At 47.2% G+C, this 144,179-nt stretch overlaps 3 protein-coding genes and 1 long non-coding RNA gene across 13 annotated transcripts in view; 3 read left to right on the top strand and 1 right to left on the bottom strand.

The window, feature by feature from the left end:
* The window catches only part of MEF2A (myocyte enhancer factor 2A), a 243,760-nt gene extending 237,619 nt beyond the window's left edge, over positions 1 to 6,141 (top strand). For 5 of the 9 annotated variants that reach the window (XM_040342339.1, XM_040342338.1, XM_040342335.1 and 2 more), the window contains one exon: positions 5,664 to 6,069. In XM_040342339.1, the coding sequence (XP_040198273.1) occupies positions 5,664 to 6,069 (406 nt within the window). Of the gene's footprint in view, positions 1 to 5,663 lie in introns of all 9 variants that reach the window. The other 4 variants (XM_040342336.1, XM_040342342.1, XM_040342337.1 and 1 more) reach the window with 1 other exon arrangement.
* A 10,464-nt stretch (positions 6,142 to 16,605) lies between these two features.
* On the top strand, positions 16,606 to 20,841 carry LOC120931154. The gene is made up of 2 exons (XR_005747831.1): positions 16,606 to 16,967; positions 20,317 to 20,841. It is a non-coding gene; the product is annotated as an uncharacterized LOC120931154 (long non-coding RNA).
* A 27,237-nt stretch (positions 20,842 to 48,078) lies between these two features.
* LYSMD4 (LysM domain containing 4) lies at positions 48,079 to 76,761 on the bottom strand. The gene is made up of 3 exons (XM_040342331.1): positions 76,575 to 76,761; positions 56,079 to 56,362; positions 48,079 to 48,807 (listed from the first exon to the last, which is right to left on the bottom strand). The coding sequence occupies exons 2-3, from the start codon at positions 56,346 to 56,348 to the stop codon at positions 48,301 to 48,303; spliced, it is 777 nt and encodes a 258-aa protein (XP_040198265.1). The 5' UTR covers positions 56,349 to 56,362; positions 76,575 to 76,761; the 3' UTR covers positions 48,079 to 48,300.
* Positions 76,762 to 76,855: 94 nt separating this feature from the next.
* Positions 76,856 to 124,094, top strand: RNF212 (ring finger protein 212). 2 transcript variants are annotated; one of them, XM_040342329.1, is made up of 12 exons: positions 76,856 to 77,138; positions 83,186 to 83,319; positions 90,866 to 90,927; positions 93,977 to 94,051; positions 97,509 to 97,565; positions 105,201 to 105,250; positions 105,752 to 105,816; positions 108,283 to 108,346; positions 113,284 to 113,332; positions 115,530 to 115,590; positions 122,527 to 122,568; positions 123,777 to 124,094. In XM_040342329.1, the coding sequence occupies exons 2-12, from the start codon at positions 83,208 to 83,210 to the stop codon at positions 123,968 to 123,970; spliced, it is 831 nt and encodes a 276-aa protein (XP_040198263.1). In that variant the 5' UTR covers positions 76,856 to 77,138; positions 83,186 to 83,207; the 3' UTR covers positions 123,971 to 124,094. The 2 variants fall into 2 exon arrangements, with proteins under 2 accessions (XP_040198263.1, XP_040198264.1); XM_040342330.1 differs by lacking the exon at positions 97,509 to 97,565.
* The last annotated feature ends 20,085 nt before the right edge of the window (positions 124,095 to 144,179 follow it).

Below are 144,179 nucleotides of genomic sequence, written 5' to 3'. Positions count from 1 at the left end.
GCCCTGGTAAGCAAGTATTAGTTGAGGGTGTGGTCTAGTAAAACCCAATTCTTCATTTAGGCCTCTTTCACACTGGGCGGATCAGTAATGATCCCCGCTGAGCCGGCGGATGACAGGGCGGTTGCCGCACACTGTGCAGGGACCGCCCTGTCTTTTCTCCACTCCCCCCTATGGGGGGATCGGATGAACACGGACCGTATGTCCGTGTTCACCCGATCCGATCCGCCAGACGGGAAGGAAAAGTAGGTTTTTCCTCCGTCACACTTTGGCGGATCGGAGCGGGTCGGATGTCAGCAGGCATGTCACCGCTGACATCCGTGGCTCCATAGAGGAGCACGGAGCGCCCGTACAGGTCCGCAATAAAAACTGACAGACGGACCTGTACGGGCGCTCAGTGTGAAAGAGCCCAAAGGCAGAAATTAACAGTAACGCTGCCCTGGGCCCTGCCCTGGGGCTGACACATGCACCTCCCTCTGTCTGCATTGCTCTTCCCGCCGCCTATTTTGGCAAAGTGCTCAAATCTAAATCCTACTTCTTTTATGAAGGTTCTGTTTCAGCTGCTGTTGAGTCGGCTGCAGCTGTAGGGAAGGGGGTGCAGTTTGCTCTTGATATCTAGGGTTAGGAAGCACCTAGCAACATATTACAAAGTATTAGTAGAAGGAGACAGAACAGCAAAACAAAAAAGATAGATTTTATTTAAAGTGAACCTGTGTCCAGACTGCACATTAACGTATTTGCATATTCTGAACAAACACTATAAAACAAGCCCCCATCCACCTATGTAGCTATTTGGCATTGGAGAGAAATTGGAACATTCTCAGCTATTTTTTCTGGAGAGCTGAATCTTGGCAATCTACCAATCCTCTAATGCAGGGGTCTCCAAACTATGGACCTCCTGTTCAGGACCTACATTTCCCATCATGCCTAGTCATGTCTGTGAATGTCAGAGTTTTACAATGCCTCATGGGACTTGTAGTTCCACAACAGCTGGAGGGCCATAGTTTGGAGATCCCTGCTCTAATGTAAACGACCAGCAGATGTTTCAAAGCAAGTAGAAATCCAAATCTTTGTTTGAATCTTTGAGAATAAATTAATTCACAGAACAAGTAGCTAGAGAGGTCAGTGATGATTTATTGTAAAATTATTTTACTTCTTGTTATGAACAGGTTAATAGTTTGCTGCCCATAGTCTAGGCACAGGTGCACTTTAATGGTCCTCCTCCTGATGTCCTCTACATAGTATGAACCATGTGTGAGCACGTACCATTGCACGTAACGTCATGATGTCGTGACTTATGGGGGATGTGGTCTCTGTGTCCAGATGCAGTATCATGGACGGAGCGGTGGTTTTAAAATACTGGGCCACATTTGAACATAGCAATTATAACCTTAAAGTGATTGTAAAAAAAAATTTTCCCCCCTATAAATATAACAAACATAATATACTTGCCTGCTCTTTTGTAGTGGATTTGCACAGAGCAGCCCCGATCCTCTTCTTCTCGGGTCCCTCTTCTGTGATCCTGGCCCCTCCCTCCTGTTGAGTGCCCCCTTAGCAATAAGTTTACTATCGGGGCACCCGAGCCAAGTCACAGCTCCCTGTGTCCATTCAGACATGGAGCCCCGCCCACTCTCTCTCTCTCTCCTGATAGGCTAGCTGACTTTGACAGCAGTGGGAACCAATGGCACCACTGCTGTGTCTCTGCCAATCAGGAAGACGAATCTCAGATGGCTGAGACACTCAAGGACATAGAGGGACCTCAGGTACGTATTAGGGGGGCTGCTGCACACAGAAGGCTTTTTTATCTTAATGCAAAGAATACATTAAAATACAAAACCTTCTGACTTTACAACCACTTTAATGAGGACTCAGTGGGGGACGAGCAGCTTGCTTTTGTTGACACCCAGTTGAGCCATGTTCTATATACAAATTAATGTATTCTAGTTTAGGAAGTAACGCATCCTCTTTTGCAGAGTGAAGTATGGCCATGTTTTCTGGCCCCCTTCACATGATATTGTTTTATAGGGACAGATCAAAGATCTAAAATTCTGATCAAGACCTGACAGCTTCTGACTTTTGTACTATTGCCTTTGAGATGCAGGTATGTAGGATGGTGTCCAGTACAGGATCACCTGTTTATCATTGGAACTTTACTCATACAAGTTTGGGAGGTTAGGTATGGGTTACATACAGCCCTGCCCAAAAGTTTTGAAACTGACTCAAATATTAATTTGCACAAAGTCTGCTGCCTCAGTTTTTATATACTCCAGAATGTTCTGAAGACTAATCGGATAATTTGCACAAAAAAAAAAAAACATTTCCACTACATTTCAGCCCTGCCACAAATGGACCAGCTGACATGTCGGTGATTCTTTCATTAACACAGGTATTGGTATTGACTAGGACAAGACTGGAAATCACTATGATGCTGATTGAGTTTGAATAAAAGATTAAAAGCTTTAAAATGAGGGTGATGCTTGAAATTATTGTTCTTCTTCTGTTAGCCATGATTACCTGCAAGGAAACCTGGGTAGCCATCATTGCTTTGCACAAAATGGGATTCACAGGCAAGGATATTGCTTCTACTAAGTTTGCACCTAAATCAACCATTTATCGGATCATCAGGAGCTTCGGTGAGAGAGGTTCAATTGTTGTGAAGAAGGCTTCAAGGAGCCCAAGAAGGTCCAGCAAGTGTCGATCCATCTCCTACAGTTTATTCAGCTGCGGGATCGGGGCACCACCAGTGCAGAGCTTGCTCAGGAATGGCAGCATGCAGGTGTGAGTACATCGGCACGAACAGTGATGAGAAGACTTTTGGAGGATGGTCTGGTGTCAAAAAGGGCAGCAAAGAACCCACTTCTCTTCTGGAAAAACACTAGAGACAGACTGATATTCTGCAAAACGTACAGGGATTGGACTGCTGAGGAGTCATTTTCTCTGCATACCCTTTCCGATTGTTTGGGGCATCTGGGAAAAAAAACCTTGTCTGGAGAAGAAAAGGTGAACGCTACCATCAGTCCTGTGTCATGCCAAGAGTAAAGCCTCCTGAGACCATTCATGTGTGGGGGGCTTCTCAGCCAAGGGAGTGGGGGGCTCACTCACAATTTTGCCTAAGAACACAGCCATGAATAAAGAATGTTACAAAAACATCCTCCGAGAGCAACTTCTCCCAACCATTCAAAAACAGTTTGGTGATGAACAATGCTTTTCCCAGCATGGAGCACCTTGTCATAAGGCAAAAGTGATAACTACCGTATTTATCGGCGTATACCGCGCACTTTTTTCCCCTTAAAATAAGGGGGAAATCGTGGGTGCGCGATATACGCTGATCCCCGCTTCCCGCGCTGTGTTTGAACGCCGCGGCCGACATATACCCGAGCGCAGTACACTCGGCCAGGCTCGGCTCCCCTCGCGGTCACGCCCTGTGCCGCCTCCTAGCCTTAATGCGAGAGGAGCCGAGCGTGCCCGAGTGTACTGCGCTCGGTATATGTCGGCGGTGGCATTCAAACACAGCGCGGGAAGCGGGGGATCGGCTCAAAAACAGCGCGGGAGAAGCAGGGAGGACACCACCGAGGCCGCAGACGGACAAGGCCGCCAATGGACGCCGGGCAAGACCCATACGAGGGGCATTCAAACTGTGAGTATTTTCTTTTTTTCAGGAAATTTCCCTTCCAGGTTGGGGGTGCGCGCTATACGCCGGGGGGGCGCTCTATACGAAGATAAATACGGTAAGTGGCTTGGGGAACAAAACCTCTAACTTTTAGGTCCATGATCCCCAGACCTTAATCCCATTGAGAACTTGTGGTTAAACCTATTAAGAGGTGGGTGAACAACAAAAAAAACACAAACCCCAAGCATTGATTATGCAAGAAAGGACTGCCATAAGTCAGGATGTGGCTCAGAAGTTGACTGACAGCATGTCAGGGAGAATTGCAGAGGTCTTGAAAAAGGGTTAACACTGCAAATATTGACTCTTTGCAGAAACGTAATGCAATTGCCAATAAAAGCCTTTGACACTTATGAAATGCTCGTAATTCTACTTTAGTATACCATAGTAACATCTGACAAAAAAAAATCTAAAAACACTGAAGCAGCAGACTTTGAAAGTTAATATTTGTGTCTTTCTCAAAACTTTTGGCCAGGGCTGTAGTACTTTTCCATGTTTCTACTATAATTTTGCTCAATTCGTAATCATGGATGACCGTCTACTGCCTTCATAATTAAAAATGACGTGCATCCACAGACATGACGTCATTTAAATATATTACCTGGAGAGCCGATAAATTCAATTACTCAAATCCGGCAACGCTCACCTCCACTTATTCGCAGTATGATCCCAATAGGGGTGAATGGGTGCATTGGTTGGCGTGAGCGGCCTCCTTAAAGTGGATGTAAACCCACTCTCATCCTTTCTAAACTACTGCCATAGTGCTGATCTATAAGGATATACATGTTATAAGAACTGAAAAACTGCAGATTCTGTGGGTGGATCTGTTGTCTGTCTGGAGCTCTGTGGGTGGAGTCGTGATGTCAGTAGACTCCCCGCCCACCTCTACACTCCCCTTGTCAACATGCATTTTTTCCTGTGTACTCCTTACACACTAAATTATGCTATGATCAGTAACATCCAGTCAAAATCCAGAAAAGTAACCACATGACTTTAGAAAAGAAATGGGTGTGGGAATAAAACAAATAATGCCTGTCTCCAAGCTAGTGCATGAGATATGTAAATAACCTGTCACTCACAGCAAGGGGGCGGAACGGACCAAGGTTTTTCTCTGTAAGTTCGTTTGATTTCACTGAACAATAAAGAGCTGGATTATCTCTGTGTGGCAAGACTGGGCACAGATGATAGAAAATCTTTTACTGTACATTGTGACATAAAAAAAAAAAAATCGGGTTTACATCCACTTTAAATACCCGGTCTGGAATTTTCTTTTGGGCCCTATGTCCAACTTCAATATCCTGCAGGCTCGACCCTCCAGATCCAGGAGGACTAGATACATGGCCATACCTAATTTGATACTCAACGCAACTATTGTTTTCTTTACTATGAATGTACTTAAAGCGGAGTTCCACCTAAAAATGGAACTTCCGCTTAACCCACTCCTCGCCCCCTTACATGCCACATTTGGCATGTAATTTTTTTTGGGGGGGAGTGGGGGCTTCAGGAGAAGGGGACTTCCTGTCCCACTTCCTCCTTCCGCCGAGGGGCTGGAAAGGCGATTAGCTTAATCGCCTTTTCACAGCCCCTCCCTGTAGGCGAGCGCCTGTCCAATCAGACGGCGCCGCTCGCACATGCACAGTGGGTGCCCGGCCGTGAAGCCGAAAGCTGTCACTGCCGGGTGCCCACACTAGGAATGAAGACGCCGGCCGGCGAGGGGGGGCGAGGAGCGGAGCCCCGGCCGGCGCGTCGCTGGAGCAGGTAAGTGTCTGTTTATTAAAAGCCAGCAGCTACACTTTTTGTAGCTGCTGACTTTTAATAAACGTAAAAAATGGCTGGAAAACCCCTTTAAGCTTTTATATGATTGTACTTGTGTATCTTGCTTTATGTCGAGTTTCTTGTACAGTGGAATTATTAATAAACATATTGAAACAAAAGAAATAAAAAATTACGTGCATCCACCTTCTTTCATTTATGCAATTTTTGTCTTTGTATTTTACAGGGCTGGCGGGCAGCTATCTCAGGGTTCAAACTTATCCATCAATACCAACCAAAACATCCACATTAAATCAGAGCCGATCTCTCCTCCACGCGACAGAGTGACCTCCACTGGGTTTCAACAACAACAACAACAACAGCAGCAGCAGCAGCAACAGCAGCAGCAGCAACAACAACAGCAACAGCAGCAGCAACAACAGCAACAGCACCATCAACCCCAGGCTCGTCCTGAAATGGGGAGATCTCCTGTGGACAGCCTGAGTAGCTCCAGCAGCTCCTACGACGGGAGCGATCGTGAGGATGTTCGCAACGATTTCCACTCTCCTGTCGGCATGGGAAGAAATCCCAACACTGAAGACAGGGACAGCCCCTCCATGAAACGAATGAGGATGGATGCCTGGGTGACATAAAAGGTTTTTCTGTGCTCTTCTGTGGCTGAGCTCCATGCATAGAAAAAACTGTTTCCTTTTCCCGGAGGATGCAGAACCCTTTATATATATATATATATATATATATATATATATATATATATATATATATATATATATATATATATATATATATATATATAATTAAAAAATATATATATATAAAAAGAGAATTGTCACACACGCACAAGTCTCATCTTTGTGTGTCTGTGTGCTCAGTTGTGTTTAACACAAATTCTATCAGGTACCTGCTGCAAATGACTGTATACAGACCTACAACATTACATGGCAATGTGGCACTTACATGGAGTTTGACCCTTTTTCCTGGAGAGTAAAATCTGAATCTTGTACTGTATCACATTGAGACTGCAATAGTAAAGGGATGTGTTTTTTTTTTTTTAAATAGAGAAAATGCGTATCTCTACGGTTGTAAGGCCCTTTAACCACCGCGACTGACTTGACATCTCCTTCTGCCAAGAGGTTTATACAGTACAAAGCTATCTGTCCTTAGCCCCTTGTGTGTAGGCAGGCCATTTAAAGACGTGGCTTTGTAGCAGGAATAAAAACCCGAAAGCAGGAAACAAAAGAAAGCAATAGTGTATATGTAAATGTTTTATCCTACACAACCATGCCCCCCCCCCCGCTCACAGTAGGAGTATATGAAGGGCTTAAGCCACACAGTCTATTTTTGCACGCTCAACACAAAACGCAATCGTAAAAGGGAGACTGGAGGTTTCTTGTCAAGTGTGTGACTTAAAAAATATATATATATATATATATGTGTGTATATATATAATGGGGTTTCAGGCGGAGCATGAGATTTTTTTTCTTCTTAAAGATCTATACGTCTAGCCGCGTTTTTAAAGAAAAAAAAAAGTAATATATTAAGTTATAATTGGAATATGTTTAAGAACATTTCTTTTTACATTCATACCTTGAAAAACAAATAGAGAACTGATTTTAGCTTGTGTATATTTTATATTATAAAAAAAAAAGACCCTTATGGATTAATGACTATATATATAAAAAGTTCTATACTTTTGAACATGTTCTGCAATGAATTATTTATATAAACCAAAGCTGTATGTTGAGCTTTTTCCTTTTTTTTTTTTTTTTTTTTTGTAGACTCTAGACTGTAATTCCTTGATTTTTATATATTTTTTTTTGCTTTGAAAGTAAAAAGAAAAGTTTAAAAAATATTATCTGCAGAAAGAAAAAAATAAAATAATAATAAGCCATGATATAACTGTATGTATAAATTAAACTTTGAGCCAAACTCTTGTTCTTTTGTATAGAACATCCTAAATATTTCACGACAGGGTGTAAGTACCAATGTATTGTATGTTCACCAAACCGATTTTATATATATATATATATATATATATATATATATATATATATATATATATATATATATATATATATATATATAATATTCTCTCTATAGATATATAGATCTAAATTACGGATTACTGCCAACTTGAAGTGATGACGGCAATATCCAAGTAGAAAAGTATAAGAGTATTTAATGTGTAATGTACAGTTTTGTCAAATATGCTGTATTCCCTCTTGGGTGTTATTTGCTAGTACTGTTACTACACAACTCGCTTTTTTTTTTCTGAGAGTTGTATAAAATTTGTTTTGTGGTATTCAAAGTGGTGTGTTTTTAATCTGACTTTAATACTTAATATTCCATGCGCAGTATTGTGGCAAAATAGGCAAAAATATGGATGCCTGTTAGAAACCAGAGCTCAGGTTGAAGAACTGCCTTTGATTCTTTTATAAGATGGCACATTTGAGCAACTTAGACCAGAACCTTTAGAGAACTGCACCTCTTGTGTAAAACATACAATAGGACTTTGATATAAATTACTACAACCAGTTGAGCGATGTTGAATCTCAAGCCCTTTTTTCCTTTTCCGTCATTTTTGGACAGTGTGGAAAAGGGATAAGAACCTCTTTCAGATCCTTCAAGTTGGGAAGATTTCCCTTCACTTTCTTATTACCGTATATACGCGAGTATTAGCTGAGTTTTTCACCACATTTTTGTGCCTGATCTCCCAGACTTCTGGGACCCGGTACCAATCATGGCACACATATAGCCCCACTCTTACTCTACAAGTTTGCAAAGTTTGTTGTCCGAAGGACCTACGGCTGGGGAGCAATGATTTTTCAAAGCCGGGCATCCCTTCCATAGACTACCATGTTAAACGGTCATTTCTCTGGTAACTTTGGGGACCCGGTGCCGGCCGTAGGTCCCCTGGACCCAAAACGTGGCACACATGTAGCCCCAGTTCTCCTCTACAAGTGTCTGGGAGACCTATGGCCGGGGAGCAACGTTTTTTTCAAAGCTGGGCCCCCCTTCTAGATACCCCCATGTTAAACGAAAGTCTAGGCATGGGCACAATGAGTCATGGACACAGTGAGGAATGCACACGGACACAGTGAAGCAAAGTAAGGGACAGTGAGGCATGCACATGGACACCCTAGGCTTATACTCGAGTCAATACGTTTTCTCATTTTTTTTGTGGTAAAATTAGGTGCCTCGGCTTATATTCGGGTCGGCTTATACTTGAGTATATATGGGTGGTGACAGGAGAACACAATAGCGCTGCGGGAGGGATTACCAAATCAACGCTAACACTGTTGATGTGGGAATCGATCAATTTGCCTTCCACCTGTGGTGGAAGGAAAGAAAACTGCATAATCTGTGGGCTGCTTAAATCTATCCAATGGAGGACACAGACTGCAAAGGAAACGCTTTTTAGAAGAGTGGAAAAGCGTTAGAACCACTATCTGCGTCTTTACTACTGCGTATGCTCCCTTTTGGAGACATTTCTCCCTAGTTTGTCTCAACTGGTAGCACAAGGGCAGGAAATTAGGAAAAAAAGTGCAAAGACGCACTAATAAAAACCCATTTCATCTCCAGTAGAAAAAGACTATAGAGTTCTTTTGTGTAGAGCAGTGGTCTCCAAACTGCAGCCTGAGGGCCAGATTCAACCCTTTGCTTGCTTTTATCTAGCCCTTGAGACACAATTTCATCCACTGATAACAATGGGGCATTGTTCCCCCCCCTCTGACACCAATGATGGGTCATAATTCCTCCTAATGACACAAACTATGAGGCACAGTTCCTCACAATAACACCAATAGTGGGGCAAAATTTCTCCCAGTAACGTTTTTTTTTTCCCCAATAGATTTTTATTCAAAAGTTTAACCAAGTACAGAAATATATATATTTGTTATTGAACAGATATCAAAAAAGGGATGCTTCCTCCAATACAATCAAGGGCCTGAGTATTAGCAAGACCCAAATAAATGAGCCTAACACACTGGGCCTCCCTAATGAGGCGTCTGTTTTCCAAGAGCATAAACTCTGTGAAAGTAGTCACCCTATGACAAATTAAAAATAAAGGCATATCTTTTAAAGAACATCACATTAATAGTTAGTCAAAGGGTAACACGGTTACATTTAAAGGGATAACGATAGGGATTATTTTCATTACCTCAAGGCTCAATGCCTTGCTTCCATAAATAAATTGAAATGGGAAAGGCTCTATGGTCCTTCCATATGCATCCATATTAAGAACAGCAGTTAGAAGAAAGGAAAATGAGGAAGTAGAGAGCAAGAAAGAGGAAAGAAGAACAGAAAACCGTCCCCTCTATCTGGGTTCTCGACTGCAGGGTGCCCCAGGCCCTAGGCAGCCTGGAGGTATTTAATCCAGGGGCTCCATAACATCGGGATCTTTCCCACTGCCAATGGCCGCAGTCCAGCCCCCTAAAGTCTGAATTATACAAAAAAAAACTAGTCCTTTGTTTAGAAAGTTTGAAGACCCTTGATGTACAACATTCCACTTGCTGACCAACGTGTATATAAAAGTCCTGTCAGCAAGTGGTTATTAGAAGACCGTGGCTGACCTTGGTACTGTTTTCTCAGCTGGTGAATGACTGTTTTGTAAAACTGATCTGGGAAGCCGTCAATGGCGCCGTTGTGGTCAACAGTGGTTCCAGGCCCTCCTGTTTCTCTGGGAAGCCCAGAACCACAGTAAGCATCATACAGGGGAGATGGTGGCACATCCATTCCCTGGTCTCCTCTGTGATGAATGAACCTGGAAGCAATGATGATTCCACCACTTCTGGGTTCAGAGTTGTTATTCCCTGGCTGCCAGGGAAGCAACTAATCAACTGCTTTAGAGGGCAGGGAAGACATTGGGTAAAACTTTTGCAAAACGTTACAGGAAAAGCATGTTGGGATTCAGATTTTTTTGTTTTTCCCCTTTTTTTTTTTTCTGTGCCACACTTGTTTATACTTGGTGTGTTTTAATCAAGAGAGATCACCAGCAATCAGTGAAATGATTGCTGTTGTTTTCATTATTTCCACTGGAACTTTATATAATTGTACAATATGTGAACCCGTACAGTGCCTGGGTTCTCCATATGTGTAAAGTCCAGGTTTTTTCTAATATTTTTTTTACTATCAATATTTGCTGGATCTGCATTTTATGTTGAGCAATGACTAAGCACTAGCCTAAACTTGACTAGTGTTCTTTAATGTAAAACGTGTCAGTTTCTGCTGTAATGACATACATATTTTTGTGTACTAGGCTTATATGTAAACCCATATTTAATCAAAATTGATTTACCTTAGCAGACTTGGTTGAGTAAGAGATTGCCATGCACTAAAGTTCCCCCAAAAATCGAATTTTTAGCAATGCAGAGCACCACAACACTAGTAGTAGCAGTAGTGTGTTACTGTGTGCTGCAAGACAGGTTAAAAGTAGAGGTGTGTTGGAGTACCATTCAAAATAAATGGCCTTAACACAGTGGTGTGAATTTAACCTAAAAAATTGTCAAATATATATTTTTTTAATGATGATTATGTTGTTTTTAAATGCGACCTAAAAACAGATTTATAAAATATAGGGAGTGTTGCAAGCACCAATGAACCAACCCACACAGGGGAGGTCACAGATACACAATACAACTGACGATCCACAAACCTAACCTGATAGTTTACGCTCCAGTCTGCAATGCCAGGGGTATGTGGTAAAGCCTCTCCTCTTATCAGCTTTTCTCAAAACTTTCAACACAGGTACTCTTATAACTTTCCGGTCTAGGGGAACCCCTACTAAAAATGAGTCTACATCTCATGTTACATTAGTGTTAGGGTTGTCCCGATACCACTTTTTTGAGACCAAGTACAAGTACCGATACTTTTTTTCAAGTACTCGCCGATACCGAATACCGATACTTTTTTTTGAATGTCATGTGACAGTGGGGTTTTTTTTTTTTTTTTTTTTACACAATTTTTTTTTTACTATTTGTTTTTGGGGGGAGAGCGGCACGGAGGGGGACAAGACGGCACAGGGGAGAGCGGCACGGAGAGGGACAAGATGGCACGGGGGAGAGCGGCACGGAGGGGAACAAGACAGCACAGGGGAAGAGCGGCATGGAGAGGGAGAAGACAGCACGGGGGGAGAGCGGCACGGAGGGGGAGAAGACAGCACGGGGGAGAGCGGCACGGAGAGGGAGAAGACAGCACGGGGGGAGAGCGGCACAGAGGGGGACAAGACTGCAGGGGGGAGAGCGGCACGGAGGGGGGCAAGACAGCACAGGGGGAGAGCGGCACAGAGAAGACTTGTAACTCCCCCCACCACCCAATACCTGACTGCCCAGGTATCGGGTGAAGCATCGGAGCATTTCAGCCGAGTACAAGTACTCTGGAAAATACTCGGTATTGTTACCGATACTAGTATCTGTATCGGGACATCCCTAATTAGTGTGATGGTCAATGGGAAGAAAGCTCCTTACACTTGTGGTCATTGGGAAGAATTGCCCCTTACAGATGGATAAAAAGATCAATGGTGTCAGTGGGAACTTATCTGAGAGGCAGAAATCGCTCAATGCTTGTGGAACCCTGGTTGAGAAACCCTGTATTGGAGACACCTTAGAGCCGTGATGGCGAACCTTGGCACCCCAGATGTTTTGGAACTACATTTCCCATGATGCTCAACTACATTGCAGAGTGCATGAGCATCATGGGAAATGTAGTTCCCAAACATCTGGGGCGCCGAGGTTCACCATCACTGCTTTAGAGGGTGTGGCAGATACAAGAGGATTCAGGAAGCCTCCAGGGAAGAATGATCAATATTTAAGTCCGAATGTTCACTCTTGCCCGGTCACAAATTTGTACTCCTAGCCCAACGTCGCCTTCAAGATAGGATATTGTCTGTCTCCCACAAGTTTAAAAAAAAAGAACGCAATTCCTTTGCAAGACGGCAGTCAGACACGTACAGTTGAAGTTATCTAAAAATGGATTTTGAATTTTATTTTTGCCACAATGCTATGCATGAAATAATTAGAATGTGCAATGGTGAAGAAGAGACATTCAGTTTGTACAGGGGTATTAAGATATGGATGCCTCTCTTATACAATGACCTTCCCCCCCCCCCCTTTTACTGTCTATTATTCTTGTGTGCCTTAAAAATTGGCTGTGCTGACTGTATTGTTGTCCTATGCAGATGATTCCTCTTTAAGTGGAAAATTTCAGATGAAAACTTTAATGAAGCTGCTCAGAGCACTGACCTGCAAAATAATGAGCTGCTTCAACAAAAACCATCCCATTTCATTAATTTTCTCCAAAAAGGTCAAGCATTCTATTCATAACTAAAGTGTTTTTTGATTGGAGCTGCTTTTTGAAAACTCGAGCAAAGAGGAGTCGAGGTCTCACCCGTAATAACCGCAATCCATGTTTTAATTTCCTTTCGAACAGAATGGTTATTATGGGCGTCCGTTCTATCCTCCCTATGTGCTGGTTTTCATAATTCAGTTCCTTCACCATGTTTGTGAATATTGATTTGGAATGGAAGACGGTTGCTTTCTACTTCCAATACAGAATTCTTGTGAAATTTAGTCTTGTATACAAAAAAAAAATACAAGTGGCTTTGTTTATACTATATACATTTCCCTATAGAAGAAGAAACCATTTAGGCTTCAGCGAGTCCATTGTATATGCTTTATTTTATCGTCACTTTTGCACCAAGCGCAAGCCATGGTTTGTGTATTTTTATTCAATGTGACTCCAGAGAAATTTCCTGTGTTTTGGCTGAAATAACTGACAAACATGCATTTCAGCGTGTTGAGTAAAATCTAGATTTAAACACTGCCGTTTTTTTATTTCATTGAAAAAAGTTTGTGTTTGTGGATTCAGCTGTGACTAGAGGCTTTTTTGACTGTGGATCAGCTGTGTTTCTTTGTCTGTTACAGTGAATTTTTAAAATAAAGCCTCTAAAATAAAATACGTAAACACTGTAGTTGGTGGTACCAGCATCCAGAAATTTGAGTATATAGAAATCGGATCTTTGGACCCCAAACCAAAGAGCCAAAGGAAGGGGGGCAATTGGACTATTACGGTACCAGTAAGTAGATGAAATCAATTGTAGAGATACAGGTATAGAACAATTAATTGAAATGTTATTAATACTCACTTGAACGCTCTACCAACCAGAATCCGATTGGAGGTAAACCACCTGGCCTTCAGGAGAAAGATCAAGACCCATCTCTTCTGAGGGCCCAGGGAATGGATACCAAGCGCCCAGAGGCGATTCAGTTCACATGTGTTGCGCTATATAAGTTTCTCACTCACTCAACGTCAATAAAACACATAATAGTGTATAGTTTAAAAACTTGGCGACATGCCATAGTATCACCAGTATAATCCCCAAAGGGGGAAGATCACAGTGGGATTGAGGGTCACGACAATCGTCTCAACTAGTTTCGTGGCCAGTTGCCGCTTCGTCAGGAGAATATCTAAAAGACCCTGCCGGTCGAGGGCAACAAGGGTCACCAAACAGGGTCTCCCACGGTGACCAGGGGGGACGTGCATGTAAATGGACCTACTTCTCTGAGTATAAGGATGTAAAAATAAGGGGTCCCGGGAAGAGAAACCCAGCTAGAGCTGGTGCTGAAACACATGTTTACACAGCAAAAGGTCGGCAATGGTGATGAGTATATGTGGAGAGGGGGAGCATAATAAGTCCCTAGGTAGCAGGGTAATAAGGGTAGCCAATGACGCTGTGTACTTGGTGAAGCCACAGTAATCCCAGGGTCTGGCGTCCATTGTTAACGTATACTTACCGCCACATATACTGGTGCTGAAACAGATGTTTACACAGAAAAAGGTCGGCAATGGTGATGAGTATATGTAGTGATGAGTATACATTGGCAATGGACACCTGACCCTGGGGTTACTGTGGCTTCACCAAATACACAGTGTCATTACCCTTATTACCCTGATGCTACCTTGGGACTTATTATGCTCCCCCTCTCCACATATACTCATCACCATTGCCAACCTTTTGCTGTGTAAACATGTGTTTCAGCACCAGCTCTTGCTGGGTTCCTCTTCCCGGGACCCCTTATTTTTACATCCTTTTACTCAAGGAAGTTGGTCCATTTACAGCCGTGGGAGACCCTGTTTGGTGACCCTTGTTGCCCTCGACCGGCGGGGTCTTTTAGATATCCTCCTGACAAAGTGGCAACTGGCTGCGAAACTAGTTGAGATGATTGTCGTGACCCTCAATCCCACTGTGATCTTCCCGCTTTCGGGATCATTATACTGGTGATGCTATGGTGTGTCACTATGGGGAAGATCCAGAAAGAAATACATTGGTGCAGCGTATCAGAGATACACTACGCCGCCGTACCTTACCTGGCGCATTTTCGAATCCTCAGCGAGTTTGCGCCGTAAGTTACGGCGGCGTAGTGTATTTCTGGCGCCGTATTTCAAATTGGGCGGGTTGGGGGTGGGTTTCATTTAAATGAAGCGTGTCCCCGCGCCGAATAAAATGCAGATGCGTCGTTCCTAAATTTCCTGCCGTGCATTGCGCTAAATGACGTCGCAACGACATGATTTTTTGAACTTAGACGTGACTTGCGTCCATCCCTATTCACGGACGACTTGCGCAAAAAAAAAAATTCAAATTTCGACGCGGGAACGACGGCCATACTTTAACATGGCAAGTCTATCTATACGCCCCAAAATAGCAGCTTTAACTATACGCCGGAAAAAGCTGGATAGAGACGACGTAAGAGAATGCGACGGCCGCGCGTACATTCGTGAATCGTCGGAAAAAGCTCATTTGCATACCCGACGCGGAAAACGACGGAAACTCCACCCAGCGGACGACGAAGTATTGCATCTGCGATCCGAAGGCATACGAAGCCGTACGCCTGTCGGATCGAACCCAGATGCCGTCGTATCTTGGTTTGAGGATTCAAACTAAAGATACGACGCGGGTAATTTGAAAGTACGCCGGCATACTTGCTCTGTGGATCTGCCCCTATGTTTTTAAACTATACACTATTATGTGTTTTATTGATGTTATATTAATAAAATTGCAATTAATTGTTCTATACCTGTATCTCTACAATTGATTTCATCTACTTACTAGTACCGTAATGGTCCAATTGCCCCCCTTCCTTTGGCTCTTTGGTTTGGGGTCCAAAGATTCGATTTCTATATTTGTCTGTTGCAGTACGCCCGTGAGGGTCTTATGGTATGTTCGGAGAATGACACAGGACTGTTGGTAGGTTTTTCTATGATATATGAAGGATGGGGGTTGGCCCTCAGCAGCTAATATGATGTCAATTTCATTTTCCAACATGATCACTTGGGGAAAAAAAAAAGATGCATGCCAACTCATTGTCCATGTACTAAGTCAGCCTTTCTCAATCTTTTTACCATGGAGGAATCCTTGAAATAATTAGGTTTCAGGGAATCCTGGGATACAACAATGCTTTCTTATATCTATAGCTCATGGTACCTTTACATCATGATCAGAAAGTGTGCATATACTGTAAATAAAAGAATATATAATGTGTTTTTTAATTATCATATTTGACATCCAAAGAGGATAAAAAATTTTAACACCATTTTGCCATGAGGCAAAATTATTAGTAGTAATAACCAGAAATGACAGGAATTATCGAAATGTCCAGAAAAGTGAGGATGAGAATGGTAATTTTGTAGTGTTGCTTTAAATTGGGGGTCAGTGAAAGAAGGACCTTCTTACGTTTTGGGTCAGTGGAAGAAGGACCTCCTTAGGACGTTGGAAGAAAGACTGTCTCGCGTTTGAAGTTAGTGAAAGGTAGACCTCCTTATGTTTGGGGTCAGTGGAAGAAGGACATCCTTAGGTTGGGGGTCAGTGGAAGAAGGACCTTCTCAGGTTGGAAGTCAGTGGAAGAAGGGCCGGCTTATGTTTGGGGTCAATGGAAGGACATCCTTAGTTTGGGGGTCAGTGGAATGAAGGACCACCTTACATTAGGGCAGTGTTTCTCAATTCCAGTCCTCAGGCCCCCCCAACAGGTCAGGTTTTCAGGATTTCCCTCAGATGAAAAGGCTGTGGTGATTACTAAGGCAGTGAAACTGATCAAATCACCTGTGCAAAATAATGGAAATCCTGAAAACCTGACCTGTTGGGGGGGCCTGAGGACTGGAATTGAGAAACACTGCATTAGGGTCAGTGGAAGGAGGACCTTCTTACGTTGGAAGTCAGTAAAAGAAGGACCTTCTTATGTTGGGGTCAGTGGAAGAAGGACCTCCTTATGTGGGGGAGTCAGTGGAAGGACATCCTTAGGTTGGGGGTCAGTGGAAGAAGGACCTTCTCAGGTTGGAAGTCAGTGGAAGAAGGCCCTCCTCATTTTGGGGGTCAGTGGAAGGAGGACCTCCTTATTGAGGGTAAGTGGAAGAAGGACCTTCTTACATTGGGGCCAGTGGAAGAATGACCTCCTTACGCTGGAAGTCAGTGAAAGAAGGACCTCCTTACATTGAGGATCAGTGGAGGAAGGAACCTTTTTATGTTGGGGGTCAGTGGAAGAAGGTCCTCCTCATTTTGGGGGTCAGTGGAAGGAGGACCTCCTTATTACATAGTTAGTCAGGTTGAAAAAAGACACAAGTCCATCCAGTTCAACCACAAAAAATAAAAAAACAAAAATTAAAAAACACAGTAAAATCCTATACACCCAACTCCATTCCCACAGTTGATCCAGAGGAAGGCAAAAAACCCCAGCAGAGCATGATCCAATTTGCTACAGCAGGGGAAAAAATTCCTTCCTGATCCCCCGAGAGGCAATCGGATTTACCCTGGATCAACTTTACCTACAAATCTTAGTATTCAGTTATATTCTGTACATTTAGGAAAGAATCCAGGCCTTTCTTAAAGCAATCTACTGAGCTGGCCAGAACCACCTCTGGAGGGAGTCTGTTCCACATTTTCACAGCTCTTACTGTGAAAAAACCTTTCCGTATTTGGAGGTGAAATCTCTTTTCCTCTAGACGTAAAGAGTGCCCCCTTGTCCTCAGTGTTGACCGTAAAGTGAATAACTCAACACCAAGTTCACTGTATGGACCTCTTATATATTTGTACATGTTGATCATATCCCCCCTTATTCTCCTCTTCTCAAGAGTGAATAAATTCAGTTCCTCTAATCTTTCCTCATAGCTGAGCTCCTCCATGCCTCTTATCAGTTTGGTTGCCCTTCTCTGCACTTTCTCCAGTTCTCCGATGTCCTTTTTGAGAACTGGTGCCCAAAACTGAACTGCATATTCCAGATGAGGTCTTACTAATGATTTGTACAGGGGCAAAATGATATCTCTGTCTCTGGAGTCCATACCTCTCTTAATACAAGAAAGGACTTTGCTCGCTTTGGAAACCGCAGCTTGGCATTGCATGCCATTATTGAGCTTATGATCAACTAAAACCCCCAGATCCTTCTCCACTACAGATCCCCCCAGTTGTACTCCCCCTAGTATGTATGATGCATGCATATTCTTAGCCCCCAAGTGCATAACTTTACATTTATCAACATTAAACCTCATCTGCCACTTAGTCGCCCAATTAGACAGAGCATTGAGGTCGGCTTGTAAATTGGAGACATCCTGTAAGGACGTTATTCCACTGCATAGCTTGGTGTCATCTGCAAAGACAGAAATGTTACTTTTGATCTCAGACCCAATATCATTTATAAATATATTGAAAAGTAAGGGTCCCAGCACTGAACCTTGGGGTACACCACTGATAACATTGGACCATTCAGAGTAAGAATCATTAACCACGACTCTCTGAATTCTGTCTTTCAGCCAGTTTTCTATCCATTTACAAACTGATATATCCAATCCTGTAGACCTTACCTTACACATGAGCCGTGTGTGCGGAACTGTATCGAACGCTTTTGCAAAATCCAAATATATCACGTCCACAGCCACGCCTCTGTCCAGGGTTTTACTTACCTCTTCATAAAAGGAAATCAGGTTTGTCTGACAACTTCTGTCTTTCATGAATCCATGTTGTCTGCTGCTTAAATAGTTTTTTTCCAGCAAGAACTCATCTATGTGGTCTTTTATTAATCTCTCCAGTATCTTCCCAACTATAGAAGTTAGACTAACAGGTCTATAGTTACTTGGTAAAGACTTTGTTCCCTTTTTAAATATGGGCACCACATTGGCCCTGCGCCAATCCAGTGGTACTATTCCTGTCTTTAATGAGTCCCTAAATATTAGATACAGTGGCTTTGAAATGACAGAGCTCAACTCACCTAGGATCCGTGGATGGATGCCATCTGGTCCAGGTGCTTTATCCACCTTTATTCTGTCTAAATATTTCTGGACCATATCACTTTTAAGCCATTGTGGATTTGAGGCTGTGTCACTCCCACCCCCATTTTGGACATGAGCTCCCCCATGCTCCATTGTATACACAGAGCTGAAGAAAACATTTAATAAATTTGCCTTCTCTTTGTCCCCAGTCACCCACTCTAGATTATTTTGTAAGGGGCCTACATGCTCAGACTTCGCCTTTTTACTATTAATATATTTAAATAATTTTTTGGGGTTTGTCCTACTATCTTTTGCAATCTGTCGTTCGTTTTGAATTTTTGCATCCTTGATTTCCTTTTTGCATATCCTGTTATATTCTTTGTAACATTTAAACAACACTAGTGTTCCTTCATTTTTATATTTTTTAAAAGCTACTTTCTTTTTGTTTATAGCTTTTTTAACTTTGACCGTGAGCCACATAGGTTTTATTTTTAGCCTTTTAAACTTATTGCCCATGGGAACATACTTTGCAGTGAGGTTCCACACAGTCTTTTTGAAGAATTCCCATTTCTGTTCTGTGTTCAGCTGTGCCAATAGTCCCTCCCAGTCCAAGTCCTGGAGAGCAGCCCTCATCCTTGTAAAATTTGCTCTCTTAAAATTTAGTGTTTTAATATTTCCTGTATGTATTTCTTGCTTATAGTTAATATTAAATGAAATCATGTTATGATCACTGCTACCTAGGTGTTCCTTTATCTGAACATTAGTAATAAGCTCTGCATGGTTTGAGATTATCAGGTCCAACAGGGCATCATTCCTAGTTGGGGCCTCAATAAACTGCACCATAAAATTGTCCTGCAATAGGTTTTTAAATTTTTGTCCTTTAACTGTCCCAGAAGTGCCATTAATCCAGTCAATTTCTGGGTAGTTAAAATCCCCCATTATTATCACCGTCCCAGACCTTGCAGCCCTTTCCATCTGTGCAAGGAGCTGAGTCTCCACCTCCTCATTAACATTGGGTGGTTTATAACAAACTCCAATGATTAATTTTGAGGGTATGTGGAATGAAGGACCACCTTACATTAGGGTCAGTGGAAGGAGGACCTTCTTACGTTGGAAGTCCGTAAAAGACTGACCTTTTTATGTTGGGGTCAGTGGAAGAAGGACCTCCTTATGTGGGGGGGGTCAGTGGAAGGACATCCTTAGGTTGGGGGTTAGTGGAAGAAGGACCTTCTCAGGTTGGAAGTCAGTGGAAGAAGGCCCTCCTCATTTTGGGGGTCAGTGGAAGGAGGACCTCCTTATTTGAGGGTAAGTGGAAGAAGGACCTTTTTACATTGGGGCCAGTGGAAGAATGACCTCCTTACGCTGGAAGTCAGTGAAAGGACCTCCTTACATTGAGGATCAGTGGAGGAAGGAACCTTTTTATGTTGGGGGTCAGTGGAAAAAGGCCCTCCTCATTTTGGGGGTCAGTGGAAGGAGGACCTCCTTATTGAGGGTAAGTGGAAGAAGGACCTTCTTACATCGGGGCCAGTGGAAGAAGGACCTCCTTACGCTGGGAGTCGGTGAAAGAAGGACCTCCTTACATTGAGGGTCAGTGAAGGAAGGAACCTTTTTATGTTGGGGGTCAGTGGAAGAAGGAAATTCTTACGGTGGGGGTTTGTGGAAGAAAGACCTTCTTACATAGAGGGTCAGTGGACTAAAGGCCCTTTTATAATGGTAATCAGTGGAAAAACGCCCTGTTACATTGGCAGTCAGGGTAGTACATACATTATTTGGCTCTGGTCCCACACTGGTAACTAAAGGAAATTCTTAAGGAACCCTTAGTACCTTGGTTGAAAAAGGCTGGACTAAGTACAGGAACTCATAAAAAAAAGAATTCAGCTCTCCAAAGATTGATAAAAGATTTTTTGGTTGCTATAAGTTACCACACTGCACTTTTCTGCTTTTTGGAATACCTTCATTTTTCTTAGTGTTCACATTTGGCAATCTTTTATAATGGAAGAAACTATTATCACAAAATATAATCTTCAGCAAAGTTTATTGAAATATGGTAATATTTTAAAGCGTTACTACAGTGTGCATGCATTTACTTGAAAATATGTTCCACCAGCTCTTCTGTGTTGATATCACAATGTGAGAGCTCACTTAGAATTGGCATATGTTGCTTAAAGCGGGAGTTCACCCATTTATTAAAAAAAAAAATTTCTCCCCTTAGATTCCTGCTCGTTCGGTCTAGGGGAATCGGCTATTTGTATTAAAATATGAGCAGTACTTACCCGTTTTCGAGATGCATCTTCTTCTGTCGCTTCCGGGTATGGGTCTTCGGGAGCGGGCGTTCCTTCTTGATTGACAGTCTTCCGAGAGGCTTCCGACGGTCGCATCCATCGCGTCACTCTTAGCCGAAAGAAGCCAAACGTCGGTGCGGCTCTATACTGCGCCTGCGCACCGACGTTCGGCTTCTTTCGGAAAATCGTGACGCGATGGATGCGACCGTCGGAAGCCTCTCGGAAGACTGTCAATCAAGAAGGAACGCCCAGGAATCTAAGGGGAAAAAGTGCCCTCTAAGGGTGAACCCCCGCTTTAAGGGATCATGTCAAAGAAAGGAGTATGGACGCTGCCACTAATGACTTACCGTATTCGTGAAGTTGTGTGTCCCTGTGGCGATCATCCTCATTCTTGCTTCAGCTATTGGGTTGCTAACACAAAGTATCCACATTGGGAACCCTGCCATGGGTGGCAGCATTGCCCCACTTTCAAAAAAAACAAGTCTACAATAGTGATTCTTATGTTTTAATGGCTTCAATTTAAGCAAATCTGTAAGTTTTTGGTGAAGAGGATAAAGCAGTTGACGGTTCATATTGCAGATACACTTTGGGCCCGGATTCACAAAGCACTTACGCCGACGTATCTCGAGATACGTCGCGTAAGTGTAACTATGCGCCGTCGTATCTATGCGCCGGACTCTGAAACCAAGATACGCCTGAAAATAGGCTTCATCCGACCGACGTAACTTTCCTACGCCGGCGTATCGTGGGCGCAAATTTACGCTGGCCGCAAGTGGCGCTCCCATTGATTTCCTATTCACATATGCTAATGAGGGAGATACGTCGATTCACGAACGTACATGTGCCCGGTGCATAATATACGCGATTTACGTAAGTCGTACGCCCGACGTAAAGTTATTCCCCATATATGAGGCGCAAGTCATGCAAACGTATGGACCAGGAAACACAGCCGTCGTATTTTACGTCGTTTACGTAGTACGTGAATAGGGCTGGGCGTAGGTTACATTCACGTCGCAGGCAGTGATACGTTGTATCTTAGGGAGTAGTTTCAACATAATTCTGAGCATGCGCACTGGGATACGTCCACGGGACGGCACATGCGCCGTTCGTTTAAAGTACTTCTATGACGCTTGGCCCATCATTTGCATGGGGTCACGCCTCATTAGCATGGCTCACGCCCACTACCACCTACGCTGGCTTACGCCGAGGAAACCCAGCGTATCTTTAACAGCGAGTGGGAGCGAGTGCTTTGTGAATCCAGTGCTTGCCTCTGTGCGCTGCGCCGGCGTAGCGTAAAAGAGCTGCGCTACGCTGGCATAAATATGCGCCAATGTATGTGAATCCGGGCCATGATTTCCAAAAGTATTGGGACACCTGCCTTTACGAGGAAATTAACTTGAATGGCATCCCAGTCTTAGCCCGTAGGGTTCAATATTATGTTGACCCACCCTTTGCAGCTATGCCCACTTCAACTCTTCCTGGAAGGCCGTCCACGAGGTCTAGGAGTGTGTCTATGGGAATGTTTGACCATTCTTCCAGAAGAGCATTTGTGAGGTCAGGCACTGTTGTGAACATGAAGGCCTGGCTCACAGTCTCCGTTCTAATTCACCTCAAAGGTGTTCTGTCGGGTTGAGGTCAGGACAGTCAAGTTCCTCCACCCCAAACACGCTCATCCATGTCTTTATGGTCCGTACCGGACCTCACAAATGCGCTTCTGGAAGAATGGTTAAACACTACCATAGACACACTCCTAAACCTTGTGGACGGCCTTCCCAGAAGAGTTGAAGCTGTTATAGCTGCAAAGGGCGGGGCCAACTCAATACTGAACCCTACGGACTAAGACTGGGATGCCATTAAAGTTCATGTGCGTGTAAAGGCAGGCGTCCCAATACTGTTGGAAATCTAGTGCATCTTCTGATAGCAAGTTTTATTTTTAGCGCACCTGTCTACCCCCTACAATTAAGAGACTTCTGTAAGGCAAAAATAAGCAGACTTCTCATGGACCCACTCCTCATATTGGATGGCCACTTTAGAGACAAGCGGTGGGTCATAATACGACCAAAGGATCTAGCCACTTTATGAATTATAAAGTGCTCTGGATGTGAGGGGTACAGAGTAGAAAATAACTTCTAGCGTATATTCTTGCAGAAGAGATAGCAACCTTATCCCTGACACGTATTATGCTCTAATGTAGCCTTTCTCAACCTTTTTAACATGGGGGGACCCCCTGCTAATATGTCTAAAGCTCACAGTATATTAATGCGATGGTCACTGGGAATAATGCTGTGTACATTTGTGGCCTTTGAGAATAATCCCTCCTTTTACGTACATATGGCTACGTACAGATAGTGGTTACTTATCTGGGGGGAAAAAAGAAGTTGCTCATTACTCAAGGACCCCCTATGAACCTCTGGAATAAGCCTAGGGTGCCACGAAATCTTGGTTAAGAAAGGCTGCTCTAATGAGTTAAAAAATTGCTTTGCTTTATAAAAATGTTGACATTTCGGAAACCTAACCTTTAATATTGATCATGTCAATTTTTTTTCTACATAGTGTTAAACAGGCTTTATCCTTGGGCATGACTATGTACTAATGAAAAATTGCATTAAAGTGGAGGTTCACCCTAAAAACTAATTTTTAACATTAGAGGCAGCATAGTAAGGGCATATACTTTCGGCAGGTTTTTTTTCTCCGTACTTACCTTTTATATTTTGATTTGGTCCAGGGCTTCTGCGTTCTGATGACTCCGGGACTGGGCGTTCTTATCCCTGCCTCAGGGTTCCGATGATTGACGGCTTGTGAAACAGGTGACCTGTCGCACATCGTGCGTCACCAGATTTCCGGAAATAGCCGAGCTGCGAGTCGGCACTATGCGCCCGCCGTGTAGAGCTGACTGCGCAGGCGCTGTATAGTGCCGACTCGCAGCTCGGCTATTTCCTGACATCTGGTGACGCGCGTTGTGCGACAGGTCACCTGTTTCACAAGCCGTCAATCATCGAACGGAAGGATAGGAACGCCCAGTCCCCCAGTCATCGGAACCTGGAAGCCCTGGAAAACAGAATATAAAGGTATGTACGGAGGGAAAAAAAAACGCCGGAAGTAAATGCCCTTACTATGCTGGCTCTGCTAGATGTAATATTAAAAAAAAAATTTTTTTGGTTGAACCCCCGCTTTAAGTATCAAGATCAATCTACAGTAATGACTTAAAGCGGGGGTTCCACTGTCTGTCGTTTTTTTTTTTATGTTAATTTAACTGTTTGAATGTAGGCAAGCTTGTACTCGCATGTTTAAGCTTCCTACTCCTCCGCAGTCTGAATCGGCAGCTCTGAATAATTTATAAAAATTCCTGCAGGCATTTTCCATTTTGCTTGTGGGCAGCGTGAAGCCCACAAGCAAATACTTCCTGGAAGCGAGTAAAATCCCTCGATTTCGTCGTTGGGCGGTGTGAATCGTCTCCTGGGAAGCATGACACTGCTCCCAGGAGACATTGCGAACTAGTCCCAGCAAACACTGGGGCGCTGAGAATTGTAAGACACGCCCACTCCCACGGGAGGGATACCCGGAAGTGTCTGCAATCAACTGCAGATGCAAGGTATTTATATGCTAGAAAAAATAATGCATAGCGAAATGTCTATGTACTTAGGCCCGGATTCACGTGGGGCGGCTCTACGTTGTGCGGGCGTATCGTATTTACGCTATGCCGCCGCAAGTTAGAGAGGTAATTGCTGTATTCACAAAGCAATTGCCTCCTAAGTTACGGCGGCGTAGCGTAAATGTGGCGGCGGAAGTGTGCGTAATTCAAATTGTGAAGAGGTGAGCTTGTTTTATGCTAATGAATCGTGACCCGACGGGATTGACGTTTTGAACGAACGGCGCATGCGCCGTCCGTGGACGTATACCAGTGCACATGCGTCGGATAGAATGCCTAAGATACATCGAACACTGCCTATGACGTGAACGTAACTTACGCACAGCCCTATTCGCGTACGACTTACGTAAACAACGTAAAAAGATACGCCTGTTCCGACGTCAATACCTTGCATGGGCTGTGCCACCTAGAGACCGGCTTTATCTTTACGCCAGTGTATGGCTTACGTAAACGGCGTAACTAATTGCGACGGGCGTACGTACGTTCGTGAATCGGCGTATCTTGCTCATTTACATAATTCGATGCGGAAAACAGCGGAAGCGCCACCTAGCGGCCAGCGTAAATATGCACCCAAGATACGACGGCGTAGGAGACTTACGCCGCTCGTATCTTGGCTAAATTTAAGCGTATCTGGTTTCCAGAATACGCTTAAATATACGCCGGCGCAAATTCGGACTTACGACTGCGTATTACTGATAAATCTTTAAGAATCTGGCCCTTAATGAGCTGTTCTGGATAAGCTTGAGTTGAGATTTAGGGTGAACCTCCGCTTTAAGTTCTCTTAAAGCCAAAGTTTAGTCAAATCGTTTTTGAAAAAATCGGCACAAGGGACATTACTTGTAAAGTGTCCCTTGTGCTGGCAACCCAAAACATCCAAGTGTATGAGTCTTTATTTGCTACAAGGTGACCACAGAAAATGCTATGACGAGGCCACTGGCCGAAACGCGTAAGCTGTTTCATCCTGATATCACCTTGTAGCAAATAGAGACTCGTACCTTTTGGAGGTTTCAGGTTGCCTATTTTCATTTACATTTTGTATGGGTGGCTGTAAGACACTTGAAGCCTGAACACCGAATTCTCAACTTCTTGTTAGTACTTTGAGCGTTGCTTTTTTGTCTATTACACGTGTACATCATGCTGCTGGCTGCAGATTTAGTAACTGTTCCAAACTTTGATACCCCCCCCCCCCAAACCTAAGGCCCCATGCACACAAGACGCCGGTAAACTCGAGTTCAGAGTTTTGCGTTTCAAAGCTTTGAGAGGGTCTACAATGTCTTTGTTATGAACGCTGATAGCCGCAAACGCGGTAAAACGCCGTGAAATTTTCGCGGCAAAAATGGGCGTTTTAAATGCCGGTTTTTGCCTTTGAAAACTTGAGTTTACATGTGTTTGCATTTGCTTCTCGTGTGTATGGGGCCTTATGTTCCAGTGCCATGGAGGTCATAAGTGATGAGAAATATGTCATATCTGTCTATCCATAGAAGCTGTACCATAGTTTCTATGCATTTAAAATGATCTATGAATGGAGATGGCAGACATTTTATTTATCCAGACGGCCTCTATTCATAGATGGCTTTTCATTCATAGAAGCTATGCATGGAGAAGGTTGGTGGGCATAGTTGGCACTATTACAGAGTAGTACGTATGACAGGTCCTTCGGGTCTATTAATCCCTATGGGACCAGAAGATTACAGTGGTGGGTGTGCCAGAAGCACAAAGGATACATTAATTTGACTCAAGTAAGGTCCATTGTACTGATTTTTTTTTATGCTTTTTTGACTAAACTTAGGCATTATTATTATTATTGCATTACACAAACTGCAAGTATGCGTCTTATTCTATAAATCGGTCCCTGTAGATCCTAGACCAAGGCTGTACACAGAACCAAGGCTTGTCCCCAAGATGACATGAAGTCCACCCCCTCCAAGCACTAATTATTTTCTCTGTCGTCCTACTGTCAGATGTGTGGCCCCGTACACACGTCAGAGGAACTCGACGGGCAAAACTCATAGTTTTGCTCCTTGAGTTCTGTGTGAAGCCGCCGAGGATCTCGGCAAGCCATTGAACAATGAGGAAATAGAGAACATGCTCTCTATTTGGCTCGACGAGGAACTCGTCGGCTTCCTCGGCCGAAAGTGTACACACGGCCGGGTTTCTCGGCAGAATTCAGCTCCGATCGAGTTTCTTGCTGAATTCTGCCGAGAAACTCGGTCGTGTGTACGGGGCCTAAGAGCCTTCTTGGAACTGGAGGGATGCAAAGTGCGAGGAGGGAATTGGCAAGAGTGAACCCAAGGCCCTACGTTCAGCCTTGGCCTAGAATCCAAAGGTGCTCCGCAGGGATCATTTTCAGACCAACAGATCCTTGCAGGTGTTTTGTCAAGCTAGTTCCCCTATCATAATGGTTCCCTGCTTGACAGACGAAGCTCATGGAAATCTCCGAACCTGATCAGCTGTACACGGCGCATGCGCGGCATCCAGGCTCATTCCTTAACATCCCCGTGGACTTGGACGATGTTAAAAAAACGAGCCAGGAGGACGTGAGGCCGACTGGCCACTTACAGCGCATTCCAAGTCGCCCTGGACCTGTTGCTACAGCTGATCGGGTTCGGTGATTTCCATTGGCTTGGATTGCACCTGCGCAGTCAAGGGGGGAACCATACCGATAGGAGGAACCATTTCGGCAGATCACAGGCACCACAAGGTACCCACACTTCAGCACTTTTGTAGGCCAGGTCCAGTTCACTCCAAGGATCATGTTTGCAGTAGCTAGACAGCCCTTCTTGCATTTCTCAAGGTCAAAAATGATTGCATTAAATTCTGGATAACTGTCTGTTTTGTTGCATTGTATGGGGTGACATTGGATTAGGCCTGTTCATCAGTTCCCCTGTCTTATGAATTATTTTCAACAGATCCCATATCTGCTCACATAAAAATACATTGTAAACATTGAACTTTCAGGATGTTTTAAAAAAAATATATAAAAAAATTAAAACATGGCGAGGATTCGGGTAAATGAAATGCAAGACTCGGAATTATGATCAGAAGACAAATCTTTACACACGGAGACGGAGAACTGTCCGCGTGACATTAAGTGGATGTTGTTGGCAAAATGCTGTTTTGTTCTTTGCAGACATTGAATTCATTGGCGACAGAAGCTGGACTTTGTCGCAGTCACTTTAGTGTAAAAGGGAATTAAATCATTTGAAACTTGTAAGAATTTGCTCCAGGTGTGTTATTTTATCTTTATTATACTTAATGGATATACTTGTGACTTTTTGTTAAATGGTTATATATAACGAATAGAGATTGTAAAATATTTGTATCCTGCATTCACTAAAGTAAAGATAATGGCTTTTACTGTGCACCCTCCTGCATCGTGTCGTCTTTCTCCTGAACCATTCTGTAACATATTCACACGTTTGTGACTTTAGCGCGGTGAAAGCTTTTGCAAGGACGGCACTTCTACTTTTCTGGTGAGCAAGACTATGACTTTTTATTTACTTTATTTTGCTAGACGGTTTCAGTTTAAAGCGGTAGTTCACCCTGACCCACATGATGTTACCATCGAGACAGGCATTGTAGCGCGAGCTACAGTATGCCTGTCCCGATTTTTTTAACCCCGTACTCACCTCGTAGTCGTCCATCGTAGATTTCGGCTCCCGCGGGGAATGGGCGTGCCTATGGAGAGGGAGGATGATTGACGGCCGGCCCTGGCACGTCACTCTCCCCGAAGACAGCCGGAGTAGGTCTCGGCTCTTCACGGCGCGTGCGCACAGGCTATGCGCACGCGTCGTGAAGACCAAGCCTATTTCGGCTATTTCCGGAGAAGCGTGACGCGCCAGAGCCGGCCGTCAATCATCCTCCGTCTCCAGAGGCACGCCCATTCCCCGGTATCTTCGATGGACGACTACAAGGTGAGTATGGGGGGAAAAAATTCGGGACAGGCATACTGTAGCTCGCGCTACAGTGCCTGATTTAAAGGTAAAAGAAAATTTTTTTTTTTTTTTCCTGTCGATAGGGTGAACCCCCGCTTTAATAAATGTAACCCCATGCAGATATAAATGTAAAGAAAGGATCACCACTCAAGGATGTTAATTGAAAATCTCGGCCTGGATTCAGATACAATTGCGTATCTATCGCGGGCGTAACGTATCTTGGATACGTTACGCCGCCATAACTTTGGGCGCAAGTTCCGTATTCAGAAAGAACTTGCGCCCTAAGTTAAGGCAGGGTAACGTATGTGGTCCAGCGTAAGCCCGCGGAATTCAAATTCTCCATGCAGTGGGCGTGTTGTATGGTAATGAAGGCTGACCGCGCATTTTTTTTGGCTAACGGCGCATGTGCCGTCCGTGAACGTATCCCAGTGCGCATGCTCCAAATTAACCCGCAAAAAGCCAATGCTTTCGACGTGAACGTAAATTACGCCCAGCCCTATTCGCGAACGACTTGCGCAAATGACGTAATCGACGAAAAATTTGACTCTGGCCCGACGTCCATACTTAACATAGGATACGCCTCATATAGCAGGGGTAACTTTACGCCGGAAAAAGCCTAACGTAAACAACGTAAAAAAAATGCGCCGGGCGGACGTACGTTTCTGAATCGGCGTATCTACCTAATTTGCATTTTCCCCAAGTAAATCTACGGAAGCGCCACCTAGCGGCCAGCGTAAATATGCAGCCTAAGATACGACGGCGTAAGAGACTTACGCCGGTCGGAATATCTTAGGGAAATCTATGAGCAACTGATTCTACGAATCGGGCGCATGGATACGACCCTGCACACTCAGAGTTACGACGGCGTATCCGGAGATACGCTGTCATAACTCCTATCTGAATCCGGGCCATTCTCACCAAATCCGGAGCCACGGTAGGGGCAATCGGGCACCACACATGATTAGGGTGTGCCCAGACACACACCCTGCGCATGCCTATGGATGGGTGCCAATCACTTTAGATTTTTTTACGTTTTATTGTTCCAGCTCACAGAGAGAGAGGGTTATGGTATCGGATTCTTCCAGCAGATGGGTTCCAGACTTCAAAATGCTTTTCCTCCATCCAAGGGAATTGCCAGGTTCTTCTGAGGGCAGACTCTCTTCCCCCTCTTCTGCAGCATTTCCATCCTTGGTCTCTACCTTGGGTATAATAATACAGGGTCTTTTTTTTCTCAGAAAATAGGTGCAGGAACTCAACCCCGACTCCCCAAAACCTCCGGCCCCCCACACGCACCCACCAAACCACATCAACTGTGGTCAAATTTCACTAACCTATATGCAAAAATTTAAATGAAAAATGTTGTAGCGCTGTGTTCATAAATCATATAAACATATCTAAAACATGTAAATAATATAAACTAAATCACCACGTGAAAAAGTGTCAAATTATTAAACATGAAAATAAAAAGAAAATATATACTACACATAATTTTTTGACACTTTCACGTGGTGATTTAGTTTATATTATTTACATGTTTTTGATATGTTTATATGATTTATGAACACAGCGCTACAAATTTTTCATTTACATTTTTGCATATATATCATACCTTTCAAGTAGCAGCTTTAGGAATATATATATTTTGAGTATATATATATATTTGCATTTATTTTTCCTGTGCGCAGTGGTGGTTTGAAAAGGGGCGTGTATACTATCTTTAACCAGAGTTTTAAAATTTCACTAACAGTTTGATGGCCTTAAAGGGGCATTAACGTAATTGTAAAGTCTTTCTTTTTTTATATATATATATATATATATATATATATAAATAGCAAACGTGTTATTCTTACCTGCTCTGTTGCCGTGGATTTGCAGAGTAGCCCGAATCCTCTTCTTCTCGGGTCCCTCTTCTGTGATCTTGGCCCCTTTCTCCTGACGCGTGCCCCCACAGCAAGCAGCTCGCTATGGGGGGCACCCAAGCCAAATCACAGCTCCCTGTGTCCATTCAGACACGGAGACCCAGTCCCACCCCGCCCCCTCGCTCTCCTTATTTGCGGGCTGACTTTGACAGCAGAGGAAGCCAATGACACTGCTGCTGTGTCTCAGCCAATCTGGAGGGAGAATATTGGATGGCTGAGAGACCCATGGACATTGCTGGACAGAGAGGGAACTCGGGTAAGTATTAGGGGGGCTGCTGCACACAGAAGACTTTTTATCGTAATGCATAGAATGCACCTGCTGCCTTTACAACCACTTTAAATACCAGAAGTGCATTACATACAGAGTGCAGAGTTCGGGGGTGCTCCTATGTACATGGTACGGAGTTCAGGAGTGTGCTGCATACAGAGTTCTGGGGTGATCTATGTACATGGTACGGAGTTCAAGAGTGTGCTGCATACAGAGTTCAGCTTTCTTTCACAGAAAAAACTTTTGTTGATTATGATAGACTCCTTCAAACTGAACACAAACATCATTTTAGAATGACTGGATCATGTGGGAATCTTACGTGTCCAACAATAGTCAGCCAGCATTGATTGATTCCAGTTGCCCGGATACTTTTTTTTTTTTTTCTCATTATGGCAACCTTTCACCGTGTTCAGCACTGATTGCACCTAGATTTGTGGGAAAAAAAGTCAAATCTGTGAATGCAGAAAATACATTTTCAGTGACATGTTGCACTTTATGGTCTTGTATGCTGTAAGAAGTTTGTCAACCAGCTTAACCACTTGCTGACGGCCGTACGACTTTGTACGGCCTCAGCGCGGCTCCCAATCTCTGCCAGTCACATTTATACAGTAATTAGTGCATATTTATATCACTGATTGCAGTATAAATGTGAATGGCGCCAAAAATGTGTCAAAAGTGTCCGATGTGTCCGCCATAACGTTGCAGTCCCAATAAAAATCGCAGATCGCCGCCATTACGAGTAAAAAAAAAAAAAAAAGAATAATTCTGTCCCTTATTTTGTAGGCGCTATAACTTTTGCGCAAACCAGTCGCTTATTGCGATTTTTTTTTTTTTTTTTTACCAAAAATATGTAGAATACATATCGGCCTAGACTGAGGATAAAAAAAACGTAAAAAAAATTGAGCTATTTATTATAGCAACAAGTAAAAAAATGTTTTTTTTTCAAAATTGTCGCTCTATTTTTGTTTATAGCGCAAAAAATAAAAACCGCAGAGGTGATCAAATACCACCAAAAGAAAGCTCTATTTGTGGGGAAAAAAGGACGTTAATTTTGTTTGGGAGCCACGTCGCACGACCGCGCAATTGTCAGTTAAAGCGACGCAGTGCCGAATCGCAAAAAGTCCTCTGGTCAGGAAGGGGTTTAAGTGCCCAGTAAGGAAGTGGTTAAGGAAGATTGGTGCTCTGTAGTTACCAAGAAAATTCTCAACAATATCCTTGATTGCTTCCCAGGCAATTTTTCTGTTGCACCAGTGAAGGAACTACCAGGGTCACAAAGGTCGTAATTGCATCCCGGGCCAAGCTCAAGGGGAAATCGGTGCACAAAGGGAGGTAATCAGTGCGGCCGGGGGAAATTACAAGAACCAATTCCCTAAATGGCTCTCCATGCAGCAGCTAAAAGCCGCTTTTCCTCCTCTCCATCATGGGCTTTTAACTGCTGCATGGAGAGCCATTCAAGGCATCGGTTCTTGTAACTGCCCCCTCCTACAACCACCCCCTTTCCTTCGCATTTTGGGTTTGTCTCTGCTGCAGGAGGTTGCTGGAGTCGCAGCATATCTGTGTGTGCGCCCGTCATCCGTCATGTTCTCCTGCATCACCAGACCCGCCGCCTGTATCAGTGCTCAGGTGTCTGGCTGGGACTGTGTTCCGGGGTGGAGGGTATACTGTTATTCAGATGGCTGCCTGCATGCAATGCTGCATTCACATACATGTATAGTAGTCTCAGGTCAGGATATGGCTTGTCATTAACTGGACATGGGAGCCACAGGTTGCTGCAAAAACCAAGGATCTCATTTATTATAATCATTACATAAAGGATCTATAATGCTTTTTTGCTTTGATGACTAGGAACACCATATTAAACTTGAGATGGCTGCCCTGGGACCAATGGATCAAAGGGGGGGGGGGGGGGTCTTTATGGTTTCTTGCACTGGGGCCCTGAAGGTTCTAGTTATATGTAGTGTAGGTGGGATGCAGCAGCAATAATTCCCACAGTCAATTGCAATAGAAACTTGTATTGAAACAATTCAGCGACAGTTCACAACAAATCCTGAGGGCCACCTGGCCAACCGGATACATTCAGTTTACATTGATGTGAAGACAAGAAGTATCTGCCGGGTTGACATTGTCTCTTAAGAGAATGGAATGAAACCTGGCTGCCTTGTGCTCAACCAGGATGAGGTCCAAGGAGATGCAACACTACAATTTCCCTCCTCATCGGGAACCTTTCCCTACCACTTGAACTATTCCTAAGAGATGGGGTACCTTTCCCTACACACCAACTTGAAAACAGTGCGCAAACCCAGGGAGTCAAGGTCTTGAATAGGCTCTGCCTGACCCAAGATGGCTGTCAGAGTCACATGGGGTGGCAGTATCCAACTGGGTGCTTCCTCAGTGACCCAGAAAACGATAGAGGAATTGTGTTTCTCTTGACTTCCTCTCCAACTGCACAGTGGAGAAAATAGGCCAAACCTGCCTACACTCCCCCCTCTTTAACAGATGCTGTCCTCAGCATCGCATGATAACAACTGTAAAAAGAAATAGAACCAGAATTAAGGCAGACTAACAAACAAATTTAGACAACATATTCAGAGTATCTTGCAGGGAGCTGTCCGCGGATTGGGCGTTGGTGCTCTTGACTCTGGTTGAAGCCACATGGTAAAGGCTCATGAGTAGGTAGTGATTCAGGGGCTTATGTGGCAAGGGGCCAGGTGTGTCTTCTACTTTCTCTTCACGTGAGCCCACGGTCGCATCCTCAGATAAGTTTGTACAGTCTTTGGTACTGAATGACGTGGACAACCCTTCGCCAGGTTGTAAATCGTCAGGTTCTAAGTTTTGGGAGGCCGTAGACTCGAGAATGATGGGTGGTAGGAAACAATCAGTTGGATCTCCATGCATTGGAGGGAAGGTCCACAGCGCCAAATGCCTCCCGGTCATCAGTAGGTCTCCTGGGGCAATCAGCCCCTCTAACACACAAGGAACCAGCATATTTCGATGCAGCCACTTTTTCAATGGGTCGAGTTCCTCCAAGACCAGATCATAGACCAGGATAGGTGGGAAAGGCTGCCCCACAACCCCGTATAGGGTGCACTCCTATTTGGGCTCCAGCTTGCTTCCGCTGGTGTTTTTTTTTTTTTACCAACACCCGTTCCACTGGTCACAGTGGCAGCACTTCCAGATTAGGATCAGAAGCCTACATCAGGGATAGGCAACCTCGGCACTCCATCTGTTGTGAAACTACAACTCCCATCATGCCTCTGCCTCTAGGAGTTATACCTGTGATTGTCAGGATTTTGAAATGCCTCATGGGACTTGTAGTTTCACCACAGCTGGAGGGCCGAGGTTGCCTACCCCGGTCCACATGTACAAGGTGTATGAAAGACCATAGAGATTTGATCCACCTTCTGTGGCGCTGCCCGAAACTACATCCCTATTGAGCAGGGGTGGTAAATCATATCAACTCAGTATCAGTATTTAAGGTGACCCTACCCCCCAGACCTGAAGGCCTGTTTGCTGGGTATATTGGAAGGGTATGACTGGGAGGTTCATACCAGAGAGGCTATACTTAGATTCTTGTTTAAAGCACAAAACCTGATCATGGTTCATTGGAAGTCAGAGGACCCCCCTACTGTGAGGGAATGGGTTAAAACTGTAAGTGAACAGCTGAGATTGGAAAAACTTGTATATCAATATAGGGGAAAGGTGTATAGGTTTGAGAGGCTGTGAGCACCGTGGTTGGATGATTTCCGGGGTTCTCACCGGTGGATCTGACCATGGAAAGGCTACTTGGGCTCAATGTGGCCTAAAGAGATTCATCTCTGCAGGGCATTCGGAGGGTATGCTTGAGAGGTGATAGTTGCACCAATCACCTGAGCATGATTACTAAGGATGTTTGTGTTTTCTATTTGTATGCAAATAGCCAATGGTAATGTACTCTTTGTAGAGGTGCACCGAAATGGAATTTTCTGAACCGAAATCCAAAAAATGTCAGGCCGAAACCGAGACCGAAAATAACTTTTCCTTTTTTATAATTGTATGTTAAAACACTACCCCCACAATCACCTCCTGCCCCCACCACCCCCTGCCACCATTACCTCCTGCCAGCTCTTGCCACCATCACCTCCTGCCAGCTCTTGCCACCATCACCTCACCCACCCCCTGCCATGGTGCCACCATTACATTTCCACCATCACCTCATGCCCCCACCACCTCCTGCCAGCTCTTGCCACCATCACCTCACCCACCCCCTGCCATGGTGCCACCATTACATTTCCACCATCACCTCATGCCCCCACCACCTCCTGCCAGCATTACCTTCTGCCACCATCACCTCACCCACCTCCTGCCACAGTGCCAGCATAACCTTCCACCATCACCTCATGCCCCCACCACCTTCTGCCACCATCACCAGCTTCTTTATTACCTTAAAGCTGGACATGGCTGGGCTCAGAGCTGGGCTGTGCTGTACAGGACTGGGTTGGGTTGTCACGGCTCTGTCCTCTGCCTATGGCGAGTGCACTGCACGAGCCAACGAGTGTCACTGCCAAAGTGTCCCTCCTGAGTCGATCGGCTATTCAAAAATGGCACTGGGTGGCGCCATTACGTAACTGCGCATTCGCCGCCCGGCCGAGCGGATATGAGCTTTCCCGAGCCCGAAGCCGGGCTTGGGAAAGCTTGTATCCGCTCGGCCGGCGAATGCGCAGTTACGTAATGGCGCCACCCGGCGCCATTTTTTAATAGCCGATCGAGTCAGGAGGATTCGCGGACACTTTGGCAGTGACACTCTTTGGCTCGTGCAGTGCACTCGGACGGAGCCGTGACAGCCCAGCGGACATCTTTTTTACGGGCACACGATGCCCATTATCTTAAATTTTTAAGCTGTTTTGGCATGTCGCCAAAACAGCTGATTTCGGCCGATTTGTATCGGCACTGATATATCGGCGCATCCCTAACTCTTTGTTTAACCACTTGCCGCCCAGCCGCCATCATTATACTGTAGCAGGTTGGCTCTATTACACGAATCGCTGTAGCCGTAAGTAGTTTCATGTAATATAGTGGATGCGCGCCTGTGTCGCCCGCAATGTCCACCGGCCACCCGCAATCGATCCACAGAGAGCCAGAACGAGGATCTGTCAATGTAAACAAACATATCCCCGTTCTATCAGTGGAGTAGAGGGAGATCATCTGTTCCTAGTGATCGGGAACAGCGATCCCTCTCCTCCTCCAGTCAGTCCCCTCCCTCCCCCCCAGTTAGAAACACCTCCCAGAGAGCCAATTTAACCCCTTGATCACCACTAGTGTTAACCCCTTCCCTGCCAGTGTCATTTATACAGTAATCAGTGCATTTTTATAGGACCGATTTCTATATAAAGGTCTCTGGTCCCCAAAAAAGTGTCTGATCTGTCCACCACAATGTTGCAGTCCTGCTAAAAATCGCTGATCACTGCCATTACTAGTAAAAAAAAAAAAAAAAATAAAAAAAAAATTATAATAATAATAAAAAAAAAAAAATACATAAAAATGCCATAAATCTATCCCCTATTTTGAAGACGCCATAACTTTTGCACAAAACAAGTTAACATGCACATATTGCCACTTTTTTTTTACCAAAAATATGTAGAAGAATATGTATCGGCCTAAACTTTGAAAAAAAAACACTTTTTATATATATATATATATATATATATATATATATATATATATATATATATATATATATATATATATATATATATATATTAGCAAAAAGTGAAAAAAATATATATATATTTTTCAAAATTGGCGCCGATTTTTGTTTACAGCGCAAAAAATAAAAACCGCAGAGGTGATCAAATACCACCAAAATAAATCTCTTTTTGTGGGAAAAAACGGACGCCAATTTTGTTTGGGTGCCACGTCGCACGACCGCGCAATTGTCAGTTGAAGCGACACACTGCCGTATCGCAAAAAATGGCCCGGTCATTAAGGTGGTAAATCCTTCCGGTCCTTAAGGGGTTAACAGTTTCTAGATGTGTGCTCTCCACGGTGGGTTGGTTTCTACTGTAAAACACGCTGATGTGTAATGTTGGCTAGGTATGCTGCTGTATTTTCAATAACATTTTTGTTTGATATAAAAAATAAAAAAAAACAAAGGGCTAGAAAAAAAAAAGAAAAAAAAATCCCCATGTGGATGTAGGAGACAGAAATATAGCTTGCTGGAACAGGGGCCGCCAACCGTGATTTGAAAAGCAATACACTGTCTACTGCTTTTCAGAGGGCAGTACCACCAGTGCGTAAGAGACCTCACACACAGTGCCCCACTTCTATTACATCTCAATTACACACAGTGCCCAAAGTGCCAATATTTTGTGTGGCCGCCATTATTTTCCAGCACTGCCTTAACCCTCTTGGGCATGAAGGTCACCAGAGCTTCACAGGTTGTCACTGGAGTCCTCTTCCCCTCCTCCATGATGACATCACAGAGCTGGTGGGTGTTAGAGACCTTGCGCTCCTCCACCTTCCGTTTGAGGATGTCCCACAGATGATCAATAAGGTTTAGGTCTGGAGACATGCTTGGCCAGTCCATCACCCTTACCCTCAGCTTCTTTAGCAAGACGACAGTGGTCATCTTGGAGGTGTGTTTGGGGTCGTTATCATGTTGGAATACTGCCCTACCCTGCGGCCCAGTCTCCGAAGGGAGGGGATCATGCTCTGCTTCAGTATGTCACAGTACATGTTGGCATTCATGGTTCCCTCAATGATCTGTAGCCCCCCAGTGCCGGCAGCACTCATGTAACCCCCAGACCATGACACTCCCACCACAATGCCTGACTGTCGGCAAGACACACTTGTCTTTGTCCTCCTCACCTGGTTGCCGCCGCACACACCTGAGACCAAATAAGTTTATCTTGGTCTCATCACACCACAGGACATGGTTCCAGTAATCCATGTCCTTAGTCTTCTTGTCTTCAGCAAACTGTTTGCCGGCTTTCTTGTGCATCATCTTTAGAAGAGGCTTCCTTCTGGGACATGCAAACCAATGTGATGCAGTGTGTGGCGTATGGTCTGAGCACTGACAGGCTGACCCCCCCACCCCTTCAACCTCTGCAGCAATGCTGGCAGCACTCATACGTCTATTTCCCAAAGACAACCTCTGGATATGACACTGAGCATGTGCACTCAACCTCTTTGGTCGACCACGGCGAGGCCTGTTCTGAGTGGAACCTGTCCTGTGCTGTATGGTCTTGGCCTCCGTGCTGCAGCTCAGTTTCAGGGTCTTGGCAATCTTCTTATAGCCTCGGCCATCTTTATGTAGAGCAGCAATTATTATTTCTCAGATCCTCAGAGAGTTCTTTGCCATGAGGTGCCATGTTGAACTTCCAGTGACCAGTATGAGAGAGTGAGAGCGATAACACCAAAATTTAACACACCTGTTCCCCATTCACACCTGAGACCTTGTAACACTAATGAGTCACATGACATCGGGGAGGAAAAATGTCTAATTGGGCCCAATTTGGGCATTTTCACTTAGGGGTGTACTCACTTTTGTTGCCAGCGGTTTAGACGTTAATGGCTGTGTGTTGAGTTATTTTGAGGGGACAGCAAATGTACACTGATATACAAGCTGTACACTCACTACACAACATTGTAGCAAAGTGTCATTTCTTCAGTGTTGTCCCATGAAAAGATAGAAGAAAATATTTACAAGAATGTGAGGGGTGTACTTACTTTTGTGAGATACTGTACCTCTCTGTAACACAGTGCCCGATGCCTCTCTTTTAGGCTTTGTTCACACCTCTGCATGTGGCTGCTGGTGTGGAAATCGCATCTTTTCCCGCGCGCACAACCACACGCAGCAAAATCTTAGGAGAATGGCTGCCCCCCGCGCAGTTTCGGCACATAGCGCGTTTGCGGGCGCAGCAATCGCAGGGAAACTGCATTGGCCAAACAGACCATGCGATTTCAGTTTAGAAGGGTGCATGCGTGTCTTTTTTTGGGGGGGGCGGAAACGCAGGCACAGCAGCCCATTCATTTTAATAGGCTGACGTGCCCACGCCAACGTGGATATGTGAACCTAGGATCAGTGTGCGTTTCTACCACACATGATCTCTTATACCCCACTGTACAGCTTTAGTTCATCCAAAATGAGAAAACCAGCAAAAGATCCTTCAAGTATCAATAGATTTCCAAAACCAAATAGAGTAATACCCTGGATTAGGAGCACAATTCCTTCCAGAAGAATGCTTGTAATCCAAAGCACTCTTATATCAAAGCGAGTTTCCCCATAGGAATCAATGGAAACTCGGCTAATTAATTCCAGTGTCACTGCTAGTATATGCAGTACCGCATGTGGCCAGAGGTGGAGGGGCACCAGCGACACTCAGTTCCCGAGCCTTTCCAAACATCTCAGAGTGTCTCTGGCGCCCCCACACCTCTGGCCACATGTAATACTGCATACACTAGCAGTGACACTGTCCGAGTGGTCTCTGGCGCCCCCCCACATCTGGAAACACGTGGTACTGCATACACTAGCAGTGACACTGTCTCAAAATGGTCTCTGGCGCCCCCCCACATCTGGCCACATGCGGTACTGCTTACGCTAGCAGTGACACTGAGTGGTCTCTGGCGCCCCCCACATCTGGAAACATGTGGTACTGCATACACTAGCAGTGACACTGGCTCAGAGTGGTCTCTGGCGTCCCCCCACATCTGGCCACATGCGGTACTGCTTACACTAGCAGTGACACTGGCTCAGAGTGGTCTCTGGCGCCCCCCCCACATCTGGCCACATGCGGTACTGCTTACACTAGCAGTGACACTGGCTCAGAGTGGTCTCTGGCGCCCCCCCACATCTGGCCACATGCGGTACTGCTTACACTAGCAGTGACACTGTCCAAGTGGTCTCTGGTGCCCCCCACATCTGGAAACACGTGGTACTGCATACACTAGCAGTGACACTGTCTCAGAGTGGTCTCTGGCGCCCCCCCCACATCTGGCCACATGTGGTACTGCATACACTAGCAGTGACACTGTCTGAGTGGTCTCTGGCGTCCCCCCACATCTGGCCACATGCGGTACTGCTTACACTAGCAGTGACACTGGCTCAGAGTGGTCTCTGGCGCCCCCCCACATCTGGCCACATGCGGTACTGCTTACACTAGCAGTGACACTGGCTCAGAGTGGTCTCTGGCGCCCCCCCACATCTGGCCACATGCGGTACTGCTTACACTAGCAGTGACACTGTCCGAGTGGTCTCTGGTGCCCCCCACATCTGGAAACACGTGGTACTGCATACACTAGCAGTGACACTGTCTCAGAGTGGTCTCTGGCGCCCCCCCCACATCTGGCCACATGTGGTACTGCATACACTAGCAGTGACACTGTTTGAGTGGTCTCTGGCGTCCCCCCACATCTGGAAACACGTGGTACTGCATACACTAGCAGTGACACTGTCTCAGAGTGGTCTCTGGCGCCCCCCCCCCACATCTGGCCACATGCAGTACTGCATACACTAGCAGTGGACACTGTCTGAGTGTTCTCTGGTGCCCTCCCACCTCTGGCCACATGCGGTACTGCATACACTAGCAGTGACACTGTCTCAGAGTGGTCTCTGGCGCCCCCCCCCCACATCTGGCCACATGTGGTACTGCATACACTAGCAGTGACACTGTCTGAGTGTTCTCTGGCGCCCCCCCACAACTGGCCACATGCGGTACTGCATACACTAGCAGTGACACTGTCTCAGAGTGGTCTCTGGCGCCCCCCCCACATCTGGCCACATGCAGTACTGCATACACTAGCAGTGACACTGTCTCAGAGTGGTCTCTGGTGCCCCCCCCCACATCTGGCCACATGGGGTACTGCATACACTAGCAGTGACATCTGGCCACATGCAGTACTGCACACCCCAGAGGCTTGAATTCTGCTCGTCTTGTGAGACAACGCTCGCAAATCGAGTCAGAATTAAAAAACTAACAGCCTGTATTGCAAAACGCTGGTAAACTGCTTTCCTCACAATCGGAATGTTTTACTGTATAAGCATTCATCGATATAAAACACAACTACAGGAGGTATAAAATGATTTTATTCCTTTTTATGCTCTGACAGCAGCAGTAAGACCCCCCATACCAGGGGCGGGCCCTCCAGCTATTGTAGAACTACATGTCCCATGAGGCATTGCAAGACTGAGTGACAATCGTGACTTGCACAGGCATGATGGGACATGTAGTTCCTTATATGATAAAGAAAATGAGGTACGAGGCTCAGAGTTTTGCTCAGAAATACGTTTTATTTTAGAGTTTGTAATTCTTACAAATAACATTTCCCTTCACAGAAGAAGATGATCAGAGCGTCGCATTATTTTACAAGGCCTTTTTTTTTTGCGCTGTAAACAATACCTTTAGAATTTGGCACCGACAGTTGTGCTGTCCGCAGTCCGCAGTCAGGTGGCGAGCCGTCAGACCATCATTTCAGTGAATGCGCAGTTTCTGCTGAGCATCCATTACACACAGGTATGCATTTATAATTAGCTACGCATTTTTTTTTTTTTTTTTAACCACTTAACCCCCGGACCATATTGCTGGTCAAAGACCAGAGCACTTTTTGCGATTCGGCACTGCGTCGCTTTAATTGACAATTGCGCGGTCGTGCGACGTGGCTCCCAAACAAAATTGGCATCCTTTTTTTCCCACAAATAGAGCTTTCTTTCGGTGGTATTTTATTACCTCTGCGGTTTTTACTTTTTGCGCTATAAACAAAAATAGAGCGCCAATTTTTTAAAAAATGCAATATCTTTTACTTTTTGCTATAATAACTATACGTATTCTTCTACCTATTTTGCGTAAAAAAAAAAACGCAATAAGCGTTTATTGATTGGTTTGCGCAAAAGTTATAGCGTTTATAAAATAGGGGGCGATCAGCGATTTTTTTCCGGTACTGCGACATTATGGCGGACACTTCGGACACTTTTGACACATTTTTGGGACCATTGGCATTTTTATAGCGATCAGTGCTATAAAAATGCATTGGATTACTATAAAAATGCCACTGGCAGTGAAGGGGTTAACACTAGGGGGCGGGTAAGGGGTTAAGTATGTTCCCTGGGTGTGTTCTAACTGTAGGGGGGGGGGGTGGCCTCACTAGGAGAAATGACAGATCGCTGTTCATACATTGTATGAACGGAAGATCAGCATTTCTCTCCCTGACAGGACCGGGAGCTGTGTGTTTACACACACAGCTCCCGGTGCCCGCTCTGTAACGAGCGATCGCGTGTGCCCGGCGGTGATTGCGCCCACCGGGCACGGGAGAGCGGGCGGCGCGCCCCTAGAGGCCTGCGAGAGAGCCGACGTTATAGTACGGGCTCTCGCGCAGGGGAGCGGACCTGCCGCCGTAAAACAACGGCGGCTGGTCGGCAACTAGTTAAATACTCCCCTTACAGTCTCACCAACCTATTGGAAATGCAAAGTGGTGCCAACATTTGTCTCCAACTTTAACAAAAAAGAATGAGAATTTCACCCAAAAGATTGTGGTGGTTCCCAGATCCCGAGCAACAACAACAACAGGCCGATAGCCTCTGTACAGCAGAGCTCAGACCAGGGAGGGAGAAGCAGCACAAGAAGCCAGGCAGTTGCGCAGCATACTGGTAGGAGGGGGGGGAGCAGAAAGATGAGCCCATCAGTCTGCTGTTTTTTTCCTTTACAGGCTGGCTGAGGGGCAAGACCTGTAGTATTTAACCACTTGAGGACCGCCGCACGACGATATACGTCGACAAAATGGTACGGCTGGGCACAAGGGCGTACATGTACGTCCCCTTTAAGAGCAAAGCCGTGGGGGCGCACTCGCGACGCGGTCCTCTTCTCAGTGACCGGCCCCGCGGGATAGGCGGACCCGCGATCGGGTCACAGAGAGGAAGAACGGGGAGAGGCAAGTGTAAACAAACTTCTCCCCATGCTTCCTAGTGTGGCTGTGACTGTGTTAGGGAACGACGATCAGTGACATCACGTGCCCAGCCACGCCCCCCTACAGTAAGAATCACTCCCTTAGGCTGCATTCACACCTGAACGCGGCGTATTTTACCGCGATTTGCTGCGACAAAACGCGCTGTTTTTAAGCCCAACATACGCCGGAGGGGTGATCAACATTGTTGGCTATGCCAAACGCCGCCTGAAAAAAAGGTCCGGGACTTGTTTTGAGCTTCAGGCGTTCGGCGTGGAGATGTGAACCATCTCCATAGCCGACAATGTTAAATCACCCCTCCAGCGTATTGCAGGCTGTAATAGCATCGCGCTACAGGCGACAAAACGCCTAGGTGTGAATGGAGCCGTAGGACACATTTACCCCCTACAGCGCCCCCTCCTGGTTAACCCCTTCACTACCAGTGTCATTTTTACAGTAATCAGTGCATTTTTATAGCACTTTTCGCTGTGAAAATGACAATGGTCCCAAAATAGTGTCAAAAGTGTCCGCCATAATGTCACAGTCACAAAAAAAAAAAAAAAAAAACGCTGATCGCCGACATTACTAATTTTTTTTTTTTATATAAAAATGCCATAAAACTATCCTCTATTTTGTAAACGCTATAACTTTTGCGCAAATCAATCAAACGCTTATTGCGATATGTAGAAGAATACGTATCGGCCTAAACTGAGAAAAAAAATTCATTTTTTTAAAAAAATTGGGGATATTTATTATAGCAAAAGGAAAAATATTGATTTTTTTTCAAAATTGTCGCTCTTTTTTTGTTTATATCGCAAAAAATAAAAAAAACGCAGAGGTGATCAAATACCACCAAAAGAAATCGCTATTTATGGGAAAACAAGGAGGTCAATTGTTAGTTAAAGCAACGCAGTGCTGAATTGCAAAAAGGGGCCTGGTCCTTTACCTGCATAATGGTCCAGGTCCTAAAGCGGGAGTCCACCCTAAAAAAAAAAAATGTAACATTAGATTGAGGCTCATTTTGTGAAGGGGAATCGGGTGTTTTTTTTTTTAAAATCGAAGCAGTACTTACCGTTTTAGAGATAGATCTTCTCCGCCGCTTCCGGGTATGGGCTGCGGGACTGGGCGTTCCTATTTGATTGACAGGCTTCCGACGGTCGCATCTATCGCGTCACGAGTAGCCGAAAGAAGCCCAACGTCGGTGCGGCTCTATACGGCACCTGCGCACCGACGTTCGGCTACTTTTGGGAAAATCGTGACGCGATGTATGCGACCGTCGGAAGCCTGTCAATCAAATAGGAACGCCCAGTCCCGCAGCCCATACCCGGAAGCGGCGGAGAAGATCGCTCTCTAAAACGGTAAGTACAGCTTCGTTATAAAAAAAAAACACCCGATTCCCCTTCACGAAATGAGCCTCAATCTAATGTTAAAAATTAACATTTCCGGGTGAACCTCCACTTTAAGTGGTTTGTAAAGCTATAGTGTGTACTTGTCTCTATCCAGAGCACTAAGCGTCATTTCTGTCTGCTACTTCCTTCCTCTACTATCTGCATGAGTCACTTTGGACAAGTTATACTGACACCAAGAGAAAAAAAAGGTGACGGGAGGAACCACCAACACACAGCCTGTGATTGAAAGCCTCAGCTCTGTTCCTTTGTGTCCTTACCCTCCAAGCAGCCGTCACCTTTATTGCTTCGGAAAATTTTCTGTACCCTTCCCCCGATCTGTGCCCCCATACAATCCTGTCTCGGAGGTCTACAGACAATTCCTTGGACTTCATGGCTTGGTTTGTGCTCTGACATGCACTGGTAACTGTGGGACCTCCATATAGACAAATCATGTCCAATCAACTGACTTTACCACAGGTGGACTCCAATCAAGTTGTAGAAACATCTCAATGGATGATCAGTGGAAATAGGAGGCACCTGAGCTCAGTTTTGCGTGTCATGGGGCAAAGGCTGTGATACTTCTGTACATGGGATTATTTTTATTTTTAATACATTTGCAAAGATTTCAAACTTCTTTCACGTTGTCATTATGGGGTATTGTTTGTAGAATTTTGAGGAAAATAATGAATTTAATCAATTTTGGAATAAGGCTGTAACATAACAAAATGTGGAAAAAGTGAAGCGCTGTGAATACTTTCCAGAATGCACTGTACCCGGTTCTCTTCTACCCCAGCAGGTGGCGCTCTCTCCCCTACGCTCCACAGTGGACTGTTCCTTGGCGTCCTTACGTCCCATGCAGAGGTGCTGAGAGGAGGAGTTTCAGGAGGCGGAATCAGTACAAAACTCACTGCTTGCAGGCAGCAAGGTACCATGGGACTTGTAGTCCTTAGAAATGGAGAAGCAGCTGCAGACATGCAGGGAATCCAGGAAGTCGTGAAAAGAGGCAGCACTCACAACATGAAAGGAGATTTGTTGGATTTAGATCAGATTGTTAATTATAACTATTATTTGTATTGTTATTACAATGCTGATGTTATAAAAATCAACGTGTTTTGCGAGATCTCCTTTGACTTCAAGATTTCCACACAGCTTCAGCCGTCTACATCTCTAAATCTTGTATCATTATTATCTCTTAACCAGCTGCCGTCGTTATAAGGCGGCGGGTTGGCACGGCTGAGTAAACCGCCGTAGGTGTGCGTCGGCCGCTTTAAGAGGCATAGAGGCGCCGGAGCCGATGCGCATGGCCGGAGCCAACGATGTCCGCCAGCAACCCGCGATCACTCCCGAGAGAGACTGAATGGGGATCCCACAAATCCCAAGCGGTGCGGAGGCGACACAACACAGATCGCTCTTCAGAGGGCAAAGTACTTGTGAACGAGCCCCAAGACTGAGCGATTACATGACCGCTGATCGCCCAGTTTTTGGCCAGAGTGGAGTGAAGAGCGGTGACTGCAAGTCATCACTCTCCACTCCTCACTGGAGCACCAGGCTATAGGGGGGGGGGGGCACAACTGGCTCCAACTCCAGTCAGTCACCGCTCTCCACTCCTCACTGGAGCACCAGCCTAGGGGGGGCACAACTGGCTCCAACTCCAGTCACCGCTTTCCACTCCTTACTGGAGCACCAGGCTGGGGGGGGGGGGAGGGCACAACTGGCTCCAACTCCAGTCACCACTTTCCACTCCTTACTGGAGCACCAGGCTAGGGGGGGGGGGGCACAACTGGCTCCAACTCCAGTCACCACTTTCCACTCCTTACTGGAGCACCAGGCTAGGGGGGGGGGGGCACAACTGGCTCCAACTTCAGTCACCACTTTCCACTCCTTACTGGAGCACCAGGCTAGGGGGGGGGGGGGCACAACTGGCTCCAACTCCAGTCACCACTTTCCACTCCTTACTGGAGCACCAGGCTAGGGGGGGGGGGGCACAACTGGCTCCAACTTCAGTCACCACTTTCCACTCCTTACTGGAGCACCAGGCTAGGGGGGGGGGGGGGGCACAACTGGCCCCAACTCCAGTCACCACTTTCCACTCCTTACTGGAGCACCAGGCTAGGGGGGGGGGCACAACTGGCTCCAATTCCAGTCACTCCCCGCTCTTCACTCCTTACTGGGGCACCAGGCTGGGGGGGGGCACAACTGGCTCCAACTCCATACACCACTTTCCACTCCTTACTGGGGCACCAGGCTGGGGGGGGGGGGGGGCACAACTGGCTCCAACTCCAGTCAGTCACCGCTTTCCACTCCTTACTGAAGCACCAGGCTGGGGGGGGCACAACTGGCTCCAATTCCAGTCACTACCCGCTCTTCACACCTTACTGGAGCACCAGGCTGAGGGGTGGGGGGGCACAACTGGCTCCAACTCCAGTCACCACTTTCCACTCCTTACTGGAGCACCAGGCTGGGGGGGGGGGGGGAGGGCACAACTGGCTCCAACTCCAGTCCTCGCTTTCCACTCCTTACTGGAGCACCAGGCTGGGGGGGGGGGCACAACTGGCTCCAACTCCAGTCACCACTTTCCACTCCTTACTGGAGCACCAGGCTAGGGGGGGGGGGGGCACAACTGGCTCCAACTCCAGTCACCACTTTCCACTCCTTACTGGAGCACCAGGCTAGGGGGGGGGGGGGCACAACTGGCTCCAACTCCAGTCACCACTTTCCACTCCTTACTGGAGCACCAGGCTAGGGGGGGGGGGGGCACAACTGGCTCCAACCCCAGTCACCACTTTCCACTCCTTACTGGAGCACCAGGCTAGGGGGGGGGGGGGGCACAACTGGCTCCAACTCCATACACCACTTTCCACTCCTTACTGGGGCACCAGGCTGGGGGGGGGGGGGGCACAACTGGCTCCAACTCCAGTCAGTCACCGCTTTCCACTCCTTACTGAAGCACCAGGCTGGGGGGGGCACAACTGGCTCCAATTCCAGTCACTACCCGCTCTTCACACCTTACTGGAGCACCAGGCTGAGGGGTGGGGGGGCACAACTGGCTCCAACTCCAGTCACCGCTTTCCACTCCTTACTGGAGCACCAGGCTGGGGGGGGGGGGGGAGGGCACAACTGGCTCCAACTCCAGTCCTCGCTTTCCACTCCTTACTGGAGCACCAGGCTGGGGGGGGGGGCACAACTGGCTCCAACTCCAGTCACCACTTTCCACTCCTTACTGGAGCACCAGGCTAGGGGGGGGGGGGGCACAACTGGCTCCAACTCCAGTCACCACTTTCCACTCCTTACTGGAGCACCAGGCTAGGGGGGGGGGGGCACAACTGGCTCCAACTCCAGTCACCACTTTCCACTCCTTACTGGAGCACCAGGCTAGGGGGGGGGGGGGCACAACTGGCTCCAACTCCAGTCACCACTTTCCACTCCTTACTGGAGAACCAGGCTAGGGGGGGGGGGGGGCACAACTGGCTCCAACTCCAGTCACCCCTTTCCACTCCTTACTGGAGCACCAGGCTAGGGGGGGGGGGGGGCACAACTGGCTCCAACTCCAGTCACCCCTTTCCACTCCTTACTGGGGCCCCAGGCTAGGGGGGGGGGCACAACTGGCTCCAACTTCAGTCACCACTTTCCACTCCTTACTGGAGCACCAGGCTAGGGGGGGAGGGCACAACTGGCTCCAACTCCAGTCACCACTCTCCACTCCTTACTGGAGCACCAGGCTAGGGGGGGGGGGGGGGGCACAACTGGCTCCAACTTCAGTCACCACTTTCCACTCCTTACTGGAGCACCAGGCTGGGGGGGGGCACAACTGGCTCCAACTCCAGTCACCGTTTTCCACTCCTTACTGGAGCACCAGGCTAGGGGGGGGGGGGGCACAGCTGACTCTCTCTGAAAAAGTGAAGCCGGCTTTCAAATCAGACAGCTGGGTGGATCCTAACAGTATTGTCGGGATCCTTCCCCGCCCCGGGCAATAGCAAACTATCGGCCAATTCTGGATCATAGGAGAACAAAAAGTAAGACCCAAAAGAGACGCACAGCCAAGAAAAAAAGTCAGTCGATAATTCTCTTTTAATCCGATGACAACATTTCTTGTCCAAAGAGCTTGCTGGTGGTTTTTATGCAGACCCCCCGGCCCCCGCTGAACAATATTGTTCTTTCTGCTCCGGGGGGCCCCCATCAGGATATAAAGTGACATGAGAAGGGGGCTGAAGAGCCCTGTACCCTGTCCTCCAGTGTCCGGAGGTCCCGGCATAGTCGGCAGGGGTGTCTATAAAAAATGTGTAGTTGCGTTTACCTGACTCTCCGTACCATTGGTAGAGTGGAAGGGTTTCTCTGAAGCTTTTTCATAGTAGATAATATAAAATACTGGCAAAACAATCCCAATTAAAAGCATGACTAAAACGGCGTTCCACCATCGGATTCCCCAGTCCGCCCCCAGATAGGAGTCTTTCTGTCTCGGTAAAGGCGTCACCTGGAGACCATCAGAGCCATAAGATTCCCCGAGCAGTTCCTGGGTCTGTGTGGCTTCCTCGATGTTCTGGTCTATCTCCTGGAAGTACTGACTTATGTCCCTGGGGTCCTCGGAGATATCGCGCCCGTCATCGGGCGGCTCGGCGACAACGTCGGGAGAATCGGCAGACATGGAGGTTTGTGCGTTGGGTTCCTCGTTCTGTTCGGTAAAAATTCCATGCACCTTCACCGGGATTCTAATCGTCTTTACAGCGTACATGTCCTGCTCCGTCAGGAAGTTGTTCACTCGCTTAATGTCCGCGACCTGGAGGGGAAAAAAACAACGCAACATGAAAACGCGACAAAGCAGGCGAGACACAGACAGCCAGCCAAACACATTTTTTAACCACTTGTTGACCTCCGAAAGGTTTTACCCCCCTATATGACCCGGGCATGTTTTTCTATTCAGCATTGCGCAAACTGTTGGCGATATATACCGTATTTATCGGCGTATAACGCACACTTTTTCCCCTTAAAATCAGGGGAAAATCGTGGGTGCGCGTTATACACCGATACCAGCTGTTTCTCCGCCCGCCGCAGCCTAGAGCCGAGCCGAGTGTACTGCGCACTCGGCTAGGCTCAGCCACGCGAGAGAAGCCCAGACAAGACGAACACACATGAAATCCAGCTCCTCTCGGCGGCAAATCCAAAAACGAACACCGGAGATGGACACCGGGATGGAGGCCGCAGACGGACACGCTGGACGGAGACGGACACCTGGATGGAGGCCGCAGATGGACACGCTGGACCGAGACGGACACCTGGATGGAGGCCGCAGATGGACACGCTGGACCGAGACGGACACCTGGATGGAGGCCGCAGACGGACACGCTGGACCGAGACGGACACGCTGGACCGAGACGGACACGCTGGACCGAGACGGACACGCTGGACCGAGACGGACACGCTGGACCGAGACGGACACCGGGATGGAGGCCGCAGATGGACACGCTGGACCGAGACGGACACGCTGGACCGAGGACGGACACCGGAATGGAGGCCGCAGATGGACACGCTGGACCGAGACGGACACGCTGGACCGAGACGGACACGCTGGACCGAGACGGACACCGGAATGGAGGCCGCAGATGGACACGCTGGACCGAGACGGACGGAGACGGACACCTGGATGGAGGCCGCAGATGGACACGCTGGACCGAGACGGACACCTGGATGGAGGCCGCAGACGGACACGCTGGACCGAGACGGACACCTGGATGGAGGCCGCAGACGGACACGCTGGACCGAGACGGACACCTGGATGGAGGCCGCAGACGGACACGCTGGACTGAGACGGACACCTGGATGGAGGCCGCAGACGGACACGCTGGACCAAGACGGACACGCTGGACCGAGACGGACACGCTGGACCAAGACGGACACGCTGGACCGAGACGGACACGCTGGACCGAGACGGACACCGGAATGGAGGCCGCAGAAGGACACGCTGGACCGAGACGGACACGCTGGACCGAGACGGACACCGGAATGGAGGCCGCAGATGGACACGCTGGACCGAGACGGACACGCTGGACCGAGACGGACACCTGGATGGAGGCCGCAGATGGACACGCTGGACCAAGACGGACACGCTGGACCGAGATGGACACCGGAATGGAGGCCGCAGAAGGACACGCTGGACCGAGACGGACACGCTGGACCGAGACGGACACAGGAATGGAGGCCGCAGATGGACACGCTGGACCGAGACGGACACGCTGGACCGAGACGGACACGCTGGACCGAGACGGACACGCTGGACCGAGACGGACACCGGGATGGAGGCCGCAGATGGACACGCTGGACCGAGACGGACACGCTGGACCGAGACGGACACCGGAATGGAGGCCGCAGATGGACACGCTGGACCAAGACGGACACCGGAATGGAGGCCGCAGATGGACACGCTGGACCGAGACGGACACCGGGATGGAGGCCGCAGATGGACACGCTGGACCGAGACGGACACGCTGGACCGAGACGGACACGCTGGACCGAGACGGACACCGGAATGGAGGCCGCAGATGGACACGCTGGACCGAGACGGACACGCTGGACCGAGACGGACACCAGAATGGAGGCCGCAGATGGACACGCTGGACCGAGACGGACACCGGGATGGAGGCCGCAGATGGACACGCTGGACCGAGACGGACACGCTGGACCGAGACAGACACGCTGGACCGAGACGGACACCGGAATGGAGGCCGCAGATGGACACGCTGGACCAAGACGGACACCGGAATGGAGGCCGCAGATGGACACGCTGGACCGAGACGGACACGCTGGACCGAGACAGACACGCTGGAACCGAGACGGACACGCTGGACCGAGACGGACACCGGGATGGAGGCCGCAGATGGACACGCTGGACCGAGACGGACACGCTGGACCGAGACGGACACGACGGACGGAGACGGACACCTGGATGGAGGCCGCAGACGGACACCTCCAAAGCCGCAGACGGACCCCACGCAAGGCCGCCTATGGATGCAGGGCAAAAATGTAAGTTTTCTTTTTTTTCCTCTCTAAACTTGGGGTGCGCGTTATACCCCGGGGCGCGATATACCCCGATAAATACGGTAAATCCTGTATAATAATAATACTTTAGGTGGCAATTGCTCAGTCATGCAACACTGTATCCAAATAAAATTTATATCACACAAATAGATCTTTCTTTTGGTGGTATATGATCAAGTTTTTTTTATCATTTAATAAAACTGAAAAAAAAAAAAAAAAATGTTAAAAAATAAATAACTTTTTCAAATTATAAAACATATCCAATAAAAATCAACTTTCTTCATACATTTCGGCACTGCGTCGTTTTAACTGACAATTGCGCGGTCGTGCGACGTGGCTCCCAAACAAAATTGGCGTCCTTTTTTCCCCACAAATAGAGCTTTCTTTTGATGGTATTTGATCACCTCTGCGGTTTTTATTTTTTGCGCTATAAACAAAAATAGAGCGACAATTTGGAAAAAAAAATTCAATATTTTTTACATTTTGCTATAATAAATATCCCCCAAAAATATAAAAAAATAAAAAAAGAATTTCTTTCTCAGTTTAGGCCGATACGTATTCTTCTACCTATTTTTGGTAAAATCGCAATAAGCGTTTATTGTTTGGTTTGTGCAAAAGTTATCGCGTCTACAAAATAGGGGATAGAATTATGGCATGTTTATTATTATACAGGATTTATATAGCGCCAACAGTTTGCGCAGCGCTTTACAACATCAGGGAAGACAGTACAGTCTAATATTTTTTTTTTACTAGTAATGGCGGCGATCTGTGATTTTTATCGTGACTGCGATATTATGGCGGACACATCGGACTCTTGACACTATTTTGGGACCATTGTCATTTATACAGTGATCAGAGCTATAAAAATGCACCGATTACTGTGTAAATGACACTGGCAGGGAAGGGGTTACATACTTACATAGTAAGTATGTAACCCCTTCCCTGCCAGTGTCATTTACCACTAGTGGGCAGGGAAGGGGTTAACCGTGTCCTAGGGAGTGATTCTAACTGTGGGGGCTGGGCTACAAGTGACAGGACACTGACCCCGATGACAGGGAGCAGTAGATCTCTGTCCTGTCACTAGGCAGAACAGGGAAGTGCCTCGTTTACATAGGCCCGTTCTGCCGCTCCGTGACACGATTGGGGGACACTGGCGGACATCGAGTCTGTGGGTCCCGCGGGCACGGTCATGGCTCGATACAGGTACGTTGCTTTGCCCAGCCAAGCCATTCTGCTGACGTATATGTTCGTTAGGTGGTCGGCAAGTGGTTAATGAAAAACATCCCAATAAGTGTATATTAACTTTCCAACCACCTAACTGTAAACGTACGGCATTACGTTGATGTTAAATACCGTTGATGTTAGCTGCCATAACTCCAGTATTTTTTTGTTTTTTTGTTAAGCGATTGGCTTTACGATAAAAGTGATCCCAGTGGTAGATTTGCTACGCGATTACTTTTATAGGCGGCGGGAGACGTGCCCTCCCGGTGGTTTTCAAGCTTATCAGAGCCGTCATGAAGCTCGAAACTGATCCGATGCCGCCAATGGCTAGCAGCAAGCCGAGTGAGGGCAAGATAGCCCCCCGTAGCTCTATGCCCTTGGAAGACTGGAGCGACCTCTGACATCACTTCTGGTCCTCATTTTGTTATAAAAGGTAAATGAGAGAGATCTGGGGTCTTTTTAGACCCGGTGCGCACGCGGCCACCGGGCACCCGCGATGGCCCAGTAACTGAGCAGGACTGTGGATCGGTGTGTGTAAACAGAGCTCCACGTCCTGTCAGGGAGAGAGGAGACCGATGCCGTGTCCCTCGTACATAGGGACAGAGATCGGTCACCTCCCCCAGTCAGTCCCCCTCCCCCACAGTAAGAATCACTCCTTAGGGAACATATTTAACCCCTTCCTCACCCCCTAGTGTTAACCTCTTCCCTGCCAGTCACATTTATACAGTAATTAGTGCATTTTTATAGCACTGGTCGCTGTATAAATGTGAATGGTCCCAAAAATGTGTCAAAAGAGTCCGCCGCAATGTCGAAGTCACGATAAAAATCGCTGATTGCCGCCATTACTATTTAAAAAAAAAATGCTATAAATCTATCCCCTATTTTGTAGACCCAATAACTTTTGCGCAAACCAATCAAACGATTATTGCATTTTTTTTTTACCAAATATATGTAGAAGAATATTTATCGGCCTGAAATGAGAAAAAATGTGAATAATAAAAAAAAAGAAAAAAAAGTGGATATTTATTATAGCAAAAAGTAAAAAAATATTGTGTTTTTTTTTTAAAACGTGTCCCTCCTTTGTCTATAGCGCAATAAATAAAAACCGCAGAGGTGATCAAATGCCACCTAAAGAAATCTCTATTTGTGGGGAAAAATTATAAAAAACAATTATTTGGGTACAGTGTTGCATGACTGAGCAATTGTCATTCAAAGTGTGACAGCGCTGAAAGCTGAAAAATGGCATGGGCAGGAAGGGGGTGAAAGTGCCAAGTGGTTAATCATGTTTAAACCACACATGTGAGGTGTCGCCGCGATCGTTAGAGGGAGAGCAATAATTCTAGCGCTAGACCTCCTTTGGAACTCTAAACAGGTAACCTATAAAAAAAATTGAACGGGGGAGGGGCTCTGACTGGATGAAGACAGATCAGTTTTCCTGGTAAGCAGGAACACAAGATCTCCATTGTCAGACTGGTAATCTGCATTGTTTACATGGGCAGACCACCGTTCTGCCTCTCTCGAGAACGATTGTGGGTAGCCAGAAAACCGGGTCCGCCAGACCTGCTGATTGGCTCCTACTCTGTCCAATGAGCACGCGATCGCACCACCTCAGTGTCCATTACACAAAATGATGTACAGGTACTTTGTTACGTGCAATAGAGGCGACCTCCCACAGTACAAGTGCGGTAGGTGGTCGGCAAGTGGTTACGATAAAAAACCTTTTGAATTGCAGCTTCTCCCAGCCTCTTTAAATACTTACCTGAGACCCATCTCCAATCACCAATGTGCACACGAGCTGAGGCTCTCTTGGCTCACTTTCCTCATTGGTTTAGACACAGCAGTAGGAGCCAATAGCATCTGCTGTAGTCACTCAGAGGCAGCAAGGGAGGGGGGGGGGGCATGCTGTGTGTGTCAATGTAGACGCTATGGGCCAGATTCACATAGAGATACGATGGCGTATCTCCTGATACGCCGTCGTATCTCTGAGTTTCGTCGGTCGTATCTATGCGACCGATTCATAGAATCAGTTACGCATACATATGCCTAAGATCCGACAGGTGTAACTGTGTTACACCGCCGGATCTTAGGCTGCAATTCCAGGCCGGCCGCTAGGTGGCGTTTCGGTTTATTTACGTGGCGATTATGCAAATGAGGAGATACGCCGATTCAGAAACGAACGACCGCCCGGTGCTTTTTTTTTTACGTCGTTTGCGTTTGGCTTTTTCTGGCGGATAGTTACCCCTGGGTCTATGAGGCGCAGCCAATGTATAAGTATGGCCGTTGTTCCCGCGTCGCGATTTAAAGATTTTACGTCGTTTGCGTAACTCGTCCGTGAATGGGGCTGGACGCCCCAATGGAAACCAATGACGTCCTTGCAACGTCATTTAGCGCAATGCACGCTGGGTAAATTTGCCGACGGCGCATGCGCTATTCGATCGGCGCGGGAACGCGCCTGATTTGAATAGTACACTCCCCCTAGCCGCGGAATTTGAATTCCGATGGGGGATTTACGATACGCCGCCGCAAATTTTGAGGTAAGTGCTTTGTGAATTACCCACTTGCCTCAAAAACTTGCGGCGGATCTTAAATCACATAGGTTAGCGGATCTTTAGATCCGCGTAACCTATGTGAATCTGGCCCTATAACTTTAATGCAAACCAATCAATATACACCTATTCTGATTTTTTTTTTCTAATCAACAACATGTAGGAGAATACATTTTAGCCAAAATTTATGAAGAAATTCGATTTTGTATTAGATATGTTTTATAACTAAATAAAAAAAAAACGGCAGAGGTGATCAAATACCACCAAAATAAATCTCTATTTGCAGGGGGGGGATACAGATTTTGTTTGGATACAGCATTGCATGACTGCAATTATCTGGTCATGAAGGGGTTAAATCAGGGTTTGACAAATTTGCTTGGAATCTAGGAGCCAGCTAAAAAAGTTAGGAGCCAGAAAACGCGTCCCGTCCCGACGAGCTTGCGCGCAGAAGCGAACACATATGTGAGCAGCGCCCGCATATGTAAACGGTGTTCAAACCACACATGCGAGGTATCACCGCGATTGGTAGAGCGAGAGCAATAATTCTAGCCCTAGACCTCCTCTGTAACTCAAAACATGCAACCTGTAGATTTTTTTAAATGTCGCCTATGGAGATTTTAAAGGGTAAAAGTTTGTCGCCATTACACGAGCGGACGTAATTTTGAAGCGTGACATGTTGGGTATCAATTTACTCGGCGTAACATTATCTTTCACAATATTAAAAAAAAATGGGGATAACTTTACGGTTTTATTTTTTAATTAAAAAAAGTGTATTTTTTTCCTCAAAAACGTGCGCTTGTAAGACCGCTGCGCAAATACGGCGTGACAGAAAGTATTGCAACGATCACCATTTTATTCTCTAGGGTGTAAGAATAAAAAATATATATAATGTTTGGGGGTTCTAATTAGAGGGAAGAAGATGGCAGTGAAAAATAGTGAAAAATTACATTAGAATTGCTGTTTAACTTGTAATGCTTAACTTGTAATACCAACGGCCACCACCAGATGGCGCCAGCTTACACATCTGGTGGTAATAACTTGTTATACCAACGGCTCACCACCAGATGGCGCCAGCCCCCCCTTCCAAGCCAAGTCGCCAGGACCCTATTTCTAGTCGCCATGGCGACCGGGATTTGTCGAGCCCTGGGTTAAAACCTTCCGGAGCTCAAGTGGTTAAAAAACTTAATTTAACCCCATCAAATTCCTGTTCACAACACCCAACAGAGTTCAGGAGAAGTTCAGTCGTTACCTTGCATCCATACTGCAGCGCCAGCTTGTTCAGGCTGTCCTCCTCCGTGACGGCTCGCTCCAAGAAAACCACATCGCTGACCTTCTCCCGCAAAGCGCTGCGGTGTTGGCGCTCGCCGCCCCGCGCTCGTAACTCCATAACATCGAGCTCCTCCTCGGACGAGCCGTCCAGATCCGCCGCTCCATTAGTAAAGGTGTAGACGTGGGCTCCCAGGGAGGTATGGACTCCGGTGGGTGGGTGGAAGGAATGAGAGGGTCCCTTTAGGCGCATTGTCGGAGGGGGCTCTAGGAAAGAGAAAAAACAAACAGCTCTGAATCAATCGATGAGCAGTCATGATCGGAAGGAAGCAATTCTTAGATATAGAACATTCAACAGTTCACTGATTGGATAATAACACGCTCCACCGAGTCCGCCAGATTCCGGATTAAGGCTCCATTGACTTCACTGATCTATTAGCGCGGTCTATTTGCTGCAACTGTCATTATTTTCAGCGCTGTGACAGTTATCTCTCCCTACAGGAAAGATCGGTCATTACGGAAAATAATTGGTACAGCGGAGGGAATGGAATCATTATCCGACTTTTCAGGCGCACGCCATTACTAGGAGCTCCCTATTCTCTACAGCGGGAACTATCTGCTCTCTTCTGATTGGTAAATCAATTTATCACTGGCAGTTAGAGATGTACCGATATCGATGCCAGGCATTTGAGAGAGTATCAGTACTCGCCCTAATGCTCTAATACTACTTTAACCACTTAAGCCCTGGACCAAAATGCAGCTAAAGGACCAGGCCAGGTTTTGCGATTCGGCACTGCGTCTATTTAACTGACAATTGCGCGGTCACGCGACGTGGCTCCCAAACAAAATTGGCGTCCTTTTTTTCCCACAAATAGAGCTTTCTTTTGTTGGTATTTGATCACCTCTGCGGTTTTAATTTTTTGCGCTATAAACAAAAATAGAGCGACAATTCTGAAAAAAAATGCAATATTTTTTACTTTTTGCTATAATAAATATCCCCCAAAAACATATAAAAAAAAATTGTTTTTCCTCAGTTTAGGCCGATACATATTTTTGGTAAAAAAAAAAAAAATCGCAATAAGCGTTTATCGGTTGGTTTGCGCAAAATTTATAGCGTTTACAAAATAGGGGATAGTTTTATTGCATTTTTATATATATATATATATATATATATATATATATATATATATATATATATATATATATATATTTTTTTTTTTACTACTAATGGCGGCGATCAGCGATTTTTTTTCTGTGACTGCGACATTATGGCGGACACATCGGACAATTTTGACACATTTTTGGGACCATTGTCATTTTCACAGCAAGTAAATGCATTTAAATTGCATTTCTCATAGTGTAAGAGCATAAAAATAAACAATTAGCATGGATGAAAGTGACTAAAACAATGCTCAATGTAAAACAAAAAATGAATAAAGTCTATATTTAAAGATAAGTAGACATCAGATGGAATGATTGATGCAGGAAAACAGGTGAGCTGCAATCCAGTGATTAAGATGCAACAGGTGTACAAGTTGTCTGTAGAACCCCGTGAAGATCACAATCACATCAAAGTATGAAATAGGTAAAACACTCTTACCAGATGGTGTTGGACTCTACTACCTTACAGCAAAGAGTCAGCCAAACATTGTGGTCTTTGAAAGCCGGGACCACTAGAAACCGGACTTAGATCATATGCAGAGCTGGAACTCCAATGGAATGGACAACAGGAACCCGCAGTGCTTGAATGGTGTATTTGCGTCAATGCCACAGGCTCTGAATAGGATCTTTGGACCATCAATCAGGAGATGCAGGCAGAGGACGTGGCTAGAGCTCACAATGAAGCCATGCGGTGGATGATATGAAAATGGGAAAAAAAAGGAACTCCAATGGTGCAGGTCAATTAAAACCAATAGGTTTATTTGTAAAAGTCATAAAAATGACAAAGATAAAAGTGATCACGTACAGGGGTAGCAATGTGGGGTGCTCGATGGCAATACCCGACGCGTTTCGGCTCAGTAAGCCTTCAACAGGGGCATGCCGAAAAGCCGAAACGCGTCGGGTATTGCCATCGAGCACCCCACATTGCTACCCCTGTACGTGATCACTTTTATCTTTGTCATTTTTATGACTTTTACAAATAAACCTATTGGTTTTAATTGACCTGCACCATTGGAGTTCCTTTTTTTTCCCATTTTCATATCATCCACCGCATGGCTTCATTGTGAGCTCTAGCCACGTCCTCTGCCTGCATCTCCTGATTGATGGTCCAAAGATCCTACTCAGAGCCTGTGGCATTGACGCAAATACACCATTCAAGCACTGCGGGTTCCTGTTGTCCATTCCATTGGAGTTCCAGCTCTGCATATGATCTAAGTCCGGTTTCTAGTGGTCCCGGCTTTCAAAGACCACAATGTTTGGCTGACTCTTTGCTGTAAGGTAGTAGAGTCCAACACCATCTGGTAAGAGTGTTTTACCTATTTCATACTTTGATGTGATTGTGATCTTCACGGGGTTCTACAGACAACTTGTACACCTGTTGCATCTTAATCACTGGATTGCAGCTCACCTGTTTTCCTGCATCAATCATTCCATCTGATGTCTACTTATCTTTAAATATAGACTTTATTAATTTTTTGTTTTACATTGAGCATTGTTTTAGTCACTTTCATCCATGCTAATTGTTTATTTTTATGCTCTTACACTATGAGAGTTGTTACCTCACTTTGTATTATATAATTTTGAGTTTGTTAGCGCTACATTTTTTGTTTATTATCTTGCTGGCTTTGTTTGTTTGTATGTAGCAGCTTGGCACTTATTTTTATATCAGCGCAGTTTTTTCTTTAATTTATTTAAATTGCATTGTTTATTGTGAAAATGACAGTTGCAGTTTGGAAATTAACCACAAGGGGAGCTGAAGGAGTTATGTTTCACCTAGTGTGTGTTTACAACTGTAGGGGGGTGTGGCTGTAGGTCTGACGTCATCGATCGAGTCTCCCTATAAAAGGGATCACTCGATCGATACGCCGCCACAGTGAAGCACGGGGAAGCCGTGTTTACATACGGCTCTCCCCGTTCTTCAGCTCTGGGGACCGATCGGGGTGGGGGGGGGGTGGCTAGAAACGAATAGCCGCACCCTCTTCCCAGATTGCTCCCAGACGATTACCGACCGCCGCATGTACCGGGGGGGGGGGGGGGTCCCGATCGGACCCCCGACCCACGTCTAGGCACGTCCATCTGCCTGTACGTGCCATTCTGCTGACGTACATTATCCATGTGGCGGTCGTTAAGTGGTTAAGACTGAGTACACGTACCAAAACTTTTTTTAAAGTCATGTGACAGTTTTCAAAGCACAATACAGATTAGGTGGCTCTGATTAAGCAGCACTGATAGGATTAGGTGGCACCGACAGGTGGCTGGCACTCGTAGGTGGCACCGACAGGTGGCTGGCACTCGTAGGTGGCACCGACGCCATATATACGTCGGCAGAATGGCACGGACAGGCACAATCACGTACCTGTACGTGGCCCTTTAAATGCCAGCCGTGTGGTCGCGAACGCGCCGCCGTGGGCACGCTCGTGACCCTGCCGCCTTCCCTTGATCGCCGCGGGGATCCCCGCGATCGTCGGACGGAGGTATAGAGCGGAGAGATGCTTGTGTAAACAGGCATATCCTTGCTCTGCCTAGTGAGGATGACACTGATCTCGGCTTCGTGTACTTGGGGTGGAAATCATTGTCATGTGACACAGAGCCCATCCCCCCCTAGAGTAAGAAACACAATGCAGGGAACACTTAACCGCTACAGCGCCACCTAGTGGTTAACCCCTTTACTGCCAGTGTCATTTTCACAGCATTTTTATAGCACTGTTCGCTGTGAAATTGACAATGGTCCCAAAAATGTGTCAAAAGTGTCCGCCATAATGTCGCAGTCCCCGAAAAAAATAAAAAAATAAAAAACACAATAAAAATGCCATAAAACTATCCCCTATTTCGTAAACGCTATAACTTTTGCGCAACCCAATTAATATACCAAAAATATGTAGAAGAAGAATAATACATATCGGTCTAAACTGAGGAAAATATATATTTTTGGGGGATATTTATTATAGCAAAAACTAAAATATATTGTATTTTTTTTTTCTAAATTGTCACTATTTTTGTTTATAGCGCAAAAAATAAAAACGCAGAGGTGTTCAAATACCACCAAAAGAAAGCTCTATTTGTGGGGAAAAAAGGACGTCAATTTTGTTTGGGAGCCATGTCGCACGACCGCGCAATTGTCAGTTAAAGCGACGCAGTGCCGAATCGCAAAAAGTGGTCCGGTCATTTACCACCCAAATGGTCCAGGGCTGAGGTGGTTAAATAACATACAATGACTGGCGTCACAATTATATACTCTATAGTATTTTTTTTTTAGTTGCTTCCCCCCACAAAAGTGGAGTTACCCTTTAAATAATTCTGGGAGGCACAGTGTACATGTGTCCCTTGTTACGACGCCTTCTCTGTTGATTGTTGCAGCTGAGAAAACGCAACTTTATCAGTGAGTGATCGGTGAATTGACCTCGTGTAACAGATGTGAACACGTCCTCAGGTTCCTCCAGGAGCGAAGTGTTCTACAAGTGGAGACGGCAGAGTCCAGTACTGCCAGAGCCAACATAAATAGTACAGGGCCGACACAACACCGATTTTCCAGACTGATAGCCGATATCAGCTGACGATATTCTCTACATTTAAAAAAAATATTTTTACTCTGTCCTTTTACTGTTTTTTTTTTTATCACTTATTGCTGTCGCAAGGAATGTAAACAAAACATATTCCAGCCATGTCCCCCAAATATTCCAGCCATGTCCCCCACATACCTTGATGATGCCGCACGTGCCGCCGTTAATCAGCGTGCGGGGAACATTACAGCTTTCGTTTGAATAGCTGTATCCCTGCCGCGTATAGACACTCCCCCTTGCTCGGGATTGGACAGATCATCCGTCCAATCCCGCACAAGGGGGAGTGTCTATACGCGGCAGGGATACAGCTATTCAAACGAAAGCTGTAATGTTCCCCGCACGCTGATTAACAGCAGCGGCGGCTTTGCGGTTTGAGGCGACGGCGGGGAACAAGTATTCTATTTCAGTATCGGGGGTATTTGCGGGAATACGAGTATTCCCGCAAATACTCGGTACCGGTCCCGATACTGGCATCGGTATAACCCTAATTCTTTTGCTAGAAAATTACTCAGAACCCCCAAACATTATATATGTTTTTTTTAAGCAGACACCCTAGGGAATAAAATGGCGGTCATTGCAACTTTTTATCTTGCACTGTATTTGTGCAATAATTTTTCAAACGCCTTTTTTTTGAAAAAAAAAAACGGTTTCATGATTAAAAAAACAAAACAGTAAAGTTAGCCCAATTTTTTTGTCAAGTATGAAAAGTATGAAAGATGATGTTACGCCGAATAGATACCCAACTTGTCACGCTTTAAAATTGCGCACACTCATGGAATGGCGCCAAACTTTGTTACTTAAAAATCTGCATAGGCGACGCTTTGAATTTTTTTACAGGTTACCAGTTTAGAGTTGTTACAGAGGAGGCCTAGTGCTAGAATTGTTGCTCTCACTCTAACGCACGCGGCAACACCTCACATGTGTGGTTTGAACGACGTTTACATACGTGGGTGGGACTTGTGTGCATTCGCTTCTGCGCGCAAGCTACCGGGGGGACAGGGGCGTTTACATTTTTTTAATTTATTATTTTAACTTATTTTTTACACTTTTTTTTCCCATTTTTTTTTGATCGCTTTTATTCCTATTACAAAGAATGTAAACATCCCTTGTAATAGGAATAGTGTGTGACAGGTCCTCTTTAAGGAAAGATGCGGGGTCAATAAGACCCCACATCTCTCCTCCAGGCTGGAAAGAATGAGATTGTGAAAAAAAAAATTCACAGATCTCATTCTTACTATCCGCAATTGTAGCTTTGTTTACTTACGGGTACCCGGGCGTGACGTCCGACGGTCATAGAGATGACTGCTGACCATCTGGTCATCTCTAGGCTTCCTATCCGGCGCACGGCGATCCTTTCTCCGGGCCCCCGATGGCACGGGAGAGCCCGGAGAAGCACCGGATGGCGGCGGGAGGGGTGTCCCCTCCTGCTGCCTATAAGAACGATCAATCGGTGGAACCGCCGCTATGATCGTTCTTATGGTGCGCAAGATCGCCGCCAGAACAAAATGATATCTAAATGACGCCTCTAGCTGCAGACATCATTCAGATATCATCGCAAAGTCCAGGACGTCATACGACGTCCACCCAGGATAAGAGATCCCCTTTGTGGACGTCATATCACGGTGTGCACTATTGAAGCGGTTAAAGTGTATATTTTCCAAAAAAACATGCATTTGAAAAACCGCAGTGCAAATACGGTACGACATAAAATATTGCAACAACCACCATTTTATTCTCTAGGGCAGGGGTGCCCAAACTTTTGAAGGCCGAGGGCCACTTAAGCGACTTGGTAACCAGTCGCGGGCCACAATGAGCCGAGTTGGCAGATGACAGGTCTGTGTTCAGTCTGCATATGCAAAGCGGACACAGACACAGCCCAATCTACTCTATGGGCCCTCTGATCCAATCAGATGGAAAGGCACGGATTCCACTTCTGTTTTTTTTAGCAGATCAGATTGGATGTAGGCAGGTGTAAATGGACAAAAGTCTGTTTACATCTTCCACTCCATAGAGTTGAATGGTACATCCCTTGTGATAGTAATAGGTAGGGACAGGTACTCTTTATGGAGGGATTGGGTGGGGGAGGGGGGTCTATATGATCCCAACCCTTCCTCTGCACGTGAAAGTATTTAAAACGTCAAGATCGGCGCCTTTAACTCAGGACATCGCTTCCGGGTTACTACATACGAGATCCGAACGAAGCATCGGCTTTGTTCAGGTCTTCGGCCAGCAAGCAGACGTGATGGCTGGTGGATCAGGTCTCCCGGTGGGATGTCCCTCCCGCCGCTTGTAACAGCCGAGCAGCTGCTGAGCCTCATTGGGTGTTATATAATAAAGCAGACCGTCCGCTCTAAAGAACGGTACCGGGGTGATGCCTGCAGCTGCTTGCATCACACCGGTACAACCCTTTGAAGCAATAATCAGGAACATCAGTAAGTTTTGTGACCGATATTCAATTATTTTGAAGCATCGGCCACACCGATTATCGGTTGACCCCTACAGAGTACCACTGAAAGCAAGCCTCATATGAGAATTGGATTGGTTTTATGGAGAAGGGAGGAAAAAAGTAGAAAGGGAGAAAAAAGTAGAAGGAAAAAGGAGGAGGAGAAAAGGAGGAACAAGGAGGAAAGGAGGAAAAAAAGAAAGGAAGACAAAAGTAGAAAGGAGGAGGAAAAGGGAGGAAGAAAAGGAGGAAAAAGCAGAAAAGGAGGAGGAAAAAAAAAAAAAAAAGGGAGGAAAAAACAGAAAAAAAGTAGAAAGGGGGGGAAAAAAGTAGAAAGGGGGGAAAAAAAGTAGAAAGGGGGGAAAAAAAGTAGAAAGGGGGGAAAAAAAGTAGAAAGGGGGAAAAAAAAGTAGAAAGGGGGGGGGGGGGGAAAAGTAGAAAGGAAGAAATTGTCAGTTAAAGCGACGCAGTGCCGAATCGCAAAAAGGGGCAAGGTCCTTAACCTGCAGAATGGTCCGGGGCTTAAGTGGGTAAAGAAAAAAAATATACAACAGGTCTGTGAGAGACGGAATTCTTACTGGTTGATAGGTGATCAAAAACTTATGTCATGCAAATTAATTATTTAAAAAATCATACAATGTGATTTTCTGGATTTTTTCGATTCAGTCTCTCACAGTTGAAGATTACCTATGATAAAAATGACAGACCTCTACATGCTTTGTAGGTAGGAAAGCCTGCCAAATCGTCAGTGTATCAAAGACTTGTTCTCCCCACTGTAGAAGAGGCCCACGGAACCTTCAAGATTTGAAGTGTGGAAGAAAAGGTCAAAAATCACACCTGAGCAACGCGTGTGACTCATTTCTCCATACAGGAGGCGTCTTCAATCTATCATTACCAACAAAGGATTTTGTACCAAGTATTAAATCAGGGTTTGACTAATTTGCTTGGAATCTAGGAGCCAGCTAAAAAATTTAGGGGCCAGAAACGCAACCCCGTCCCGACGAGCTTGTGCGCAGAAGTGAACGCATACGTGAGTAGCTCCCGCATATAAAAGCGGTGTTCAAATCTACACAAGTGAGGTATCGCCGCGATTGGTAGAGCGAGAACAATAATTCTAGCCTAGACCTTCTCTGTAACTCAAAACATGCAACCTGTAGAATTTTTTAAACATCGCCTATGGAGATTTTAAAGGGTAAAAGTTTATCACCATTCTACGAGCGGACGCAATTTTGAAGCGTGACATGTTGGGTATCAATTTACTCGGCGTAACATTTTCTTTGACAATATAAAAAAAAATTGGGCTAACTTTACTGTTGTCTTTTTAATTAAAAAAAGTGTAATTTTTCCCCAAAAAAGTGCGCTTGTAAGACCGCTGCGCAAATACGGTGTGACAGAAAGTATTGCAATGACCGCCATTTTATTCTCTAGGGTGGTAGAATAAAAAATATATAGAATGTTTGGGGGTTCTAATTAGAGGGAAGGAGATGGCAGTGAAAACACAGGGGAAGCTCCATTAGCATTGCTGGTTTACTTGCCATGCACACGGCCACCACAAGATGGCGCCAGATCACAGAGGGAAGCATAGGCCTGCAGAGGGAAGCATAGGCCTGCAGAGGGAAGCATAGGCCTGCAGAGGGAAGCACAGGCCTGCAGAGGGAAGCACAGGCCTGCAGAGGGAAGCACAGGCCTGCAGAGGGAAGCACAGGCCTGCAGAGGGAAGCACAGGCCTGCAGAGGGAAGCACAGGCCTGCAGAGGGAAGCACAGGCCTGCAGAGGGAAGCACAGGCCTGCAGAGGGAAGCACAGGCCTGCAGCGGGAAGCACAGGCCTGCAGCGGGAAGCACAGGCCTGCAGAGGGAAGCACAGGCCTGCAGAGGGAAGCACAGGCCTGCAGAGGGAAGCACAGGCCTGCAGAGGGAAGCACAGGCCTGCAGAGGGAAGCACAGGCCTGCAGAGGGAAGCACAGGCCTGCAGAGGGAAGCACAGGCCTGCAGAGGGAAGCACAGGCCTGCAGAGGGAAGCACAGGCCTGCAGAGGGAAGCACAGGCCTGCAGAGGGAAGCACAGGCCTGCAGAGGGAAGCACAGGCCTGCAGAGGGAAGCACAGGCCTGCAGAGGGAAGCACAGGCCTGCAGAGGGAAGCACAGGCCTGCAGAGGGAAGCACAGGCCTGCAGAGGGAAGCACAGGCCTGCAGAGGGAAGCACAGGCCTGCAGAGGGAAGCACAGGCCTGCAGAGGGAAGCACAGGCCTGCAGAAGGAAGCACAGGCCTGCAGAGGGAAGCACAGGCCTGCAGAAGGAAGCACAGGCCTGCAGAAGGAAGCACAGGCCTCAATTATCGTCCGGTGCGATCGCGCGGCGGGGGCGCACGGAGACACAGGATGGGGGTATCCTGCGATTCCCTGTGCACCCCGACCTCCCCCGCCACGCGATCGCGTCGGTCGCAGCCTTCTGCAGGCCTATGATTCCTTCCCCAGGCACCAGGTTGCTAATTCTAGTCGCAATTGCGACCTGGCGCCTGGACTTTGTCGAACCCTGTATTAAATACATTTCAGAAAGCGTGTTCTATACTTTTTCCCCCTGTGTGCTTCCATTTTATTACACAGAACGTATTTCTGAACTTATTTGTTTTGGTGTCTTTGTATGAATGGATTGGATGGGCTGTTACCGACATATGGTAAAAAATGTCATGTCAATAAAACCTTTAGAAATATATTTACCTAGAATAGCGACGTGTCCAATACTTATTTTACACGCTGTAGAAGTACATTTTGAGACTACAAAAGCACAATGTGGAACTTTGAAGATTTTATTGTAATTCTTAAAAAATGATATTTATGAAAAATATTTTGTATTTCCACAACCCTATTAATAAAGTTTTGCTGAATGACAACATAGAAATATATGTAAAGGAAAAAAAAAAATGTATGGATGGAAAAGAAAAGTTCTTTACTTAGTGGGTGTATCGTGGAGTGTGCTAACGTTAACAATGGAAAGATGTGGCAAATACTGTTATGTTAAAGTCATAATGAAGTTCACTTTTTCACATCTACTTATTTTAACCACTTAACCCCCGGACCATATTGCTGAGTACTTTTTGCGATTCGGCACTGCGTCGCTTTAACTGACAATTGCGCGGTCGTGCGACGTGGCTTCCAAACAAAATTGGCGTCCTTTTTTTCCCACAAATAGAGCTTTCTTTTGGTGGTATTTGAGCACCTCTGCGGTTTTTAGTTTTTGCGCTATAAACAAAGATAAAGCGACAATTTTGAAAGAAAAATTAATATTTTTTACTATTTACAACAATAAATATCCCCCAAAAATATTTTTTTTTTAAAAAAACGTTTTTTTCCCTCAGTTTAGGCCGATACGTATTCTTCTACCTATTTTTTTTTTTTTTTTTTTTTTTTTTAATATCGCAATAAGCGTTTATTGATTGGTTTGCGCAAAAGTTATATGCCCATATTCTCTCTAAAAATCCGCGGGCTGCGCTTAAGGCACTTACACTCCGCTGTCCCAACTTACAGGAGCAAGTGCTGTATTCCCCAAACACTTGCTCCGTAAGTTGGGACGGCGGAGTGTAAATGCCCCGGCGTAGCCTGGCGGATCTCCAAGGGGGCGGCTTGTATTCAAATTAAGCGCGCCCCCGATTCTAATGAACTGCGCATGCGCCGGGCTTCAAAAAGCCCAGTGCGCATGCTCCAGTTCTCGGCGGAAAACGGCAATGACGCCGACGTGTGCGTCATTGACGTAAAGTCGGATTCAAGAACGACTTAGTAAAACGACGTACCCGACGAAAAAACACGACGCGGACCCGACGCCATCCGTAACATGGCCTACGTGGGACTTGCGGAAACTGACTCCTCATATAGCAGGAGTAAGTTTCCGCTTACGCAAACGACGTTAGCGACGGTTACGCGACGCAAACTCGTTCGGGAATCGGCGTAGAAGGATCATTTGCATACGCAAATGAGTCCTTCACGTAAATGCCATCTAGCGGCGGCCGGCGTCATTGCATTTAAGATCTGCCAGTGTAAGTGACTTACAGATGGCGGATCTTAAGTGTATCTATGCGAAAATGATTCTAAGAATCAGTCGCATAGATACACGGGCCAAAAAAGGGAGATACGACGGAGTATCCTGAGATACTCCATCGTAACTTCTATGAGAATATGGCCCTCAGTGTTTACAAAATAGGGGATAGTTTTATGGCATTTTTATAAAAAAAATGTATTAGTAATGGCGGCGATCAGCGATTTTTTTTCGGTACTGCGACATTATGGCGGACACTTCGGACACATTTTTGGGACCATTGGCATTTTTATAGCGATCAGTGCTATAAAAATGCCACTGGCAGGGAAGGGGTTAACACTAGGGGGCGAGGAAGGGGTAAATTAAGTTCCATGGGTGTGTTCTAACTGCAGGGGGGGGGGTGGACTCACTAGGGGAAATCACAGATTGCTGTACATACATTGTATGAACAGACAATCAGCATTTCTCCCCTGAGAGGACCGAGAGCTGTGTGTTTACACACACAGCTCCCGGTTCTCGCTCTGTAACGAGCGATCGCGCCCAGCGGGCACGCGGGAGTCAGGGGCGAGCGTGCGCGCCTCCCTATTGGCTGCTCGGCGAGATGACGTATAGCTACGTGATCTCGCCCAGCAGAGCGGAACTGCGGCGGCTGGTCGGCAAGCAGTTAATGCCATGATTTTTTTTTTTTTATTATTGCATTTTAGTGTAAATATGAGATCTGAGGTCTTTTTGACCCCGGATCTCATATATAAGAGGACCTGTCATGCTTTTTTGTATTACAAGGGATGTTTACACACACAAAAAAAAAAAAATTGCAATAAGCGATTTTTAAGAGTAAAAGTTTGTCGCCATTCCACTAGCAGCTGCAATTTTGAAGCGTGACATGTTGGGTATCAATTTACTCGGCGTAACATTATCTTTCACAATATAAAAAAAAAAAATGTTGGGCTAACTTTACTGTTGTCTTATTTTTTAATTCACAAAAGTGTATTTTTTCCCCAAAAAAGTGCGCTTGTAAGACCGCTGCACAAATACGGTGTGACAAAGTATTGCAACGACCGCCATTTTATTCTCTAAGGTGTTAGAAAAATATATATATATATATATATATATATATATAATGTTTGGGGGTTCTAAGTAATTTTCTAGCAAAAAAAAAAAAAAGAATTTAAAAAGGAACACTACAGGCAGAATTTTTTTTTTTTTTAAAACAAACATGTTATACTTACCTCCACTGTGCAGCTGGTTTTGCACAGAGTGTCCCCTAACCCTGTCTTCTGGGGTCCCTCGGCGGCTGTCTCGGCTCCTCCACGCAAGAGCTTTTCACCCTCATGCGAGCTGGCATGGTGGAAAGCTTTTGCGAGCGCGCTCCCATGATACAGTGGCGGGCATAGCCGCCGACTGTATAACTCGTCCCTGCCCCCGGCGTCATCAGGCTGTGATTGATAGCAGTGCCAGCCAATGACTGCGCTTCTATCAATCCCTCCAGCCTAGCCAATCAACGGCCAGGCTGGGAACCCGAAGAGGATCACGTGGACGCGCACGGGACTTTCGAGGGGTCAGGTAAGTAAAACGGGGGTTCGGTGGTACCGTCGAATGTCTTTTCACCTTAATGCATAGGCTGCATTAAGGTGAAAAACATTTACCTTTACAACCCCTTTAACTTGTAAACACCAAGGGCCAGATTCTCAGAGGAGATACGACGGGATATCTCTGAGTCTGAGCGGTCGTATCTCTGCATCCGGCCGGTCGTATCTATGCGCCTGATTCTTAGAATCAGTTACGCATAGATTTGTATTAGATCCGACAGGCCTAAGTCTCTTAAGCCGTCGGATCGTAACTGCATATTTACGCTGGCCGCTAGGGGCGTGTACGCCGATTTACACGTCGAAATATGTAAATCAGCTAGATACGCGAATTCATGAACGTACGTCCGTCCGACGCAGTACAGATACGCCGTTTACGTTAGGCTTTTCCCGGCGTATAGTTACCCCTGCTATATGGTGGCTCAAGTGCGGCGTACCAACGTTAAGTATGGCCGTCGTTCCCGCGTCGAAATTTGAAAAAGTTACGTCGTTTTGCGTAAGTCGTCCGTGAATGGGGCTGGACGTCATTTACGTTCACGTCAAAACCAATGACGTCCTTGCGGCGTACTTTGGAGCAATGCACACTGAGAAATTCCACGGACGGCGCATGCGCCGTTCGGGAAAAACGTCAATCACGTCGGGTCAAGCCTGATTTACATAACACACGCCCACCTCTTCACAATTTGAATTAGGCGGGCTTACGCCGGCCTATTTACGCTACGCCGCCGCAACTTTTTTTTGGAGAATACGGCACTTGCCTGTAAAAGTTGCGGAGGCGTAACGTAAATGGGATACGCCCGCACAAAGTTGCGCCATTCTACGTTAATCTACCCCAAAATCTCAGAGAGAGGCTTGGTCCTTAAGTGGTTAAGCTTATCAGGGGAGGGGTTGAAGGTCGGCCATATGCTTACTGAAGCGGATTCTCCTTCTAGGAGCATTTTACGAGCAAAGATCAAACAATACTCCTGTGTTTATGTCCTAGCACGGCTCTGTAAGAGATCTATGAAGCTGGTGAGCGTTTTAACACTTTGGCGTCTCTCCAAAACAGAATCGTTATCTTTGGAACAACTGACTATAGAACCCGCACGTGAAACTGACGCTTTATGGGCTGCATGGGGCCCTCTTGACCCTTCTCTGGGGCCCGCAGTGCCCCAATACATATAAAAGAAAAGTACTTGTGCTATCCTTCTAAAGAGGTGGCTGACAAAAACACTCCAATTACATCCAATTCTAAAACATGTCAATAAAATTCTTTTAACCCCCCAACTTGCATCAAACCCTTGAAGCTCATAGATCAGGGGTGACAAACACAAGGCCCGCGGGCCGAATCCGGCCCGCCAGACCTTGCCATGTGGCCCGCGCAACGGTCCGTCCGTTGCCACTAGTGGTGAAACGGATCGTAACCGATCCATGATCCGCGGAGCGCACCGCTGCCTCGGCCTTAGGAAAGGCCACGGCTTTGGCCTAGCTCCGGAGCGGTCGGCCATCTTGGTACACCCGGCTCCTATGATGGACGTCCCGGAGATCCAATCCCGGGACCGTGGGACGTCCATCATAGGCGCCGCAGACTCCAGAAGGCGGCAATTACAAGCCTCCTCCACAGCATGCACATTGCACTGTAAAGATCCCGGGTCGGGCGGGTTGGCTCTCCTCTACTCCCCTCCTTTCTGGCTGGCTGACTGGCTGCCATGACAAATGATGGGTGTATGTCGGGTAGGTGAGGTCAGTGAATGTCAGGTAGGTGAGGTCAGTGAATGTCTGGTAGGTGAGGTCAGTGAATGTCTGGTAGGTGAGGTCAGTGAATGTCTGGTAGGTGAGGTCAGTGAATGTCTGGTAGGTGAGGTCAGTGAATGTCTGGTAGGTGAGGTCAGTGAATGTCTGGTAGGTGAGGTCAGTGAATGTCAGGTAGGTGAGGTCAGTGAATGTCAGGTAGGTGAGGTCAGTGAATGTCAGGTAGGTGAGGTCAGTGAATGTCAGGTAGGTGAGGTCAGTGAATGTCAGGTAGGTGAGGTCAGTGAATGTCAGGTAGGTGAGGTCAGTGAATGTCAGGTAGGTGAGGTCAGTGAATGTCAGGTAGGTGAGGTCAGTGAATGTCAGGTAGGTGAGGTCAGTGAATGTCAGGTAGGTGAGGTCAGTGAATGTCAGGTAGGTGAGGTCAGTGAATGTCAGGTAGGTGAGGTCAGTGAATGTCTGGTAGGTGAGGTCAGTGAATGTCTGGTAGGTGAGGTCAGTGAATGTCAGGTAGGTGAGGTCAGTGAATGTCAGGTAGGTGAGGTCAGTGAATGTCAGGTAGGTGAGGTCAGTGAATGTCTGGTAGGTGAGGTCAGTGAATGTCTGGTAGGTGAGGTCAGTGAATGTCTGGTAGGTGAGGTCAGTGAATGTCTGGTAGGTGAGGTCAGTGAATGTCTGGTAGGTGAGGTCAGTGAATGTCTGGTAGGTGAGGTCAGTGAATGTCTGGTAGGTGAGGTCAGTGAATGTCTGGTAGGTGAGGTCAGTGAATGTCAGGTAGGTGAGGTCAGTGAATGTCTGGTAGGTGAGGTCAGTGAATGTCTGGTAGGTGAGGTCAGTGAATGTCTGGTAGGTGAGGTCAGTGAATGTCTGGTAGGTGAGGTCAGTGAATGTCTGGTAGGTGAGGTCAGTGAATGTCTGGTAGGTCCATGTATGTCAGGTAGCCCATCCCATCCTATCCCACCCCACCATACCCCATCCCATCCCATCCTACCCCATCCCACTCCATCCCATACCACCCCATCCCACTCCACACCACCCCATCTCGTCCCCATCCCATCCTATGGCCCCCCCCCACCCCATCCTACCCCACCCCACCCCATCTCATGGTGGATGGGAGGATGGAAGGAGGGTGGAGGGTGCAGAGGTCAGATATTGCACACGGTCCAAAGCATACTCCTGTATCCTGCATTTCGTACGCAGCAAACTCCTGAACCCTGCGCTCCATATAACCAGTCTTACAGATACAACCAACCGGCCCTTTGAGGTCAACCACACTGCTAATGCAGCCCCCGATGAATTTGAGTTTGCCACCCCTGTCATAGATGGTTACAGATCTCCTCTATTGTAAAATTACCGCCATTTTTCTACACCCAGAGCGCCAAAGATGACATTTACAGCCCCCTGCCATAGAAGCGAATAGTTGCATGTGGCTGGACTTGGATAAACAATGGAGGTTTCCTTGCATGCGCAGTAGAGCCGCACAATTCAGAGCCAAAGTGACAATCGCTATTTTTTTGCTTAGAATAAAGATCGTGATTCTCGCTGTGTATAATCTTTAACAATACACAAACAATTTGGGCTAACTTTACTGGTTAGTTTATGGTTTTGGTTTTTTTATTCATTAAAGTTTTTTTATATCTAAACTTTATTAAAAAAAAAATCTTTACATATTAGGCCTCATACACACGACGGGACATGTCCGATGAAAACGGTCCGCGCACCGTTTTCATCGGACATGTCCGCTGGCGGATTTTGGTCTGATGGCTGTACACACCATCAGACCACGACGCGACGCTGACGCTGCGACGTGCGCGACCCTGGAAGGTCAATGCTTCCACGCATGCGTCGAATCACTTCGACGCATGCGAGGGCTTTCGGTCAAGCGGACATGTCCGGTAAGTCGTACAGACGACCGAACATGTCCGACGGACAGGCTTCCAGCGGACATGTTTCTTAGCATGCTAAGAAACATTTGCCCGCTGGAAACCTGTCCGGTCGGCCGGAAAATTGTCCGGTCGGCCGTACAGACAACCAAACATGTCCGCGGAAACTGGTCTGACGGACCAGTTTCAGCAGACATGTTCGGTCGTGTGTACGGGGCCTCACATTTAACATGCCTTGACACTTAAAAGGCAGCTCAATACTACCATCCTTTACTATATGGCGATTTCCGATCCTCCCCAAGAAAAAATGTTTTACTCCAAAAATCTAAAAAAAACAAAAACAAATGTTTTACTTACCCGAAATAGCTGTTGCTATGCGGAAGTCCCGAATCTGCCTCTTCATCCTCCGCGGTGGATTCTCTTCCTCCTCCTACACTCGGTTTCTTCTTGTGAATGGGGGCGCGCTGCATTCTGGGAACTGTGTGTATCCCAGACAGCAGCCGGCCCATTCACAAACCGCCGCGCTGCTCGCGCATGGAAACGGGCAGTGAAAAAGCGCTAAAAACAGCACCTGCAAAGCGCCCTGAAAGAGCCGCTCATTTCTATCCAGTGTGAAAGCCTGAGAGCTTTCACACTGGAGCGTTACGCTGGCAGTACAGGAAAAAAAAAAGTCCTGCCAGCCGCATCTTTGAGGCACGGTGAAAATACAGCGCCTATAGCGCCCCTACCCATTGAAATCAATGGGGCAGCGCGGCTGTATAGCCTGCGCTAAAAACAGCAGTGCCCACCATTGCCACCCACCAGCACTGCTACGCAGCGCCCACCAGTACTGCTAAAGAGGGCCCACCAGTGCCACCCACCAGTACTGCTACGCAGTGCCCACCAGTGCCACCCACCAGTACTGATAAGCAGCGCCCACCAGTGCCACCACCAGTACTGCTAAGCAGCGCCCACCAGTGCCCCCCACCAGTACTACGAAGCAGCGCCTACCAGTGCCACCCATCAGTGCACATCAACAAAGGAAAAAAATGTCCCCGTTTGCAAAATTGTGTAGCAAACTATGAAAATGTTTTTTTTTTTTTGGTAATTTTTTGTTTGTTTAGCAAAAAATAAAAAACCCCAGTGGCGACCACCGCACGCAGATGTACGTCGGCAGAATGGCACGGGTAGGCACATTGTTGTACAGGTACGTCCCTTCAAATTTGCCGCCCAGCGTGCGCCACGTGCCTCGTGAGTGTGCTCACGGGTCCCGGGAACTCGATGTTCCGGGGAGGCCTGCGAAGGCGGTCGGCAAAGGCAGAATAGGGGGATGGATTTGTAAACAAGGCATTGCCCTATTCTGACTGGTGACACTACACACCAGCCAATGGGGAGTGGGGGTTGACGTTCCAGCTTACTGTGTGTCCAATCCCAGTGACTCACGCAGATGGTGTAGGCTTGTGGAGAACCCATACTGGCTCTATACATGGACTGTGAAGTAGGGAAGCCCCGAGTGCCACACACTAAACAAAGCCAACAGTTACTAGGATAAAAGCAGCCCCAGCCTGGCTCCGTCCAGGCAACGCCACCCCGATACGTTTCGTCCCGCCCAAAGAGAATAGTCGTGAATGTGCTCCATGACGAAGTCCCATGGGTGAGGCAAAATGCGTCTCAGGGCTTCCATACTTCAGAAATGCACGTCCACACCACCCCAATGCGTTTCACCCCGCCTACAGGGCTTAGTCATGAAGGTCCTCCATGACTAAGTCCCATTGGTGGGGCGAAATGCGTCACAGGGCTTCCCTACTTCAGAAATGCACATGACCACACCAACACATTTCATCCTGCCTATAGGGCTTAGTCATGGAGGTCCTCCATTTTTATGTCCCATGGGTGGTGTGAAACGCGTCTTGTGGCTTCCCTACTTCAAAAACGCACATGTCCACGCTACCCAATACGTTTCATCCCGCCTACAGGGCTTAGTTATGGAGGTCCTCAATGACTAAGCCCCATGGGTGGGGCGAAACGCATCCTGTGGCTTCCCTACTTCAGAAAAGTACCATCGGTGAGGCGAAATGCGTCACGGGGCTTCCCTACTTCAGAAACGCACCTGAATGCACATGTCCACACATCACCAACACATTTCATCCTGCCTAAAGAGCTTAGTCATGGAGGAATCTGGGTGACCTTCATGTCTATGTCCCATGGGTGGTGTGAAATGCATCTCAAGGCTTCCCCACTTTAGAAACACACGTGTCCATGCTAGTCCAACGCGTTTCATCCCACCTACAGGATTAGTCATGGAGGTCCTTCATGACTAAGTACCATTGGCGGGGCGAAATGCATCACATGGCTTCCCTACTTCAGAAACGCACATGTCCACACCAACACATTTCACCCTGCCTAAAGGGCTTAGTCATGGAGGTCCTCCATGTCTTAGTCCAATAGGTGGTGTGAAACACATCTCAAGGCTTCCCCACTTTAGAAACGCACATGTCCATGCTATTCCAACGCGTTTCATCCCACCTACAGTGCTTAGTCATGCAAGTCCTCCACGACTAAGTCCCATGAGTGTGGCGAAATGCATCTGGAGTCTTCCCTACATCAGAAATGCCCATGTCCGACATGTTTCATCCCGCCTATAGGGCTTATTCATCGAGTTCCCCCATGTCTGCATCCCATGGGGGTGTGAAACGCGTCTCGTGGCCTCCCTACTTCAGAAAACAAACCCCAATGAGCTTCACCCCACCTACAGTTCATAGTTATGCATGTCCTCCACGACCAAAGCCCATGGGTGGGGGCAAAATGCATCTCTGGGCTTCCCTACATCATAAATGCACATGCCACGCCTATACAACGCGTTTCACCCCACTTACAGGGCTTAGTCATTGAGGTCCTACATGACGAAGTCCCATGAACTTTTTAAATACAGTTATAAGGGGGTGGTGGTGATATCTTTACCCTGGAGATGGGCTTTAAACGTTCATCAATCAGCAGGTAAAACATAACGTGAGTGCAAGCTTCTAGGACAAGGAATCGGTGTGCTGGCTCTGGTGTGGTCAGACCACAATGATGATGGTTATCATGGGGGTAGGGTGCCCACGTGTCCCGGATTGCCCGGGATCATCCCGTAATTGACATCTTTGTCCCTGTTCCCGGGCACCTTCATTCCAGGACAATACAGTGACCCAGAATTGCCCCCTTGGCCGATCTGATGCCCCCTAAAAATTGCCGCCGCATTGCCGCTGTCCCTCACTGCCCGTTGTGGTAGTTCTGTCCGAGACCACTTCATTTCCCCCCAGACGCTGCCTGGCTCACTGCCAAAACAACTGGTTGCTAGGCATGGCCCGACTGGCGTCTAACAACCAGTGACGTCAGGACGAGGAGGAGAGTGGAGCCCCAGCATTCCACGTGAACCAATGGAGGATTCCTCCTCGCGCCTAAGCTCCGCCCCCGACTTTGCCTCTTCCCTTATGGCTGCTCCTGCGCTGGAAGAAAGGTAGGTAAAATGCTCCCTGCACTGCCCTGACTCTGAGACTGTGTAGCTCATGGTCACTCTGCCCCCCTCCAGTCATGCGGTACATTATACTGCCCTCCACTACCACCCCCTCCTGTCCCAACATACTGCCCTCCACTGCCACCCCTCCTATTATACTGCCCTCCACTACCAACCCCTCCTGTCCCAACATACTGCCCTCCACTGCCACCCCTCTAATCATATTGCCCTTCGCTACCACCCCTCCCATCATACTGCCCTCCGCTACCACCCCTCCCATCATACTGCCCTCCACTACCACCCCTCCCATCATACTGCCCCCTCCCATTATACTGCCCTCCTCCACTGCCCCCCTCCCATCATACTGCCCTCTGCTACTACCCCCTACCAAATATACTGCCTTCCACTACCACCCCTCCCATCATACTGCCCCCTCCCATTATACTGCCCTTCACTGTCCCCTCCCATTTTACTGTCCTCCACTGCCACCCCTCTTATTATACTGCCCTCCACTAAACCCCCCCCATTATACTACCCTGCACACAGCTCATCCCAGAACCCTACACACAGGACTATCCAAGCCCCACATTACAGGTGAAGGGGGTACTTACCTCTATCATCCTTCCACAGCCGAACCCTTCCCTCCTGGTGACACACACACAGCTTGACTGACTCTCTGCCGGAAGTGTGTAAGGCGTCCACAAGCTCTTCCGATGACCCAAGCCTCGTTCTCCACTTGGCTCTTTGCAGCCCTCTACTGACGTCTAGGGCAGAGTCTCAGCCCTGGTTCTTCCGCGTTCCAAGCCTCGCTCTCATAACAGGAAACACGGGGCACTCTACCGAGTACTCTACTGACATCTAGCGGCAGTGTCTGAGCACACGCGGGCTTCTTCGCGTTCCAAGCCTCGCTGTGACCACAGGACACACGGGGTTGCCTTAGTCAGGTTTTCTGGTGTACTCCGCTGTCTTCTTCAGACTGCGTTCCGTTGTTCCTGCGTCACACCGCTATTATGTTTACTCATCTGACGAAACTATCTGCGTTCCAAGCCTCGCTCTCCCTACAGGAAACACGCGGCACTCCATAAGGTTCTATGTTGTCCCCTACCGGAAGCGTCTGAGCAACCTCGCGGCACTTCCGGGTTCCAAGCCTCGCTCTCACACCCGCTGTTTCCCAGGTAGCTTTAGATTGGATTTATACAGTATAGTAAAAGTTTGCACAAGAGAGTTGAGACTTTGTGTTAAAGTATAACTAAAGGCAAGACAGTTTCTTCTCTTTTTGGACAGAGTAAGAGAGGGGTATAACCCCCTGTCATTTTTTTTGGTTTTCTTTTTCACCATCTGTGTGCCATTGGGAAGATTTACGCTCACTTCCTGTCTCATAGCCAAAACAGGAAGTGAAAGACTTCCTGTTTTGGCTATGAGACAGGAAGTGAATGGAAATCTTCCCAAAGGGACCCAGATGGTGAAAAAGAAAACAAAAAAGCTGACAGGAGTTATAACCCTCTCTTACATTGAGTACAGGAGACATCTCTCTTCAACTGCGCATTTCTCTCACTTTGGAGGGATGCCCAGTTGAAGAGAGATTTCTCCTGTACTCCTCTTCCGGTGACAACTCAAGATTTGGGATTTTCTTTTTCTTTCAGAAAGAATGGTAAGCAGGATGAATAGAGAGGGGGCGAATTTCCCTAACGGCAACACAGGCAGCGATAAAAGCTGACAAATCCCTCTCCACTCCATCCAAAAATAAAAAGTTTTGCCTTTGGTTAGACCCCTTTCACCCTCGGGCAGTGCAGCTCGTCCCCTTCTCACTGTATCCTTAGGGTGGAGGAGTGCGGAGTGTAGCAAGATGGCGGCGTTTCGTCACATTCGGCTACCCATCACAGTTTTAGTGTGCTGTTTTGTCGCATATGGCGGGGTCGCGCATGCGCAGTGCGAAATTTTTCAGCGGAACGTCACTTCCGGGGCAAACTGTGATGGGTAGCCATATGTGACGAAACACCGGCGCTAGCTGTAGAGTGACGCTAGTTTTAGCGGCGCTTTTCGGGGCGCTTTTAACCCCCGCTAGCGGCCGAATAAAGGGTTAGTAGTGCCTGTGTTCCGCATTGCGGGTGCTTCGGTAGCGGGGCCTGTTCATCTCAATGGGCAGGGGTGCTGGAGGAGCGCCGTATGCACCGTTCTCACACCGCCCCAAAGGTCCTGAATGTGCGCACCCCCCCCCCTTCAGAGTGAGAGCACTTGGGCTTTCACACTGGGGAGACATGAGAGGCGATTTACAGGCGCTATTTTTAGCGCTAAAACGGCTGAAAAGCAGCCCAGTGTTAAAGGGGGTCTTATACTTTAACCACAGGTGTCAAACACAAGGCCCGCGGGCCGAATCCGGCCCTCCAGGCCATTTTGTGTGGCCCTCGCACCTCTCCTGCAGCTGCAGGAGAGCCCCAGCCCTCCTCTGGTCCTACCCCAGACCCTTACTTTCTGTTTTCAAGCAATGCATCCAGCTTCTTCCCAGCAGCAGCATAAGGAAAGGGGGGTGCATTGTGATGTAAGGGAGAGTGGGGGACTCAACTTCTGATGGTGGGGGGGCTCCTGACATCATATGTAAGGGGAGGGGATACGCTGGACATTTAATCTTACACATACAACCGACCCTTTTGAGGGCAATCATAATGCTGATGCGCCCGGCGATGAAATTGAGTTTGACACAACTGACTTAAAGTGTAAGTTCATCCCTTTCACACTGGGGCAAGGGCCATACTAGCTTTTGCGCTGCTTTTCGGCCGCTAGTGGGGTGCATTTTGCTCTGCTTTCAAAGCACTTTTAAAGCGGAGGTTCACCCAAAAAACAAGTACCGTATTTATCAGCGTATACCTCGGTATATACCGGCGCAGTGGTTCAAACACAGCGCGGGGATCGAGCGGGGAGGACACCACGATGGCCGCAGAAGGACGCCGGACCGGACGAGGCTGCCGATGGACGCGATGGACGACGGGCAGGACGCGATGGACGACGGGCAAGACACCGACGAGGGGCATCCAAACTGTAAGTATTTTTTTTTTCCAGGAATTTTCTTTCAAGTTCAGTAGTGCGCGCTATACGCCGGGGCGCATTATAGCAAGATAAATACGGTATATAACATTACATTCAGTATACCTCAAACATGTATAGTATGCCGTTTTTTTGGGGGGGGTGTACATACGGTATTATGGGTATTTTCCTCCCGGCTTCCGGGTACTCGCTCCCGCGGGAGTGGGCGTTCCTGTGCAGTGCCGCAATGTCATCTGGGAATTCGCCCATATGATTGACGTGCCTGAGAAAAACTCCCCCTGGCGGATAAGGCGCGTCACGACTTTCCGAAAGTAGCCGAACCGCAAGTCGGCTCTATACGGCACCTGCGCACCGACTAGGAGACGTGTAGAGCTGACTGCGCAGGCGCCGCTTTTTCTCAGGCACGTCAATCATATGGGCGAAGTCCCAGATGACATTGCGGCACTGCACAGGAACGCCCACTCCCGCGGGAGCGAGTACCCGGAAGACGGGAGGAAAATACAGATAATACCGTATGTACACCCCCCCCCAAAAAAAAATAAACGGCATACTGTACATGTTTAAGGTATACTGAATGTAATGTTATATACTTGTTTTTTGGGTGAACCTCCGCTTTAAGGCACTTTGAAAGTGCTGCCCATTCAATCCAATGGGCAGGGGCGTTTTGGGAGTGCTGTATACAACGCTCCCAACCCGGCCCAAAGATGATGCTTTCAGTACTTTTTTTTTCTGTCCTGCAAGCGCACCGCCCCCAGTGTAAAAAGTCACACTGGAATGAATGGGAGGCGGTTTTCAGGCGCTTAGCAGAGGCTACTTCCAGCGCTAAAGCGCCTGAAAACCACCCCAGTGTGAAAAGGGGTCTTACAGAAAATCTGTAAGGTGAACTTACCCTGTCCCCATCCCCCTGGACCCCGGACCCTGCACTGCCTACTCACTACAAGGGGTCCCTGAATCTACTCTCAAAACTATTGTGACAGCTTGTGGCCAAACTGGGGAATTACACTGGGGACCCAACGCTACACACACAGTTCCCTCTAAGAGCCGGTTCACACTGGGGCGACTCGTCAGGTGACTCAGCCGCCTGACAAGTCGCGTCCCATTCTATTCAATATAACCGTTCTAATAGGAGCGACGCAAGTCGCTCCGACTTAGAAAAAGTTTCTTGTACGACTTTGGGGGCGACTCGGGGCGACTTGCATTGACTTCAATACAGAAGTCATTTTACAAGTCGCCTCTGAAGTCGTCTTCAGGACGCCTTGCCGAGTCGCCCCTCGAAGTCGTGCCGCCCCTGTGTGAACTAGGTCTTAGTCAGTGGTTCTCAACCTGTCTAGTGCCGTGACCCCTTGATAAAATTTCCCATGTTGTGGGGACCCTTAACAGTAAAATTATTTTCATAGAGTGGGTTGTCAGCATCCAAGGCAAGACAAGTAATTTGCACCCCTAACCCACAGACATTTAGCGCTCCCTGAGTCCCTTCCACTCGTACAGTATTAAAACCCCTTATGGAACATTTTGGGAAGTGGTACATTTTGGGATGTTCCACTCTTTCTCTTTGTTCTCCTTTCTTTCCCTTTTATCTCTCTCTATCCTTTCATTTCTTGTTTTTTCCCCATTCCTCTCTCTAGCTGCCTTTCTTCTTCTTTCTCTTTATTCTTTCTCTCCCTTTTTCTTTGTTTTTCCCCCTCTTTTGCACTCCCTTCCATGTATTCTCTATTTGTATTCCTTCTCTTACTCCTTGATGGGAGGAATAGGATGAGTGGCAGTTCTGGCGGGGAGTTGGTATGAGTGGCAGTGCTGGCAGGAAGTTGGGATGAGTGGCAGTGCTGGCGGGAAGTTGGGATGAGTGGCAGTGCTGGCGGGGAGTTATGATGAGTGGCAGTGCTGGCGGGGAGTTGGGATGAGTGGCAGTGCTGGCGGGGAGTTGGGATGAGTGGCAGTGCTGGCGGGGAGTTGGGATGAGTGGCAGTGCTGGCGGGGAGTTGGGATGAGTGGCAGTGCTGGCGGGAAGTTGGGATGAGTGGCAGTGCTGGCGGGGAGTTGGGATGAGTGGCAGTGCTGGCGGGGAGTTGGGATGAGTGGAAGTCCTGGCGGGGAGTTGGGGTGAGTGGCAGTGCTGGCGGGGAGTTGGGATGAGTGGCAGTGCTGGCGGGGAGTTGGGATGAGTGGAAGTCCTGGCGGGGAGTTGGGGTGAGTGGCAGTGCTGGCGGGGAGTTGGGATGAGTGGCAGTGCTGGCGGGGAGTTGGGATGAGTGGAAGTCCTGGCGGGGAGTTGGGGTGAGTGGCAGTGCTGGCGGGAAGTTGGGATGAGTGGCAGTGCTGGCGGGGAGTTGGGATGAGTGGCAGTGCTGGCGGGGAGTTGGGATGAGTGGAAGTCCTGGCGGGGAGTTGGGATGAATCGCAGTGCTGGCGGGGAGTTGGGATGAGAGGCAGTGGTGGCGGGGAGTTGGGATGAGCGGCAGTGCTGGCGGGGAGTTGTGATGAGCGGCAGTGCTTCCGGGGAGTTGGGGTGAGCGGCAGTGGTGGCGGGGAGTTGGGGTGAGTGGCAGTGCTGGCGGGGAGTTGGGGTGAGTAGCAGTGCTGGCGGGGAGTTGGGATGAGTGGCAGTGCTGGCGGGGAGTTGTGATGAGTGGCAGTGCTGGCGGGGAGTTGTGATGAGTGGCAGTGCTGGCGGGGAGTTGTGATGAGTGGCAGTGCTGGCGGGGAGTTGTGATGAGTGGCAGTGCTGGCGGGGAGTTGTGATGAGTGGCAGTGCTGGCGGGGAGTTGTGATGAGTGGCAGTGCTGGTGGGGAGTTGTGATGAGTGGCAGTGCTGGCGGGGAGTTGTGATGAGTGGCAGTGCTGGCGGGGAGTTGTGATGAGTGGCAGTGCTGGCGGGGAGTTGTGATGAGTGGCAGTGCTGGCGGGGAGTTGTGATGAGTGGCAGTGCTGGCGGGGAGTTGTAATGTTTGGTAGTGCTGGCGGGGAGTTGGGATGAGTGGCAGTGCTGGCGGGGAGTTGGGGTGAGTGGCAGTGCTGGCGGGAAGTTGGGGTGAGTGGCAGTGCTGCTGGGGAGTTGGGATGAGTGGCAGTGCTGGAGGGGAGTTGGGATGAGTGGCAGTGCTGGCGGGGAGTTGGGATGAGTGGCAGTGCTGGCAGGGAGTTGGGATGAGCGGCAGTGCTGGCGGGAGTTCTGATCAGCCTACTTAGGTGCTCTTTATCGAGGTCATCTGCTGATCTGAGAACTGTAGTGGGGACTTTTAAAGGCAACTCTAATCACAGGCAATGTTACTCACTGTGTCTCCAGCTCAATGGTGTCTCGCAACAGTGACACCTATGCCGAAATCAGGAGATAGGGTCTCTTCCAGCCCCTCCCACCTCACAATCCTCACCAGTCAGCTGACCTCTAGTCTCTGCCCCCCATCCATGCCGTGAACTGTATGGGCGACTGCAGGCTCAAGGAACAGCCCAGCTGGGTGGCCACAGGCTCCAGGGACAGCCCTGCTGGGCTTCCACAAAAAGGCTGGGAGAGCAGTGCGGGCTTCAGGAACAGCCCAGGATTCGGTGACCCCTGGCAAATTGCCATTTGACCCCCAGGTTGAGAACCACCGCTCTAGGTGATAATAAGTCTAAAGGTCCATACACACGATCGTGACTTTTTGACAACAAATGTCTGACGGACCCGTTTGATCGGACAATCCGACTGTGTGTACGCTCCATCGGATAAACTTTTTGCATTTTTCATCAGACAAATGTTCGCTGTGCAAACAGACAAACATTTCAGACAAACAAATGTCCTACGTCGGCTAATCCTATCATGTGTACACAAGTCCATCGGACTTAAGTCCAAAGTACAAACACGCATGCTAGGAACCAATGCTGAAAATCAGACAACAATAGCAGAAGTTGCCCACAGGGTGGCGGTAAAGAGCTGAAAAACCACGTGATTTGGTGAAAGTTGGCTGAAAAAGTCCTGCTATGTGTATGCAGAACAAGTTCACAGCCAACGCCCTTCGAACAAAAATCCACGGAAAAGTCTGATGGAAGTCCGATCGTGTGTATGAGGCTTTAGACCTGAAGAACTCCTTCACAATTGGAAGACTGCAGGACCACGTTATATGTTTATGCTGCTGCATCCTAGGAGATCAGTGACTTTTCCCCCAATCTTTTATCCTGATGGCTAATTGTTATTTTTCACTTTCAGTGTATGTATCAATGCAAGAAAAATGGGGGATCTTATGAGGTGTAATGTGTGCTTTCTGAAGCCCAGAAGATCATCATCCCGGCTTGCTATCACAAACTGTGGCCATGTACTGTGTGACGCCTGCCTACAGAAAGGTAATACAAATGGGGACGGTGAACATAACATAATATAAATATGAACATACTGTAATGTAGCGATACCCCCTTGAGGGCCGCTAGGTTTTGGGTCCCCCTAATCCCGCAACACGCATTTGCCAACTTGCATTTATAGACAGAAAACCAGTATTTGGGCTTGTTTTTTTAATTCATTGAGTGAATGTAAACTTGGATGGGGTTAAAGCGGAGGTTCACCCGCACATGACACTATTTCCCCCTAGATGGATGCTCGTTTTGTCTAGGGGAATCGGCTAGTTGTTTTAAAATATGATCCGTACTTACCGTTTACGAGATGCATCTTCTCCGCCGCTTCCGGGTATGGGCTGCGGGACTGGGCGTTCCTATTTTGATTGACAGTCTTCCGAGAGGCTTCCGACGGTCGCATCCATCGCGTCACGATTTTCCGAAAGAAGCCGAACGTCGGTGCGCAGGCGCAGTATAGAGCCGCACCGACGTTCGGCTTCTTTCGGCTACTAGTGACGCGATAGATGCGACCGTCGGAAGCCTCTCAGAAGACTGTCAATCAAGAAGGAACGCCCGCTCCCGAAGACCCATACCCGGAAGCGACGGAGAAGATGCATCTCGAAAACGGTAAGTACAGCTCATATTTTAAAACAACTAGCCGATTCCCCTAGACCAGGGGTCTCAAACTGGCGGCCCTCCAGCTGTTGCGAAACTACAATTCCCAGCATGCCTCTGCCTGTGGGAGTCATGCTTGTAACTGTCAGCCTTGCAATGCCTCATGGGACTTGTAGTTTTGCAACAGCTGGAGGGCCGCCAGTTTGAGACCTCTGCCCTAGACCAAACGAGCAGGAATCTAAGGGGAAAAGATAAAAAAATATATAATTGGGTGAACTCCCGGTTTAAGGGATGCCCAAACTGAGTTCAGCAACAACCTGGAGGACAACTTATCTAACTCCCTCCGGAATAATGTCAGTCCCTAATGGATCAGTAGCAAATATCTTCCTACAGGAGATCTGTTATGGACCCCAATCCTCAACAGGACTATGTCCGCCGTATACGCTTCCTTTGTCCAGTACCAGCACGATCCAAGACCCCTTAGCCCACCCAGTCACTAGCCATAACTCAGTGTAGGGTGAAATAAAACATGGGACTGTTTCTTCAAACACATGTACCAACAGACATACACTCAGAGACAATCCCCCCACTCTTTGCGCAATGACACAGGGAGGGGTAAACTACCGTATATACTCGAGTATAAGCCGATTTTTTCAGCACATTTTTTGGTGCTGAAAATGCCCCCCTCGGCTTATACTCGAGTCACATTTTTGCGCCTGATCTCCCAGACTTTGGGGACCCGGTACCCCGTTGCCCGGGGGATCTACAGCAGGGGAGCACCGAATTCGGGCACCCCTTCTATAGACTCCCATGTTAAACGGTAATTTCTCTAGTAAATTTGGGGACCCGGTACTGGCCGGCCTTAGGTCTCCTGGACCCTAAACTTGGCACACATGTAGCCCCAGTTCTCATCTACAAGTGTGCAAAGTTTTCTGTCTGGGGGACCTACAGCTGGGGAGCACTGATTTTTCAAAGCCAGGCACCCCTTCTATATACTCCCATGTTAAACGTCAGTCTAGTCATGGCCACAGTGAGGCATGGACACAGTGAGGCAAAGTGAGGCACAGGGAGGCATGCAGATGGACACCCTAGGCTTATACTCGAGTCAATTAGCTAGATTCACATAGAGTTAGGCCGGCGTATCAGTAGATACGCCAACCTATCTCGGAATCTGCGCCGACCTAAGTTTAAGTGTATTCTCAAACAGAGATACACTTAAACCTATCAAAGATACGACGGCTTGCGCCGTCCTATCTTAGGGTGCAATATTTAGGCTGGCCGCTAGGTGGCGCTTCCATTGCGGTCGGCGTAGAATATGTAAATCACTAGATACGCCTATTCACGAACGTATGCCCGGCCGACGCAGTACAGATACACCGCTTACGTAACGCATTATCAGGCCTAAAGATATTCCATCAAATAGTTGGAATCGTAGTGTTAAAGTATGGCCGCCGTTCCCGCGTCAAAATTGGAAAATTTTACGTCGTTTGCGTAAGTCGTCTGTGAATAGGGATTTACGTCATTTACGTCCACGTCGAAATCAATAGGACCGTGCGGCGTACTTAGCCGCATTGCACACTGGGATATGTAGGCGGACACGCATGCGCCGTTCGTAAAATACGTCAATCACGTCAGGTCAAGCCCCATTAACATAAAACACACCCCCTCAGCCGAATTTGAATTAGCCGCCCTTACGCCCGCCCGATCTACGCTACGCCGCCGTAACTTAGCAGGCAAGTACTTTGAGAATCATGTACTTGCCTCGCTAAATTACGGCGGCGTAGTGTAAATGCCATACGCTACGCCGCCGCAACTATGCGCTCGCCATCCTGAATCTAGCTAAATAAGTTTTCCCAGTTTTTTGTGGTAAAATTAGGTGGGTTGGCTTATACTCGAGTATATACAGTACATACAGTAATAAGACACACACACACACAGGTGTATTTAAACTCTCCTCAGTAGACTGTCTTATCAGCCGGGAGGGCTGTTGGAGGAATTCCCCCCTGCCCCTGGTCTACATGCTAGGAACACAAATACATCCCATAATAGGTTGCTCCCGAGGCAGACACAAACAATAGAACAATGGGAGATACCCACTTAGCAAACACATAACAACCCCCATCCCACCTCAAAATGATGCAGTAGTCTTAAGGTGAAACTAGGGCTGTTACTGATCAAAATTTTTCTGTTCGATTAATCGTTTTTGTTTTTTAATCGACTAATTTCGATTAATTATAACGCACATACAGATCTACTTTGAGCTGATCTCCTTGCAGGCTGATTCCCAGTGCAGCCACCAACCACTGGAAAAATGGATAGCAGGATACAAAAAAACACACAAAGGCAGCACTCGATGGAAGTAGCATTAAAACTTTTATAGTCTTCAAGTAGGTAACAAAATAAATATTGCACTGGAGATAAAATGGATGTAGCTGCATAAACTGTAAAAATGGTGCGAGTAATACCAAACGGTAGCAAAAGCAATCATAAAAACATGTAGCGAAGTATGATACTGGTATAAAAATGTGTACAACGATGCCACTGCTGAATCCAGATGAGGAGAGGTTAACATCAGTCCGTTAGCATGTAGATGTCCCATGAAGGGAACTATCAAAACTCCCAGTGGATGGCTGTAGAATCCCAGGTTGATAGAGGGAAGTGATAGAGGGAAGTGTAACAGCCCTTGGGTGTGGCAGATAGTAAGGTCCCGCCGGCATGCAGATATGAAGGCACAGCAAAGGAGCCCTTCAGATGGACACAGAAAGACCCGCCGGTGTCCGTGACGTCACCGGATCTCCGACGGAACTCCCTGAAGGCCCAGAAGCCGGCGGAGAGGTGAGTACCAACCAAAAGAATTTTAATCAATCAAAAAAATTAAAGATTAATCGATTAATTAAAAGTTAATTTGCACAGCCCTAGGTGAAACCATTCATCTTTATACATTTCTTGAAGAATATTGCTCACAAACATTAATGTCCCAAGTGAATGAACACCTTCCTTCTTTCAACCCAAACCACACATATAGAACTCTGGATAACACGGTTAAAGTGAAATGCTGAGTCCGGTGTGGTTGTACTGCGAGTCTGGTTAGGACAGACTCAACTGGGGTTCTCGGCCACCCTGTGCCCCTAATAGACGCAGGGTTACTTACACATAGGAGGGGCCGGGGAAGCTGGGCAAGGAATTTACAGAGCTCTCCAAGGTAAGCTGGGTTCCACAAGCCCCCCACCCAAAGTGACTCCCGTCACAAGCTCTATGTCCCCTTAGTAGAAATAGCAAAGTCTCAACTGTATATAGGCGCTGTGTGTCCCCTTAGTGGAAAATAAAAAAGTCTCAACTGTATGTAGGAGCTCCAAGTCCCTTTAGTAGAGAATAGCAAAGTCTCGACTATATGTAGGAGCTCTATGTCCCTGTAGCGCCCTGCTCCTGTTGAACAGGCGCTGCTTTAAATTTAGTGGGGTCTGAGCTTTTATTTTTGATTATGCACCTGAACCTACCTACCCTTCCACCCCTCATCCTTTTTTTTCTACTAAAGCTCTGCAAAATAAATCCAAGAAAAAGAAGCACACTGTGTGGACATTGGAATTATGCTCATTATGCCTTTTGCCTTACAGGTTTTTAAAGGAAAACATTTTTTATCATAATAAGCATCCTTTACCTGCAGACATTCCTCTTTTCACTTCCTCGTTGTTCGTTTTTGCTCAGAAGTTGCTCTATTTCTTCTCTGTTCTGTTCACTTCCTGCTTGTCTGATTTTACTGACCACCGTGATGGGAGGGTTTACTGCGGTGGTCAGTGACGTGCTCACCCCCTCCTGGGAACTACATCTGTGTGGCAGGACGCTCTCTACGTGTTAGAGACTTCAAGGAGGTGTGAATTACTGGGCGTGCCGCAATGCATACTGGGAAATGTAGTTCTTACATGAACGAGCGCCGCAAACCAGGAAGTGAATGAGAGAACAGAAACTAGAACGCCGGAGGTGATATAGATGAAGGAATTTACCGTATTTATCGGCGTATATCGCGCACTATTTTCCCCTTTAAATAAGGGGAAAATCGTGGGTGCGCGATATACGCCGATAGCCGCTTCCCGCGCTCAGTTTGAAATCCTGCGCCGACATATACCGAGTGCAGTACACTCGGGTACATTCGGCCAGGCTCGGCTTCACTCGTGCTCACGCATAAACGTCACAGAGCGTGAGCGCGAGCGACGCAGAGCCTTGCCGAATGTACCCGAGTGTACTGCACTCGGTATATGTCGGCGGAGGCGCTCGAACTGAGCGCGGGAAGCGGGGACTTGACGTGAGGCGCGTGCTGGAGAAGCCGGGAGGACACCATCGAGGCCGCAGACGGACGCCGGACCGGACGATGGACGCTGGGAAGACACCAAAACTGTAAGTAATAAAATCATATAACTTTTTTTTTTACAGGAATTTCGGGAGCAACATTAGGGGTGCGCGGTATACGCGGGAGCGCGTTATACCGCGATAAATATGGTAATAGGTATTTACTCGTTTTTTTAACAGAATCATTACACTATTCTGTCCGTCTACCTTGCAGACATTAATTTTAGGCAAATTTTTTTTTTTCCTTTACAACTCCTTTAAAGCGGGAGTTCACCCGAAAAACAATTTTTACCATTAGGCCCCTTTCACATTGAGGAGTTTTTCAGGCGGTAAAGCGCTAAAAATAGCGCTGCTATCCCGCCTGAAAAACTCCTGCCCAGCTACCTCAATGTGAAAGCCGAAGGGCTTTCACATTGAGGCGATGCGCTGGCGGGAGACAAAAAAATCTCCTGTCAGCAGCATCTTTGGAGCGGTGAGAGGAGCGGCATGTATACCGCTCCTTCACCGCTCCTTCCCATTGAAAACAATGGGAACCGCGGCAATACCGCCCGCAATGCGCCTCTATAGAGGCGCATTGCGGGCGATATTAACTCTTTATCGGCCGCTAGCGGGGGTTAATACCGCACCGCTAGCGGCTGATACCCGCGGCAATTCCGGCGGTATAGCGCCGCTATTTTTAGCGGCGTTATACCGCCACCGCAGCTCCCGCCCCAGTCTGAAAGGGGCCTTAGATTGAGGCTCATTTTGTCTAGGGGAATCGGGTGTTTTTTTTAAATTGAAGCCGTACTTACCGTTTTAGAGAGCGCTCTTCTCCGCCGCTTCCGGGTATGGTCTTCGGGACTGGGCGTTCCTATTTGATTGACAGGCTTCCGACGGTCGCATACATCGCGTCACGAGTAGCCAAAAGAAGCCGAATGTCGGTGCGGCTCTATACGGCGCCTGCGCACCGACGTTCGGCTACTTTTGGAAAATCGTGACGCGATGTATGCGACCGTCGGAAGCCTGTCAATCAAATAGGAACGCCCAGTCCCGCAGCCCATACCCGGAAGCGGCGGAGAAGATCTATCTCTAAAACGGTAAGTACTGCTTCGATTTAAAAAAAACACCCGATTCCCCTTCACAAAATGAGCCTCAATCTAATGTTAAAAATTGAGTTTTTGGGTGAACCTCCACTTTAAGCTACTTACAACTAACCTATTCACATCATGTACACCAGGGGGTGCTACCGTAATATAAACTGTTAGAGCATAGGATTCTAAGCAACCATTGGCTAAATAGGAATCAATCCATTCTGTTGACTTCACTAATTCATTCAGTGTTTGATTTATAAATGAATAAATCAAACACTAATGAACTTGTCACTGTCCCCCCCAGTGCCTTTTGTTGCTTATAGGGTTGCCACCTGTCCAGGATTCACCCGGACAGATCGGGTTTGGGATCTTGTGTCCGGGTTTCAGTCTGCCTGAAACCCGGACACATTGGCCCAGATTCAGGTACATTTGCGCTCTATTTGTGGAGGCGCAGGGCAACGATTTTGCCCTGCGCCCCCGCAAATATTTTGCGCTGCCCTCGATTCACGGAGCAGTAGCTCCGTAAATTGCGAGGGCGCGTCGGCAAAATTGCCCGGCGTAAGCGCGCGCAATGTAAATGATCCTGCCGGGGGCGGGAATCATTTAAATTAGGCGCGCTCCCGCGCCGAGTGTAGAGTGCATGCTCCGTCGGGAAACTTTCCCGACGTGCATTGCGGCAAATGACGTCGCAAGGACGTCATTTGCTTCAAAGTTAATGTGAATGGTGTCCAGCGGCATTCACAAATCACTTACGCAAACGACGTAGATTTCAAATTTCGCGACGCGGGAACGACGGGTATCCTTAGCATTGGCTGCGCCTGCGATTAGCAGGCGTAGCCTTACGCTAAGCACGCCGTACGGAAACAACGTAACTTGCGTACGCAGGGCCCGCGCAACAATTGTGAATCGGTGTTAGTATGCAATTTGCATACTATACGCTGATCACAATGGGAGCGCCCAGAATGCAGCCTAAAATCAGCGTAAGAGCCTTATGCCACGCAGATTTTAGGCTGCAGTCGGCGTTACGATGTTCCTGAATCAGGAGCATTCGTAACGCCGGAGCAAGTAAGCAATTGCGCTGCGTAACCTATGGTTACACAGGCGCAATTGCTTCTTGAATCTGGGCCATTATTTAGACTGGGCTGTGGCTCCCCAAGTAACTGAGGTAGTCACACAAAAATCTGTTGCCATTCGGGAGATGGGGGCCGCTGTCTGGGGGCAGGTTTGGCATCACTGAGGGGGAGCCACGATGTCAGCAAGAGCAGTTTGGCCACACCCACTGTTTGCCGCAGAGCGCTGCAATACCACTGTCCTTGAGGGACCCAAAGGTGCCCCAGGTCTTTTATTATCCGATTGTGTATACTACGGAAAAAAACGTGCCCTGTTCCGCTAAAGTGTTCGGGTTTGGCTTGAAGAAAAGGTGGCAACCCTAGTTGCTTAGCCACACTGACACTTGGTTAATATTTGTGTTTTTAAAGATTTTTTTTATCAATATATGTGTAATCATTTTTATTTTCTTTATAAACATGTAGGTAAAAAAGAAGAATGTGGTGTGTGCAGATCTCATTGTCAAATGATATTTCTTTCTAATGAGGTACATTATCATGTGGAATTGTTGTTTTTGGTATATGGTATGATGATATTAACCACTTCCTGACCGCCGCATGTATATGTACGTCGGCAGAATGGCACGGACAGGCACATTGGCGTACCTGTATGTCCCTGCCTAGACGTGGGTCGGGGGTCCGATCGGGACCCCCCGCTACATGCAGCGGTTGGATTACCGCGGGGAGCGATCCAGGACGAGGGCGCGGCTATTCGTTTCTAGCCGCCCCTCGCGATCGCTCCCCGGAGCTGAAGAACGGGGAGAGCCGTATGTAAACACGGCTTCCCCATGCTTCACTGTGGCGGCTGCATCGATCGAGTGATCCCCTTTATAGGGAGACTCGATCGATGACGTCAGTCCTACAGCCACACCCCCCTACAGTTGTAAACACACACTAGGTGAACCCTAACTCCTACAGCGCCCCCTGTGGTTAACTCCCAAACTGCAACTGTCATTTTCACAATAAACAATGCAATTTAAATGCATTTTTTGCTGTGAAAATGACAATGGTCCCAAAAATGTTTCAAAATTGTCCGAAGTGTCCGCCATAATGTCGCAGTCACGAAAAAAATCGCTGATCGCCGCCATTAGTAGTAAAAAAAATAAATAAATAATAAAACTATCCCCTATTTTGTAAACGCTATAAATTGTGCGCAAACCAATCGATAAACGCTTATTGCGATTTCTTTTTACCAAAAATAGGTAGAAGAATACGTATCGGCCTAAACTGAGGGAAATTTTTTTTTTATATATATATGTTTTTGGGGGATATTTATTATAGCAAAAAGTAAAAAATATTGTATTTTTTTTCAAAATTGTCGCTCTATTTTTGTTTATAGCGCAAAAAATAAAAACCGCAGAGGTGATCAAATACCACCAAAAGAAAGCTCTATTTGTGGGGAAAAAAGGACGCCAATTTTGTTTGGGAGCCACGTCGAACGACCGCGCAATTGTCTGTTAAAGCGACGCAGTGCCGAATTGTAAAAACCCCTTGGGTCATTTAGCAGCATATTGGTCCGGTCCTTAAGTGGTTAATACATCACATCTATTGCATTTCCTCCCTCTGCATCTGGAGGCGCTCAGTATGCATGTTCGGTTTTTTGTAAGCTTCAAAAGAAAAGTATGGCGAAAGCTTTTTTTTTGGCCAAACCCTTCTTGTGGGTACCAGAAATAGAATAATATTTTTTTACTCCTGTGACCCACAGTCAGCTGACGCAGCAGAGCAGAACCAGGCTCTTGAAGGATCCTGACAATATTGTTGGGGTCTACCTACCCCGTTGCCTGATTGACAGCTGGCTCCACATTTCAGCACCCAGACAAGAGCCACCTATGCCTGGCCCCTCCCTGGCACTCCAGTGAGCAGAAGAGGAGCAAAGCGCAGAGCGGTAACTGACATTCACTGCTCTCTAATCTGAGCAGACTGAGAACTGAGTGGTCATGTGATCGCTCAGGTCTTAAAGTGTGGGACAGCTGCAGTGTCATTTAAATGCTGCAGCATAGAGGTAAACATGTTTTTTTTTTAAGCCCATATGTCTCCTGTTACTTGACTTGTTGGGTCGTCTTTGTCTTCGGTCTTCTCCTGGTGGTGGGTGGTTCTCAATGATGCAAAGAACAACTCTGACATAAGGATGTCAGGGGTGCCCTGTGCATTATTAGATAGTGCATGCTGTGTTGGGGCGTACCTCAGTCCTCCAAGGTGAGTAACGATGAGTGTCATTCAACTCAGAAGACAAGGGACATCTTGTTATGAAGAAGAGGTACTGCTCTGGACAGCTAAGATTAAGGGCAAATTCATACCACAATTTGCCCTGCCCATGTATACCACACCTTTTTAATGAAGCGCCCATAAGATGCAGCCTCACCAGTGCCCATAAGATGCAGCCTGACCAGCGCCCTTCAAATGCAGCCTCACCAGCACTCATCAAATGCAGCCTCACCAGCGCCCTTCAAATGCAGCCTACCAGGAGGGGGGTCCTGACTGGGGCAAAGCGCACTAGGCAGCAGTGTGCCCTAGGTGCCTGCCTAGTTTGCTTAGTGGTAGCACCGGCCCTGCTACCAGTTCTCAGTCCCCCACCTATCACATTACAGTTCTCAGTCCTCCACCGATCATATTAGGGTTCTCAGTCCCCCACCTATCACATTAGGGTCCTCAGTCCCCCACCTATCACATTAGGGTCCTCAGTCCCCCACCGATCACATTAGGGTTCTCAGTCCCCCACCTATCACATTAGGGTTCTCAGTCCCCCACCTATCACATTAGGGTTCTCAGTCCCCCACCTATCACATTAGGGTTCTCAGTCCCCCACCTATCACATTAGGGTTCTCAGTCCCCCACCTATCACATTAGGGTTCTCAGTCCCCCACCTATCACATTAGGGTTCTCAGTCCTCCATCGATCACATTAGGGTTCTCAGTCCTCCATCGATCACATTAGGGTTCTCAGTCCTCCATCGATCACATTAGGGTTCTCAGTCCCCCACCTATCACTTTAGGGTTCTCAGTCCCCCACCTATCACATTAGGGTTCTCAGTCCCCCACCTATCACATTAGGGTTCTCAGTCCCCCACCTATCACATTAGGGTTCTCAGTCCCCCACCTATCACATTAGGGTTCTCAGTCCCCCACCTATCACATTAGGGTTCTCAGTCCCCCACCCATCACATTAGGGTTCTCAGTCCCCCACCTATCACATTAGGGCTCTCAGTCCTCCACCTATCACATTAGGGTTCTCAGTTCCCCACCCACCACATTAGGGTTCTCAGTTCCCCACCGATCACATTAGGGTTCTCAGTCCCCCACCCATCACATTAGGGTTCTCAGTCCCCCACCTATCACATTAGGGTTCTCAGTCCCCCACCCATCACATTAGGGTTCTCAGTCCCCCACCTATCACATTAGGGTTCTCAGTCCCCCACCTATCACATTAGGTTGAGAAACACTGGCCTAGGATTTAGTTTTGTAAGCTTGGTTAATGTGCTGCTGCATTTTCTATGAAAATATAACAGAATGGGCATGATGCCCGTTTCCACCTTCACAGACAAACCCGGATATCAAAATGCTTTTCATGGACATTAAGGTGCTTTGCAACAACTACTCTAAGGAGTTCACACAGGTAAGTTGGCTTTCTCCAATCTGTTCATATCAGTTATTTAAATATACATAGGGTTAGATTCAGGTAGGGGGGGCGTAAGTTTGTGCGGGGCGTAGCGTATGTTATTTACGCTACGCCGCCGCAATTTAGAGAGGCAAGTGCAGTATTCACAAAGCACTTGCTCCGTAAGTTGCGGCGGTGTAGCGTAAATCTTGCTAGCGTAAGCGTGCCGAATTCAAATTGTCAAGAGGTGGGCGTGTTTTATGTAAATAAAACATGACCCCACGTAAATGACGTCTCTAACGAACGGCGCATGCGCCGTCCGTGAACGTATCCCAGTGCGCATGCTCCTAATCACGTTGCAAATAGTCAATGCTTTCGACGTGAACGTAATTTACGCAAAGCCCTATTCACGAATGACTTACGCAAACGACACAAAATTCTACGCTGTCCCGACGTCCATACTTAACATTGGCTATGCCTCATATAGCAGGAGTAACGTTACGCCGGAAAAAGCCTTACGCAAACGACGTAAAAAAAAATCCGCCGGGCGCACGTACGTTTCTGAATCGGCGTATCCAGCTCATTTGCGCTCGCGACTGGGTCTGAAGCTCTGTGACCGCGCCCGCGATCGCCGCCAGTGTCCCACGATCGGTCACAGGAGTTGAAGAACGGGGTAAGGTGTATGTAAACACACCTTCCCCGTTCTTCATTGTGGCAGTCTCAGTGATCGTCTGTTCCCTGATATAGGGAAAGACGATCACTGATGTCACAAGTCCAGCCCCGCCCCCCTACAGTTAGAAACACATATGAGGTCGCACTTAACCCCTACAGTGCCCCCTAGTGCTTAACTCCTAAACTGCAATTGTCATTTTCACAGTACAGTGCATTTTTATAGCACTTTTCGCTGTGAAAATGACAATGGGCTGGATTCAGGTAGATTTGTGCTTTTTTTACGGAGGCGCAGGGCAACGTTTTTGCCCTATGCCCCCGCAAATTTACTGCGCTGCCCTTGATTCACGGAGCAGTAGCTCCGTAAATTGCGTGGGCGCGCCGGCAAAATGCCCGGCGTAAGCGCGCGCAATTTAAATGATCCCGTAGGGGGCGGGAATCATTTAAATTGGGCGCGTTCCCGCGCCGATCGTAGAGCGCATGCTCCGTCGGGAAACTTTCCCGACGTGCATTGCGGCAAATGACGTCGCAAGGACGTCATTTGCTTCAAAGTGAACGTGAATGGCGTCCAGCGCCATTCACGAATCACTTTCGCAAACTACGTAAATTAGAAATTTTGCGACGCGGGAACGACGGGTATACGTAACATTGGCTGCCCCTGCTAATAGCGAAAACCGCCGTACGGAAACGACGTAAACTGCGTACGTAGGGCTCGCGTAACGTTGTGAATCGGAGTTAGTATGCAATTTGCATACTATACGCTGAGCACAACGGGAACGCCACCTAGCGGCCATCGGAAGAATGCAGCCTAAGATATGCGGGCATAAGAGCCTTATGCCGCGCATATCTTAGGCTGCAGTCGGCGTAACGAGGTTCCTGAATCAGGAGCATTCGTTACGCCGGGGCAAGTAAGCAATTGCGCTATGGTTACACAGGCGCAATTGCTTCTTGAATCCAGCCCAATGATCCCAAAAATGTGTCAAAATTGTCCGATGTGTTCGCCATATTGTCGAAGTCACGGAAATAATCGCTAATCGCCGCCATTAGTAGTAAAAAAAATTATTAATAAAAATGCCATAAAACTATCCCCTATTTTGTAAACGCTATAAATTTTGCGATATACGCTTATTGCGATTTTCTTTTACCAAAAATAGGTAGAAGAATACGTATCGGCCTAAATTGAGGAAAACTATTTTTTTTATATCTTTTTGGGGGATATTTATTATAGCAAAAAGTAAAAAATATTGCATTTTTTTCAAAATTGTCACTCTATTTTTGTTTATAGCGCAAAAAATAAAAACCGCAGAGGTGATCAAATACCACCAAAAGAAAGCTCCATTTGTGGGGAAAAAAGGACGCCAATTTTGTTCGGGAGCCACATCGCACGACCACGCAATTGTCAGTTAAAGCGACGCAGTGCCGAATCGCAAAAAGGGGCAAGGTCCTTAACCTGCATAGTGGTCCGGGTCTTAAGTGGTTAAAGCATTAGATCATTGAAACCAATCGGCCCATCCATTGTCCTCTATGGAGAGGCGGACACCTGCCAACATCCGATCCTATCCACTAAAAACATAGTTAGTCAGGTTGAAAAAAGACACAAGTCCATCAAGTTCAACCATAAAGACAGACAGATGGGATCCATCCCCCACCCGTCTAGCGCAGGGGTGGCAAACACAAGGCCCGCGGGCCGAATCCGGCCCCCGGGACCTTGAAATGTGGCCCGCACTGCAGCCACCTAATTTTGCCAGGTTTCAGCACGGCCAGTCTGAGCAGGCATTACAATGTAGAACGAGCGGAAGAGGAGGCGGGCACCAGAGCGGCATTGTAAGCCGGCTTGGCTGCAGAAAGGGAGGCGGAGACAGGGCGGAGACCAGAGTGGCAGCCTGAGACGCAGCGTTGGAGGCGGGGGCGGAGACGGAGCGGCACATAAGGGGAATATGTAATCATTACATATTCCCCTTACTCTGTGCCACTCCATCTCCGCCTCCAACGCTGCGTCTCATGCTGCCACTCTGGTCTCCGCCCTGTCTCCGCCTCCCTTTCTGTAGCCAAGACAGCTTACAATACCGCTCTGGTGCCCGCCTCCGCTCCTTTTGCAGGCATGCCGGCTTACAATGCCGATCTGGTGCCCGCCTCCTTCTCCGCCTCCACCACCGCCCGTCTCCACCTCCACCCCGTTTTCCCAGCTCTCCCCGTTCTTCAGCTCCAGGGACCGATCGCGGGACTCCAGCGGCGATCGGGTCCGCGGGTCCTGCGGTCACGGAGCTTCAGACCGGGTCGCGCGCGCCCCACGGCTGGGCACTTAAAGAGGACGTACCTGTACGTGCTTGTGTCCAGCCGTGCCATTCTGCCGATGTATATGTGCAGGAGGCGGTCCTTAAGTGGTTAAATGTGCTGGTAAGATGGGTGCCATGCATTCTAAATGGCACACAATGGATGGCCTGCTCTCAGCCGATGTCACGGGAAGCTCCAGGCTATGGAAGAATCTCGACCATATTGTCGGGATCCACCCAACTGCCTAATTGACAGCTGGCTCTGCCCTCCCGCCTGGTGGAGACAGCTGTGCCCACCCCCTCTTCTGCATGGCGCTCCAGTGAGCACCGACCGTCGGTAATCTCCGGTCTGAGCAGACTAGTCACATGATCGCAAACGTGAGTATGTATGTTTATTTTTTTTAATAACCCCGAACTTCTCCTTTAAATCTATGAACAATTATAAAAAAGTATGACATTGGGATGCTGGAATTTCGTCTCTGTATGACAGGGCCGTGGCCAATATTATTTGTAACATAAATATTAATTTGCAGGTTTTAGAGTTTCAGGATAGCCATAGACGCAGGTTGCTAGCACATTACAAAGGACAGGTAAGTCCCAGCACAGGCTGTGTAACAGACAATGTTAAGGTGTTTGCTGTCTCTAGCAATGAAATATTAAACAAACTTAATTATTATATTTCAGGCTTCTGTAAAGACAATGGCCCAGATTCAAAAAGCAATTGCGTCTGCGTAACCATAGTTACGCAGCGCAATTGCTTACTTGCGCCGGCGTTTCGAATGCTCCTGATTCAGGAACCTCGATACGCCGACTGCAGCCTAAGATATGACTGGCATAAGGCTCTTACGCCAGTCATATCGTAGGCTGCATTCTTACGATGGCCGCTAGGGGGCGTTCCCGTAGTGGTCAGCGTATAGTATGCAAATTGCATACTAACGCCGATTCACTACGCTACGCGAGCCCTGCGTACGCAGTTTGCGTTCGTCGGGTTTCGCGTAAGGCTGTTCCTGCTATTAGCAGGGGCAGCCAATGCTACGTATACCCGTCGTTCCCGCGTCGCGAAGTTTAAATTTTACGTTGTTTGCGTAAGTGAATCGTGAATGGCGCTGGACGCCATTCACGTTCACTTTGAAGCAAATGACGTCCTTGCGACGTCATTTACCGCAATGCACGTCGGGAAAGTTTCCCGACGGAGCATGCGCACTACGCTCAGCGCGGGAACGTGCCTAATTTAAATGATCCACGCCCCCTACGGGATCATTTAAATTACGCGCCCTTACGCCGGGCAGTTTTCCGGAGCGCACACGCAATTTACGGAGCTACTGCTCCGTGAATCAAGCGTAGCGCAGGAAATTTACGGAGGCGCAGCGGCAAAACGGTGCGCTGCGCCTCCGTAAAAAATGGGCAAAGCTACCTGAATCTACCCCAATTTTTCAAGTAACTACTCATTCGCTAAATGCTAAAAACAATACCAGTCAGTGGGGTGCTTATAAAGGAGAGCTGTTATAAAAAGTTTATTCAGATGTCTGTCTATTGCCCACCAATTTGCTTTGTAACATGCAGGGCTTTTTTTCTTAGAGATTAGGTGCAGAAACTCAACCATGCGCCCCCCCTACCCCCTTTCTCGGATGACCAGCATCAAATGGTGGGTGTGGTCAAATTGAACAGAGGGAGGGTCTTAAAGCGGGAGTTCACCCGAAATTTTTTTTTTAACATTAGATTGATGCTCATTTTGTGAAGGGGAATCGGGTATTTTTTTAAAAAACGAAGCAGTACTTACCGTTTTAAAAAGCGATCTTCTCCGCCGCTTCCGGGTATGGTCTTCGGGACTGGGCGTTCCTATTTGATCGACAGTCTTCCGACAGGCTTCCGACGGTCGCATACATCGCGTCACGAGTAGCCGAAAGAAGCCGAACGTCGGTGCGGCTCTATACGGCGCCTGCGCACCGACGTTCGGCTACTTTTGGAAAATCGTGACGCGATAGATGCGACCAACGGAAGCCTGTCAATCAAATAGGAACGCCCAGTCCCGCAGCCCATACCCGGAAGCGGCAGAGAAGATCGCTCTCTAAAACGGTAAGTACTGCTTAGATTTTAAAAAAACTACCTGATTCCCCTAGACAAAATGAGCCTCAATCTAATCTTAAAAATTAACATTTCCGGGTGAACCTCCACTTTAAAGTGGTTGTAACCCCTAATGTCAAAAAAAAAAAAAAAAAAAAAAACCTGCAAGACAAAGGCATAATGAGCTAGTATGCATAGCATACTAGCATTGCATAGCATACTAGCTAGCATAGCATACTAGCAATTTATGTATTACTTACCTCAGATCGAAGCCCCCGCAGCGGTCCTCGTCTCCCCCTCCGGCTGCCGACATCTCTCCCGGAGGGACTTCCTGGGTATCGCGGCTGTGATGGGTCGGAACAGCCGCGATGATGTCACTCCCGCGAATGCCCGTCGGTAACGGCACACGGACTGAAGCAATGCCCCAGTGCGCCTGTGTCGATGACATCGGCACATACAGGGGATATCTTTTAAACCATGCAGGTTTAGGAGATCTCCTTGGTAGCTACAGGTAAGCCTTAGTCTAGGCTTACCTGTAGCATAAAGTGGTTTTAAAGGGTTTACAACCACTTTAAAGGGGCATTAAATACCGGGAGTGCATTCTGTACAGAATGCAGGATTCAGGCTTGTGCTATATACAGTGTGCAGAGTTCAGGAGCACGCTATGTACAGAGTGCAGAGTTCAGGAGTGCGCTACATACAGAGTTCAGGAGTGCGCTACGTGCAGAGTTCAGGAGTGCGCTATGTACAGGGTTCAGGAGTGCGCTATGTACAGGGTTCAGGAGTGCGCTACGTACAGAGTTCAGGAGTGCGCTACGTACAGAGTTCAGGAGTGCGCTACGTGCAGAGTTCAGGAGTGCGCTACGTGCAGAGTTCAGGAGTGCGCTACGTGCAGAGTTCAGGAGTGCGCTACGTGCAGAGTTCAGGAGTGCGCTACGTACAGAGTTCAGGAGTGCGCTACGTACAGAGTTCAGGAGTGCGCTACGTACAGAGTTCAGGAGTGCGCTACGTACAGAGTTCAGGAGTGGCCTACATACAGAGTTCATGAGCGTGCTACATACAGAGTTCAGAGTTTAGGATTGCGCTACATGCAGAGTAGGGATGAGCCAAACATCCCCCCATTCGGTTTGCACCAGAACCTTCGAACGGACCGAACGTTCGCCCAAACATTTAGAACCCCATTGACGTCAATGGGACTCGAACGTTTAAATTCAAAAGTGCTAATTTTAAAGCCTAATATGCAAGTTATTGTCTGAAAACGGGTTTGGGGACCCGGGTCTTGCCCCAGGGAACATGTATCAATGGGAAAAAAAAGTTTTAAAAACGGTCGTTTTTTTCTGGAGCAGTGATTTTAATGATGCTTAAAGTGAAAAAAAAAAGAAAGAAAAATTCCTTTAAATATCGTACCTGCTGGGTGTCTATAGTAGTGGCACGTGTTTAGAACTGTCCCTGCACAAAATGAGATTACTATAAGAAAAAAGTCATTTAAAACTGCTTGCGGCTTTAATGTAATGTCTGGTCCCTGCAATATGGATGAAAATCATTGAGAAAAATAGCATGGGTTTCCCCGCCCCCCTCCCCCCAGGTCATTACCAGCCCCTTTGGCTCTATATACTTTGAACAGCAGTATACAGGCGGTGCAAACAAGACAGGGACTGTAGGTTTGTTGTTAAAGCGGGGGTTCACCCTAAAACAAAAATTCTAACATTACATTCAGCTCACTACCGACATTGACAGTATGCAGATTTTTTGACAGTATGCAGCTTTAGGTACAAACTGCAGAGGACACGGGCAGTACACACCAAGTAGCTTTAGGTGCACACTGCAGAGGACACGGGCAGTACACACCAAGTAGCTTTAGGTGCACACTGCAGAGGACAAAGGCAGTACACACACCACGTAGCTTTAGGTACAAACTGCATAGGACACGGGCAGTACACACCACATAGCTTTAGGTGCACACTGCATAGGACACGGGCAGTACACACCAAGTAGCTTTAGGTGCAAACTGTAGAGGACACGGGCAGTACACACCACGTAGCTTTAGGTGCAATCTGCAGAGGGCACGGGCAGTACACCACGTGAGAATACTGCAGCTAGTACAATCACCTGCCTGCCAGGAAATTAGGAAGAACTGATCTAGCTAAACTATACAGTGAATAAATATGCGTACAACACCTGGGATGCATATATATCCTCTACACACTGTGGGCCAGATTCACGAACAATTTCGGTGGCGTAACGTATCCCCTTTACGTTACTCCGCCGCAAGTTTTCGTCGTAAGTGCTCGATTCACAAAGCACTTGCGTGTAAACTTGCGACGGCGTAGCGTAAAGCCGTCCGGCGCAAGCCCGCCTAATTCAAATGGGGCGTGTACCATTTAAATTAGGCGCGTTCCCGCGCCGAACGTTCTGCGCATGCTCCGTTAGGAAATTTCCCGCCGTGCTTTGTGCAAAATTACGGCTCCCGATGTGTGTTTTGAACAGTGACGTGCGTTACGTCCTTTCGTATTCCCGGATGTCTTACGCAAATTTTTTTTTTGAAATTCAACGCGGGAACGACGGCCATACTTTAACATGGTTGGTCTAAATCTAAGCCATGAAATAGCAGGCTTAAGTTTGCGACGGGAAAAACCGACTAGCGACGATGTAAGAGAATGCGACGAACGCGCGTACCTTCGTGGATCGCCGTAAACAGCTCATTTGCATACCTGACGCGGAAAACGACGCAAACTCCACCCAGCGGTCGCCGAAGTATTGCATCCTAAGATCCAAAGGCGTACAAAGCCGTACGCCTGTCGGATCTTAGTCAAAAGCCGTCGTATCTTTGTTTGTGAATTACAAATAAAGATACGACGCGGCAAATTTGAAAGTACGCCGGAGTATCAGCAGATACTCTGGCGTACTTATTCTGTGAATCTGGCCCTATAACTTTAACTGACTAGCCTGCCTGCTCTATCCACCTAGAAAAAATTACACTCTCTCTCTCTCTCTCTCTCTCTAACCACCGCCACAACACACTACACAAGGCCGACCTGCAGGCGGCCTTTTATAGTGTGGGGTATGTACTAAACCCCCTGAGCCATAATTGGCCAAAGCCACCCTGGCTTTGGCCAATTATGGCTCTCCGTTTTTTGCGCGCTGTGATTGGCCAAGCATGCGGGTCATAGTGCATGCTTGGCCAATCATCAGCCAGCAATGCACTGCGATGCCGCAGTGCATTATGGGCCGTGACACGCCACTCGAATTTGGCGCTAACGGCCCGTAATGTTCGCAATTCGTCGAACATACGATGTTCGACTCGAACACGAAGCTCATCCCTACTGTAGAGTTTAGCTCTCTTCCACCACTCCTTTCCTCTACAATCTACATTCACATCCCCCATACACCTCTCCTCAGCTCTGACCTCTGTACACACTCCTTCCCCCACTGCCCTCATTTTCTCCCCCCTCCCCTTAAAAGCTCCACCATCCTCCACATTTCTTACAGTTGCTAGTGTATTTATCTGTATCACTCAGCCAGCTCTAGCAACTCCTCACAAACTGTAGGTGGAGCTGCCTCTGTGCAGCGAGATCATCCCGCCTGTGACCGTACTGTACCCAGGGCACCTCCATTGAGCTTCTGGGGCTTCTGGGGCTTCGATCTCAGGTAAGTGCAATGTATACTAGCTCATTATGACTTTCTCTTGCAGGGTTCTTTTTTTGCAGGAAAATCAAAAACGGGTTTACTTCCTCTTTAATACTCTACCATACCCCACCATCCAGTGCATGCAACCTTGGCCAGCCTGTTCATGAGGAATTACTGGGCCAGATTCACATAGGTTAGCGGATCTTTAGATGGTTTCGACGTTTACGTAAATTACATCCATCCGTATTCGCGATTGACTTACCAAACGACGTAAAAAATTCAAATTTTGTCGCGGGAACGACGGCCATACTTAACATTGGCTGCGCCTCATAGAAGCAGGGGTAACTATACGCCGGGAAAACCCTTACGTAAACGGCGTAAAGTGACTGCGTCGGGCCCGCGTACGTTCGTGAATTGGTGTATCTCGCTGATTTACATATTCTCGGCGTAAATCAGCGAGAACGCCCCCAGCGGCCATTTTAAAATTGCAGTTAAGATCCGACGGTGTAACACAGTTACACCTGTCGGATCTTAGGCATATCTATGCGTAACTGATTCTATGAATCAGGCGCATAGATACGACCGACGCAACTCTGAGATACGACGGTGTATCAGGAGATACACCGTCGTATCTCTATGTGAATCTGGCCCATTGTCTTCCTTTTTCATTGCAAAACATGTAGCCAGATATTCCCTAGTGATTTACATAACTAGACTTTTTAAAGCGTTGTGTGATGCAAACTTTCCTTAATTGAGAGGTTACCTTTGATTTACCAATGGAATTTACCAAGGATTTGCAATTTTTATTTAGTCTTAAAGGCCCAGATTCTCATACAATTACGTTGCTCCTGGGCAGCGTAACGTATGTGCTTTACGTTACACCGCCGCAGGTTTACAGCGTTAGTGCCTGATTCTCAGAACACTTACCTGTAAACTTGTGGCGGTGTATCGTAAAAGCGCTCGGCGCAAGCCCGCCCAATTCAAATGGGAAGGGCTCCCGCGCCGAGCGTACTGCGCATCCTCCATCGGGTAAATTACCCGACGTGCATTGCGCTAAATGACGTCGCCCCGACGTCATTTGCTTAGACGTTTACGTAAATGGCGTCCAGCGCCATTCACGGACGTCTTACGCAAACAACGTAATTTTTTTTAAATTAGACGCGGGAACGACGGCCATACTTAACATTGGTTGCCCCACCTAATAGCAGGGGCAACCTTACGCGTCGCGTACGCTACGGAAACGATGTAAATTCTCAGAGTCGACCGCGCGTATGTTCGGGAATCTCGCGTAATTACCTCATTTGCATAGACGACGGGGAAAACGACGATGCGACACCTAGCGGCGGGAAAAAAAATTGCATTTAAAATCTGACAGCGTAAGAGCCTTACGCCTGTCAGATCTAATGGGTATCTATGCGTAACTGATTCTAAGAATCAGTCGCATAGACACCCGGGCCAGATTAGGATTTACGACGGCGCAAATGGTGTTGCGCCATCGTAACGCCATTGAGAATCTGGGCCAAAGTGTTACTAAACCCACAACAGTAAAATCAGTCTGTATATTCAATAAAAGCATGCTTGTTATACTCACTGTGGAACCTAAGGGATTAATCTTGTGCATTGTGTAAAAAGGCTGTTTGATCCTGTCTTCTCTGATCCTCCCTTTCTTCCACTGTCCCCAACCCATCTGCCTTGGGGGCACTCTGCACATGCTCAATTTGGTGTGTATTGCTAGAGATTTTTTTTTTCTTTTCTTGGGAGGGTGCATGTGATCTGTACTGTCCAGACAGAGGGTCAGGGGTCCTGCAGCCTCATAGGACAGTCAGAGTAGAATAAAAACTCCTCCTAGAAGCTTTAACCAGACACTGATAGAAGTCACAAGACAGCTCTATACTGCTGCTGATGAGAAAGGGTATTTAGTAGTTTATATTTGTTAAAATAATTGCATTTCCATGTTCTGTGTACTGTGGGAGACCAGATACAGTGAATGCAGAGTCCTTGGGTTAGTAACACTTTGAAGCCTAAGTTTAGATAAAAAATGTTGGCTGCAAATCTAGTTAAACTTCTCCATAAATAAATTGTTTGGCTCTACATGTATGGACATTCTTCTGTCTTGAAGTACCCCATCCTTGATGTCATTGATTTTAAATCAAATGTTGCATGTTGTGTTAGTTCTAAGCTCTTGAGGAAGCTCAAATGCGAGCGAAACATGTCGAGTGAACTACAACGAGTCGTTTCACATTGTTGAAGTTCGATACATTTAAGGACTTCAGTTGGTTCTTTATTTATATTTGTCTGTATCAATAAATTAAATGTTTCTATTTTTTTTAAATTGGTGTCTTGTTACACTTCATTAGTCCCAGGGTTCCTAGGTACCCATTCCCTCTCCTTTTTTCTATTCATAGAGAGTTTTTCTTCTTATTTCTTTTTTTTTCCTCAATACAACAAAAATTCCTTTGTAGGACAAAGCAATACACCCACTTTAATGTACAATTTCTATTCAGTTTAATGTGTAAATCTGTAAACATTTTTAGAGAGCAAAGTTGGAAGAGACAGTGAAAGAATTGACCCAACAATTACAAAGGTAATTATTTTAACCTGCTCTTATCAAGAAATAAGCTTTAATTTAAAGTTTTGTGCATTGTTACATTTTATTTTTAAAGTTTAAGTATATTTTAATTAAAAACTTAATAAAGAGATTAAAAAAAAAAAGTTTAAGTATATTTTAAAGTGATACTAAATTCAAGTATGTATCGTATATACTCGAGTATAAGCCGACCCGAATATAAGCCGAGGCCCTAATTTTACCACAAAAAACTTTTAAGAGTCCTGTGTCCATTGATTGAAGCTTTTATATGTAGCATAATAAAGATGTGAATAAAAGCAATAGCATGCCTCATCTGTATTATAAAACGATGCAATATATTGGATGTTAGCACCATTGAAGTTGCCAGGGGAGATTGGGAATGTCAGTTTTCTAGTACAATTCCAACTTTTCTGCCTTGCAATGCCTTAGTACCCTATGATGATTATACCTTTGATTTCTGCTTTAGAATAAATTAAATGTTTTTTTTTATTATTATAGCATAAGATCTTCTCAGTCATATAATCAGTTGCCACCTTCAAGTGCATTACTGAATTTTGGTCCTGGTAAGTAAATTTTACCAAATAGAACAATATGCCGCTTACTAACATTGTACAGTAGGGCAGCATGTCCTGCCGAATTAACAAGGCACTATGGGAGAAAAAAAAAGTCCACAATACAGAAATTATAGCCATAACAGTCAACTAAGATATACCCCAAAAATCTGCATGCACTGCAATTATTCTTGGCACAATGAGACAGAACAATGCAGGATTGGATGACAAATTTCAGTCCTAACTATTCATGGGGCCCTTTAAGGGAGATGCCATAGAGATATCTGCTGTAGTAATTTCTCCATAAGGCTACAGTCAGATGGGTGATTATCACACCCGGAGATTTCCAGCACCAGGAATCTGTGAATTCCTATGTCTGGAATGACAGGTGTGTGCGTAAATTTGTGGCCGCTAAGGGGGAAGAATATTCAATTTTCCAGGGGAAGAGCTGTCCATTTTCCAGGGGAAGAGCTGTCCATTTTCCAGGGGAAGAGCTGTCCATTTTCCAGGGGAAGAGTATTCCATTTTACAAGGGAAGAGTATTTCATTTTCCAGAGGAACGAGCATTGTATTTTCTGGGGAAAAGTATTAAATTTTCCGGGGGAAGAGTATTCCATTTTCCAAGGGAAGAGTATTCCATTTTCCAAGGGAAGAGTATTCCATTTTCCAAGGGAAGAATATTCCATTTTCCAAGGGAAGAATATTCCATTTTCCAAGGGAAGAGTATTCCATTTTCCAAGGGAAGAGTATTCCATTTTCCAAGGGAAGAGTATTCCATTTTCCAAGGGAAGAGTTTTCCATTTTCCAAGGGAAGAGCATTGTATTTTCCGGGGGAAAAGTATTCCATTTTCCAAGGGAAGAGTATTCCATTTTCGAAAGAAAGACTATTCCATTTCCCAAGGGAAGACTATTTCATTTTCCGGAGGAAACGTATTCCATTTTTCGGGGGAAGAGTATTCCATTTTCCGGGGGAAGAGTATTCCATTTTCCGGGGGAAGAGTATTCCATTTTCCGGTGGAAGAGTATTCCATTTTCCGGTGGAAGAGTATTCCATTTTCCGGTGGAAGAGTATTCCATTTTCCAAAGGAAAGGAATTCCATTTTCCAAAGGAGGAGCGTTGAATTTTCCGGAGGAAAGAGCATTGTATTTTCTGGGGGAAAAGTATTCAATTTTCGAAGGAAAGAATATTCAATTTTCAAAGTAAAGACTATTCCATTTTCCAGGGGAAAAGCATTTCATTTTTTGGGGCAAGAGTATTCCATTTTCCAGGGTAAAAGTATTCAATTTTCGAAGGGAAGAGTATTCCATTTTCCGGGGGAAGAGTATTCCATTTTCCGGGGGAAGAGTATTCCATTTTCCGGTGGAAGAGTATTCCATTTTCCGGTGGAAGAGTATTCCATTTTCCGGTGGAAGAGTATTCCATTTTCCGGTGGAAGAGTATTCCATTTTCCGGTGGAAGAGTATTCCATTTTCCGGTGGAAGAGTATTCCATTTTCCGGGGGAAGAGTATTCCATTTTCCGGGGGAAGAGTATTCCATTTTCCGGGGGAAGAGCATTCCATTTTCCGGGGGAAGAGCATTCCATTTTCCGGTGGAAGAGTATTCCATTTTCCGGGGGAAGAGTATTCCATTTTCCAAAGGAAAGGAATTCTATTTTCCAAAGGTATTCCATTTTCCAAGGGAAGGGTTTTCCATTTTCCAAAAGAAGGGCATTTATTTTTCCAGAGGAAAGAGCATTGTATTTTCTGGGGGAAAAGTATTCAATTTTCGAAGGGAAGAGTATTCCATTTTCGAAGGAAAGAATATTCAATTTTCAAAGTAAAGACTATTCCATTTTCCAGGGGAAAAGCATTCCATTTTTTGGGGCAAGAGTATTCCATTTTCCAGGGGAAAAGTATTCAATTTTCGAAGGGAAGAGTATTTGATTTTCGAATGAAAGTGAAGAACTTTTAAAATGTAGGAATCATATCATTTTTTGTATTTTCTATATTTCCTACGTGTAAGGCCGCGTACACACGGTCGTTCCAAACCGATGAGAATGGTCCGACGGGCCATTTCCATTGGTTCACCGCTGAAGTGGCCTGATGGTCTGATGTGCGTACACACCATCGTTCCAAAAACCGATCGGGTCAGAACGCGGTGACGTCAAACACATGACGTGCTGAAAAAAACGACGTTCAATGCTTCCAAGCATGTGTCGACTTGATTCTGAGCATGCGCGGGTTTTGAACCAATGCTTTTCTGTACTAACCATCGGTTTGGACCGATCGGGCAGCGGTCCATCGGTTCGATTTTAAAGCATGTTTTAAAATTTTGGACCGAAGGACAACAGACCGATGGGCCATACACACCGTCGGTTTGGACCAATGAAACTGAGTCTCGGTCCATTCTCATCGGTTTGGAACGACCGTGTGTGCGCGGCCTTGAGGCGTTTTCTGTTTAGTCATTACTCTCTTCTTTTTCCCTTCTGCACTTTCAGAAAGCCATCATGCATTTTCTCCTTATTCTCATCCTGTATCATCACAACGACCAAATGTCAGACCGTAAGTCCACTGTACATTGATTGATTTGGTGAAACACTGCGGGGTTCTTTAATTCTAGTAGAGCACAGTAAAATGACTTGTGATGCAAAAATTCCACGCTCGGTCACGTCTGTTTTTCTTGTGTAAATGCCCACTCTTAGGCCACACAGATACAAAGCACCAGAAGCCATCTCACACCCCTCTAAGCTTCCACATTTACCATATACTGTATATTGGGCTCAGGCGATGGTCAGCAATCCCAGATCTTCTTGGATGCAATCTTCTCTCCTTCCCCTGAACGCGCTTCCTTCCATCACAATGCCCAAGTGAAACTAACCGCCCCATAGTCATGATTAAAGTGTTCACCATCATAATCATAAGGTAAACTAACACCGACCGTACAACCCCCCCCAACTCCCCACTCACCTTGCCCTGTTGTACTTACCTCCAGGGATGCTCTGAGCTGTCATTACCCACGCAGCAGATCTACCAGTCCATGGATGGATCCCTGTTGATCACCTTCTTCTCTAAGCAGTGCTTCCGGGATGCAGCAGAGTGATTCATTGTGCAGGAGCTAACCAATCAGAATCACTCTTGTCCATCCCGGAGGCGCTGCACATGGAAGAGGGAGAAGAGTTGGGATTTCAAATCCCTGGCCCACTTGAACCGCTGCATGGGAACGGACAGCTCAGCATGTAGTCAGGTTGCCTACAAGTTGAGATTTGTTAAAAGATAGTAAGTTATTCTGCCCAGGTGGGGAAGGGGTTAACATTTTAGGGGTGCATGGTAGATTTTGATCTAACAAAAGAACAGAGCCTGTGCACACTGAAATATTTTTATTTCGGAATTTAGTTTTTGTCCAAAAATAAATGTATTTAGTTACTCCCGAAAATTCATTTTTATTTATTTTGTTTTGTTAAAAAATGCATTTGTCTGAAAATCCGAATGAATTAAAGCGGTAGTTCACCCACAATCCCATGATGTTACCATCGAGACAGGCATTGTAGCGCGAGCTACAGTATGCCTGTCCCGATTTTTTTAACCCCGTACTCACCTCGTAGTCGTCCATCGTAGATTCCGGCTCCCGCGGGGAATGGGCGTGCCTATGGAGAGGGAGGATGATTGACGGCCGGCCCTGGCACGTCACTCTCCCCGAAGACAGCCGGAGTAGGTCTCGGCTCTTCACGGCGCGTGCGCACAGGCTATGCGCACGCGTCGTGAAGACCAAGCCTATTTCGGCTATTTCCGGAGAAGCGTGACGCGCCAGAGCCGGCCGTCAATCATCCTCCGTCTCCAGAGGCACGCCCATTCCCCGGTATCTTCGATGGACGACTACAAGGTGAGTATGGGGGGAAAAAATTCGGGACAGGCATACTGTAGCTCGCGCTACAGTGCCTGATTTAAAGGTAAAAGAAAAAATTTTTTTTTTTTTTACTGTCGATAGGGTGAACCCCCGCTTTAAGGTCGAATCTGTCATTGAAGGCTTATGGTGTCTGTCGAATGTTCTAAGAAGATTAGACGAAGCAGCTAAACTGTACGACGCCGCAATTGTACATTTCCGGTCGAATGTTCCGCCTACAAGCTATAGTAGAATTCTAATGTTGTATGACATTAGTAATAATTATATTTATTAATTATTATTACTAGTCAACCAACATTAGAATTCTTATATAGCCTATGGGCGGAGAGTTTGACCATAAGGCTCTGTTCACACCTAGGCGTATATACGCCTGAAGCGCGACCCTGCAGCAGCCCCTAATACGCTGGAGGGATGATTTTACATTGCCCTCTATGGAGATGGTTCACATCTCCACGCCGAAACGCTGCATGCCTAAAAGCTCAAGACAAGTCCCGGACCCTTTTTTTTAGGCGGCTTCGGCGTGCGGCATAGGAGATGTGGACCTGGGGTAAGGCTGCATTCACAATCGTGGCGTTTTGTCGCCGCAAATCGCGGTACAAAACGCCGCAATTTGACGCCGCAATTCGCGGGACAAAACGCCGCGATTAGGTACGCCAAGGTGTGAATGCAGCCTAAATGTCCGCTCGCGGCGTCGTACAGTTTAGCTGCTTCGTCGAATCTTCATGTCTCAATAATGTCAAATCTTTTCTCTCTATGTCGAATAATCTCGGACTAATAGAGTTAGGTTAGGCACATTCAACCGCAGGTTCGATAGACACAGATCGTCATGTCGAATCTTCTATCTATATTGAACTGTTGTCGCAATGAAACGAAAATAAAGCATTTTTTATGTCTGATCTTTCGGATTTCGGATTCTGCGTCTTCGTGATAGTTTGTTAAAACGAATGCGGAAATCCCAGAAATTCAGACGAAAATGCATTCAGACGAAAACAAATGCATATGTCTACTGTAAAGCACTATGGGGTATATAGCAAGGAGCCACTACAAAAGGTTAACTCAGCAAGACAAGTCAGCGGAGGAATACAGTTGCTTGGGTGAGGTGTCCTTCAGTAACGAGGGGGTCCGTGCGCTGCCTCCCTTCTCAGCAGTCGTAACCCCAAGTTCAGAACCGTTAAAGAGGCCCACGGCCTAGCGGCAGAGTACAGGAAAGTAAAATAGCTGAGAGCACATATGAGGTCTACGCAGGTGCTCAGCGGGCCCTTAGGCCCCTTTTACACGGGGCGGATCAGTAATGATACGCCCGTGAACCTCCGCTTGCTCAGCGGGGATCGCTCCGTTGATCCCCGCTGAGCCGGCGGATGACAGGGCAGTCCCCGCACACTGTTCAGGGACCGCCCTGTCTTTTCTCTGCTCTCCCCTATTGGAGGATCGGATCAACACGGACCGTCTGTTCGTGTTCACCCGATCCGATCCACCAGACGGATGGAAAAGTAGGTTTTTCCTCCGTCACACTTTGGCGGATCGGAGCGGGTCGGATGTCATGTTATTTTGGTTGCACTTTCTGATAGAACACTGACACCGAGCTTTCCTGGCCTAGAGATGGAGGTAAACAAAGGGGTGCAAACACTGGTCACATCATTGTCCAGATATGACAATTAGCAGTCAGGCAGGGCTGTTTTAATGCATGGGCACCCCTGGGCAGTGCCCAGCGGCCCCAGGTGCATGGGGGCTCCATGATAATCTTACATTACATCATACTGTCCTGGATTTTCCAGGACAGTAATGCTTTTTACTACGATGTCCCTGGATGGCTGTGTCCTGGGCAGCATCCCAAAACCTGGATTGTGCCCTCCCAATCCCAGGATTGTGCCCTCCTGAACCCCCCATGTACTGTGCATTTCTGCCTCCCCTCCTGTACTGTGCCCTTTTTGTTGATTAGTCTTTGATTTATGGCATGTTTTCTTATTGCTTAAAATCAATAAAAGTACTAATATATGTTTAATTCTATCAACCATTTATACTTTAATTCTTGAGAGCAGGTGCATACATTTGGGCAGGCTGGTGGGGGGGCCCTAGTGCCTAACTTTGCCCAGGGGCCCATGATGCTTTTAAGATGGCCCTGCAATCAGGGTGTCCTTTGCGCCTTCCCAGCATAAAATGCCCAACAATTGAGCACTCGCCTCTCTGTACGCCACACCAGTGTTGGTCCTAATTACCACCACTGGGGTAGATTCAAAGAGCAATTGCGTCTGCGTAACCATAGTTACGCAGCGCAATTGCTTACCTGCGCCGGCGTTACGAATGCTCCTGATTCAGGAACCTCGTTACGCCGACTGCAGCCTAAGAAATGACTGGCATAAGGCTCCTTATGCCGTCATATCTTAGGCTGCATTCTTACGCAGGCCGCTAGGGGGCGTTCCCGTTGTGGTCAGCGTATAGTACGCAAGCCCTGCGTACGCAGTTTATGTCGGTTGCGTACGTCGGTTTTTGCGTAAGGCTGCCCCTGCTAATAGCAGGGGCAGCCAATGCTACGTATACCCGTTGTTCCCGCGTCACGAAATTTGAAATTTACGTCGTTTGCGTAAGTGAATCGTGAATGGCGTTGAACGCCATTCACGTTCACTTTGAAGCAAATGACGTCCTTGCGACGTCATTTACCGCAATGCACGTCGGGAAAGTTTCCCGACGGAGCATGCGCACTACGCTCGGCGCGGGAACGCGCCTAATTTAAATGATCCACGCCCCCTACGGGATCATTTAAATTGCGCGCGCTTACGCCGGACATTTTTCCGGAGCGCCCACGCAATTTACGGAGCTACTGCTCCGTGAATCAAGGGTAGCGCAGGTAATTTGCGGGGGAGCAGCGGCAAAACGGTGCGCTGCACCTCCGTAAAAACTGCGCAAAGCTACCTGAATCTACCCCAGTGAGCTGTGGTTTTACTGCCCCCAACCGCACCATCTAAAGTGGTTCTAGCGTCTACATTAATTTTATCTTAATGCATTCTGTACATTAAGGTAAAAAACAAACAAAAAAAAAGGTATCTTTCCCACCCCCCTTCCCTAAACCCTCACCTAACTCCTGTCATTGCTCCAGAACTGTCCCGGCTGCAGCACCGCTCCTCTCTTCCTGGTCTCAGAAGAGACACTGAGAGCAGTGGCAGCTATAGGCTCCTGCTGCTGTCAGTCAAACACCTGTGAGGAGGGAGGCATGGCTCACCAGCGCTCTGTGTGTCTATGGACGCACATAGCCCAGTTCAGGAGGGAGTGCGCACAAATGCCCCCATAGCTTGCTGAGGAGGCACCTGGAGGCAAGAAAAGCAGGGACAGTGCCAGCGTGGGACTGCCAAAGATGGGATAAGGGTCCGCCCCCTGCAATATCGTTGCACAGAGCAGGTAAATATAACCTCTTTTTTTATTTGGGGGGGGGGGGAGGGGGGATAACAATTTATTATTATTTTCCTCTGACTCTACTCCACTGAAAAGTGAGATATAGATGGCTTTCCGTGTTGAGTGTTTACATTACTGAAAGGTAAATGGATGAATTTTACTACTTGTATCATATAAACTTAATATATTCTTTTTTTTTTTTTTTGCATAGTGCTGAATCAGTGGATTTTTCTTTAAGCACACCTCAGAAGAAAACAAATGTAAGTATGGCTAATATTTGCTTTAGACCCGGTTCACACTTCATTGCATCGGAATTGCGCTAAAATCACAGCAAAACGCGCAATACACGCTTGGGTACCATTAATCCTAATGGCTCCCCAAAGGCGCCAAGAACGTGGGTGTTTTGTCACGCCCAAAATCAAGCTGTTTCAGTGGCGTCACTAGGGTCACCTGGTGCAGAAAAATTGGTGTCACCCCCCCTCCTGTCCAACAAATATAGTCCCCCCTCAGTACAGACCCCCCTCAGTACAGACCCCCCTCCACTAACTACAGACCCCCCTCCCGCAGTATATATCCCCCTCACTAAGTACAGACCCTCCTCCCTCAGTACAGACCACCCTCCGTTAGTATAGACCCCCCCACTCAGTACAGTCCCCTCTCACTAAGCACTGACCCCCTCCCTCAGTACAGACACCCCCATCAGTGTAGAATCCCCCCTCTTAGTGCAGACTCCCCCCCTTTAGTGCAGACCCCCCATCAATATAGAATCCCCCCTTAGTTTAGACCCCCCCATCAGTATAGAATCCCCCCCCTTGGTACAGACCCCCCAATCAGTATAGACACTCCCTTAGTATAGACTCCATCTGCATAGACACCCCACTTAGTATAGACTCCATCTGTATAGACACACCCCTTAGTTCAGACCCCCCATCAGTATAGACACCCCCCTTAGTACAGACCCCCATTAGTATAGACACCCCCCTTAGTTAAGACCCCCGCAGTATAGACACCCCCCATTTAGTGCAGACCCCCGCAGAATAGACACCCCACTTGGTGCAGACCCTCCCATCAGCATAGGCATCCCTCTCCCCCCTGCACATGTCCATCTACATAAAATAGAGTGTAAGTACAGTACAGACCTCAGAACAGCGCGGACCTGTACACACAGCGGTGTGTGTCCTTCAGGCTCCTCCTCCTCGCTGGATGTAAACAGAGAGGAGGAGGCGCCGGCGGCGTCAGTCTGCTCCATTGACACAGAGCAAGGCGCATATTATGGTAGGGCCGCAGCTGCCGCTATCCACAGGTGTCACCCGGGTGCGGCCCCCACCCCCCGCACCCACCTAGCAACGCCTCTGCGCTGTTTGAAAAAGTCCTCTCCCAAAAAAAAGGTACAGAAGGAAGTTTGGCGCATTTTTGGAGCGGAGGGCACCCCATTCAAATGAATGGTGTCGCTCCAAAAAACAAAAAAAAAAGATAGAAAAACATGATCACTATTAGCTAGACTATTCAGAAAGACTTAGGCTGGCGTATCAGTAGATATGCCAGCCTAAGTCTGAATCTGCGCCGATGCAAATTTAAGCGTATTCTGGTAACCAGATACGCTTAAATTAGGCTCAGATACGAGTGGCGTAAGTGTCTTACACCGTCGTATCCTAAAGTGTAATTTTTAGGCTGACCGCTAGGTGGCACTTCCATTGCGGTCGGCGTAGAATATGTAAATCACTACATACGCCTATTCACGAACGTTCGCCTGGCCGACGCAGTACAGATACGCCGTTTACGTAACACATTATCAGGACTAAAGTTATTCCATGAAATAGCTGGAATAGTAATGTTAACTATGGCCGTCGTTCCCGCGTCGAAATATGAAAAATGTACGCCGTTTGCGTAAGTCATCCGTGAATAGGGATTTACGTCCACGTCAAAACCAATAGGACCGTGCGGCGTACGTAGCCGCAATGCACACTGGGATATGTACACGGACAGCGCATGCGCCGTTCCAAAAAAAAGTCAATCACGTCAGGTCAACCCAAATTAACATAAAACACGCCCCCTCAGCCTATTTTGAATTAGGCGCGCTTACGCCCGCCGCATTTAGGCTACGCTGCCGTAACTTAGCAGGCAAGTACTTTGTGAATACAGTACTTGCCTTGCAAACTTACGGCGGCGTAGTGTAAATGCCATACGCTACGCCGCCGCAACTATGCGCCCGCCATCCTGAATCCAGCTATATATGTGAACAAGGCCTTAAAACGGTATGAAACCCAGAAGCAAATATTTGTTATCTTGCACCTTACCAATCCTGCTCGTTTTGCGAGACAACACTCACAAACCGAGTCAGGATTTAAAAAAAAAAAAAAAGTTGCTTGTCTTTCAAAACGCTTGTTAACTGCGTTACTCGTAAACCGAGGTTCCACTGTACACACTTGTATTGATTTTATAATTTTCTTTTCCTAGTTTACTATTGCTGCACCAACCAGACTGTCACTGATAACCTCCCCCCGTGAGAGATGCCTAGGTGAGTTCATACAGTTTCTATGTTGGAATAGACAAATCAAATGATTTTTACACTCCTTTATTACATTTTGACATTTTTTTGCTGAGAGATTTATATTGAAATCTGATAAAGGGAACTTCTATTTTGTCCTCTTTATATTTGTTCTGTTACTTACTTTACCCGGTCACTTCAATTATTGCAAACGTTATACAGTATATACATAGCTATATCCACTTTAATTATCAGTAGGTGCAGCGGGCCACTATTTTTGGGCAGAACAAGATTATACTTTTTTAGATCCTGGGTAATTATTATTATTATTATTATTAATAATAATAATAATAATAATAATAATATTATAATACACGATTTATATAGTGCCAACAGTTTATGTAGAGGGGACACAGCACAATTATAATACAGTTCAATACAGAAGGTACAGGAGGGCCCGACTCGTAGAGCTTACATTCTAAAGGAAGGGGGTGGGATGGTACAAAAGGTAATAGCTGCGCCGGGGGATGATTTGAGGAGGATGGCTTAGGTGGGTGTGGGATAGGCTTCCCTGAATAAATTAGTTTTCAGGGATCTCCTTAACCACTTAACCCCCGGACCATATTGCTGGTCAAAGACCAGAGCACTTTTTGCGATTCGGCACTGTGACGTTTTAACTTACAATTGCGCGGTCGTGCGACGTGGCTCCCAAACAAAATTGGCGTCCTTTTTTCCCCACAAATAGAGATTTCTTTTGGTGGTATTTGATCACCTCTGCGGTTTTTAGTTTTTGCGCTATAAACAAAAAAAGAGCAACAATTTTGAAAAAAAATTATATTTTTTACTTTTTGCTATAATAAATATCCCCCAAAAATATATATATATCTAAAAAAAAAAATGTCCTCAGTTTAGGCCGATAACGTATTCTTCTACATATTTTTCGTTAAAAAAATAAAAATCGCTATAAGCGTTTATTGATTAGTTTGTGCAAAAGTTATAGCGTTTACAAAATAGGGGGTATTTTTATGGCATTTTTATTAATATTTTTTTTTTACTAGTAATGGCGGCGATCAGCAAATTTTTTTCGGTACTGCGACATTATTGCGGACACTTCGGACACTTTTGACACATTTTTGGGACCATTGGCATTTTTATAGCGATTAGTGCTATAAAAATGCATTGGATTACTATAAAAATGCCACTGGCAGTGAAGGGGTTAACACTAGGGGGCGGGAAGGGGTTAAGTATGTTCCCTGGGTGTGTTCTAACTCTAGGGGGGGTGGCCTCACTAGGGGAAATGACTGATCGCTGTTCATACATTGTATGAACAGAAGATCAGCATTTCTCTCCCTGACAGGACCAGGAGCTGTGTGTTTACACACACAGCTCCCGGTCCTCGCTCTGTAAAGAGCGATCGCGTGTGCCCGGTGGCGGTCGCGCCCGCCGGGCACGGGAGTTGGGGGGCGAGAGCCGACGTTATACTACGTGCTCTTGTGCAGGGGAGCCGACCTGCTGCCGTAAAACGACGGCAGCTGGTCGGCAACCAGTTAAGGTGGACAGGGTAGGGGCTGATCGGACATACTGGGACAGGGAGTTCCAGAGGATGAGAGAGGCTCTGGAGAAGTCCTGGAGGCGAGCATGGGAGGAGGGAACAAGGGAGCTAGAGAGCAGGAGGTCCTGGGAGGAACGGAGAGGACGTTTTGGGCGATATCTGCAGATAAGGTTGGTGATGTAGATGGGGGTGATTTTGTGGATGACCTTGTATTTTGTGGTTAGTATTTTGAATTTTATACGGTGGGGTAGGGGAAGCCAGTAAAGGGATTGGCAGAGAGGGGCAGCACACACGGATCGGTTAATGAGGTGTACAGTGAGGCAAAAAAGTATTTAGTCCCCACCAATTGTGCAAGATCTCCCACTTATAAAGATGAGAGAGGCCTGTAAATGTCATCATAGGTATTCCTCAACTATTAGAGACAAAATGTGGAAACAAATCCAGACAATCACATTGTCTGATTTGGAAAGAATTTCTTTGCAAATTATGGTGGAAAATAAGTATTTGGTGAATATCAAAAGTTCATCTCAATACTTTGTTATATATCCTTTGTTGGCAATGACAGAGGTCAAAGGTTTTATGTAAGTCTTCACAAGGTTGTCACACACTGTTGCCGGTATGTTGGTCCATTCCTCCATGCAGATCTCCTCTAGAGCAGTGATGTTTTGAGGCTGTCGCTGGGCAACACGGACTTTCAACTCCCTCCAAAGGTTTTCTATGGGGTTGAGATCTGGAGACTGGCTAGGCCACTCTAGGACATTGAAATGCTTCTTACAAAGCCACTCCTTCGTTGCCCAGGCGGTGTGTTTGGGATCATGCTGAAAAACCCAGCCACGTTTCATCTTCAATGCCCTTGCTGATGGGAGGAGGTTTGCACTCAAAATCTCACGATACATGGCCCCATTCATTCTTTCATGTACACGGATCAGTTGTCCTGTTCCCTTTGCAGAGAAACAGCCCCAAAGCATGATGTTGCCACCCCCATGCTTCACAGTAGGTATGGTGTTCTTTGGTTGCAACTCAGCATTCTCTCTCCAAACACGACGAGTTGTGTTTCTACCAAACAGTTCTACTTTGGTTTCATCTGACCAAATTACATTCTCCCAATCCTCTTCTGGATCATCCAAATGCTCTCTAGCAAACCTCAGATGGGCCCGGACATGTACTGGCTTAAGCAGGGGGACACGTCTGGCACTGCAGGATCAGAGTCCCTGGCGCCGTAGTGTGTTACTGATGGTAGCCTTTGTTACGTTGGTCCCAGCTCTCTGCATGTCATTTACTAGGTCCCCCCGTGTGGTTCTGGGATTTTTGCTCACCGTTCTTGTGATCATTTTGACCCCACGGGGTGAGATCTTGCATGGAGCCCCAGATCGAGGGAGATTATCAGTGGTCTTGTATGTCTTCCATTTTCTAATTATTGCACCCACAGTTGATTTCTTCACACCAAGCTGCTTGCCTATTGCAGATTCCGTCTTCCCAGCCTGGTGCAGGTCTACAATTTTGTTTCTGCTCCTTGGACAGCTCTTTGGTCTTCACCATAGTGGAGTTTGGAGTGAGACTGTTTGAGGTTGTGGACAGGTGTCTTTGATACTGATAACAAGTTCAAACAGGTGCCATTAATACAGGTAATGAGTGGAGGACAGAGGAGCCTCTTATAGAAGATACAGGTCTGTGAGCCAGAAATCTTGCTTGTTTGTAGAGGAGACCAAATACTTATTTTCCACCAGAATTAGCAAATAAATTCTTTCCAAATCAGACAATGTGATTGTCTGGATTTGTTTCCACATTTTGTCTCTCATAGTTGAGGTATACCTACGATGACAATTACAGGCCTCTCTCATCTTTTTAAGTGGGAGAACTTGCACAATTGGTGGGGACTAAATACTTTTTTGCCCCACTGTATGAGTCTAGCAGCAGAATTCATAATAGACTGAAGGGGGGGATAGCCTGTGTAAGGGTAGACCATTAAAGTGGTTCTAAAGCTTCAGTTTAAAAAAATAAAATAAAAATAACAAACATGTCATGCTTACCTCCACTGTGCAGCTCGTTTTGCACAGTGTGGCCCCCGATCCGCGACTTCTGGGGTCCCCTGGCGGCTCCTCCTCTCTTCAGATAACCAAAAAAGGGAGAAAGAAAGGCGCACCAGCCTCGTGTACTACCGTTTGGCAAATTTTTAATGAAAAATAAGAATGATGAAAACTACTCACAAACAAAGGATGATAAAAGGCTTGTCAAACGAAAATTGAAATACCCCTCAAACCACACTCCAGAATGTAGGGGGGGGGGGGGGGGCGAGGTGCGTTGCTGCTTGGCTGACGCGTTTCGAGGTGTCAGAGACCTCTTCCTCAGAGCCCAGCAGTCTAACGGTAGTACACGAGGCTGGTGCGCCTTTCTTTCTCCCTTTTTTGTCTTCTATCAGGATTCCCCCATCCATGAAGGGCAGCAAGGCCTCTGATACTACGGTTCTTTCTTGACATCCAAAGAGAACTATATGTAGACATTTGGTCTATCATCAAGGATCCCACTTGTGCGCAGGAGTTTGTGTGTTTTTTATTCTCTTCAGATAACCCCCTAGGAGAAGCGCTCTGCCAGGGGGTTACCTTGCGGGCGCGCTCCCGAGTCATAAATTCGGCATCCATAGCCACCGAATGTATGATTCGGCTCCGCCCCCCGCGTCATTGGTTTAATTGACAGCAGCGGGAGCCAATGGCTGCACTGCTATCAATTTATCCAATCAAGAGCCGAGAACCCCGTGAAGAGGAAGAGCGCATCTCCGCCGGGTCAAGTTCCAGGGCTCAGGTAAGTACAACGGGGGGCGGTGACTGGCACTTTTTTCACCTTAATGCATCCTATGCAAAACATGAGGGTTTAGTTGCAGAAGTCGAGGTGAGCAACAATTCTACCCCTAGACCTCCTACTTGTCATGCTAACGGCCACCACAAGATGACGCCAGATCACAGAAGGAAGCTTAGGCCTGCAGAAGGCCACAAAGCCACGGCCTCAATTACCGGCCAGAGCGACCCGCCGCGATCGCGCAGTGGGGGAGAAGGGGGCGCACGGAGACACAGGTAATTGAGGCCGCGGCTTTACGGCCTTCTACAGGCCTAAGCTAATTCTAGTCGCAATTGCGACCGGGCACCCGTATTTTATCGAACCCCGACATAAATAGAGCTGCTGCACTTTACTGGTGGTACTTGGAAAATAGCACAAACGGTCACATCACACCGACATATTAGCCGGGGTTACTTGACAGTACATTGTCCATTATCTGTAGTGGACGATCTGTGGCAGTCATATGTGAAAGCATCTTGCAGCACTTTCAGTAAGCCATTTTCCATAATAATCTCCCTCCACCCAGGGTCATTAGTACTCACGGGGATCTCTACAGTCCAATGTATTTCATGGGTACACCTCTCCCGGGACCCTCCAGTGGAATAGCCTCACTCCAGAGAACTCTTGGACTGGCCTACAAGTGAGAAAAATTAGCTGAACACCAACATCCATCCAACAGGTTTATTGACAGACTGCCACCAGGACTAAAACAGCAGACCAAGGGGTGACGACGTTTCACACATACATTGTGCTTCTTCAAAACCCAAAGGAAGACTGACCTACCGAACCTCTATCAGGGGTCTCAAACTGGTGGCCCTCCAGCTAAGTAGAGGACACTCACACAGGTGTAGGGTGGTGTGATCAGCTAATTTTTCTCACTTGGTCTACATGTTCACGGTTGCGAGCCGGAGGTAGCACCCAGCCCTTGCTTTTTGGTGGATTATACTACTGACCTGGAGCAGCGATCTGTCTCATTTCTCCTGGTCTGCAAGGCCTCTCTCTTAACCCGCCCTAGCCCCCCACCTCCATAAGGGTCAGGAAGTCCACAGTCGGCTCTCCTGGGCGCAGGTCTACCTCTCTCCTTCACTGTCCAGGGCATCCACTTGCTGGCTACATCTGTGCAAATGTGGGGTGTTCGATTCCCATGCTCCAACTACACTAGGACTCCTCCCAAACTATATCTGGGGCACCCATTACATCACTATGGGAGGGCTAATAGGGGCCTAGCACCTGTTGACACTGCTTTCTGTAACCAGACACTATTCTGGAACAGAGCCACCTGGTGGCAGATTAGCTACCGTGTTTTCCCGAAAATAAGCCCGGGTCTTATATTAATTTTGGCAACAAAAGACACAGTAGGGCTTATTTTCGGGGTAGGTCTTATCATGCCATGTGCTCTCTCCCTCCCTCTCTGTCTGTCAAGAATGCTTGTAGAATGTTGGAATTCACTCCGTTACAGTATCACACAGTGCAAAACTGCTGCATGCTGAGATGTAGAGCCACATACCTTATAGTGCCTGTGACCCGCCAGAGGTCTGCAGAGGAAGGGGGGCCCGAGATCCCCCCGCTGACATCTTGGAGAGGGGAAGATTAGCTGAGTGCTGTTTGCCACTTCCTTAGCCCGCTGAAGCTCTGCACAGGGAGGGGGGCCGAGATCCCCCGCTGACATCTCGGAGAGTGGGAGTGCAGCTCGCCACTTGCTTAGCCTACCGAACCTCCCCTCTCTGCTCCGAGCACTGTAGGGGGGGGGGGGGCGGCGGATACCCCCACTGACAGCTGGGAGGAGAGGAGCAGGAGATCAGCGCTATTCCGAAGGTACTTGGCACAATTGTATCACATAGACACACACAGTCTACACCATGGGTCTTCAAACTACGGCCCTCCAGTTGTTCAGGAACTACAATTCCCATCATGCCTAGTAATGTCAGTGTGTTACAATGCCTCATGGGATGTGTAGTTCTACAACAGCTGGAAGGCCGTAGTTTGAGGATCACTGGTCTACACCAGTGTTTCTCAACTCCAGTCCTCGAGGCGCCCCAACAGGTCATGTTTTCAGGATTTCCCTGAGATGAATTGGCTGTGGTAATTACTAAGGCAGTGAAACTGATCAAATCCCCTGTGCAAAATAATGGAAATCCTGAAAACATGACCTGTTGGGGCGCCTCGAGGACTGGAGTTGAAAAACCCTGGTCTACACTATACACTACTGCAACGGAGTAGTGTGTACACTATACACACAAGCACTCTACACTAGGGCTTATTTTCGGGGTAGGGCTTATATTGCAGCCCTTCCCAAAAATTTGCAGTAGGTCTTATTTTCAGGGAAACAAGGTAGCTGCACCTGCCTACATTAAAATGATGTCGCAGCAAAACACATGGTACCTTGTTGCCGTGAGTTTTGGCGCATGCTTAAGGGTACTATTAGGAATTAATGGCACCATTTGTGCTTGCAAAAATGGATGCACTTTTTTTTAGTGCATTGCTGGAACGCGATTTTGCGCTTATTCCCACAAATGTGAATCTAACCTTACAAATAATATTTTCTAAAGTTTACTTGTTGTAAACAATCTTTCTGTTTATAGGTCAAGTTCCCCACAAAATGAATACTACCGGCTCATTAAGGTAAGCAATTTGAAAAGGAGTTGATGTTGGTTTAACTACTTCCCGACCAGCCGCCGCAGTTCTACGGCGGCAGGTCGGCTCCCCTGCGCGAGAGCACGTAGCTCTACGTCGCCTCTCGAAGCGGCCACTAGGGGCGTGTGCGCGCGCCCCCCGCTCGTCCCTGACTCCCGTGCGCGTGCCGGGCACCCGCGATTGCTCGTTACAGAGCGAGGACCGGGAGCTGTGTGTGTAAACACACAGCTCCCGGTCCTGTCAGGGGAGAAATGCCTGACCGTCTGTTCATACAATGTATGAACAGCGATCAGTCATTTCCCCTAGTGAGGCCACCCCCCCTACAGTTAGAACACACCCAGGAAACAGTGTTAACCCCTTCCCTGCCAGTGGCATTTTTATAGTAATCTAATGCATTTTTATAGCACTGATCGCTATAAAAATGCAATGGTCCCAAAAATGTGTCAAAAGTGTCCGCCATAATGTCGCAGTACCGAAAAAAAATCGCTGATCGCCGCCATTACTAGTAAAAAAAAAATATTAATAAAAATGCCATAAAAATACCCCCTATTTTGTAAACGCTATAACTTTTGCGCAAACCAATCAACAAACGCTTATTGCGATTTTTTTTACGAAAAATATGTAGAAGAATACGTATCGGCCTAAACTGAGGAAAACATTTTTTTTTAATATATTTTTGGGGGATATTACAGCAAAAAGTAAAAAATATTGTCGCTCTATTTTTGTTTATAGCGCAAAAAAATAAAAACCGCAGAGGTGATCAAATACCACCAAAAGAAAGCTCTATTTGTGGGAAAAAAAGGACGCCAATTTTGTTTGGGAGCCACATCGCACGACCGCGCAATTGTCAGTTAAAACGACGCAGTGCCGAATCGCAAAAAGTGCTCTGGTCTTTGACCAGCAATATGGTCCGGGGGTTAAGTGGTTAAATTAATTAACTAATTAAGGGTGTGAAAACCCCAAAAACTCACTCACGGGAAATATTTGTGTTCATTGCGTGGATTCATTTACACTATTTCATTGTTTTTTTGGTTTTTTTTATGTTGGTATTAATATTCATAGACTCTTATGTTAAAATGAGCATCATAGAAGGTGCACATGACTTTCTATATTTTTATTTTAATGTAAACCGTTCCATTTGAACACCATGCTCAGTGTTGGAAACCAATGAATCCTTAGATTGTTCTATACAGGTCTACTACTGGTGGCTCCTTGCAGCCCAACATCTATCACCAGCTGTCACAGTCGGCATCACAGATGGACCGGAGAGGTTCCTGGAACTTCTCAAGCCCGGGAGTATCTCAGCTGCTTTCCCAGACACCAGCCTCTTCCCAATCCTCGAAGGTGCGACAGCCAATTACCCTTACCAACATCCTGCAGCGCCGCCATTAAGAATCTGTATACACCGAAAGCACAGCAATGTTCTCTGTTGATGTTCCTTCTTGTCCTTTGTCTTTTTCACATGCTTACAGGATAGCTAAACCCAAGAATAAATATGTTATATAATGCAGTTTACAGTCCTCAAATGGGCTGGGTGGCCATTTTTCTTTTTAAGACCAGAACATTTTAAGGAAATAGAGAAAATACATTTTGATCCCGCCAGAAGTGCCGTGTCCTTGTCATTTCATTTGAGCTGCACAGAAGAAAATCTTCTTTCCTAGCGATCTTCTCTAACCTACCAATTGCACTGCCCCCCCCATGTAATGGAGATGGTTTGTAGTCCATATCAGGAGAGCAACTTAAAGCGGATGTGCCACGGGAAAATAATATTAAAAGCCAGCAGCTACAAATACTGCAGCTGCTGACTTTTAATATAAGGACACTTACCTGTCCTGGAGTCCAGCGCCGATCGCAGCAGAGCACGCACGAGCGATCGCTCGTCTCTCTGCTGCTCCCCCCGCCATCCACGCTGAGGGAACCAGGAAGTGAAGCGCTGCGGCTTCACTGCCCGGTTCCCTACGGCGCATGCGCGAGTCGCCCCGCGCCCGCCGATTGGCTCCCGCTGTGTGCTGGGAGCCGAGTGTTCCCAGCACACAACGGGGGACAGACGGGATGTGACGGAATGCCCGTCTTTTGCCCGTGAATGCCGGGCCGGAAGTGGGTGCAAATACCTGTCTTTAGACAGGTATCTGCACCCCCTCCCCCCTGAAAGGTGTCAAATGTGACACCGGAGGGGGGAGGGTTCCGATCAGCGGGACTCCACTTTAGGGTGGAGAACCGCTTTAAAGCGGAGGTCCACCCAAAAATTGAACTTACGCTTTTCGGAACCCTCCACCCCCCTCCGGTGTCACATTTGGCACCTTTCAGGGGGGTGCAGATACCTGTATAGACTCCCATGGAAGTCACGCCGCTCCCCGTCCCCCCGCTGTCTCCTGGGAACACACTGGTCCCAGGAGAGAGAGTGGGGACCAGTGAGGGCACACATCGCTACTCGCGCATGCTCAGTAGGGAACCAGGCAGTGAAGCCGCAATGCTTCACTTCCTGATTCCCTCACCGAGGATGGCTGCGGGGGCAACCGAGAGACGAGCAATTGACACTTACAGCGCGCCTGCGATTTCGGCGGCCACGGCTGCCGAAATCGCGGGCGCGCTGTAAGTGTAAATTTTTTTAAAAGTCAGTAGCTGCTGGCTTTTAAAAAGATTATTTTTTCGGGTGGCCCTCCGCTTTAAAGCTTCCGCTTAACCCACTCCTTGCCCCCTTACATGCCACATTTGGCATGTCATTTTTTTGGGGGGGGGTAGGGGGCTTCAGGAGCAGTGGGACTTCCTGTTCCACTTTCTCCTTCCGCCGAGGGGCTGGTAAGGCGAATAGCTTAATCGCCTTATTGCAGCCCCTCCCTGTAGGCGAGCGCCTGTCCAATGGGACGGCGCCGCTCGCGCATGCGCAGTGAGTGCCCGGCTGTGAATCCGAAAGCTGTCACTGCCGGGTGCCCACACTAGGAATGAAGAGGGGGGGCGAGGAGCGGAGCCCCGGCCGGCGCGTCGCTGGAGCCGTGGAGCAGGTAAGTGTCTTTTTATTAAAAGCCAGCAGCTACACTTTTTGTAGCTGCTGACTTTTAATAAACTTAAAAACAGGCTGGAACACCCCTTTAAGCCTGGTACACACAATCGTATTTTCCGCGGACAAAGCGTAGGAGGACTTTTGTCTGAAGGGCGTTGGGCAGGAACTTGTATTGCATACAAAATGGCAAAGAATTGTTGACCAACCAACACAAAACTACGTGGTTTTTCAGCTCTTAAGCGCCACCCTTTGGGCAACTTCTGCTAATGTTGTGTTATGGCGAGCATGCGTGTACTTTGGAGTTTTGTCCTAAGGACTTCCGTACACACAATCGGATAATCCGACAACACACATTTGCTGGCGGAAAATTTGAAAGCATGCTATCCAACATTTGTTGGCGGAAAATCCGACAACAATTGTCCGATGGAGCGTACAGTCGGATTTTCTGACAACAGCCTGTCATCACACAATTCTCGTCAGAAAATCCGATCGTGTGTACGGGTCTTAGGCCGGGTTCACACCGCCGCCTCATGCGGCTCACAGCAGGGGTCCGGTGTGTGCTGGTTCAGCGGTTCAGGCCGAATTTTGGTCTGAATTCGAATATGAAACGGACCAAAAAAGGCACACATTTTTTGTCGCACCGCACCGGACCCGCTGCGGAGATATGTAAACCGGCTCCATAGAGAGACAGTCACATTCTCCTGCTATGCGAATTGAATGCGGCGAAAAGCGCATTCAATTCGCATAGGTGTGATCCCAGCCTTAAGGATGACAACCATGGCTTCCTCCATAGATACAGTGGAGAAGTGATGTAGCCACCCAGGGACAGGAAGTGTTTTCTTTTCAGGATTACCAAGTTAAAATCAAGCAAAATATGCATGACAAAAAAAAAAAACAGAAAGAAAAGAAATGCAACCACCACACCAAGGACTCTTAGACCCCTTTCACACTGGGGCATTTTTCAGGCACTTTAGCGTTAAAAAAAGTGCCTGTAAAGCGCCTGAAAGAAGCTGCATCTGCAATCCCAATGTGAAAGCCCGAGTGCTTTCTCACTGAGGCGCTGCACTGGCACTGGCTTCTTTGCAGCGCTTTAGGAGCGTTGAATACACTGCTCCTAAAGCCCCCATTCTCATTGAGGGAGTTTTTTTTATTGCCAAAGCGCCTGAAAAATGCCCCAGTGTGAAAGGGGTCTTAGAGGTGTTTTTCGGGCACTGGCAGTGTGAAAGGGCTCTGAAAGCACTCAGGCTATCACATTGGGATTACAGATGAGGCTTCTTTCAGGCGCTTTACAGGCATTTTTTTAATGCCAACGCACCTGAAAAACGCCCCAGTGTGTAAGGGGTCTTAAGCTGCAATCATATTTTTGGGGTTTAGAAACCCTTTAAGGGTTTATTCACACCAAAAAATCCTGCAGCACACATTAAAGCAATAAAAAGGTGAGTATTTTGATTCCTGCTGTTAAAAAAATAAAAATACACCCCAACAAGTTAAAACCCAATTTACTGCTTGTCAACGCGCTAAATCGTAACGTGTGCGGTGTGTGAATTTAGCCTCAAAAATCACAACAGATCCCCAAGTTTTGTAGACAAGGACGAGGTTTGTTCTCGTTTAATGTAATGCAATTGAAATGTACTGTCACTTCATTTCTGATTTCATTCTGGATCAATTCTAGTTTTAAAATGTTGTTCTTGGTTAAATAAAAGAGCACATAATGCATCCTTTTAGAGTCATGGGGCCAGATTCTTGTAGTTCTGCGTATCTTTGCGCGGGCGTAACGTATCCGATTTACGTTACGCCTCCGCAACTTAGACGGGCAAGTTCTGTATTGTCAAAGCACTTGCTCCGTAAGTTTCGGCGGCGTAGCGTAAATCGGCCAGTGTAAGCCCGCCTAATTCAAATTTGGAACAGGGGGGCGTGTGTTATGTAAAATAACCATGACCCAACGTGATTGACGTTTTTCACGAACAGCGCATGCGCCGTCCGTGGACATTTCCCAGTGTGCATTGCTCCAAATACGCTGCAAGGACGTATTGGTTTTGAAGTGAACGTAAATGACGTCCAGCCCCATTCGCGGACGACTTGCGCAAACAACGTAAAATATTAAAAATTCGACGCGGGAATGATGTCCATACTTAACATTGGTACGCCGCATGTACGCCTCATATAGCAGGGGTAACTTTACGCCGGGAAAAGATTAACGTAAACGGCGTATCTGTACTGCGTCGGCCAGGCGTACGTTTGTGAATTTGCGTATCTAACTGATTTACATATTCTAGGTGTAAATCCGCGTACACGCCCGTAGCGGCCAGCTTAAATATGCAGTTACGATCCGACGGCGTAAGAGACTTACGCCGGTCGGATCTAAGCGTAACTGATTCTACGAATCAGGCGCATAGATACGACGGCGTATCTGGAGATACTTGGTGAATCCGGGCCATGGTTTTCACATTTAGTCTGACGTACTGGGCCACTTACACATGAAGGGTCAGATCAGGTCCGCCTGTCAGTTTTTCCGGTGGACCTGATCAGACGGTACATTCACCCCTATGGAGTCTGACCGCTAAAAAAAAATCTGTCCTCCTCAGTCTAGGCCACAGGTGTCAAACACAAGGCCCGCGGGCTGAATCCGGCCCTCCAGGCCATTTCATGTGGCCCTCGCACCTCTCCTGCAGCTGCAGGAGAGCTCCAGCCCTCCTCTGGTCCTCCTCCAGACCCTCTACTTTCTGCTTTCAAGCAATGCATACAGCTTCTTCCCAGCAGCAGCATAAGGAAAGGGGGGTGCACTGCGATGTAAGGGGGAGTGGGGGACTCGACTTCTGATGGTGGCGTGGCTCTTGACATCATATAAACAAAAAGGAAAAGCCGCGCCACAAAAACAGTTAAATCACACACATTGGAGATGTGATGAATCCGTGGCAGTTCAGATGACACAAGTATTCACAATGTTCACAGGCAATAAGATACAGTCCTTGCAGTGATCGATCCTATGTTCCACAACACCCAGTGACAAATATGCATACAGTGACCCTCCACCGGAATATGGAAAGCCGCTTACCAGAAGGCAAGCGGTTTAAGGCAGGTGGCTATAGCCCAGCCCAGGCCTTTATCCCTCTGATGGGTCCCAGGAAGCTCTCCGTCCCCTGAGCGTGATGTCTCAGTACCACCGTGGAGATGAAAATAAAGAAAAACAGGCGCACATAGCGTAACTCTGTAGCATACACTTTATTTTAAAAAGGGTAAAATATACTCACAAGCGAGCGTGTTTTAAAACAGCATTAAAAGGTAAATTGCCGGCCGGCATACAGGAGCCCTACTCCTAGTCGTGGTGGCGTCACTGCGTGATCCTTCCCAGACGCGTTTCGTCGCGATTGGACGTTGTCAATGGGGGTAGGGCCAAGCAGTACCTCACCACCTATATATAGATCCGCCGCCCATTGTGAACGGCTGTCTATGAGTCCGGGTGCGCCATCTTTGATGTGGTATACCCTGCCCATACTTGGATCACACTTGGTGTGTCCGTACGCACAAAAATAGAAGGCTGAATCTTTATTACATAAAACATTGGAATTCCCCATCTCCGTAACGGAGTCGCCTGTCTCCGGCTTGGGAGCAGTATTGATCATCACGATCGAGGGGCCTATAGGAACTGGAGGGAGGAAGGCTGAATGTCTGGCACCGGACATTCCTTCCAATTTCTATTGCTCACCTCACCACCGCCATCTAGTGGATGCAGAGGAGTTGGTTTACCTCTCTCTAAACTTAATGTATAAGAATGCATTAACTCTTCCCACAAACTTGTCAGCTACTCAAGTTGCACACCAGATCTGGGAAGTCATGTACATTAGTGGACCTATTTCTTTTCGAAATTTATCCCCTAAAAAATTATAATGTGTTTAACCCATAATGGTGAAACTAATAAAACTCTCCATGTGTTACAACATAGGATATGTATCACTATTTATATGAAAAACAACCAAATACAGAAGGCGTCCATGAAATGTTGGCTTTATGCCACACTTCAATATTCGCCGACCACATATGAATGTGAAATATACTGTGAGGAAAAAAAAAGGAAAAATTCTGTGACTACAAATATGTTTACAAAAATTAGAACTCAAAAGTTCATTTGTGTGTATGGGGACACTTGTCCCTGAAGTGCATTGATCAAAGTAACCAAACCATATGATCTACTTCATAATAGTTGATCATCAAAAAATGTGTTATTCCTTATCAACCAATTGTGCAGATAGCTATCCGTAATGGATATAAAATGTTGAGTGAAAAATTTAAAATAAAAATTAAATAAGTGAATAAATGGAGATAAACATCAATTAAATGATGTTCATTCATAGAAAAGATTTGCCAATCCCACCCTCATGACAGCCGATCACATTGGGCTTACACTAGGCGTTATTTATAAAAGCATTGACATCCGTTTCTATGTTCAGGCCAAAAGGGGTGTAAGTTTTGAGACGAAAAATCCACCCCATTTCCATCTGTGAAATTTCTTGACATCATATGTAAGGGGAAGGGATGCGCTGGACATCTAATCTTACAGATACAACCGGCCCTTTTGAGGGCAATCATAATGCTGATGCAGCCCACGGTGAAATTGAGTTTGACACCCCTGCCTAGAGGCAGTTCAGATTGGAGGGTAGTCAGGTGTAAACGGACAGCGAAGTCCATTTACACCTGGTTTCCCATTGAGCAGAGTGGGCTGTGTCCGTTCTGCAAAAACTGAACAGACACGGACCTGTCATCCACCCACTCTTCTCGGATCAGCAGGGGATCTGTGAGTGGAAGTGGGGAAAATCTCATGATAGGGGGTGTGTGCAGGAGAGGCATGTGAGGGTATGATGGTGGGCAATATGTGCAGAGACAATGATGGTGGTGGACAATATATGCAGGAGAGGGGTGTGGAGAGTTACCGTATTTATTGGCGTATACCGCGCACTTTTTCGTGGGTGCGCGATATACGCCGATACCCGCGCTCAGTTTTAACGCCTCCGCCGACATATACCGAGCGCAGTACACTCGGGTACATTCGGTCAGGCTCGGCTTCGCTCTGTGACGTTTATTCGTGAGAAGCCGAGCGTGCCCGAGTGTACTGCGCTCGGTATATGTCGGCGGAGGCGTTCAAACTGAGCGCAGGAAGCGGGGATTCGACTCGGAGACAGCGCGGGAGAAGCCGGGAGGACACCACCGAGGCCGCAGACGGACGCCGGACCGGACAAGACACCAAAACTGTAAGTAATAAAATGTTTTTTTTACAGGAATTTCGGGTCTACATTAGGGGTGCGCGCTATACGCCGAAGCGCGCCATACCTTGATAAATACGGTATATGGAGGCAGTATGTGCAGGAGAGGGGTGCAGAGAGTTTGATAGGGAAAGTATACGTAGGAGAGGAATGTGGAGGGTATGACGATGGACAAGCTGTGCAGGAGAGGAGCGTGGAGGATTTGAGGTGGGTAGTATGTGCAGGAGAGGAGCGTGGAGGTTTTGAGGTGGGTAGTATGTGCAGGAGAGGAGCGTGGAGGATTTGAGGTGGGTAGTATGTGCAGGAGAGGAGCGTGGAGGATTTGAGGTGGGTAGTATGTGCAGGAGAGGAGCGTGGAGGATTTGAGGTGGGTAGTATGTGCAGGAGAGGAGCGTGGAGGATTTGAGGTGGGAAGTATGTGCAGGAGAGGAGCGTGGAGGATTTGAGGTGGGTAGCATGTGCAGGAGAGGAGCGTGGAGGATTTGAGGTGGGTAGTATGTGCAGGAGAGGAGCGTGGAGGATTTGAGGTGGGTAGTATGTGCAGGAGAGGAGCGTGGAGGATTTGAGGTGGGTAGTATGTGCAGGAGAGGAGTGTGGAGGATTTGAGGTCGGCAGTATGTGCAGGAGAGGAGTGTGGAGGATTTGAGGTGGGTAGTATGTGCAGGAGAGGAGCGTGGAGGATTTGAGGTGGGTAGTATGTGCAGGAGAGGAGCGTGGAGGATTTGAGGTGGGTAGTATGTGCAGGAGAGGAGTGTGGAGGATTTGAGGTCGGCAGTATGTGCAGGAGAGGAGTGTGGAGGATTTGAGGTGGGTAGTATGTGCAGGAGAGGAGCGTGGAGGATTTGAGGTGGGTAGTATGTGCAGGAGAGGAGCGTGGAGAATTTGAGGTGGGTAGTATGTGCAGGAGAGGAGTGTAGAGGATTTGAGATGGGTAGTATGTGCAGGAGAGGAGCGTGGAGGATTTGAGGTGGGTAGTATGTGCAGGAGAGGAGCGTGGAGGATTTAAGGTGGGTAGTATGTGCAGGAGAGGAGCGTGGATGATTTGAGGTGGGTAGTATGTGCAGGAGAGGAGCATGAAAAGTATGAAAATAGACAATATGTGCAGGAGAGGAGTGTGGAGGGTATGGCAATAGGTGTATGAGCAGGAAGAAAGTGCTAAAGGTAAGTATGTCAAGGAGAGGAGTACAGAGGGTATGAAAGTCTTTTTTTGACAGGTACTCTTTATGGAGACATTATAGGTGTGAGTTCCCTAATGACTTGTCTGTGTCCATCAGATGTAGAATGGAGACAAAAAGTTGCTTAGGGCACTAGCACAGTACAGCTCTGAACCTGGAAGTGTTCAGCACTGAGCACCTCTGCGCCCACAGTATGTGCAGAGGAGATTGGTGAATGGAAGTTCACTTACCTCCTCCTGCTCAACATCCTGGCTTCTCCTAGGTACCATGTACACCTAAAATGGCAGCACAATGCAATTGTTGTACAACCCTTTCTTTTAAATGTTGCTCTTTGTAGAGTTCAATTTCTTCCAAAAGCAAAAGCCACAAGGACCCGTTGAGTTCCGCCACATTAAAAATGTGGTTCAGCCACGTGTTTTTAAAGCCAGTTTTACACGGGCTTCCGCTTGCATCATAATAGCAGTGTGAACAGCAAGCTTTATGCAACTTTCAGAAGCTTTCTTTAAAGGCGTTGTAAAGGAAAAAAAAAATTTGCCTAAAATTAATGTCTGCAAGGTAGACAGACAGAATAGTGTAATGATTCTGTTAAAAAACAAGTAAATATTTATTAAATTCCTTCATCTATATCACCTCCGGCATTCTAGTTTCTGTTCTCTCATTCACTTCCTGGTTTGCGGCGCTCGTTCATGTAAGAACTACATTTCCCAGTATGCATTGCGGCATGCCCAGTAATTCACACCTCCTGGAAGTCTCTAACATGTAGAGAGCGTCCTGCCGCACAGATGTAGTTCCCAGGAGGGGGCGAGCACGTTACTGACCACCGCAGTAAAGCCTCCCGGCACGGTGGTGAGTAACAATCAGACAAGCAGGAAGTGAACAGAACAGAGAAGAAATAAAGCAACTTCTGAGCAAAAACGAACAATGAGGAAGTGAAAAGAGGAATGTCTGCAGGTAAAGGATGCTTATTATGAAACAAATAAATGTTTTCCTTTACAACCCCTTTAAGGCTGGGTACACACTATTGCGAATTGGAGATTATGACCACATATATCAGCTATGAATTTGCACCGGTGAGACCTGTGTATTTTTTGGTCCGTTTCAGCCCAAAATTCGGGCTGAAATCGTACCCGAAAGGGTGAACGGGGACGCACCAGACTGTGAGCCGCATGCGAGGATAGTGTGAACCCAGCCTAAGCCTTTAACCACTTCCCGCCCGGCCTATAGCAAAATGACGGCCGGGAAGTGGTTCAGTTATCCTGACTGGACACCATATGACGTCTTTCAGGATAACAAGCCAGCAATCCAGGATCCAACGGAGGCTCTTTACCATGTGATCAGCTGTGTTCAATCACAGCTGATCACTGTGGAAAAGCTGGTGTATCGGATTTTCCTCCATAGCATCTGACAGACGCGAGTAGGGGAGCCGATTGGCTGCTCTCCTGACAGGGGGGGGTCTGCACTGATTATCAGCGCAGCCCCCCCCCATGGATGCCCACCCAGGACCACCAGGGATTCCGCCAAGAATGTCCACCAATAATTGCCACCAGGTTTGCAACGCATGACCACCAGGGATGCCAATCAGTGCCCATAAATTATGCCAATCAGTTCCCATCAGTAATGCCTGCCAGTGCCTCCTTATCAGTGATGCATATCAGTGCCACCCATCAGTGTCTCAGTGCCCATCCATGCCCATCCATGTCATGGATGGGCAAAAAAAAATCCAAAACGTTCAGCCTTTTGTTTATAAAAATAAAAACCCCAGTGGTGATAAAATACCACCAAAAGAAAGCGCTATTTGTGGGAACAAAGTGATAACAATTTTGTTTGAGTGCATGTAGCACGACCGCGCAATTGTCATTTAAAACGTGTCAGCGCTGAAAATTGGCCTGGGCAGGAGGAGGGGGGGTGCCCGGTATTTAAGTGGTTAAAGTGGTAGTAAACTCTCATTTGATTTTTATCTACAGGTATTTCCTTTAATAAAGTTTACCTGTAGGTAAAAATAATAATCTACTAAATGTGCACCGTTTAGGAGATATTCCAGCAAACAGCAGCCCGGTGACGTCACTGGTGCATGCACTCTGAAAGAACGACATACCCGTGACATCCCCTCAGAGCGGTGCCCCGCGGCAGAGACTCACATGCGCATGTGCGGGAGCGACATCATGGAGGCTCGGTCAATTAAGCGGCCACAGTCCACGAACCTGGAAGGAAGACCGGGTGAAGATGGAAGCAGCAGAGAAAGCACACCACCGGAGGGCCACATTTTAGATTAAAGCGGGAGTTCACCCATAAGAATTTTTTTTCAAAAAATCCCCTTAGATTCCTGCTCGTTTTGTCTAGGGGAATCGGCTAGTTGTTTTAAAATATGAGCCGTACTTACCGTTTTCGAGATGCATCTTCTCCGCCGCTTCCGGGTATGGGTCTTCGGGAGTGGGCGTTCCTTCTTGATTGACAGGCTTCCGAGAGGCTTCCGACGGTCGCATCCATCGCGTCACTCGTAGCCGAAAGAAGCCGAACGTCGGTGCGGCTCTATACTGCGCCTGCGCACCGACGTTCGGCTTCTTTCGGAAAATCGTGACGCGAAGGATGCGACCGTCGGAAGCCTCTCGGAAGACTGTCAATCAAGAAGGAACGCCCGCTCCCGAAGACCCATACCCGGAAGCGGCTGAGAAGATGCATCTCGTAAACGGTAAGTACGGCTCATATTTTAAAACAAATAGCCGATTCCCCTAGACAAAACGAGCATCCATCTAAGGGGAAAAAGTTTTATGTACGGGTGAACCCCCGCTTTAAGTCTCTCATAATGTGCTAGGTTGAAAGTTTACTACCGCTTTAAAGTGGCCTTTCAGCTCAGGTTTGGAAATAATATAAACAGAATAGGAGTGCAGATTGCCACTTTAAAGTGTTACTAAACCCACAACAGTAAAATCAGCCTGTATATGCAGTAAAGCATGCTTGTTATACTCACTGTGCAACCTAAATGGTTAACCTTCTGCATTGTGTAAAAAGGCTGTTTGATCCTGTCTTCACCGATCCTCCTTTTCTTGCATTGTCCCCATAACATGTCCAGATAAGAAAGAGTTACTGGGGTCAGGCTGCACATGCTCAGTTTGGTGTGTATTGTTAGAGAGTTTTTTTTATTTATTTTTCTTGGGAGAGTGTGATCAGCACAGGGCCAATCAACACTGTCCAGACAGAGAATCAGGGGTCCTGCATCCCGATAGGACAGCTAGTGCAGTGTGAAAACTCCTACAAGCTTTTACAAGGACTGCTATATACTGCCGATGAGAGAAGGTATTTAGCACTTTATATTTATTAAAATAATTGTATTTCCATGTTCTGTGTACTGTGGGAGATCAGATATAGTGAATGCAGGCTCCTGGGTTTAGTAATACTTTAACCACTTGAGACCCGCGCTATTGACAAAAGACGTCAACAGCGCGGCTCTCAGGTGCCAACTGGACGTCTTTGGACGTCATTTCAAGTGCATTACCCGCGCGCGCCTCTGGGGGGCGCGCAGCGGGTAAACACTGTCCCGATGCGTGTACCTGGCGGCCGCGATGTCCGCCGGGTACACGCGATCGTCGGGAACACAGCAGGGACGTGGAGCTCTGTGTGTAAACACAGAGCTCCACGTGCTGTCAGAGGAGAGGAGACCGATCTGTGTCCCTTGTACATAGAGACACAGCATCGGTCACCTTCCCCCAGTCACCCCCCTCCCCCCACAGTTAGAACACACCCAGGTTACACATTTAACCCCTTCCTCACCCCCTAGTGTTAACCCCTTCACTGCCAGTCACATTTATACAGTAATTAGTGCATTTTTATAGCACTGATCGCTGTATAAATGTGAATGGTCCCAAATTTGTGTCAAAAGTGTCCGATACGTCCGTCGCAATATCGCAGTCCCAATAAAAATCGCGGATCGCCACCATTACTAGTAAAAAAAAATCATAATCCTGTCCCCTATTTTGTAGGCGCTAAAACTTTTGCGCAAACCAGTCGCTTATTGCGATTTTTTTTTTTTTTTTACAAAAATACGTCGAAAAATACATATCGGCCTCAACTGAGAAAAAAAATTGTTTTTTTTTTAAAAAAATTGGGATATTTATTATAGCAACAAGTAAAAAAAATATATATTTTTTTTTAATTGTGGCTCTTTTTTTGTTTATAGCGCAAAAAATAAAAACCGCAGAGGTGATCAAATACCACCAAAATAAATACATATCGGCCTTAACTGAGAAAAATTTTTTTTTTTTTTTTAAAAAAATTGGGATATTTATTATAGCAACAAGTAAAAAATATATATTTTTTTTTTAATTGTGGCTCTTTTTTTGTTTATAGCGCAAAAAATAAAAACCGCAGAGGTGATCAAATACCACCAAAATAAAGCTCTATTTGTGGGGAAAAAAGGACGTCAATTTTGTTTGGGAGGCACGTTGCACGACCGCGCAAATGTCAGTTAAAGCGACGCAGTGCCGGAAGCTGAAATTTCGCCTGGGCACGAAGGGGGTTTATGTGCCCAGTAAGCAAGTGGTTAAAAAAGCTGCTAGCAGGCTTTCAACCAGCTTCAAAAAGTGCTGAAGCCTGCTAGCAGCTTGTTTAAACACATCAATATATTGGGCACTTTCACCCCCTTCCTGCCCAGGCCAATTTTCGGCACTGTTGCACTTTGAATGGCAATTGCACGGTCATGCAACACTGTACCCAAATTAATTTTTTTATCATTTTCTTCACAAAAATGGTGCTTTCATTTGGTGCTATTTATGCACTGCCAATTTTTTTTCATAATTTCTGTCACTAAATTTTGTAAAAAAGTAATTTTTCTCCTTCACTGATGTGCGCTAATGAGGCTGCACTGATGAGGAGGCACCAATATGCCGCACTGATGGGCACTGACAGCCAATGAGCTATGAATAAGCACCCCATAGTGGTGTGAAACAATTCAGCTTTTCATTGATCCTGTGCCTCTGATGTCTTTGTACCAGAGGGATTTTTAAACCGTCTTCAATAAAGTTGTTAACAGAGTGGGGCTGTCCAGTCTTCTCTTCGATTCATTGGAGGGCACGGATTGGTGGCACTGAAAGGCAGCACTGACTGGCATCACTAATGGGCACCGATTGGTGACACTGATGGGCACAGCTGGGGCATCACTGTAATCAGGGCACTGATCTCCCCTGTGAGGAGATACCGCTGATTGGCACTACTCGCCACACACACTGTCAGTGTGAGGCGAGGAGAGACGATTAACGGCACTTCTGTGTTTACAAATGTCCGACTGTGATTGGACACAGCTGATCACATGGTTAAAGAGCCGCGTCATCAGCTCTTTACAGAGATTGGGGTTACGCCGTGTCCTAGGAACACTGTGCTGCGTGCCCTCGCGGGTTGCGCGAGAGCGGCCGTTCTGGGGCGGCGTCATATGACGTCTTCCCGGAACGAGAGCCGCACGGTTCCTTCGTCATTTGACGGTGGACAGGGCAGTTTAAAGTGGCAATCATCTCTCCTATTAGAATCTGTGTTCAACATTTACAAACTGGAGTTTAATGGTCCTTTAAAAACTTCAGAGCAAACAAACGAAAAAAAAAAAAACATCAAACGCAGCTACTGTGCCCATCAATTGCAGCCACTGTGCCCATTAAACGTCATCACTGTGCCATGTCATCAAATGCAGCCACTGTGCCATCAATTGTCGCCACTGTGCCCATCAATTGTCGCCACTGTGCCCATCAATTGTCGCCACTGTGCCATGCCATCAAACGCAGCCACTGTGCCATGCCATCAAATGCAGCCACTGTGCCATCAATTGTCGCCACTGTGCCCATCAATTGTTGCCACTGTGCCCATCAATTGTTGCCACTGTGCCCATCAATTGTTGCCACTGTGCCCATCAATTGTCGCCACTGTGCCCATCAATTGTTGCCACTGTGCCCATCAATTGTTGCCACTGTGCCATTCCATCAATTGTCGCCACTGTGCCATTCCATCAATTGTCGCCACTGTGCCTTGCCATCAATTGTCGCCACTGTGCCATGCCATCAATTGTCGCCACTGTGCCATGCCATCAATTGTCACCACTGTGCCCATAAATTGTCGCCACTTTGCCATGCCATCAAACACAGCCACTGTGCCATCAATTGTCGCCACTGTGCGCATCAATTGTCGCCACTGTGTCCATCAATTGCCGCCACTGTGCCATGCCCATCAATTGCCGCCAGTATGCCCCCTCAAATTCCGCCAGATTGCCCCCTCAAATACCACCAGATTGCCCCCCCCCCTGCCCGGCACTTACCATTCTAGGGTCAGCCATCCTCCCTCCATGCTCCCTCGATGTCTTCTCCCGCCCTTGATGTTGCTTCAGCCAATCAGGTTACTGGTAACCAGACCCGGTGAACCTGATTGGCTGAGACGTGTGTCAGTGTTAACCAGGGAACGCACACCCCGCGCGTCCCCCGGTTAACTATTTGGAAGCCGATCAGAGCCCACAGGTTGTAATTGGGAAGCCCATCAGACCCGCTGGCTCTGATAGACACTTCCAAAAACCAACCAACTGCTGTTATTCAGATGGCCGGCGCTCACCAGGGGGGGGCGGCCATCTGAATAGGGGGGCGGCCATCTGAATAGGGGGGTGGCCATCTGAATAGGGGGGCGGCAGCGGCGCCGATACATAGATTCATGCAATCTATGTATTGTTGACTTAAGTGACAGGTGCAGGAGAGAGAGGGGGCGGCGCTCCTGCGCCCACGATGGACTCGCTGATCACACTGATCTTATACAAGCTGAAGCTCGTGTTATCCAGGCCTTAGGCTCCATTCACATCTATGCGACAAAACGCCCGACGCCGGACGCTTCTGCCGCTAGAGGGGAGAATTCCCATTGCTGTCTATGGAGACGGTTCACATCTCATAGACGCCGAACGCCTGTCGCCTGAAAAAAAGTCCCGGACCCTTTTTTTCAGGCGACATTGGCGTTCGCCCATTGACAGCAATGGGAAGAATCTGAAAAAAAAAAAAAAAGATACACACTCGCGGCAAAATACGCCACGTACGCCGCTGTCGCATAGATGTGAATGCAGCCTTACACTCCTCCCGAATTTAAGTGTAAATGAGCCCCAAGGTCATAATTATTTGCTAAAATGTAATCTGGTTCATTACAATAATAAAAAACAGACGACACAGAGGCTATAACCTGTATAATAGTATTTATATTTTATATAATATATTTTTATATATATATAAAGCAACATTTGACATTGACATCATTTTCTCAATACAAAAATAGCACCACAAACAATAGTAAAATGTACAGTACCACGGAAACAATGGGATATACTTTACACAACAGACCAGTCATCTTTGTGATTAGCACCATTGTAAAATGCTACAGAGAAGCTCATGGAACCCACGCTACAGGAAAACCAAAGAGAAGAAAGAAGGGCTCTTGTTTGGTCAGTTTTTATTTTATTTATTTTTTATAGTTGTGCATTTGCATCAGATTAAGTCACTGCGACGTGTCCATAGAAAAGGGTTACATTGTCATTAGAAAGGGAGGCATTTGTGATCATAACCTGCGATGAACCATTTCCGGTCTGTCTCATTATTATTATACAGGATTTATATAGCGCCAACAGTTTGCGCAGCGCTTTACATCAGGGAAGACAGTACAGTTACAATACAATTCAATACAGGAGGGATCAGAGGGCCCCGCTCGTTAGAGCTTACAGTCTAGAGCAGGGATATGCAATTAGCGGACCTCCAGCTGTTTCAAAACTACAAGTCCCATCATGCCTCTGGATGTCATGCTTGTGGCTGTCAGAGTCTTGCTATGCCTCATGGGAATTGTAGTTCTGCAACAGCTGGAGGTCCGCTAATTGCATATCCCTGGTCTATTGGGAGGGTCAAGTGGAACAAAGGGTAGTAGATGTGGGGGGTGATCAGATGGACAAAATTAAAGTACAGTTGTTAGGTGTGGGAAGGATAGGCTTCTCTGAAGAGGAGGGTTTTCAGGGATCCTCTAAAAGCTAATAGAGAAGGAGATAGACCGACAGATTGGGGTAAGGAGTTCCATAGGCTTGGAGAGGCTCTGGAAAAGTCCTGGAGACGAGCATGAGAGGAGGTGATGAGAGAGCAGGAGGTCTTGAGAAGAACGAAGAGAACGATTAGGTTGGCATTTAGAGACTAGGTCAGAAATTTAGCTGGGGGCAGAGATGTGGATGGCTTTGTAGGTAGTAGTTAGTATTTTGAATTTAATTCGTTGGGCTTATACAAACCCAAAAGGACAAACCCAGGGAATGCGGGTCTCCGTGGGGGGCACCCGATGTAGAGGAGGAGCCAGGAGCGCCGACAGGGCACCCCAAAAGAGGAGGAATCGGGGACGCTCTGTGCAAAACCCTTGCACAGAGCAGGTAAGTATAACAGGTTTTGTTATTCAGCCACTTCCCTACCAGGCAATTGTAATATGACGACGGCGGCGGCAGGAACACTTTGTCCCTCCAGGGCCGCCGTCATATGACGTCCTGGGCTTTCCGGCCCTCTAGGGGGGCGCACGTGCGCCGCCGCGTCACTCAGGAGGCGATGCGCGTGCCCGGCGGCCGCGATGTCCGCCAGGCACTCGCAATTGCCCAGTAACAGAGCAGGACCGTAGATCCACAACGATGGTGTGTTCCCAGTACAGAGGAATACCGAAAGGTCTCCTCCCCTTGTGAGTCCCCTCCCCCTACAGTTAGAATCACTCCCTAGGAAACACAGTTTACCCCTAGATTTCCCCCTAGTGTTATCTCCTTCCCTGCCAGTGACATTTACACAGTAATCACTGCATTCTTATAGCACTAATCGTTGTATAAATGTGAATGGTCCCAAAATAGTGTCAAAGGTGTCACAGTCACAATAAAAATCGCAGATTGCCGCCATTACTAATAAAAAAAATGCCATAAATCTATCCTCTATTTTGTAGATGATATACATTTTAGGCAAACCAATCAATGTACGTTTATTGCGATTTTTTTTTTTACCAAAAACATGTAGAAGAATATATATATTGGCCTAAAGTGAGGAAAAAAAAAATGTTTTAAAAAGAAAAAATCTGGATATTTATTATAGAAAGAAGTAAAAAATAGTGTTTTTTTTTTTTTCAAAATTGGCGCTCTTCTTTTGTTTATAGTGCAAGAAATAAAAACCCGCAGAGGTGATCAAATACCACCTAAAGAAAGTGTGACAGCATTGAAAGCTAAAAATTGGCCTGGGCAGGAAGGGAGTGAAAATGCCCTTTTCAGTATTGAAGTGGTTAAAAAAAAAAATGTATTTAAAAGGGTTGTAAAGGTTTGTGTTTTTTCACCTTAATGCATCCTATGCACCCGGCACTGACGGCCCCCTAGCCCCCGTTTTACTTACCTGAGCCCGTTTACCTGCTGTGCGCGTCCCCCGGCGTCGTCTTCTCGCCATTGATTGGATAGATGATAGCAGCGCAGCCATTGGCTCATGCTGCTGTCAATCAAATTCAATGATGCGGCCGCGGGGGGGGGGCGGGACCGAGACATACACTCTGGGCCAGATTCACAAATGAGATACGACGGCGTTTCTCCTGATACGCCGTCGTATCTCTGTTTCTATCTATGCGACTGATTCATAGAATCAGTTACGCATAGATATCCCTAAGATCCGACAGGTGTAATTGTTTTATGATCTTAGGATGCAGTACTGCGGCCGCCGCTGGGGGGGAGTTTGCGTCGTAAACCAGCGTCAGGTATGCAAATTAGGAGTTACGGCGGATCCACAACGGTTTTTCGCCGTTCAAAATAATGACGTCACGGCGCGCAAAGCACGGCGGGAGTTCGGAAACGGAGCATGCGCGGTAGGTCCGGCGCGGGAGCGCGCCTAATTTAAATGGCACACGCCCATTTAAATTGGCCCACCTTACGCCGGAGGCCGCCGGCGTAGTTTTCATCGCAAGTGCTTGGTGAATCAGGCACTTGCGATGAAAAATTGCGGCGGTGTAACTTATCTAGGATAAGTTACGCCGCCGCGATTCTACGTGAATCTGGCCCTCTGTGTCTATGGACGCCGAGTGTATGAGACAGGAGCACGCCCACAAGGTAACCCCCTCGGGAGAGAGCTTCTCAGAGATGGTTAGCTATTGTGGAGAGGAGAGAGAGCCGCCGTGGGACCCCAGAATACGAGGATTCGAGGCCACTCTGTGCAAAACAAACTACACAGTGGAGGGAAGTATGACATGTTTTAAAAAAAATGAAGCTTTACAACCTCTTTAAACTCAATACAGAACACCTCCAGGAATCTGTTGCTATAAGGGGAGGAGTTACAGTTTGTAAATCTGTAATTGGTTATCCAGGGCTAAGTAACTTTGTAGAGAGCAGGTACATCCCCAATGCCACTTATTACCTCTAATACCACCTGCCGCCTGGGCGAATGAATTTTTATATGCGTCAGGGAAGAAGGCAATCGTGGTAAAGGAGGCACCAAGGGATATCTGCAACAATAGTTTACTTTGAATGCTTTAAAGCAGGGGTCTCCAAACTTTCTAAACAAGGGGCCTTACTTTACTGTCCTTCAGACTTTTTTTTTTTTTGGGGGGGGGGGGGGGGGGGATGAAGGTTAAGGCCAGTGGGGGGGGGGGGGGGTAGTAAATTTGCCAGCATCAGTTTAAGTAAAATATGGCTCAGGCTTCGTGGTCAGTGGGAGGACTAGTGGCCCATTCATTGGTGTCAGTGGGAGGACTAGTGGCCCATTCATTGGTGTCAGTGGGAGAAATAGTGGCCTATGCCTGGTGTCAGCAGGAGGACGAGTGTCCCATCACTGGTGTCAGCAGGAGGACGAGGGTCCCATCACTGGTGTCAGCAGGAGGACGAGGGTCCCATCACTGGTGTCAGCAGGAGGACGAGGGTCCCATCACTACGAGTGTCCCATCACTGGTGTCAGCGGGAGGACTAGGGTCCCATCACTGGTGTCAGCGGGAGGACTAGCGTCCCATCACTGGTGTCAGCGGGAGGACTAGGGTCCCATCACTGGTGTCAGCGGGAGGACTAGGGTCCCATCACTGGTGTCAGCGGGAGGACTAGGGTCCCATCACTGGTGTCAGCGGGAGGACTAGGGTCCCATCACTGGTGTCAGCGGGAGGACTAGGGTCCCATCACTGGTGTCAGCGGGAGGACTAGCGTCCCATCACTGGTGTCAGCGGGAGGACTAGCGTCCCATCACTGGTGTCAGCGGGAGGACTAGGGTCCCATCACTGGTGTCAGCAGAAGGACTAGCATCCGATCACTGCTGTCAGCGGAAGGGATAGTGGCATGGGCGTCCGCTCCATAGGGCATTTGCCCCCCCCCTGGAAAATCGAGAAGGTGTTGAAGAGTCTTGCGGCCGCGGGCTGTCTGAGCGGTCCCGGGCCAGATGTCACACAGACACAGAGAGCAGAGTGAAGCCGCCTCTCCCTATAGTGTTTATGTGTACACAGGGGGAGGGAACCATGATGTTACCTGGCTGTGCTGATGGCTGATCTGAGGTACTGAATGGGATGGGGGGAGGGGAGGTCCGTCTGTGCTGAAGGGGGGGTTTGTGCTGAATGGGGGTCTATCTGTTCTGAATGGGGGTCTATCTGTTCTGAATAAAGGGGTCTGTGCATAAAGGGGGGTCTGTGCTGAATGGAGGGTTTTGTGCTGAAGTACATTCTCTATGCTATATTTATATGGGCATGGAGTGAAGCTAAATTATCTTAAGAGCTATTTCACTCTGCCAACTGGCCGCGTTATTGGGAAAGTGCCGCTTCACCATCGTTTTAGCTGCGCTATTCGGCCGCTAGCGGGGCCCTTTTAACCCCTGCTAGCGTTTGAAGAAAGGGTTAAATGTGAATCGCCACTGCGGAAGCGCCCCCCCCCCCCCTGAAAAAATTTCAGTGGACGCCCATGGCTAGTGGCCCAAGGGCCAGGTAAAGGCTGGCAAATGGATGCATTTGGCCCATGAGCCACAGTTTGGAGACCACTGCTTTAAAGGATTTGTTCATCTTTAATAACGGTTGCCAAAAAATCCCTGTGCATTACAGCATCCTCTGTATATAAATATGAAGAATGCTTGCTTGTCAAGCTGTTTATTCCATTGCCCTCCCCTCTTTGTCATGCATCTAATGCTCGGTACATCCTGGGGTTAGGATAGACAGACTGG

The sequence above is a fragment of the Rana temporaria genome, chromosome 3 (genome assembly GCF_905171775.1).
Source record: "Rana temporaria chromosome 3, aRanTem1.1, whole genome shotgun sequence".
Taxonomy (NCBI): Eukaryota; Metazoa; Chordata; class Amphibia; order Anura; family Ranidae; genus Rana; species Rana temporaria.
The sequence above is the reverse complement of the archived record's forward strand: the minus strand, read 5'-3'. Positions and strand labels throughout refer to the sequence as shown.

Coding starts and splice junctions, on each gene's coding strand:
- LYSMD4 (XM_040342331.1), bottom strand. CDS start 56,348: ATGCGCCTAAAGGGACCCTCTCATTCCTTCCACCCACCCACCGGAGTC. Junction 48,808..56,078: donor CGCTGCAGTATGGATGCAAG/GTAACGACTGAA, acceptor TTTCCCCTCCAG/GTCGCGGACATTAAGCGAGT.
- RNF212 (XM_040342329.1), top strand. CDS start 83,208: ATGGGGGATCTTATGAGGTGTAATGTGTGCTTTCTGAAGCCCAGAAGA. Junction 94,052..97,508: donor ACTCTAAGGAGTTCACACAG/GTAAGTTGGCTT, acceptor ATTAATTTGCAG/GTTTTAGAGTTTCAGGATAG. Junction 113,333..115,529: donor CACCTCAGAAGAAAACAAAT/GTAAGTATGGCT, acceptor TTCTTTTCCTAG/TTTACTATTGCTGCACCAAC.